Here is a 101,863-nt window from a genome sequence, read left to right as displayed (position 1 = left end):
AAGCCGCCTAGTGATGACTATTTAACAGATGGCCTTGAGATAGAATCTGTTTTTCAGTCTCTCGGTCCCAGCTTTGATGCACCTGTACTGACCTCGCCTTCTGGATGATAGTGGGGTGAACAGGCAGGGACTCGAGTGATTGTTGTCCTTGATGATCTTATTGGCCTTCCTGTGACATCGGGTGCTGTAGGTGTCCTGGAGGGCAGATAGTTTGTCCCCGGTGATGCGTTGGGCAGACCTCACCAATCTCTGGAGAGCCCTGCGGTTGCGGGTAGTGAAGTTGCCGTACCAGGCGGTGATACAGCCCAACAAGATGCTCTCAATTGTGCTTCTGTAAAGGTTTGTGAGGGTTTTAGGGACCAAACCATATTTATTCAGTCACATGATAGCCCGCTTGGAGTTTTCCAAAAGGCACCTAAAGGACTCACAGACCATGAGAAACAAGATTCTCTGGTCTGATGAAACCAAGATTGAACTCTTTGGCCTGAGTGCCAAGCGTCACATCTGGAGGAAACCTGGCATCATCCCTATGGTGAATGATGGTGGTAGAAGCATCATGCTGTGGGGATGTTTTTCAGAGGAAGGGACTGGGAGACTAGTCAGGATCGAGGGAAAGATAAACGGAGCAAAGCACAGAGAGATCCTTGATGAAAACTTGCTCCAGTGCTCAGGACCTCAGACTGGATCAAAGAACACAAAGAAGACAACGCAGGACTGGCATCAGGACAAGTCTCTGAATGTCCTTGAGTGACCCAGCCAGAGCTCGGACTTGAACCCGATCTAACATCTATGGAGAGACCTAAAAATGGCTGTGCAGTGATGCTCCCCATCCAACATGACAGAGCTTGAGATGATCTGCAGAGAGGAATGGGAGCAACTCCCCAAATACAGGTGTGCCAAGCTTGTAGCATCATACCCAAGAAGACTCAAGGCTTTAATCGCTGCCAAATGTGCTTCAACAAAGTACTGAGTAAAGGGTCTGAACACTTATTTAAATGTTATCAGTTTTTACTTTGACTGTTTTTGCTTTGAAATTATGGGGTATTGTGTGTAGATTGATGAGGGAAAAAAATCAATTTCATCAATTTTAGTATAAGGCTGTAACGTAACAAATTGTGGAAAAAGTAAAGTGGTCTGAATATTTTCTGAATGCACTGTATATATACCAGTCAAAAGATTGGACAAACCTACTCGTTCCAGGGATTTTCTTTATTTTGACTATTTTCTACATTGTAGAATAATAGTGAAGACATTAAAACTATGAAATAACACATATGGAATCATGTCGTAAGCAAAAAAAGTGTTAAATAAAAAAATATATATTTTATATATGAGATTCTTCAAAGTAGCCACCTATTGCCTGGATGACAGCTTTGCACACTCTTGGCATTCTCTCAACCAGCTTCATGAGGTAGGCACCTGGAATGCATTTCAATTAACAGTTCTGCCTTGTTAAGATTTAATTTGTGGAATTTCTTTCCTTTTAATGCGTTTGAGCCAATTAGTTGTGTTATGACAAGGTAGGGGTGGTATACAGAAGATAGCCCTATTTGGTAAAAGACCAAGTCCATATTATGGCAAAAACAGATCAAATAAACAAAGAGAAATGACAGTCGATCATTACTTTAAGATATGAAGGTCAGTTAATGCGGAAAATGTCAAGAACTTTGAAAGTTTCTTCAAGTGCAGTCGCAAAAACCATCAAGCGCTATGATGAAACTGGCTCTCACAAGGACTGCCACAGGAAAGGAAGACCCAGAGTTACCTCTGCTTCAGAGGATAAGTTCATTAGAGTTAACTGCACCTCAGATTGCAGCCCAAATAAATGCTTCACATAGTTCAAGTAACAGACACACCTTCAAGGGAGAATCAGGCCTTCATGGTCAAATTGCTGCAAAGAAAACACTACCAAAGGACCAATAAATAATAAGAAGAGACTTGCTTGGGCCAAGAAACACGAGCAATGGACATTAGAGCGGTGGAAATGTCCTTTGGTCTGATGAGTCCAAATTTTTGATTTTTGGTCCAACTGCCGTGTCTTTGTGAGACGCAGAGTAGGTGAACGGATGATCTCACATATCGCATGTGTGGTTTCCACTGTGAAGCATGGAGGATGAGGTGTGATGGTGCTTTTCTGGTGGCGCTTTATTTAGAATTCAAGGCACACTTAACCAGCATGACAACCACAGTATTCTGCAGCAATACGCCATCCCATCTGGTTTTCGCTTAGTGGGACTATCATTTGTTTTTCAACAGGACAATATGACCCAAAACATACCTCCAGGCTGTGTAATGGCTATTTGACCAAGAAGGAGAGTGATGGAGTGCTACATCAGATGACCTGGCCTCCACAATCACCCGACCTCATCCCAATTGAGATGGTTTGGGTTGAGTTGGACCGCAGAGTGAAGGAAAAGCAGCCAACAAGTGCACAGCATATCTGGGAACTCCTTCAAGACTGTTGGAAAAGCATTCCTCATGAAGCTGGTTGAGAGAATGTCAAAGTTGTAATCAAGGCAGAGGGTAGCTACATTTTTATTTGTTTAACACTTTTTTGGTTACTACATGATTCCTATGTTATTCTTGGTTTTGATGTCTTCACTATTATTCTACAATGTAGAAAATAGTAAAAATAAAGAAAAACCTTAGAATGAGTAGCTGTCCAAACTTTTGACTGGTACTGCACATACACACATCAATATTCCATCAAATAAACCTCATGATGCAAATAAGCCATTCAGGTTTTTGTTGACCAAATTCGACACTCATTGATCTCCATACAAAAACTCCTTACCTGGTGGGCGAAAAAAACAAGAGAAAAAACGCCACCTGTTGGAGGGAAACAGATTTTCCACCGAAAATCTGGTATGAGGATAGTAGCAAAGCACCTCTCCATTGATTACAGGCGGTTGACCTCAACAACCCTCAACGAGTATTCAAAAAAGGATTACAATAATGAGATGTATCCACCAATCCAAAGAAAGGATAGGCAGGGGCTAGACAGCCCGCCGTGACACTTTTTGGACAACGACTCCCATCGTTAGGGCGGAGAGACATGTATCTTGTCAGTACATCCATAATATTTGGCCTCTCTTCCTCTCTGCTGTAGCTGTGTTCAATGTCATATTCTGCTCCTAAAAGGGTCCGTGCGGAAACATGCGCGCTTAAAATGTTCTGTGCAGTGAAGAAATGGAGACGCGATTAATGGCATCCAAAAAAAATTGGTGGCAAAAAAACTCTGTGGCAAATGTCACTCTTAAACAGGTTATTAACGTCAACAGCCCTATATAACATTTTCACTTTTCTGTTCACTTCCACAGCTCTGTGAAGTCCAGACAACTGCTTGCGGATTGCCCATTGGGCCAGGTCAGGTTAACAGGAATAATAAACCTATCACGATATGCCTTGCTCATATCAATATCATATCTAATTATCAATATTGGTGTCCACCACCAGTATTTACTAAGATTTAAAAAATGGATAAACTGTAAGTGACAATCCCATTCCTCTGCATCTTCTCCCAAGCTTTGAACTGCAGATTGCCCAGATGTTTAGCCATGTCAATCAGTGCTCCTGAGACCAGCTGTGTATCTGGATCAGGCAGTGTGCACTGGGCTCTGGAAGAATATTCAGGAGTCAGTGGCGGTTCAGAACACAGAGAAGAGAGAGACCGGATGCAGCTCACTTACCTTTCCATTATAGTCTTGTAGTTCTGCAGAAGAACAGACTACCAAATTTAATTCCGTTATTTATCTATCACTATTTATCAGTATAAATGCACCAACAAATCATGTTAACTTAGAGCAGTCCTGACCTGAAGGAATGAGGTGTCTTAATCTCATAGCTCATCCTCTATAAGCTTAAATTGTGTTTACAAGTGATGACATCTCTTGTCTCAACTGGTCAATCCTATTAACCATTGCTGAAGTCTTCACAAACTGTTCCTGCCTCATTGTGTCAAACTTGGCCTTCTCTTCATCTCTAAGAAACTGCGGAAACTCCTTGAATTCATGCTTGATCTCGATCTCTGCGTCTTGGAAATGTCTCTGGAGACAGTGGGAGAACTGTTATTACATTACTGGAATTCTCACATTTCATCCAGAAAACCAATTACCTGGTCTGGTTGACAGACTCTGGTCTGATTTTAGCTAGCCATCGGTACAGTAGTGAATGAATCAGTCCTACTACAGAGTCTAGCTGTGAAAAATTATAATTTAGCCATCTCTATCAAACATTTGGCAATCAAATGCAAACATAATTAAATATTGATCTAATACATTATTGCTGCTTTCTCTTATATTAAACTCAACGTCGTCCTACTGAATGTGAGGCATTGTGGAAGTACAGATTTCTGTAGCTTCTTTGAAATACTTTAGCATCTCCTGCAAGGGTTTTAGTGCTCTCTGGTGTTCACCCTGAAACGAAAGAACACCTTATCTTACAGTAGAATAATCTGTATACAGTATTTAAACACCTCACATAGAAAATGTATTATGTTCAATAAAAACGTGACTCTGTAAAACGCATGTCTTTACGTCTTTGTACCTTCTCCTTGAGGCCCTGAACAGCTTCGTCTATGGGACAGCGGTCATGACTCTTGTGTTTTCTAGAAGATTGACACACTAAACAGATGGGCTGCTTATCCTCCAGACAATAGTACTTTAATTTCTCACCATGCAGAGCACTTTAGACTCTCCTCAAGGTAGGCCTCACACAGGTTCTATAGAGCCAGGTTACAGGGAGGATTACCCATTGAAAATCTCTTTCTGCAAACGGAGCATTCCCGAACCCCCTTCAACTCCCAGCATTGCTGCAGATAGACTTTACAAGTAGCTGTGGCTGCTCCATGGTAGGAGGACAGGATTCTTGAAGACGTCACAGCACACAGTACAGGTGAAATCTTCCTCTGGAAGAGATGATCTAGGACTTGAAGCCATTTTCTCAGCCCCTTCCAAGCTTCTAACAGCTACATGTGGAAGAAGATGTGGGTATTTAGACAGACAGCTAACCATCTAGCTCTGAAGTTTACTTCAACTCCAGTTTCTTGCGCCAACTACATTACAAAAATACTGGGCGCTTTCGTTTAGCCCGCACGCACGTCACTGAGTACACCCCTAAACTCATTTGATTGGCTTGCGGCCAAAGTTACCACGGCAACGGGGCTACCACAGCTGCAAAGTCAAAATAGGCTATCGTAAAAATGTATGAAAACTAAAATTAGCCTTTTGGTTTTCATTTACGGTTAGGCATAAGGATAGCAGTGGGGTTAAGTTTACAGTTATGGTTAGGGTTAAGTTTAAAATACAATTGTAAGAGGTTAATTTAACAAATGGGCGGGGTGTAAGACTTTGTGACTGTGGTAACTATGGAGGACTAATTTCTCTTCCCCCTGTCATGTGACTTTGACACGAACGTACCCAACTCATACTTCCGGTACTGCGTGGATAAGGGGAAAAAGTTGCACGTTCAGGACTAAGTTTTATTTTGCGCTTCTAATTGGCATCATCAAACTGTTAACGACTGGGATTTTGTTTCCGATAGTTTTACTTTATACAGTAAATAATTCTGTACATTTGTGAAACGTCAAATGTTGAGCATGTCGACGAACAACTTGTCGTACAACGACCAAGGAGGATCGGATTCAGCGGTGGAGGTTGGTCAGGAGACTACCCCGACCTCCTCCAATGCTGGAGCTGGATTTGGCCTGTTCAGCACCAACTTTAAAAAGTAGGTCAATTAGCTAGCAAGGAAACATTTTATTAACCTACTTGTGTGTAAACTGTGTTTGCAACTTAATTTGATATCTACGATGGATGCTAGTGGTAACTAGTTGGCTAGATAAACAGCTGCATCTCTATGGTAGCTTCACGGTTTAAAACGCGTTTGTTGACAGCAAGCAATGTTGCCCTGTGTTTGGACATGTTTACATGAACAAAAAAGCAACAAGTTGACAGACACCACCAGACATTTTCTCTAACATACATATATTTTACATTCAATGTTTTTCCACCGCGTCCTTTTATGTTTGTAGAGTTGTGCGAGGTCAATGTATTCTAAAATGAACATCGACACGGACATAAAGCTAGCTGTGCTATGCACATGGGCGAAGCTCTGTTGTAGTTAGTCTGGCTACCCAAGTCAATTGATGTGGTTCTCCAAGGTCCTCCGTACAACGCCGGTTTAAAAAAAAAATACCCCATCTTCTTTCCCCTCATTGTCATAAACTCAAGTGATTAGGATAAGTGCCAAACAGTAGCATATCATTGAAATATTGTTTAAAATTCTTGTAAACAACCCATTTTAAATCAATTGGATAAAGTGAGATGAAAAGGACCCGATTACGTGTAAAATGTGCTCTATGTCATCAATCAACATCACGTGACGATACCACCAGAGGGCGGTTCCATCACTAGGTCGGCCAGCCTCATCCTGCAGTCATGCTGTGTCTTTTACTATAAATCAGGGCCTGTATTCACGTAGGATCTCAGAGAAAGTGTGCTGACCTAGGATCAGGTCCATATAGCTTTAATCTTCTTCATTATGATCTTGAATACATGCCCAGTAGTTGACTTACTCAGCTGTAGGATTGGGTTTACTGTAAATCAATGTTTCCCAGACCGTGGCCTTGGAGTTGGGATCAGTTATAATTTCACTATCCGTAGGTTAGTCTTTCCCCAGCTGGCTCCAGACAAGGCCTCAAGTCACTGTCTTCTCTGAAAGCCATTTTCTCCCACAAAGTCTCCCCAACAGTCAGCCATTATCATATGAAAGTTTATTCAACCTGATTTACCATGGAAGCTTTGAATTATCCACTTACTGTTAGTCTGTCTTTCTCTACTTCCCTTGTAGTCCTATAAGTTCTAGCAGTTTTAACCCATAGAAAGGTCTCATTGAAAATGTTTGCGTTGTGCTCATGTCATCGTTATACGGTGGAATGTCTACTGGTGTGTCTGTTCCATGGAGCCTAGTGCTGCTCTTCATAGCAGCGGGCAAAATAACACTTTCAACCATCTCTGTCACCGTCGAGCAGTGACTTGCGTCAGCCTAATATTTGAACGTGGTTTGGCCCTAAGTCAATCTCTTAAGTCCTCTCACATGATCAGATGGTTGGTCTGTTCAGCAGCGAGGCAGGGCCAGTAGGCCAGGTCTGGTAATGGAGACTAGATGACTCTTGGTTGGGCTGCTGGAGCCTGCCGGGCTTGAGGGGTGTGAATGATTCCACTGTCCACACACAAACGGTGACACACAATGCCTCTGCTTTACTATGAAATCTAGTAGGGAGTCTGTCCTATCAGTAGCACATCTTAACATAATCTAGGCTTTTGTCAGGCATTCATAAATTCACTCGCTCTATATTCACCGTGAGCCTAATTCCCTTCATATTATAGTGTTCAAATGAAGAGTTTTTTTTTTGTTCTGTACTCCCCAAACTCAAGTCTGACTGATAGCATTGTTTATGAAATCAACCCAGTAGTCCCACATGGCTCGTGTAAGGGTAGGTGGAGTTTTTTTGTTTTTATACCTATTATTTCTTCAGGAATAGCTTGAGGAGGATCATGGGGTTGATTTCTGAGAATATGTTGCTCTGTGTAGTTCTCTATCTGTGCTGTGATTGCACCATAACACTAGATGGCAGACTTGAATGGTAAGTCAGAAAGCAGCGAACCCCTGACCGAGTTTTTATGTTTTCTTTTTAAATTAAGCTATCGTCAATGTTACGTGCCCTTTGACGTATGTGCATTTTAATGGCCGTAACCTTAACCCTCTCTTGCACTTTATTGCTCCTAAAGATATCAATAGGTGGCCTTTTTATGTTAGTCAGCTTTCTCCAATGAAATGAAACCACAGTCTGTTTGCTGTTTGGATAATGTCATGTGACACAGTCGGGGTCTAAGTCACGTTCCTGTAGATTATCCAGTATTGGCTGGGCTCTTGTTACCTCACGGTCCACTCTACTGCTCTGGCCTTGACAGAAGCACAGCAACATGTGACTGGCTGGTTGTCCCCAAGTGATCAGCTGCTTCCTAAAGCGCCATATTATTTCACTGCGGTTCAGTTTCCCATGTTTTTTATAGGGCCTCCATGTGATGTCAGATTATGTGTTGGGCTATATCAACTGAGCCATGTCCGACAACGTTGTCATCCTGGTTATAAACACTAGAGGACATGGCAGACGGTAGTAGGCTAAATAGAGTCAGCTGATTGGAGCTGTTTACAGTGCTTTATCCTACTGGTCGTTATGTGAATGAATGACCAGAGTATCTTGCTTGCCAGTCTTGAAAACCTGGAAAAAGAGACTACGCTGGTTTTAAACATGAAGAGAGACATGTAGAGTTGTCGGGGTGTCGTTCTAACTCTGTGTGGTTCTTCTGTTGGCCCTTGAAGGGCACTGGGCAGGCGTGAAGCATTGTGCTGTGGACAGAGGTGGTGAAAGCTGCTCACTGTTTACCCCGAGGCCGATAAGGCCCTCCCGTTTCCCCTGGAGGAAGTGGCCACAGGCAGAGAGAACCAAACTACCACCCAGCTACACACAGACGCAGAGAACAAACAGTACGGTCAGAGGAGAGAAGGAGAAAGTAGCCCCTGTCCAAGAGCTACAGATCCATCAGGCAGGAAACCTCAACCCGTCTCTGGATTGCATTTACAAGAAATGACGAGTCAAAGTCTACTAGTAGCCATTTAAAAGAGGGCCACTGCATCTTGCCACTCCTGTTATCGTCTTAGAGCTAGGGATGTGGTGGGCTCGTAATTGCTTTAAAGCCTGATACTTGAGATTTAAGGAGAAGGTGCTGTCAGTCACAGCTTCAATTTACAGAGAGGGAGAGAGCATACCATAGAGAGCATGCATAGTGTCTGTGTGTGTAGCAGAACCACTAATGCTAGATCATTAGCCGGCAGAATGGGTATCCTGTGACCACTACAGTTGGTCGCTGCCTGTGAAGGGCAAAAGCGGGTTGGAGGGAAGTAGCCACAGGGAACGTTACAACCAGCTGACAGTCAGGAAGTGTGTGTGTGTGTGGACTCGCGGGTATAACTGGATGGCCAGGGGGAGCTCTGTCTGTGCCAGGGCGAGGGCCGGAGTTTTAGCCAGCGGCGAGGGCATCCTGTGACTCCTCTTATCAGCTGAGAGAAGAGCGAGGAAGACGGACAGAGAGAGGAGAGCAACAGACGGGCCTGTAGATGCTGTAGCATTTATGAACGGTCTGTGAAGGGCAAAAGCGGGTTGGAGGGAAGTGGCCACAGCGAACGTTACAGCCAGCTGACAGTCGGGGAAACGTGTGTGTGTGTGTGTGTGGACTCGCGGGGACTGTGAGGACAGCTCTGCTGTCTGCTGAGTATGTCCAGCTCACCTTGAAGACCAAACTTCGCCAGGAGGAGCAGCACCCTCACGCACGCCAATGGAGGCCCCGACGAGACACCCACCAAACGGTACTCTACAGAAGTATCTGATCACATGCTTTGTGTGTGTATTTTCAAGTTTACGAACTTGCCTAGTTTCCTCATCTCTCTAGCTGATTATTGATTGTGACATTATCGTGAGTCACAGCGTGACTTTCTTTTCTCTGCGCCTGGCAACAACTCCCAATATGGTTAATTTGTGTTTTTCATTCGCTCTCTACCCGTTCTTCTCATGTTGTTCAATGTGAAACATCTGCCTGGTGTGTTGTTGAACCCAACACACTTTTTTTTTTTCTCTCTCAATTCAATTCAAGGGGCTTTTTTGGCATGGGAAACATGTGTTAACATTGCCAATGCAAGTGAGATAGATAATATACAAAAGTGAAATAAACAATACAATTTAACAGTAAACATTACACATACAGAAGTTTCAAAACACAAAAGACAATCCAAATGTCATACACACACACACACACACACACACAGTGTTTTAACAATGTACAAATGGTTAAAGGACACGATAAAATAAATATGGGTTGTATTTACAATGGTGTTTGTTCTTCACTGGTTGCCCTTTTCTCGTGGCAACAGGTCACAAATCTTGCTGCTGTGATGGCACACTGTGGAATTTCACCCAGTAGATATGGGAGTTTATCAAAATTGGATTTGTTTTCGAATTCTTTGTGGATCTGTGTAATCTGAGGGAAATATGTCTCTCTAAATATGGTCATACATTGGGCAGGAGGTTAGGAAGTGCAGCTCAGTTTCCACCTCATTTTGTGGGCAGTGAGCACACAGCCTGTTTTCTCTTAAGAGCCATGTCTGCCTACGGCGGCCTTTCTCAATAGCAAGGCTATGCTCACTGAGTCTGTACATAGTCAAAGCTTTCCTTAATTTTGGATCAGTCACAGTGAGTGGTCAGGTATTCTGCCGCTGTGTACTCTCTGTTTAGGGCCAAATAGCATTCTAGTTTGCTCTGTTTTTTTTGTTAATTCTTTCCAATGTGTCAAGTAATTATCTTTTTGTTTTCTCATGATTTGGTTGGGTCTAATTGTGCTGCTGTCCTGGGGCTCTGTAGGGTGTGTTTGTGTTTGTGAACAGAGCCCCAGGACCAGCTTGGTTAGGGGACTCTTCTCCAGGTTCATCTCTCTCTCTCTAACTGTACCTCTCTCATTGAGTGGCCAGAACCCTTTCTCTCTCTCTCTCTCTACAATCAATGACCTGCTGTGTGGCTTCACATTCTTCTGTGGAAGGGTAAGGGTCGTGTAGGCCTGGCTGGGTTAACATCATGTGAGATTCTGCTTGTTCTCCGGGTTGAAGGTGTTTCCATAGAAATGCTGTGATATTTTGAATGCGTCCGCTTGAGTGTGGCGGTACAGTAAAGGGATGAATTGTTGAAGCGGTTGTTGATAGTTTGAGCACCGTAGACCACGTGGAAGAGTATCCTAAGAAAATAGGTCATCTGAGACCCTGTATTTTTTTTCCCCTTGCAGTCGTTTGACGTTGATGAAACTAGAATGGTTCTCCTACCGGTATGTGTAAGCTACTCTCTCTTGAAAATGGCTGTTCTATTGCGGAGAGGTTCTCCACATGACTACCAATTTCTAGCAGGAGCCAAGTTTAATGCAGGACATAATGCTCTCCATAGATCAGTATTAGTCTGGGTCTTGGCAGACCTTTGGCCTGTCTCCCACTAAGGACACGGCTGGAGATCGATCAAGTCCGGCTGCATATCTTCTTTTTTTTGTGCGATAGGATTGTAATTTAATCAAATGACTCAAAACTCTGTTATAAGTGTGCCACAGTTTTCCAGTCCCAATTCGATGACGTTCTTCAACTCATTAGCCTAATGAATTTGACCCCGGCGGACGTGTAGAGTTCTTGGCTACGCCGGTGGAAGTTCTCAGGTGTAAAGAAGGCCGTCCGCTATACAAAATTAAAAAGCAGCGTGGTGATATTAAATAGCCTGCAGCACGTGTTCTGATCTCTTTCTCCTCTCCACCAGGAATGATGACCTTAAAGAGATGCTGGAGAGCAATAAGGACTCTCTCAAACTGGACGCCATGAAGAGGATCATTGCGGTGAGCATCACCTGCACACACACACACTTCCCACTAAGTGCAGTGCATTCTCAGTTCAGAGTGTACTTTGGTGTTCCCGTCTCAATAAAAAGGCCAATTTGTAAATTCCTCATTTTGAAGAATTGGCGAACAATTTCCAAAGTTCAATTTACAGTGCGGTTCGTTGCTGTGGTATATTGTATGTGCAGTGTTAATAACACATTGAATACTGTTAAACATGCGAGGGATGTTGTGTCCACAGCTGATCGCCAAGGGGAAGAATGCCTCCGAGCTGTTCCCAGCTGTGGTGAAGAACGTGGCCAGTAAGAACATAGAGGTATGAGTTCCATTCTGTTTGCATAACGTTTAGTAGATTCTATCAAAGACAAGACGGATGAGGTCCCTCCTTCTGCCAGGAGGAGACCACCGAACCACTGCCTGGTAATATTGATCAGCAGAATAAACAGGCTGTATGAGGGGCAGCCTGTGAGGTGTGTGTGTGTGTGTGTGGCAGGGCAGCCCATGGTAGGGAACTGGAGCATGTGGGTGGGGGTAATTGGCAGAGGAGAGCCTGTGGCCACGTCTCCTCTCTCTCTCCCTTCACACACACCAGATGCTAGGGTAGTGCTAGGTCCCTCGTTGTGGCTCTCTCACGCTCTCTCTGTCCTCACCTCTCTGCGGGCAGCTCAGTCACTCTGTCTCTCTTGTCGTCCCTCCCCCCTCTCTGCTGCTGTGCTGTGTGTTATTGATTGTCTCTAATCAGAAAGCAGCACTGGAGGACACAGAGTATTGACGGACTCGTGTGATTTAATATCAGGATGCTTTGTTTACTTCAACCAGCACTAGCAACAACAACCTGAGACTTGAAAGCCCTGAGGTGTGTGTGTGTGAGCGGGATGGTGGGCTATATGGAGTATGGTTATTGGTATTTGATAACTGATCAAATAATGGAAATGAAATCATTAGCATATTTGATTACTATTTCTAATTTTGAGCATCTATTTTCTGCAACGTTTTTGATAAGATGTGATTCCCCTCAGACAAGGCCAGATGGGTTATGTCCCCTCTTAGACTCAGTAATGATGTTAATTCACCCACTAATCACAGCAATGATGATTGAAAACCACAGCTGTACGCCGAATAACACTGAAGTGAACCAGGGCCAACCTTTAAAAGGGTTACTTAGAGATTTTGCCGGTGTGGCCCTTTATCTACATCCACCAGAGTCCGATGAACTTGTGGATGCCATTTGTATGTGTCTGTGACTGTCCAGTACGAAGGAAGTACGAGGTCGTTTCGTGAGCCTAACTAGCGTCAGCGCAAAGGGCCCGGAAGTGTATGGCGTATCTGGCAAGACACCCATAGACTTCCAGTCGTTGCGCTAATGCTAGTTAGCAGTTGCGCTAGTTAGCAACTTCCTTCATACTGGAGTCTAGACTTAGAGACATAAAAATGGTATCCACAAGTTCATCTGCCTCTGGAAGTAGATGAAGGAGCTGGCAGGAGGAGTGTGGCGGCTGCACTCATTCATACTCATTGCCAAAATCACAAAGTATCCTTTTTAACTCAGTCGGACACTGGACAAATATTAGCTCAGTCTCTGCTACGTGTGAGGAGCGAGGAGGGGGAGGAAGGCAAACAGAAACATTCTGAAGTCAAATAAAACATTTTAGCTCGTTCTCTGCTCTCCCCGAAACGACATGCCATCCAGACTAATAATATCCAACAGGAACACTTTCAACCTCCGCTTCCCCCCCCTCTAAAACAACCAGCCCAATAAATACATCCGAGGTCTAGCCAAAGCCTCATTCTCTCCACTGTGTCAAAGAATAGTGTTACCTAAACAATTTGGAATGTGTACTGAGCTCAACCCAAAAGTGAATCTATAGACTTGGGATTTCTTCATTGACTAAATTCAACATGTGTGTGTGTGTTCCAGCTGAAGAAGTTGGTCTATGTGTACCTGGTGAGGTATGCAGAGGAGCAGCAGGACCTGGCTCTACTGTCCATCAGCACCTTTCAGAGGGCCCTCAAGGTAACACATGTGGTGTGTGTGTGCACAGCAGGCTTTGATGCAGAGCTGTTTTTTTTAGTTGTGTTTTACCATTTTGAATTCCCACACACTCATACAGGTCTTGAAAGAAAGTGTCATGTTTTGTATGTACGTGTATAAAGGTGTGTGTGTGTGTGTGTGTGTGTAGGGCTATTGAGCCATTTAAAGAAAGGCTGTCTGTCTCTCTGTAAGTTCTGTGGACAACAGAGTTTAGACAGCCCACCCCGTCACCCTGATGTGTCTCAGGACCCAGAGCTGGAAAACCCATTTCAGCCCCTGCTAGCTCTACACCATGCTTCACTTCCTTCGTGTGTGTGTGTGTGTGTGTGGTACTGTATCATGTCTTCAGTATCTCTTAACCCAAACCACATGAGAGATTTCTGTCTCCAGTCCTTTTTTTTATCTTTTACTCTCCACTCTGTCTCATTGTGTACATCTTTGCAGAAGTGTGTGTGTATGTGTGTTAAGATAATCCTTATACCCCCCCCCCCTACCCCATCTGTCCTCTACCAGGACCCTAACCAGCTGATCAGAGCCAGTGCTCTGAGGGTTCTGTCCAGTATCAGAGTCCCCATCATCGTTCCCATCATGATGCTGGCCATCAAGGAGGCTGCCTCCGACATGTCCCCTTACGTCAGGAAAACATCCGCCCACGCCATCCAGAAACTCTACAGGTTGTGTGTGTGTGTGTGTGTGTGTGTGTAAAGCAATGGAACTGGGAGTTGACTCAAACCGTTCCTTCTCCTTAGCCTGGATCCGGATCAGAAGGAGCACCTGATAGAAGTCATTGATAAATTGCTGAAGGACAAAAGCACTGTGAGTAAAACCGGCTCCCATTACCAGCTAATCCAAGTAAGTTTTGAGACGGTCACATGTTTTGAAAACATAAATGACTACAACCAGATTCTTAAGTGTGTAGAAAGATAAGGGAGCTATGAAATGTATATATTTTTTTACAAGATTATCTTTGAGACTAAAGATCACCGTAATAAAAACTAGACGGTCAGGGAGAATCTAAAATTCCCCAAATTTCATTACATGGTGGGCCCTCATTATTTGAGTCACTCAGATGGTGTAAGAACATGGCATAAGCCATGACAAAATGTTTAGGGGTGCAGGAAACCAATTTTAAAATGGTAAAATGTTCTCTCCGCCCCATGGCAAAATGTTTAGGGGTGCAGGAAACCAATTTTAAAATGGTAAAATGTTCTCTCCGCCCCATGGCAAAATGTTTAGGGGTGCAGGAAACCAATTTTAAAATGGTAAAATGTTCTCTCCGCCCCATGGCAAAATGTTTAGGGGTGCAGGAAACCAATTTTAAAATGGTAAAATGTTCTGTCCGCCCCATGGCAAAATGTTTAGGGGTGCAGGAAACCAATTTTAAAATGGTAAAATGTTCTCTGCGCCCCATGGCAAAATGTTTAGGGGTGCAGGAAACCAATTTTTAAAATGTTCTCTCCGCCCCATGGCAAAATATGTAGAATTGCAGGAAATTAGGTTTAAAACAGCAACATTTTGTCTCTGGTGCCAAGAGGGCCCCCTCCCCGACGCTAACTTTACCACCAGTGTTTCCCCACAGATCATTTTTTTTCCCAGCAGCGGAGACCGCATGATATGAACAAAGCAGTAATAAGGATGGATTAAATTCTATTCACTCTGAATCAGTTTTCATCTATTTCATTCATTTGATATCAGACGGGTTCAGCAGTCAGTCCTTACTCAATACATTCATTCAAACCAAATCCATGATGTCACTGGTCTACTAGGTCCAGTACTCCCAACCAGCCACCAGAGGGTAGTCCAGTCCAACAGAAATGTTCCCCCCCCACCGCCCCTCTCACTCTCTCTCCTCTCTCTCTCTCAGCTCATTCACCAATGCCATGCTTTGTTAGCGCCCACTTAAATCCACACATCTTCAGATGCTCCTAGTTAACTGTCGATTTAGAAAGGCATTCTCTCACTGATGCTGGTGTCACCTTAATTTGCTTTCTAAGGCCAAGTTATTTTTTTTTCTCCTAGATTAGCCTGATGGCATTCTCCAACTCCAGTGTTTGAAGCACAAATACAGCGTCTCCTTCCACTATTAGGCTAATAGATGGTGCATATTCTCCAGAAGGTCACTATAAATGCGTATGGTCACTATAAATGCATACGCTCCCATAAAGGCTAGTTAAAATAATGTAAATTGTGCACGTGCTGAAGTTAGCATATAGAATGCCCTGTGCATGTTAGTAAATACAAGCCATACACGGCCTTTCTCTCTATCGCAATTAGTTATTCATTGCATGCATCTCTCATTATATAAAATAACCCGTAGCACTAAAGGGGGGGGCCCAGGACCAGATGCATAGCATATTTAGCTTCAGTCACTAACGAAGATAGATGATTTCTCCCCATTGAAACACTCTCTCAATGAGGCTGGCTGGCTGGGGGACACCGAGAAAGGGCACAGTCACACAAGTCCGTGCGCTGTGTTTTGGACTGGAAGAAAAAGATTAATAAGACCGGAATGCTAATGTTTTTTTTTTCTTTTTAAGTATTTTATATATATATTTTTTTTGTGTGTTATGATTTGTTATTAGAATTTCAGAGAGCTTCTATACCAATTTATTTACTGCCAGTTTTAGCTCTTTGCTTTCTGTCGGTGATCTATCGTGTTGTGTTTGTCCTGCTATTCAAAGGACATCTGCATTTATATGGATACAATTCACTTTATCTTGACCAGAGCATCATAAGAACCATCTTTGAATGTGTTTTACAAATGCCTTGAATTACCTGTTTTATCACCGTTCATCCCACAGTAGTATTTCAAATCAAACTTTATTTGAAGTGCATTTACAAAAGATGTCATACAATATACACTTGGCAGACTAGGCTTTTTATTTATTTTTGCCTGGAGGAAAAATAAAGCTTTAAGCTTATATTCCCCTTCACTTTGAGATAGGAAGTTGCTATCATTCTGGAGAGTGAGAATCACAGGCTGACCATGTAGATATGGACTGTGCCCACATGAGTGTCTAGGGCAGTATATAAAGCTGAGGTGTCCCAAACATGCGGCCCAGGAGCCAAGTGTGGCCCACCACCATCCGTGTCCCCTACCTGTGCCCCAAAACTAGCCTCCACGCTTATTAGAAATGATTGTACTTTGTAAGAAATAAGAATTATCACCAAGGTGGTGAAGTCAGTTATGTTCGTTATGTTACAATGTAAGTATATTTGGGGGGAGAGAAAATATATTTGACTGTCTCTGTTGTAGCCTTCATGACATTGGCCTGAACGGTGATGGCCCCTTTACGCCAAATGAGTGTGACACCCCTGGTTAAAGACAGGATGGTGGTAAGAGAAGGGCTGTAGAGGGAGGGGGGGGGGAGAAACACAACACAGGAGGTTGTGCAGCTGTTTTACTGTGATGGATCTATTATCCAGCCATTACAAGATAAATGATCGATCCCTCCCATCCCGCCGCCCTGCCTCTCCCTGCACCTCCTGCAAAATTGAAATGAGAACAGGGAGGAGTGTGTGTGTGGTAGTGTGTGGTATGATTAGAGGCTAGGTGGGATGCCCATTCATTTAAGAGAAAGAGGAGGGAGGAGATGGAAAAGGGGGAGAGGATAGAGCGAAGGCAGGGAGGGTAGGCCGACCGACCCTGCGCCGTGCCATCAATCAAGGCGGCGCGCCGTCTCTGGCGTGATGACCCAGCACTCGCCGCCTCCCTGGCGCCCTAATTAGAATTCATGACAAAATAGATGCAAGGAAATGGTTTGGGCCCTTCATAATTTTATACCAAATTTATTGTTATTAGAGGAACCATTTGCTTAGTGTGATTTTTCCATTACTGGCTTGTCACGTAGTGTAGATAATACGGTGGAAGTGGATGGGGGAGGTGAGGGAGGGAGGGATGGATGGTTGTGGACTCCATAGATTGGGGTGTCAGTTTTGTTGATGGCGCGTGTAGTTTACCTGCGTCTAATGGGGGAAGTTGAGAGGGAGATGGGGGAGGGAGGGATAATGCACAAAGAGGCGGAGGCAGGCCCAGAGACACTGTAATAGGCTGAGAGAGAGAGACAGACGTCGAAGGGAACATAACACAGGGCTGAGATACTAGGAACCTCTGTAATGTCCATTGATGCACACAGGCACAATTTTCGCAAAGTTCCTGTTCATTCCTGTCAGTACTTTACTCCAATATAAGGGCTATGCACTAGATGAGGTTTGCGGAGTTGGAACTTTACATCAAGCATCTGTTAGTTCTGAGACCAACCGCGCTGTGCATGACAATTAAAAGCCACACATACATTTCCCAACTAGGCCCCTTTCCAATTATAAACCACAAGCACATCCGTTAAACTCTGCTTATATGAGGTTTCTTAATTGCTTGCTAAACCAAGTGTTTAAACAATGCCTCGGTTTTGATTTGTTTCGCCCATGTTTTTTAATTTTTTTACGAACAGCTTGTTTTTTAATGTATTTTTTTTAATGTCATTCTGGTTGCAAAGTTAGGCTAATTCCAAACACGTATTTTACCTCACACCTTTTTCTATGGTTTTTACCAGTCATTTAGAAGCCTACTCCCTAAAGCTGTCCAGATTGTTGAATGATTAGCGCTTCGGGTTCCTAGCTCCCCAGTTGTCAGAGGGCCTCAAACGCATACGCGCACACACCTACGCAATCTATGCAGCTGCACGGCAGGGATGATGGGTAAATGTACAGGGTTTCCACAGGGGCCACCAGGGGCCAGTCTTTTCTAATGGGAGAGACCGGATTCCGCTACCCCTCTCCTCGCCGACTCCTTCCTTGTCCCCCCCTCGCCTCTCTGCGTTAATGCTGTTTGCATATTAATACACAGCCATGTCAATCAGTCAGTCTGCCAGCCAGCAGCGCTACAGAAATAGAACACGGACCAGACAAATGGATTTTTCTCCCAATAAAATGTACTTGATTGCCTCCCTTTCCTCCCTCTCTCCCCTCCATTCTCCCATTTGCCCCTTTCTCTTGTCTCATGAATAGAACATTCAATTAGTTATGAGCTGAAGGGAAAAATTAAAAGTCTGTGGTGAAATGTTTTGGCTGTGTGTGGGCGATTTTAGAAGGATGCCTTTTACCATGGTGATGCCAAATTAGATTTGTTCAGTAAAGACTTTAAAAGCGGTAATTTTTCACCCAGTTACTCCTCTCCTGTTTGGTGCCTGGCTCTTAGATTATAGCTAACTGTTCATAAACAAAATTCTTGCTCTTAGATCATGAAGTACACTGTCTTTCTAACCAAGACGAAACCAGGCCTTTCGGTAGGCCGTCATTGTAAAATAAGAATTTGTTCTTAACTGACTTGCCTAGTCACATAAATACACAGACAATGGTCTCAGGCTAAAGCAGGGCTGCCCAAGTTGTATCCTGAGAGTTACTGGGTGTGCAGGCTTTTACTCTAGCCCTGCAGTAACCCAACGTCTCCCCCTATAGCTGGTAGCGGGCAGCGTGGTGATGGCCTTTGAGGAAGTGTGTCCAGACCGTATTGACCTGATCCATAAGAACTACCGTAAACTCTGCAACCTGCTGGTGGACGTGGAGGAGTGGGGTCAGGTGGTCATCATCACCATGTTGACCCGCTACGCCAGGACGCAGTTCACCAGCCCCTGGAAAGAGGTGAGAGATGGGAGGAAGAAAGATGGTGGGGGGGGGGGGGGGTCAGATTGACACAGCGCACCAGCCTGTGGAAAGAGGTGTGAGATGTGGAGCGAGGGAGGCGAATAAGTGGTTTGTGTCAGAACGGCGTCGTGTGGCGTGAGCTCTAATGAACGTTTTTTTCATTTAGATTTGAGATGATTGAGATGTAGTGGCTTCTCTTGAACGTCTCATCAGCGAACAAGGAAAGGGCTCAGTTAGGGACTAAACGCCGGATATCTATCAGACATCAACACTGAAGTAATAATGTCATTATTGCTTCAGTGTGACGAGTGAAATATAGCCTATAGTAAATGAATCAAAAAAGACTAAGGAGACATTTGTCAGTCAGTGTGTTTTATTTTTTGTTTACTATTAAGTTATTTCAATAATGAACAAAGCAACCCTACGCAAGATGTGCTGTCAGTGTCCATCTGTTTTGTCATTACTTGACGAAGGTCAGAGGAGCAAAATGTTAGCGCGGTTAAAAAAGTGAGCGCACTTCTCCAACTCACCTGCAAGCAACTTCTAGATGTGCGTATGCATCTGGCAGGCGTTGGCTAGCAGGCGTTGGCTAGCAGGCGTTGGCTAGCAGGCGTTGGCATGTATGCGGTGAATAACAGAATGAAAGACACGTGTGTGTGTGTGTTTCAGGACGGTCTGTTTGATGAGAACAGTGAGACGGCGTTCTATGAGTCTGATGAGAAGAAGACGACAAATGGGGACGAAAAGAAGTCCTACATGATGGACCCCGACCACAGACTGCTTCTGAGGAACACCAAGCCTCTACTACAGAGTAGAAACACTGCCGTGAGTCTCACCACACACACTGCTCTGAAGCACACTGGTCCGAGACTCTCTCTCACAAACAGATGCATAACCACACACGCATCCAGTGTTGACTGCTGTTGAACTTGCTGGCTGTGAGGGATACAGGCAGCCTTGATGAAGGCGTCTGAGCATGGGGTTCTGTTGTCACTCCTTCCGCACAGCTGTCTCCGGAACCGAGGCTACGCCACGACTGATGCTGCACACACACACACTGAGCAGGTCTCCATCACCCAGGAGACTTAAGGTCTGTGCGGCAGTGTAGCAGCGGGAGGAAAAATGGTCCCAAATGAACATGTTGATTTTAAAATGTGACGTGTTGTGTCTTTTTAACAGAGAACGCGATGCGGCCCTCCGCCGTACCGTCACGTCTTCCAGATGTGACTCCTCAGTCCTTACTCTGGCTGTCTGTTACCTTCTAAATGACATTCCTCACATTACAAAAAAACGCATGACTTTGGTGTTGCTATTTGATATATGGAGCTTTTTAAAGAGCTTTGTGTCCTGAGGGAGGATGAAAGACCCTACACGAGGAGGAGATACACACAGACCTGGGATCAGGCAGTGCTGTATCGTCTTGCCGAATCCTAGGGTCTGTGACGCCAAACAATGGCGTGACAATGACCACAGGACTCGGCAAGACGGCACAAATTCAACTGGGACCAGGCTAGATAGGGGCATGACTGGAGTTGAGAAACAACCTCCTGTATCTGAGGCTAGAAGGGCCATGTTAGAGGGGGAAAAAACAAGTTGACGTCTGTCGTTTCAGGTGGTGGTGTCAGTAGCTCAGCTGTACTGGCACCTGGCTCCTAAACACGAGGTCGGCGTCATCACCAAGTCACTGGTCAGACTGCTCCGAAGCCACAGGTACACCCCAACCCCTCTCTTTACGTTTTTTTCTTTCTCTTCTCTCTCCCTCTCTGTGTGTCTCTATTGTGAGGACAAAAAAAAGGGCACTCCATAATGTTTCCCCTCTCTCTCCCTGTCAGAGAGGTGCAGTACGTTGTGTTACAGAACATAGCCACCATGTCTATCCAGAGGAAGGTAAGGCTCGAAACATGGCTCCTCTCTTCAGTGTCTGCTGCGGGACAGATAATGGGGTGTGTGTGTTACCTGTTACTGTTTTACTAACGGAGTGGCTGCGTGACCGGATTGTCTGGACGCCTCTTGCCCGAGAGCTTAACCACCGTACCTTCATCGCCAGACGTACTGTAGCACATGCTCAGAGGAGAGACCATTCTCACCCGTTGTCTGTGGTTATAAACGGCATGGTCGACCATGTTGCACGCACTTTGTCCGTTGTAAACGTCACGATTGTGACGATGTGGACTGCTGACTTCAGTTGTGACTATAATAAACGACACGTTGGGCGAACTTTTCCGTCGTTTTTGAACGAATAACATTGCAGTATTACAAAGCGGTGGGCGGAGCCGGGCAGTTTAATCCAGTCGCTCGGCCTCTGCCTTTTTTATATTATGAAGTATCATTATGGATTTATGTTCTCTCGCCAGGGCATGTTTGAACCTTACATGAAGAGTTTCTATGTGAGATCCACAGATGCCACTCACATCAAATCGCTCAAGGTAAGCTCCCTCGTGATGACCAAGCTAATGTAAAAGTAAACCATGAGATGAGGTCAGGTGTGTGTGTGTGTGATCAGACCCATCTTGTCTCCCCAGCTGGAGATCTTGACCAGCCTGGCCAACGAAGCCAACATCTCAACCATCCTTAGAGAGTTCCAGGTAAGTCTCTGTGTCTCTCTCTCTGGGTTACATTCTGTCTCAAATTCAAGCTGCTTTATTGGCATGAAAAACATTGTCAATATTGCCAAAGCAACAATGTATACAATATACACTGCTCAAAAAAATAAAGGGAACACTTAAACAACACAATGTAACTCCAAGTCAATCACACTTCTGTGAAATCCAACTGTCCACTTAGGAAGCAACACTGATTGACAATAAATTTCACATGCTTTTGTGCAAATGGAATAGACAACAAGTGGAAATTATAGGCATTTAGCAAGACACCCCCAATAAAGGAGTGGTTCTGCAGGTGGGGACCACAGACCACTTCTCAGTTCCTATGCTTCCTGGCTGATGTTTTGGTCACTTTTGAATGCCTCATCAGGAGCATACCCAGGCGTTGTAGGGAGGTCATACAGGCACGTGGAGGCCACACTCACTACTGAGCCTCATTTTGACTTGTTTTAAGGACATTACATCAAAGTTGCATCAGCCTGTAGTGTGGTTTTCCACTTTAATTTTGAGTGTGACTCCAAATCCAGACCTCCATGGGTTGATAAATTTGATTTCCATTGATAATTTGTGTGATTTTGTTGTCAGCACATTCAACTATGTAAAGAAAAGTATTTAATAATAATATTTTATTCATTCAGATCTAGGATGTGTTATTTTAGTGTTCCCTTTATTTTTTTGAGCAGTGTACATTGTAATAAAATTATAAACAATAACAAATGATACTTGAAAATGGTAGTAAAATTAAATCTGAAAATAATAACAATAAAATGGTAACAGTCAACAGTAGAAATGTAATACATATTTAAAAAAAATCTAAGTATTCAACTAACTTATAACTAAATAATGGTCATCCTCACCATTTACATCAGTACTACAACTACTATCATCATTACCACTACTACTACCACCACCATCACTAAACTGTTACCATTACCACCCATACCACTACTATTTGGAATGATAAACAATAATAATAATAATAATAATAATAGTAGTAACAATAATAGTAATAATAAGTAAGTTACTGCTTACTATGCAGATGTTATTATTCAGTGTCCCTATGGCAGGCAAGTGCATATTTGGCTGCAAGAGGAGCCATTGCTCCTTCGCCCATGAGTGTTAGTTTTTTAGTTTTTCCTCTGTGTAATAAGTTCAAATTTGGAATAAATGTAGTAATTTCTGTGAATAAGGATAAAGTGCATCTCTGTCTCTACCTCCCCTGTTGTGCAGTGACCACATACACGCTCCTCTTTTTATGTCTGCCGGTTTCTATTGCCAGTTGGTGGTCACTCAGCCTGTACTTGTTAAGGATCTCTCTGCTTCGTATCTCTGAGTAGAGTAGAGATAATCAGCTAATTCATATTCTCTGTTTAGGGTCAGATAGCAATTTAGTCGGCTTTGGGATTTTGTTTCGTTTTTCCAATGTTGTAAATATGAGTCCTTTGATTGGTTCATGATTTTGCTTATTGGAATTCTTTCCCTTGAAGCAGTGCTGGTGTCAGCCTTGTTGGTGAGGTCCAACACCAGCTGACTGAGAGGGCTCGTTTCTGGGCTCAGCTCTTGGGTTTGAAGTGCTTTAACTTGCAGACTTGAATTTGGACTTGAATTTAGATGTAACCAACATTTTAATGATCTTTTCTGTATTTTCATTACTACTGGAAAGCGGCCCAATTCTGCCCTACATGCATTATTTGGTGTATTTCTCTGGACTTGTAGAATTTTCCGACAGAATTCTGCATGTAGGGCTTCAACTGGATGTTTGTCCCACATTTTAAAGTCTAGTTTATTGAGTGGCCCCCAAACCTCATTTCCATAAAGAGCTATTGGTAGGATTACACTGTCAAATATTTTGGTCCACATTCTAATTGGGATGTTGATTTGGAATAATTTCATTTTTATTGCATACATTGCTCTGCAGGCTTTTTCTTTGAGTGCATTCACTGCCATATTAAAGTTTCCCGATGCAGATATGGTCAGACCAAGGTAGGTGTGATTTTTAGTGTGTTCAATTAAGGTGGTGTTCAGGGTGAATTTATATTTGTCCACCTGACATGTTTTTTGATTTACGTTTTTTGTAAATTTACTGCCAGGGCCCAGTTATGTTCAATATTGCTCTTGAATATTAAGGTTCTGTTGAAGACCTTCTTTGGTTGGTGATAGAAGTACCAACAGCATATAGCAGGTATTTCACCTCTGTGTCAAATAGTGTGAGTCCTGGGGCTGGAGATTGGTCCAACATGTCTGCTAATTCATTGATCTAAATGTTGAACAGATTTGGACTCAAACTGCAGCCTTGTCTCACACCTCGACGTTGTGAAAATAATTATGTTATTTTTTTTATTTTTTTTTATTGCACACACATTTTATTAAGTCATACACCTTACCACCATGCCCACTTTGGAGAATGTTGTAGAATAGCCCTTCCTGACAAATAGAATCAAATGATTTTTTAAAGTCAATAAAGCACGTGTTTATTAATTAGTGTGTGTAAGGTGTATACATAACATATGGTTAGGGAGAAAGCCAATTTGATATTTACTTAATACATTTTTTTCTTGAAGAAAGGTTTGAATTCTTGAATTCAAAATGCTACAGGAAACCTTTCCCAAGTTGCTGTTTACGCAAATTCTCCTGTAATTATTGGGGTCTGATTTGTCTCCACTTTTGTGGATCGGGGAGATGAGCCCCTTGTTACAGCCAGAAGTTAAAACCATGTTGAACAATTTAAGCACAGCATTTTGCAACTCAGGTGTGCTCTTTTTCAGCATCTAATTTCTGATGTTATCTAGACCACAAGCCTTCTTTGATATTATAGATGTGAGCTTTTCATTTAGTTCTTGTTGGCTTATTGGGTAATCTAATGGAATTCGGTTGTTTTTAATGACTGATTCAAGGAAGTTCCATTTTCTTTAATATCTAATTGGTTCTGTTGTAAGTCTTTTTGTGGGATTTTTTTGTATAGATTATCAAAGTAAGTTTTCCAAATTCCTACATCTTGTATGGCTAATTCTAGTGGCTTTGTCGTGCTTAAATGGTTCCACATGTCCCAGAACTGATTTTGGTCAATTTACGTGTTCAATAGGTGTTCACCTTTTTTAGATACAATGAATGGCTCCACCTTGTGCTTTGATTTGAACAGACTTATGTGAAGAGCCAAGACAAGCAGTTTGCAGCCGGTACCATCCAGGCCATCGGCAGGTGTGCCACCAACATCTCTGAGGTGACAGACACCTGCCTCCAAGGACTGGTGCTGCTGCTCTCCAACCGAGACGGTACGGAACCACTGACTGATTTGATTGATTGACTGATTGGTTCTCTTTGTCCAGAGAATCAGTCGATGGGTTGTCTTTGTCCAGCTCCGGTTCAAAGTTGGATATATGTGTCAAACCCTCTCTTTTGTATATATTGTTTTAACCTCTTAGATGCGAAGTCTCCAGTTTGAGGCACTTGCGTGGTTCTGGTAGTATTTGTTCTAAATGGATATGTGGACACAACACCTGGCTGAACCCTACTTCACAGCCACTAACACTGCCTGGAATCCTTACACCCTAACGCAGCAGGAGAGATTGGTTTTGTAGCTGTAGCACATTCAGAAAGATTTTTTGTTGTTGTCAGGGACAAGATTAATATGAGATGAAAGGCGAGTCCCTAACGAGTTTAGGAAGCTAAACTAGAGCTCTGGGAGACGCGATGGGGGCAGATGTTTTGCATATTATAAATAGTCATTTTATAAATTGATTATACTATATTTAGTAAACGTAATTTCAAGCCTTTTTCATACTTTTGTTGAATAGGCAATACATCATTTACAATATTTCATATTTTTATTATGTTTGTGCTGTGTACTTCAGCTTGTGTCCTCAAGTGACTACACCTCAGCAATTTATTAAAAAAATTACCAGAAAGGTGAGATTTTCACCTTGGAGTATGCAGCAACAATCCCCCAAAAAGTAATGATTTATCATGAGGGCCATAAACAATAACTAGTAACTGTTTATGGCCCTTCTCATGATAAATAATTACTTTTGGGGGATTTCGTATATATTAAATTTTTTGATTACATTTAGTTACATTTTGAAACCGAAATGTATCGTCTCCTCACAGAGACGGTGGTGGCTGAGAGCGTGGTGGTCATCAAGAAGCTTCTCCAGACCCAGCCCACCCAGCACAGTGACATCATCAAACACATGGCCAAGCTCTTCGACAACATCGCTGTACGTCTACCGCGACCTCAGTGCGTCTGTGTACTTGCCCTTGCGCCCGAGCGAGTCGGGACTCAAAATGCACCCCCCCCCCACCCCCCCCCAAAAAAAAACCAGACTAACCCCTCTTGTGTGTCAAGGTGCCGATGGCGCGGGCCAGCATCCTGTGGCTGATGGGGGAGTACTGTGAGAGGGTCCCTCAGATCGCCCCCGACGTCCTCCGCAAGATGGCCAAGAGCTTCACCTCCGAGGAGGACATCGTCAAGCTCCAGACTGTCAACCTGGCTGCCAAACTCTACCTCACCAACTCCAAACAGGTACATTAGCCTACGCTAAACAGTAGGTACACCGAACAGTCAAGTCGGCAGTACACGTTGCAGCGTTATTCTGCCCTAACATAATTCATCTTATTCAACTGTTATTGTCAAAGAAGTAAACAGCCTCCAGTTTCTTGTTATTTGGCTCCCGCAATCTAATTTTCCCCACTTCCTTAAGTGCAAGCTTTAACGTTACGCGTCGTGCCATTGCCTTGCCTCTGTTTGGTAACTACAGATCCGTTCTATCGGATGCAGAGCAATATGGCGGCCAGGCTGAGTTTATGACCACACTGCAGATGCTGCCGCCTCAAATGAGCACGTTATTAGACCTCTTTCCCCTTGCTAATGTTTCAGAGAGATGAGGGCTGGGAGGGAAGAGAGTGGGATGGTGAGAGGGCTGGGAGGGAAGAGAGTGGGATGGTGAGAGGGCTGGGAGGGAAGAGAGTGGGATGATGAGAGGGCTGGGAGGGAAGAGAGTGGGATGGAGGGAAGAGAGTGGGATGGAGGGAAGAGAGTGGGATGGAGGGAAGAGAGTGGGATGGAGGGAAGAGAGTGGGATGGAGGGAAGAGAGTGGGATGGAGGGAAGAGAGTGGGATGGAGGGAAGAGAGTGGGATGGAGGGAAGAGAGTGGGATGGAGGGAAGAGAGTGGGATGGAGGGAAGAGAGTGGGATGGAGGGAAGAGAGTGGGATGGAGGGAAGAGAGTGGGATGGAGGGAAGAGAGTGGGATGGAGGGAAGAGAGTGGGATGGAGGGAAGAGAGGGATGGAGGGAAGAGAGTGGGATGGAGGGAAGAGAGTGGGATGGAGGGCTGGGAGGGAAGAGAGTGGGATGGAGGGAAGAGAGTGGGATGGAGGGAAGAGTGGGATGGAGGGAAGAGAGTGGGATGGAGGGAAGAGAGTGGGATGGAGGGAAGAGAGTGGGATGGAGGGAAGAGAGTGGGATGGTGAGAGGGCTGGGAGGGAAGAGAGTGGGATGATGAGAGGGCTGGGAGGGAAGAGAGTGGGATGATGAGAGGGCTGGGAGGGAAGAGAGTGGGATGGAGGGAAGAGAGTGGGATGGAGGGAAGAGAGTGGGATGGAGGGAAGAGAGTGGGATGGAGGGAAGAGAGTGGGATGGAGGGAAGAGAGTGGGATGGAGGGAAGAGAGTGGGATGGAGGGAAGAGAGGGATGGAGGGAAGAGAGTGGGATGGAGGGAAGAGAGTGGGATGGAGGGCTGGGAGGGAAGAGAGTGGGATGGAGGGAAGAGAGTGGGATGGAGGGAAGAGTGGGATGGAGGGAAGAGTGGGATGGAGGGAAGAGTGGGATGGAGGGAAGAGTGGGATGGAGGGAAGAGAGGGATGGAGGGAAGAGAGTGGGATGGAGGGAAGAGAGTGGGATGGAGGGAAGAGAGTGGGATGGTGAGAGGGCTGGGAGGGAAGAGAGTGGGATGATGAGAGGGCTGGGAGGGAAGAGAGTGGGATGGAGGGAAGAGAGTGGGATGGAGGGAAGAGAGTGGGATGGAGGGAAGAGAGTGGGATGGAGGGAAGAGAGTGGGATGATGAGAGGGCTGGGAGGGAAGAGAGTGGGATGGAGGGCTGGGAGGGAAGAGAGTGGGATGGAGGGAAGAGAGTGGGATGGAGGGAAGAGAGTGGGATGGAGGGAAGAGAGTGGGATGGAGGGAAGAGAGTGGGATGGTGAGAAGGCTGGGAGGGAAGAGAGTGGGATGGAGGGCTGGGAGGGAAGAGATTGGGATGGAGGGCTGGGAGGGAAGAGAGTGGGATGGAGGGAAGAGAGTGGGATGGAGGGAAGAGAGTGGGATGGAGGGAAGAGAGTGGGATGGAGGGAAGAGAGTGGGATGGAGGGAAGAGAGTGGGATGGTGAGAGGCCTGGGAGGGAAGAGATTGGGATGGAGGGCTGGGAGGGAAGAGATTGGGATGGAGGGCTGGGAGGGAAGAGATTGGGATGGAGGGCTGGGAGGGAAGAGAGTGGGATGGAGGGAAGAGAGTGGGATGGAGGGAAGAGAGTGGGATGGAGGGAAGAGAGTGGGATGGAGGGAAGAGAGTGGGATGGAGGGAAGAGAGTGGGATGGAGGGAAGAGAGTGGGATGGAGGGAAGAGAGTGGGATGGAGGGAAGAGAGTGGGATGGAGGGAAGAGAGTGGGATGGAGGGAAGAGAGTGGGATGGAGGGAAGAGAGTGGGATGGAGGGAAGAGAGTGGGATGGTGAGAGGGCTGGGAGGGAAGAGAGTGGGATGGAGGGCTGGGAGGGAAGAGAGTGGGATGGAGGGAAGAGAGTGGGATGGAGGGAAGAGAGTGGGATGGAGGGAAGAGAGTGGGATGGAGGGAAGAGAGTGGGATGGAGGGAAGAGAGTGGGATGGAGGGAAGAGAGTGGGATGGTGAGAGGGCTGGGAGGGAAGAGAGTGGGATGGAGGGCTGGGAGGGAAGAGAGTGGGATGGAGGGAAGAGAGTGGGATGGAGGGAAGAGAGTGGGATGGAGGGAAGAGAGTGGGATGGTGAGAGGGCTGGGAGGGAAGAGAGTGGGATGGAGGGCTGGGAGGGAAGAGATTGGGATGGAGGGCTGGGAGGGAAGAGATTGGGATGGAGGGCTGGGAGGGAAGAGATTGGGATGGAGGGCTGGGAGGGAAGAGATTGGGATGGAGGGCTGGGAGGGAAGAGAGTGGGATGGAGGGCTGGGAGGGAAGAGAGTGGGATGGAGGGAAGAGAGTGGGATGGTGAGAGGGCTGGGAGGGAAGAGAGTGGGATGGAGGGAAGAGAGTGGGATGGTGAGAGGGCTGGGAGGGAAGAGAGTGGGATGGAGGGAAGAGAGTGGGATGGTGAGAGGGCTGGGAGGGAAGAGAGTGGGATGGAGGGAAGAGAGTGGGATGGTGAGAGGGCTGGGAGGGAAGAGAGTGGGATGGAGGGAAGATAGTGGGATGGAGGGAAGAGAGTGGGATGGTGAGAGGGCTGGGAGGGAAGAGAGTGGGATGGAGGGAAGAGAGTGGGATGGTGAGAGGGCTGGGAGGGAAGAGAGTGGGATGGAGGGCTGGGAGGGAAGAGAGTGGGATGGTGAGAGGGCTGGGAGGGAAGAGAGTGGGATGGTGAGAGGGCTGGGAGGGAAGAGAGTGGGATGGAGGGCTGGGAGGGAAGAGAGTGGGATGGAGGGAAGAGAGTGGGATGGAGGGAAGAGAGTGGGATGGTGAGAGGGCTGGGAGGGAAGAGAGTGGGATGGAGGGAAGAGAATGGGATGGTGAGAGGGCTGGGAGGGAAGAGAGTGGGATGGAGGGAAGAGAGTGGGATGGTGAGAGGGCTGGGAGGGAAGAGAGTGGGATGGAGGGCTGGGAGGGAAGAGAGTGGGATGGAGGGCTGGGAGGGAAGAGAGTGGGATGGAGGGAAGAGAGTGGGATGGTGAGAGGGCTGGGATGGAGGGAAGAGAGTGGGATGGTGAGAGGGCTGGGAGGGAAGAGTGGGATGGAGGGAAGAGAGTGGGATGGAGGGAAGAGAGTGGGATGGAGGGAAGAGAGTGGGATGGAGGGAAGAGAGTGGGATGGTGAGAGGGCTGGGAGGGAAGAGAGTGGGATGGAGAGCTGGGAGGGAAGAGAGTGGGATGGAGGGCTGGGAGGGAAGAGAGTGGGATGGAGGGAAGAGAGTGGGATGGAGGGAAGAGAGTGGGATGGAGGGAAGAGAGTGGGATGGAGGGAAGAGCGTGGGATGGTGAGAGGGCTGGGATGGAGGGAAGAGAGTGGGATGGAGGGAAGAGAGTGGGATGGAGGGAAGAGAGTGGGATGGAGGGAAGAGAGTGGGATGGAGGGAAGAGAGTGGGATGGAGGGAAGAGAGTGGGATGGAGGGAAGAGCGTGGGATGGTGAGAGGGCTGGGATGGAGGGAAGAGAGTGGGATGGAGGGAAGAGAGTGGGATGGAGGGAAGAGAGTGGGATGGAGGGCTGGGAGGGAAGAGATTGGGATGGAGGGAAGAGAGTGGGATGGAGGGAAGAGAGTGGGATGGAGGGCTGGGAGGGAAGAGAGTGGGATGGAGGGAAGAGAGTGGGATGGAGGGAAGAGAGTGGGATGGTGAGAGGGCTGGGAGGGAAGAGAGTGGGATGGAGGGCTGGGAGGGAAGAGATTGGGATGGAGGGAAGAGAGTGGGATGGAGGGCTGGGAGGGAAGAGATTGGGATGGAGGGAAGAGAGTGGGATGGTGAGAGGGCTGGGAGGGAAGAGAGTGGGATGGAGGGAAGAGAGTGGGATGGAGGGAAGAGAGTGGGATGGAGGGAAGAGAGTGGGATGGAGGGCTGGGAGGGAAGAGATTGGGATGGAGGGAAGAGAGTGGGATGGAGGGAAGAGAGTGGGATGGTGAGAAGGCTGGGAGGGAAGAGAGTGGGATGGAGGGCTGGGAGGGAAGAGATTGGGATGGAGGGAAGAGAGTGGGATGGTGAGATTCGAGGCAGACGGAGAGGGAAGAGGTTAAAAAAAGGGGGGGTGAAGAAATAGTGAGAGTGGTAATGTCGACCTTCTGGGGTCGTAACTCTTGGTTTTTATACCTCCCTGAATAATATATGTTAAAGGCAAGCGCTCCCCATCTCGGACCATAAACCCACCTGGCACAGAGAGAGGTTGTCACTCATACTGCTGGAGAGGGGGAGCAGACTGGAGGAGAACAGTGTGTTTGTATGAAGAAAATGTAGTGGGAAGCACCATACGGATTCATGAGCTTACCTTAATGGAGCTATGTGCTTCTTTTTTTTTATGTTGGATTGGCGGCGTCTTCTCTCCTGCTTCCTCCCCTCCCTCTCCTCCTTCCCTCCGTCCTTCTGTCTCTCCCAACACCCAGACCAAGTTGTTGACCCAGTACATTTTGAACCTGGGGAAATATGACCAGAACTATGACATCAGAGACCGCACGCGCTTCATCCGCCAGCTCATTGTGCCCAATGAGAAGAGCGGCGCACTCGGCAAGTACGCCCGCCGCATCCTGCTGGCGCCCAAGCCGGCGCCCGTCCTCGAGTCCACATACAAAGGTACCTTTGGAAGTAGTGCACTAAATAGGGAATAGGGTGCCCTTTAGGAGACACACGGGTGTTTTTAATATGCTGGTGTGAGTCTGTGAATGGCAGAGGGGTCCAGGGCCCTCTCTCTCTCGGCTCTGATGAGATGGGTGAATTATTACCTGGCTAATGATAACCTTTGAGATGCAGATAACACACACACACACACACACACACAGTTAACTTGAATCCAGATGAGAGAAAGACAGAAGCAGCCTCCAAAACATTATTATTCTGCAGTGGTCTCTGCGTCTACTAGATGTTTATGGAAAACGTTACCACTCCTGTCATTCTTAATATTCACCCTTTTAACTCTTGATTTCTTTTCTCCCTCTCTGTTTCGTTAGAGAAGGCCGACCTCCCCAGGCACTTTGACTGATTACACCTCCTATATTGACCATTAGGGAGGGAGAATCGTTTTACTCTTGTGCGTGTGGGCTCCTGGACCCTTTATTAAACAGCAGTGTGTGTGTGTGTATACAGTGACATTTCAGAGTGTTTAATGCCAATTACTCTCTGTCCTGCTGATTGAGAGAGCACTGCTGTGACATTGAGACCCCTGCCTCTCTTTCTCACCCCCTCTCCCTCCTCCAACCCCCCCCCCCCCCCCCCCCCCCCCCACCTCCACCATTTCCCCTTCGTCCTCTCACCCCCTCTCCCTCCTCCAACCCACCCCCACCATTTCCCCTTCGTCCTCTCACCCCCTCTCCCTCCTCCAACCCACCCCACCATTTCCCCTTCGTCCTCTCACCCCCTCTCCCTCCTCCAACCCACCCCACCATTTCCCCTTCGTCCTCTCACCCCCTCTCCCTCCTCCAACCCACCCCCACCATTTCCCCTTCGTCCTCTCCCTCCTCCAACCCACCCCCACCATTTCCCCTTCGTCCTCTCACCCCCTCTCCCTTCTCCAACCCACCCCCACCATTTCCCCTTTGTCCTCTCACCCCCTCTCCCTCCTCCAATGTTACTCATTATGTTTCTCCTCTGACATTTTCCCTTCTCTTTGTCTACCCTTTTTCCTTTACTTCCTCCCTCTCTCCGTCTTCTCCTCTCCCCTCCATCACTCTCTGTCAGACCGTGATCGTTACCAGTTGGGAACGCTGTCCCACACCATCAACACCAAAGCCAGCGGCTACCTGGAGCTCTCTGATTGGCCTGCTGTGGCTCCTGACCAATCAGTGAGGAACGTGGAGGTGATTGAGCCGGTAAGGATCCATCTTTACTTCTACTGCCCGTTCCCGCTCATCACCCAGGCCCTACACCAAGGGTGGCCATGGTCAATTCAGACATTTTAATACAGCTCCGTGTTGATACACTATGAATACAAGCGTATGTGGACACTCCTTCAAATGAGTGGATTCGGCAATTTCAGCCACACCCGTTGCTGACAGGTGTATAAAATTGAGCACAGAGCGAGCCATGGGAGCTCCATAGACCAACATTGGCAATAGAATGGCCTTACTGAAGAGCTCAGAGACTTTCAACGTGGCACCGGCAGAGGATGCAACCTTTCCAACAGTTAGTCAAATTTCTGCCCTGCTAGAGCTGCCCCGGTCAACTGTAAGTGCTGTTATTGTGAAGTGGAAACATCTAGGAACAACAGCTCAGCCGCAAATTGTTAGGCCACACAAACTCACAGAACGGGACCATCGAGTGCTGAAGTGAGTTCAAAACTGCCTCCGGAAGCCACATCATAAAATAACTGTTTGTTGGGAGCTTCATGAAATGGGCTTCCATGGCCGAGCAGCCGCACACAAGCCTAAGCTTACCGTGCACAATGCCAAGCGTTGACTGGAGTGGTATAAAGCTCACCGCCATTGGACTCTGGAGCAGTGGAATGGCATTCTCCATCTGGCAGTCCGACGGACTAATCTGGGTTTGGTGGAAGCCAGGAGAACGCTACCCGCCGCAATGCGTAGTGTCAACTGTAAAGTTTGGAGGAGGAATAATGGTTTGAGGCTGTTTTTCATGGTTCAGACTAGGCCCCTTAGTTCCAGTGAAGGGAAATCTTAATGCTGCAGCATACAATGCCATTCTAGACGATTCTGTGCTTCCAACTTTGTGGCAACAGTTTGAAGGCCCTTTCCTGTTTCAGCATGACAATGACCTCTCCCAACATCAGTGCCCGACCTCACTAATGCTCTTGTGGCTGAATGGAAGCAAGTCCCCGCAGCAACGTTCCAACATCTAGTGGAAAGCCTTCTCAGAAGAGTGGAGGCTGTTATAACAGCAAAGGGGGGGCCAACTCCATATTAATGCCCATGATTTTGGAATGAGATGATGAGCAGGTGTCCACATACAACACCAGTCAAAAGTTTGCCCACCTACTCATTCCAGAGGTCTAATTTATTTGTACTATTTTCTACATTGTAGAGTAATATTGAAGACAAACTATGGAATCATGTACGAACCAAAAAAGCATTAAACAAATCAAAAATATATTTTAGATTCTTCAAAGTAGCCACCCTTTGCCTTGACAGCTTTGCACACTCTTGGCATTCTATCAACCAGCTTCATGGGAAATGCTTTCTTGTAGGAGTTCCAACATATGCTGAGCACTTGTTGGCTGCTTTTCCTTCACTCTGCGGTCCAACTCATTCCAAACCATCTCAATTGAGTTGAGGTCAGGTGACTGTGGAGGCCAGGTCATCTGACGCAGCACTCCATCACTCTCCTTGGTCAAATAGCCCTTACCCAGCCTGGAGGTGTGTATTCGGTCATTGTCCTGTTGAAAAACAAATTATAGTCCCACAAAGCGCAAACCAGATGGGATGGCGTATCTCTGCAGAATGTTGTGGTAGCCATGCTGGTTAAGTGTGGCTTGAATTCTAAATAAATCACTGACTGTGTCACCGGCAAAGCACCTCCATGCTTCACGGTGGAAACCACACGTGCGGAAATCATCCATTCACCTATTGTGTTCATGAAATTTTACGAAGTGACTGATTTTCATGTCTTAAAGTAGTGATGGACTGTTTCTCTTTGCTTATTTGAGCTGTTCTTGCCATAATATGGACTTGGTCTTTTACCAAATAGAGCTATTGTCTGTCTGTATACCACCCCTACCTTGTGTTGTGACAACTGATTGGCTCAAAGGAAAGAAATTCCACAAATGTACTTTTAACAAGGTGCACCTGGTTGAGAGAATGCCAAGAGCGTGCAAAGCTGTCATCAAGGCAAAGGGTGGCTACTTTGAAGAATCTCAAATATAAAATATATTTTGATTTAACACGTTTTTGGCTACTACATTATTCCATATGTGTTATTTCATAGTTTTCATGTCTTCACTATTATTCTACAAAGCAGAAAATAGTAAAAAAATAAATAAAGAAAAACCCTTGAATTAGTAGATTTGTCCAAACCTTTTGACTGGTACTGTACTACTTGTTTCAATCTTTCCTTACTTCCTCTTACTGTACCTCCCTTTCTCTGACCTCACTTCCTAATCTGTTGCCAGGTAAAGGAGTGGGCTCCGTCGCTAGGGAAGACTGGAAAGTCCAAGCTGTCCAAGTCATCAGATGATAAGTTCTACTCTGACTCTGGAGAGGAGAAGGAGAAGGGCTCAGGGAGCAGTAGCAGTGATGACAGCAGCAGCAGTAGTGAAGGTCTGTTTGGCCATGTGTGTACCATAAAGTGTAATGTTATTTTCTGAGTGTTTGCAATGCCAGTCAAGGTTGTATTCATAATCGTACGAGATGAACGTGTGTGTGTGTGTGTTAGAGTCAAGCAGTGAGGCGGAGAGCGATGAGGAAAAGAGCAGTAGTCAGAGCAGTGAAGAGTCCGACAAGTCCTCCAGCCAATCAGAGAAGAGTTCCAGTGAGTCCGACTCTGAACAGAAGAAAACAACTAAGAAACCACCACAGAAGAAGACAGTCAAACCAACGGCCAAAGACAGGTACTATAATGAATTATTCAACACGTATAGTTGCGGTTAAGTGTGTTGGCACCTTTGTACGTTTCACTATTTTAGTGCTGAGGGGCTAGTGCCTTCTGAAGTCGGCTCAGTCTTTGAACAATCCTCGCGGTTTTTGATTTGGGTTTCGATTCATATATTTTTTGCAATAAATGCATTAAGTCAGTTGAATTCTGTAACGACACAGAATACAACTATTAATAAAAGCCCATTGCTCCTTATCGCTTATTTGTTTTTTTTCCACATTACTGTACTTTAATAAAATAGTTTTTAGTTGGCTATGTTAAATAGCTGTTTTAGTATGATGGTGACTTTAGTAGCAGTTTCATTAATAAAAGTAATGACTTCCCATCCTTTATCACATGACTTTAATAAAATATTTCAGTTGTGTAATATTACATTATTTTCTTATGATGACTTTGGTATTTCATGCCGAGTCATCACACCTCTGCTCAGGCAGTAGCAGCCACCATCTATTGCTCTGCTCCCCAATGAGTCATCCTAGTTAGGCTAGCTAGCTGGTGGACGAAATCACTATTTTAGTAGTTCTTCAAAGTACGTAATTCATACCTTCAAACCTGTTTGTAATGCCAGCTATCAGTCAATTCGATGTATTGTTGGCTAGAGATGGGGCTACCTCACGAAGCAACTTTTTCCATTTCTGTCCCACTCCCTCATCTCACGCTCTTCTCTCTTTCTCGTGTGCCTGTGAAGAAGGCTACGTAATGGCCATTGTAGTTAAGTACCACGTTTTCTGCGGTAAACTTGGTTGAAAACTACGACTTCCTACTAAGTCCAACAACAGTGCTTTGAGCTCACAGAAAATACCAGAACTAAATGGAATTAGAATCATTGAACAGACGTTGTTTTTTTTATTTGTTGTTTTTGACCGGAAATAAAACGACATTTCAGCACTATTTATTCAAAATGTTGAAATTCAAACTTTTGGTTTCCATGTATTTTTGTTTGATTTACAGCTGCACAGGACCAAGAAATTCAAATGAATTTGGTTGGAGGCAAGTGATTTTCGTTTACTGTGTAATTCGTCTCCCCTGTGGTAAATAGCCGTTCAACTAGTTTTGAAAAGAGGAACTTTCTACTTTATTGTGCTCCATTGTGAAGGGCTCTCATAACGGCAGTGCAGCTGTGGATTGGTCATTTAGCTTCCTGTTGGTAGCAATGAATGAGATCTGAGACATTACTGTTGAACACAGACACACACTGGCAAATTTAGTCCCTGACACGTTCTATTTCACTCTCTCACACAATGCTCTCTCACACGTACACACACCCTACCTGCTCACGCTGTGTGACAGGCCAGCAGCTGACCCTGTTCCCTCCATTAGAGGGTGTAATTAGACCAGCTCACCCCAGTGCTTCCACACACGCACGCACCCACACATGCTATACCCACTATCCCACACACACTATCTCGCTCTCAAACACACACACACAGTAATTATCCCAGCTCACCCCAGTGCTTCCACAACAAACACAGCATAATGCCCTCATTACGGCCCAGTCATTCCAGGCAGGGCTTAATCAGGCCCGCTCTGATTTATATCGCTTTTTCCTGTTCGCAACAAATGAAATCTGTAGGCCAAATTAATACTGGCTTCTCATCATCGGCCAAGTTAAAAAGCCAGTTACCGTCACAATTCTGCTCGTTAATTTAACAGCTGAAAATCCCAGGCAGCCCGAGTAAACACTCATTATCAGGACAAATTGGAGAGAGAGAGAGATGGAAAGAGGAGAGAGAGCGAGCGAGGGAGGAGGAGAAAAAAGTTTCAACGAAAGCGATATTAAATTAAGTGGGCAAACCAAAACAGATTGATCTTGGTTGTTCTGACAGAGTTTTAGCATGAGCTCCAGCAGACTGCAGTACGCGGTGGGGGTGGAGAGGGTTTTGCTTCCAGTGCCTTTAATGGATAGATTCATAACACGTTCCCCTTTTTATAATGAAACTTTTCATGTTTTAAAAACCCAAGTTGATGTTATATTTCAATCTGTGTTAGACGGAATCCGCGGTAGGGGAAACGGCGCCACCGTCTGCCCCAAGGCCGTTATGTTTTGTTTTTGTTGACGAAGTGGAGGTGAGGAGCATCGCACAACGTGAAATCCACATGTCTTTTCAGTACATATTCTGCTGTTTGATCACGCGTGCAATGATGTCGGAGGGGGAAAAAAAGCCTGTGTTCATTGTTTGTCGTAACTTGTTTGTTATATAGCAAACGGTAGTGGCAGTTTCACCGCTAAGGATTCCATATTACTTTTTTTTTCCTCCCACGGAATAACCCTTCAAGATGCACTCCTTAATCTCACATGTACAGTGCCTTGCGAAAGTATTCGGCCCTCTTGAACTTTGTGACCTTTTGCCACATTTCAGGCTTCAAACATAAAGATATAAAACTGTATTTTTTTGTGAAGAATCAACAACAAGTGGGACACAATCATGAAGTGGAACGACATTTATTGGATATTTCAAACTTTTTTAACAAATCAAAAACTGAAAAATTGGGCGTGCAAAATTAGGACCTTTTAAAGATAAGTCCCTCTGTAGCCATTGATTTAGATTCTTCTGGGATTTTTTAATAAGAGGGTTCAAATTTAGTAAGCCTCTAGACTTTTGATCCTTTAATGGTTATGCCTAAATATGTAAGTTCTTCCTGTACTGGAATACCATAATATGAAGGTGTCACACAATCTTTGACAGCTATGAGTTCACATTTCTTAATGTTAAGATATAGACCAGACACTTTGGAAAAGGATTGTATCACATGGATCCATATGGGAATTTGGTTAGCGTCTTTCAGAAAAAGTCTAGTATCGTCAGCCAGCTGGCTTATAATCATTTCTTTACCAAGTATGGAAATAACTTGTACAGGGCTATTATTTAAAGAATTTGCAAGAAGTTGGGTGATTTCATAAAAACAGGTACGGAGAGATAGGACAACCTTGCCTAATTCATCTCTTTAACTCAAATCTAGGTGAAGTGCCATATTTCAATTTGATAGAGGTGTTACCATTTGCATAGAGTCTTAATAGCCTTGCAGAAAAAATCCCCAAAGCCATGTCTCTCAAGGGAGTGGAAGAGAAACTGATGCTCTACTGTGTCAAATGCTTTATAAAAATCTAAAAATAATATGAAGCTATCCTCAGTTATTAGGTCTGAGTAGTCAAGTACGTCTAATACTAGTCTGACATTGTTAGAAATATGTCTGTTCTTCATAAAGCCAGACTGTTTCATCAATGATTGCATCCAGGACTTCTTTAATTATTTTTGCAAGTAGTAAGTAAGTAATATCTTAGTCATTATTAAGAAGACAAATTGGACGCCAGTTATATTGTATAAAAATACTTTTTTGTTTTTAGATGAGCAGCACTTATTTTTTAGGCATCAGTGTTATAGGTAGGAGGGAGAACATTGTTTGTAATACTGTCTAAAAACACTTCAAATAGGAAGGGAGCTACTTGTTCAGGAAATAATTAGTCAAATTCTGATGTAATTCCATCAACACCTGGTGATTTATTGTTCTTTAGATGTTTGATAGACTCTCTATAATCTCTTCAACTTTGATGGGTTCATCACACTGTTTAGATTCTATATCACTGATAGAGTGAACATTATTCAGTGAGTTAAAAAACACATCTGTGGATTCCTGACAGTACGTAGAGCTATACAATTTTCTGTAAAAATTGCTACAGTATTTTAGCGATTTAATTGTTGGTCATCTGTAATAACACCATCAATGTTTAACTTATGGATAGTGTTATTTTTACAGTGAAATTTCTCAAGTCTAAAGAAATAGGATGAATTCTGTTCTCCTTCCTCAATCCATTTATTCCTAGATCTAATAAAGGCTCCTTTTGCTTTTAATTTATATACATTATCCAGTTTATTTTGTAACTCAATTAGTTCCATCTTCTCCTCCCCCGAGAGGTCGGCTGGGGACCTCTGAGAAAGGGAAGTTATCTTTAATGATCACCTTTTCCTCCTCATCTCTTCTGGTCTTAGCAAGATTACCACCATATTTTCTAAGGTATTTGGACACCTCAAATTTAAAGAGCTCCCAGTTCTTGCAATAAGATTTTTCTTCACAAGCCCTTTCCCTAAAGTGTGAGAGCAGATCTTTAACCTCAAATTGAACTTCATCATTATTTAATAATGAGCTATTTAGCTTCCAGTAGGATGCTCTACCAAGGTTAGTATCGGGGGTAAATATTTTGATATCAATGTAAATGGCCCTTTGGTCTGTGAGGGGAGTAGTACAAATATTTGTAGTAACACACTCCCTGTCAATACATTTTGGATATAAGCCAAAAATTCCCATCAATCTGTGCTGAGATTTGTTGATTCAACTCCACTGACGAAACGAAACAGAGACAATCCACGAGCCACATCCGTTAACTGTAATTTGAATGAAAATGTTAATTGGAAATGATTGCCTCACACTACCAGGCAGCCATTGCGAGTTTACCAGTCAACTTGCCAGGGTTAAGGGGTACCAAGCCAGTTTTACTCATTCTATTTCTGTGTGCTGTTGCTGCGGTAAAGGGGGGTGTTGCCTAGGCAACCGAAGACTTGGAGCAAACAACACGTCGCTGGTTTCAGCTCGGAGCACCAAATTGTTACAACAGTCAACCACAAGAATGTCCCGACGTCCCACAACAACAACAAAAAAAGAAGAAATCACAACGGTTATTTTATTTCCATGACTGTCTTCAGCCATAACCGTCGGTTATACAGTAATTGTACCAGCCCCCAGTCGTATTGTGATTAGGCAGTTGGTAGCTCTCTGACACCCTTTCATGTTATTTCTCCTCTGTCAGTGATTCGGACGAGAACGGGAACGTTGCTAAAGAAACCAGCAGTTCGTCTGCAGAAGAGACCTCGTCTGGTTCCGAATCTGGGTCCGACGCAGACTCCCATTCAGGCACCGAACGCAAGAAGAAAACCAAGTCTAAAGCCAAACCCAAGGTGAGACATCCAACCGTCAGGGCAACCGCTTGCTGGGGGCTTCAGTTTTAGCATGGTTAACACCTCCAGAAGTAACCCCTGGTGGGGGTTTTCCTTTATCTGCAGCGGATTTGAATTGAGGCCATGGTCTGAGTCTGAACAGATGAACTTGTGTTGACTTGTGTCCAATCTGAGCTCTTCTCCACACTGTAAATAAGAGTGTTTGAACCAACCTTCTGTTTGTCATAGTACAACGCTATATAATGTGTTAGCGTGAACCGTGGGAGAATCTCAATTGCATCCTCTCTCCTCACCACCTTCTCTCATCCCATTGGAGGAGAAGGTCAGATGGGAGGGACTTCTGGCTTTCTCATCCAATGGGTTTTGAGAAGGTGGTGAGGAGAGAGGACGCGAGGGAGTATGCAATTGAGATTCTCCCACGTCTTTCTCCGAGCTAGTGGAGGCCGAGAAATCAGATTCTACACAGTGGAATAGGATTTGGTCTGCTTCTTTGCAGTGTCGTCTTCCCCATCTACCCCCCCCCCCCCCCCGTCTTTTCCTTCACTCATCCTTCCCTCTCTGTCCCTCCCTCTTTCGTTCTCTGCTATGAAATTCTAATTTTACATACTTTGCTTCTGTGACCTATGCATCTCTCCTTCTTTTCTTTTGCTCTTCCACTTTCTTTCACCTCGCTCACTCCGCCTGCAAACAAGGGTTCCTTCTCTATTATACCGCCACCAAGCATCAATCAGAGACAATCTGATAAGATACGCCCTCAAACTTCATTGTTTGTTTTCACTATTACACCTTCTGTCTCTCGCTCTCTGTCCGTTAGTGGATCCCGCAGTAAGCAGAGTGGAATTATACTGTTCTTTTATAAGATGTGAACAGGGCCGTGGTTGGTTAGGAGGGCATGGAGAGCGAGAGAGAGCCGTAAAAGCGCTCTTATGTTTAATAGCGTTTTAAATGTTGCCCGTTTTGTAGTGTAGATCTGGCGACGCACATCCTAATATTCCGAGTCGCCGTTTGACAAGCCTGGCCTAGTGGTTGGAGGTAGAGTCACTAGAGTGCATCAAGTTGTGACGGGACGCTCCTCATGGCTGGCCCATGCAGATCAGAAACACGCTTCAGATGTGTGGTGTGTGTGTGTGTGCACAGCAGCCTGAGAAATAGAATTGATCTCGAATTGAATTTTATGTACATAGCAGATATGTTTAGAAATGTCATGTTACATTGGATAGACGCTGTCAGTCAAATTTAGGTAGTGTAGACTACACCCCCCCCCCCCCCCCCAAACAATACATACAGCGTTTACTTCCAATATTCTGCTTGTCATCTTTTCTTTCCTCCACTTGTTCCTCTATCTCTTTCATCTATATCCTTCATTCGTCGTGCCGTTCATGTTGAAAGATTTATCTAAAAAGGGGAAACTGTGTATATGTTATGATATACCGTTCTGTACTCAGCCAAGTGTGTTTGACTATCAATGTATTTCCCAATCCGACAGAGACCTACGGGTCGCACATTTTGAATGAGTATTTATTTTCGTTACCCAGCACCTGTTCCAAGCCCGTGGAGATCTGTATGCTCTAGAGACAGTTTGTTTCTCACATAGGTTTCTGGTTCTCTCTCCCCCCCCCACCCCCCCTAGATGGAGGTGAAGTCAACAAAGGAGGTGTCCTTGTTGAAGGAGGTGTCCCTGTTGGATTTGGACGACTGTACGTTTTCTGTCTGCGCTACAGCAACGTAACTGTGAAAAATACATCCAACTGTAGTCATCACAATATTTCCTGTGTGTGTGTATATATATATATATGTGCATACATTTGACTTAAGGCTGGTCCCCGGGCCTTCTCTTTGTCCTGTAGTCACTCCTACACCAGTGACCCGGCCCAAGATGTCTGTCCTCTCTCCCAGCCTGCTCGGAGACCTGGAAGGCCTGTCTCTCTCCAACATCTCCTCCACCATACAGGTGTGTGTACTGTCTGTGTTGGTTTGTCTATCCCTCCCTCTGTGTGTAAGTCCACTGGGTCCTGTGTGTGTGTCTGGTTGACAGAGCTTAGAGAGAGAGACAGCATCCAGTAGTGTGTCTCCTGAATGAGTCGGGTCTCTCCGACGGCTGAGATATCTCCTCCTGAGGTTGGCTACTGACTTTTTTTTCTTCTCCTCCCTGAACACATTCAGTACTCCTCTCCTCCTCCCTATCCCTCCCTCTCATCCAGGTGCAGTGCCTGTGCACTGCTCCGATGCCAAACTCCGTCCATCCGTCTCTCTTTCCACCTCTCTCTGTCGCTCTTTCCCTGTCGTCCCTGCACAGCGTGTCTGTGCGTGACGCTTGACCTTTCTCCCCAGTGTAACAACTGTCTTTTGGTTTGAGATTTATGTGCACGCGTTGGCCTCGCGCTAGTTTAGCTGAGGACCGTGCGTGACCAACCAATCGGCTAATCCATTAGAGAGCCGATATGTCCCCATAACGTCGCCGTACGGACCCGTAAAATTCCCGTTTACTTTCCTCATCTTAACTACAAAGAAGTTCCCTCATGTAGCCAGTCTTTGTGTCTTTTTGAATTGTTCTGTCATCACTCGTCCAAGGCGTGTGTGTGTGTGTGTGTGTGTGTGTGATTGACAGCCCTTCCCAGGCCTGTCTGTATGCAGAGTGGTGTGTGTACTGAAAGGTGAAAGCCCGGGCAGTAATGGAGAATAGAATTGCAGATTAAACAGGGTGCTGTTTTCACATCAGCGTCTGATTTGAGAGTCAATCCTATGCATACATACATGATGGCCATCAGGATTCATAGACTGGGGGGTAAATAACCTCAAAACCCTCTATTGCTACTTACTTTCAAAAGCGTACGAACAGACACACACACACACACACACGAGCAGTGTCACCCACTCACTCACTATCTCGCTCTTTCTCACACACTTACCCTGTGTTTTTTCCTTATCTCACCAATCCGCCCGCAGAAGCGGTGTGTGTCTCAGCTGAGCGCTTCGGCCCTTTTTTAGAGAATTACTGCCTGGTTATCAAAGATATTTACATTAACCCTGGTCACTGTCTCTGACCCCCCCCCCCCCCCCCCCCCCCCCTTCTATCGTCCTCTCTCCTCTCCACCCTCTTTTTCCCTTTGTCTCTCTCTTTTCTCTCTGTCATGCTCCCTCTCTCTCTAATAACATTTTGACATTAGAGGATCTCTCAAATGCCTTTTAAACCAACCCACCCTGCCACACACACTCTGTCCGTGTGTGTGTGTGTGAGGGGGGGGGTTGACTAAGGCTGATAACTTTTCATTCATAATTAGCATTGGGCGAATGGGGCTGCGTTGGGGGGAAATTGAACTGTCAGCAGCAGGGCGCGGGCCGTTTGACCCCATCACACCTGGAGGGGGCCATCATAATTTGTTCATTTGGTGCCCATCAGACGGGCCTCTCCTCCCCCGTCTCCCCTCTCTGACCTCCTCCGGTGTGGGCGCGATGGGTTAAGGTCTAATTATGAATCAGCAGTGGGCCGGGAAAGGCTGGAATATAGCAGCCCTGCCCTCCACACACCCCTACCTGCCACTCTCTCTCTCTAACACACACACACACACACACACACACACACACACACACACACACACACACACACTGGCGGGGTATAAAGAGGTTTAAATGCCCTGTAGGAAATAGTGCAATATGCAACCGGTTGGTTTTGATGGGATGTGGCTGGGTGAGTGTGTCGGTTGTCTGTCTGTCTCTGAATCAAGTCCCTGATGCAAAGGCTTCAATTGAACTGGTGTACTGTGCCGTAACTATCCATGCTGGTTTGAAAGTAACCAAGTGAGTCACTTAAAACAAAATCCCATTCGGTGAGGATTTACCCCAGATGCGCTAACCTCTCTCGATGTGCTTTGGGCTAACTAACTCTTGTTGGTTTAATATGGTTGTAGGTGACTGTAGTGACATCTAGTTGACTCCTTCTAGTCAAGGTCTTCTGATAGGCTGACTCAATTAATTGTCCTGACTGGGGGGGGGGGGCATTACAATCAGACACACGTCCCTTACACCCCTTTCTCTTTCTCTCTGTCTCTCTCCGTCACACAATCTCACAACGTGATGAAATCCTCTTTCGCAAGTAACAAGCCGCCAGTGTCACAAAAGCAGAAATGGATTTTCAATACGTCCTCATACATCTCCTAACACGCACTCTTTCTCTTTAAATTGGACATCTTATGCGTCCACATGCTCGCCAGACGCCCGGTTACGGTTAGCCCCTTTTTGAATTTGTCAGCGGGATTTCCAGGTCATTTACCAGAGAGGATGCTGGGAGGGAGTGAGCGCGTCGTCCCTGTGTGTGAGTGCGTGTGTATCCGGGCTCTGAAGGTGACTGGCGTGTGTGTATCATCCATCACAGTAGCATCCTTTAAGTTGAGACCTAATAAAGCCTCTCAATCAACTTCCTCCCCCCATTGTCAGCTTCCCTCAAGTCCAGGAGAGCCAAAAAGAGCGACACTGTGTGTGTGGAGTCAAGGTTACATCCCTAGCCTGCTGTTATTTACACTTTGGGTCTGGGGGATGCCTCCGGTGGCGGGAGACAAGGGGGGGGGGTGTGCGTTAAGCCGTCACTGTCCGTTGTGTGAAATTGGTGATGATAAGCGCTTTAAAGCCCTGTCCTATCCTGCATCCCTCCCTCTTCTCGGGTTGTGTCAGACAGGACCTTGAGCGCGGGTTGGAGGCAAGGATGTGCTTGTCAGGAAGGTAAATCTGCTTTGTGACGGGGTGGCAGACGTTACGGCCAGCTTTATCGACAGCGACTGCTCTGACACGGACAAAAGTGGCCCGATAAATTCCCCTCGTTGGCGTGACGGGCAAGTGTGAGGAGGGCGCCACGCCGGCAAATGTTTGTTTGACCCCCCCCCCCCTCCCTGTCTGTGTCCAGGATGTCTGAGGGTACGCAACACAGAAACGTCATGTCAAGGCTGACTGTTACCGTAGGTTTGAGAACCTCTTCTGTCGTCGTATGAAGATTAACACCTCTTCTACTGTGTTTTTTAAAATGTTATTTATTTGTTGTTTTTGTTTTTTTAACAAGGCAAGTCGGTTAAGAACAAATTCTTATTTACAGTGACGGCCTACCCGGGGAACAGTGGGTTAACTGCCTTGTTCAGGGGCAGAACGACAGATTTCTGACCTTGTCAGCTCTGGGATTCGATCTAGCAACCTTTCAGTTACTGGCCCAACGCTCTAACCACTAGAGCCTGTATTAAGACCCTTTGACTGTGATTAGCCTGTTTCTGTTTACTAAAGTAAGCAGTGTCATTGAAGGCAGAGTCAGTTAGGGACCCGGGACGGTAACGCCCCAGAGACGACACTTTGACTTCCAGTTCTTCAGCACCCGGTTGCATTTCAAACCTGATTCTCCACACTCACACGCCATGACAGTCCTGAGAATGTTTCACACACATCTCTTCTCTCCTTTCGTCTGATCCGCCCACCTCCTATCTCCTGTCAAACAACGCGTTTCTGACACCTCTCAAAACCGGGTTTGTGTGTGTATTCCCATTTCAGAACTGAGTTATATTCGCCCCCTCGTTTCACACGTTTGTTTTTCTTGGGCCTGTTTTATCTTGCTTGTTGACACTTTTGATGGTTGCGTTGTGAGATTTCTCACACCTTTCTATTGTCGTCGTCCCCCCCCCCCCCCTCTCAAGCGCTCTCCCCCCTCCTCTCTTGAGCGCTCTCCATCCCTTCCCCTCACTTCCTTTCTATCCCCCTCACTTCCTTTCTATCCCCCTCACTTCCTTTCTATCCCCTCACTTCCTTTCTATCCCCTTCACTTCCTTTCTATCCCCCTCACTTCCTTTCTATCCGCCTTTCCCCCCCTCACTTCCTTTCTATCCGCCTTTCCCCCCCTCACTTCCTTTCTATCCGCCTTTCCCCCCCTCACTTCCATTCCCCCCCTCACTTCCATTCCCCCCCTCCTCACTTCCTCGCTCTGCCTTTCCCCCCCTCACTTCCTCGCTCTGCCTTCCCCCCCTCACTTCCTCGCTCTGCCTTCCCCCCCCTCACTTCCTCGCTCTGCCTTCCCCCCCTCACTTCCTCGCTCTGCCTTCCCCCCCTCACTTCCTCGCTCTGCCTTCCCCCCCTCACTTCCTCGCTCTGCCTTCCCCCCCTCACTTCCTCGCTCTGCCTTCCCCCCCTCACTTCCTCGCTCTGCCTTCCCCCCCTCACTTCCTCGCTCTGCCTTCCCCCCCTCACTTCCTCGCTCTGCCTTCCCCCCCTCACTTCCTCGCTCTGCCTTCCCCCCCTCACTTCCTCGCTCTGCCTTCCCCCCCTCACTTCCTCGCTCTGCCTTCCCCCCCTCACTTCCTCGCTCTGCCTTCCCCCCCTCACTTCCTCGCTCTGCCTTCCCCCCCTCACTTCCTCGCTCTGCCTTCCCCCCCCTCACTTCCTCGCTCTGCCTTCCCCCCCTCACTTCCTCGCTCTGCCTTCCCCCCCTCACTTCCTCGCTCTGCCTTTCCCCCCCCTCACTTCCTCGCTCTGCCTTTCCCCCCCCTCACTTCCTCGCTCTGCCTTTCCCCCCCCTCACTTCCTCGCTCTGCCTTTCCCCCCCCTCACTTCCTCGCTCTGCCTTCCCCCCCTCACTTCCTCGCTCTGCCTTCCCCCCCTCACTTCCTCGCTCTGCCTTCCCCCCCTCACTTCCTCGCTCTGCCTTTCTCCCCCCCCTCACTTCCTCGCTCTGCCTTCCCCCCCCTCACTTCCTCGCTCTGCCTTCCCCCCCTCACTTCCTCGCTCTGCCTTCCCCCCCTCACTTCCTCGCTCTGCCTTTCTCCCCCCCCTCACTTCCTCGCTCTGCCTTTCTCCCCCCCCTCACTTCCTCGCTCTCCCTTTCTCTCCCCCCTCACTTCCTCGCTCTCCCTTTCTCCCCCCCCTCACTTCCTCGCTCTCCCTTTCTCCCCCCCCTCACTTCCTCGCTCTCCCTTTCTCAACCCCCCCCCTTAATTCCTCGTTCTATAGCCTAGTAAGTGTATATATAGCCACAATAGTCCTAATATTTAGTTTCGACAGCCACGCCGTCTTTATACTCTGAAGGCAGCTTGGCTGTCGCAACGTTGGTTGTAAAATGATTGCATCTGAGTGTGCAACTCTCTCCTTTTTGTTTTTCAAGTGTTCTACTCCGCTAGCCAACACCTCGTCGAAACAGGTGTGCGTTTGTTTCGCGTCCTGATAGTTTGACAGTTGTGTTTCTACTGCATGGCTGGGCTGAGTGTCAACACGGCAGCCTTTTACTGCTCATGAGGATGGAGCCACAAAGCAGCAGCGTTTTACTCCCCTATTCGCACGTAGATGCGACATGAGTGGTTACACATCAATGTTACGAAATGCAACTTTTCAACCCTCCATTGGAAAGTAGCGTTTTGATTTTTGTAACCGTTGTTGATGGCGATATTGCAATGCAGGGTCGTTTTGTGCCGACGCAAAGTGTTACGAAACCACCGAGCCGACTTAGGTTGATTTGTTTTGGCATGGAGCTTAATTGTTGTTGCGCCCGTCTTCGTCTGTGACGTAGATGACCTGTACTGCAACACGTCGGCCTAGGTGCACGTCCATGTACAATGCTAATGTAGGGTTGGTCCTCTTGAGTCGAGAGGAGGCCGTCGCCACTGTCAAATGGGCGAGTCGAGCCGGTTTATGCACCGGGAAAAAGAATGAAAGGAACAGAGTAAGAGCGGGACCATGCTAATGCAGGGAACGGGAAAATAAAGAACAAGCAAAACACTCCAAAGATCAAGGAAAACCACTCCTCTTAAACCCAAGAATGTCTCTCTAAAGTGTCTTCTCCTCCTGGCATGGTGTTTTGTCCTGCCTTTCTGTGCTATGGTAATTCCATTTTCTGCCGGTGAAAAGGTAAAAGCTCTGTTTAATGGAGAGTTGAATGGCAGGCCTCTACTGTTCCCATTCATTAAGCCTGAGCAGTCCTTCAGCCTGCCATCAGGCCCACTCACTACTAGCCTGCCTGATTGGGGAATAATACCAATAATAATACAGTGGGTTTATATGGGGCTTTTCTAGAACAGTGGAATGGGCCCTTTTCAGGGGAGAAAGGTTGTTTTAATGAACAGAGCTAGGCTTAAGTTGTCAACAAACCCTCAGTTCTTTTGCGGTCGAAACAAAATCGAAGAGCATAACCACTGAATTGTAGATGGTGAATACATATTGAGTGCTGGGCCTACGCTATCGACCAGCAAATGAAAAGAGTAAATAAGTATTTGTATGTGTACCTTTTACAAAGACCATGTCGGTCAGTTATCAACCAACCTTTTTTTAAGATCATACCTTCTTCCTATTGTCTGTGGTCCCGGTGAGCGATTACACGGTTTTGTCTCAAAACAAGTGCCTGTCTCGCTCTCTCTGTTTTCTCTCTGTATCCTCACCCCCTGCCCTCTTTCCTGTGCCGCCCTCCTCCTCCAGGTGAGCGGCCCAGCGTTTGTCCCCGAGAAGAGCCATGACCTGCTGCACCGTATGACTGGTAAAGGTCTGTCAGCCCAGTACCAGTTCCCCAGACAGCCCTGTCTCTACCAGCCCACCATGGTCTCAGTCCAGATCAGCCTGACCAACACCACAGACCACCCTCTGGAACAGATCCACATCGGAGACAGGGACCCCACAGGACTCGACATGCACTGCTTCAATGCTATAGGTGGGTTAGATAACATAATACACTGCTTCAATACTGTAGGTGGGTTAGATAACATAATACACTGCTTCAATACTGTAGGTGGGCTAGATAACACAATACACTGCTTCAATACTGTAGGTGGGTTAGATAACATAATACACTGCTTCAATACTGTAGGTGGGTTAGATAACACAATACACTGCTTCAATACTGTAGGTGGGCTAGATAACATAATACACTGCTTCAATACTGTAGGTGGGCTAGATAACACAATACACTGCTTCAATACTGTAGGTGGGCTAGATAACATAATACACTGCTTCAATACTGTAGGTGGGTTAGATAACATAATACACTGCTTCAATACTGTAGGTGGGTTAGATAACATAATACACTGCTTCAATACTGTAGGTGGGTTAGATAACACAATACACTGCTTCAATACTGTAGGTGGGCTAGATAACATAATACACTGCTTCAATACTGTAGGCGGGCTAGATAACACAATACACTGCTTCAATACTGTAGGTGGGCTAGATAACACAATACACTGCTTCAATACTGTAGGTGGGCTAGATAACACAATACACTGCTTCAATACTGTAGGTGGGCTAGATAACATAATACACTGCTTCAATACTGTAGGCGGGCTAGATAACATAATACACTGCTTCAATACTGTAGGCGGGCTAGATAACATAATACACTGCTTCAATACTGTAGTCGGGCTAGATAACATAATATACTGTAGGCGGGCTAGATAACATAATAGAGTGCATTCAGAAAGTATTCAGACCCCTTGACTTGGCTGGCTGGGCCACTCAAGGATATTCAGAGACTTGTCCCGAAGCCACTCCTGCGTTGTCTTGGCTGTGTGCTTAGGTTCGTTGTCCCGTTAGAAGGTGAACCCTCGCCCAAGTCTGAGGTCCTGAACGCTCTGGAGCAGGTTTTCATCAAGGATCTCTCTGTACTTGTACTCTGCTCTGTTCATCTTTCCCTCAATCGTGACTGGTCTCCCAGTCCCTGCTGCTGAAAAACATCCCCACAGCATGATGCTGCTGCCACCATGCTTCACCGTACGGATGGTGCCAGGTTTCTTCCAGAAGTGAAGCTTGGCATTCAGGATAAAGAGTTCAATCTTGGTTTCATCAGAGCAGAGAATCTTGTTTCTCGTGGTGCCTTTTGGCAAACTCCAAGTGGGCTGTCATGTGCCTTTTACTGAGGAGTGGTTTCCGTCTGGCCCCTCTACGATAAAGGCCTGATTGGTGGAGTGCTGCAGAGATGGGAGAACTTTCCAGAAGGACCTCCATCTCCACAGAAGAACTCTAGAGCTCTGTCAGTGACCATCGGGTTCTTGGTCACCTCCCTGACCAAGGCCCTTCTCCACAGATTGCTCAGTTTGGCTGGGTGGCCAGCTCTAGGAAGAGTCTTGGTGGTTCCAAACTTCTTCCATTTAAGAATGACAGAGGCCACTGTTCTTGTGGACCTTCAATGTTGGATAAATGTTTTGGTAATTCACTGCTTCAATACTATAGGTGAGTTATATCCTTTTTGTCATGTAGTGTATGTGGGTACCTGCTCGTCGAACATAATGCCATTGATTTTGGACTAATATGGAGTTGGTCCCCCCTTTGCCGCTATAACAGCCTCCACTCTTCTGGGAAGACTTTCCACTAGATGTTGGAACATTGCTGTGGGGACTTGCTTCCATTCAGCCACAAGCATTAGTGAGGTCGGGCACTGATGTTGGGCGATTAGGCCTGGCTCACAGTCGGAGTACCGATTCATCCCAAATGTGTTTGATGGGGTTGAGGTCAGCGCTCAGTGTAGGTCTCTGTGTATGGACACAGCGCTCAGTGTATGGACCTCTTTGTGCACAGGGACATTGTCATGCTGAAACAGGAAAGGGCCTTCCCAAAACAGTTGCCACAAGGTTGGCAGCACAGAATTGTCTAGAATGTCATTGTATGCTGTAGCGTTAAGATTTCCCGTCAATGGAACTAAGGGGCTTAGCCCGAACCATGAAAAACAGCCTCAAACCATTTTTCATCGTCAACCAAACTGAAGTTGGAACCGTGCATTCTTGAAGGTGGTGTTCTCCTGGCATCCGCCAAACCCAGATTTGTTTGTCAGATTGCCAGATGGTGAAGCATGATTCATCACAGAGAACACGTTTCCACTGCTCCGTAGCGAAATTACTTTACACCGCTCCAGCCGATGCTTGGCATTGTGCCTGGTGATCTTATGCTTGTGTGCGGCTGCTCGGCCATGGAAACCCGTTTCATGAAGCTCCCGACGAACAGTTCTCTTGTGTTGACGTTGCTTCCGGGGGCAGTTTGGAACTCGGTAGTGAGTGTTGCATCCGAGGACAGACTATTTTTAACGCGCTTCAGCACTCAGCGGTCCCGTTCTGTGAACTTGTGTGGCCTACCACTGAGCCGTTGTTGTTCGTAGACGTTTCCACTTCACAATAACAGCACTTACAGTTGACCGGGGCAGCTCTATCAGGGCAGAAATTTGACAAACTGACTTGTTGGAATAGTTGCGTATTATGACGGTGCAACATTGAAAGTCACTGAGCTCTTCAGTGAGGTCATTCTACTGCCAATGTTTGTCTATGGAGATTGCATGTCTGTGCCCTTTAATTTTATACACCTGTCAGCAGCAACGGGTGTGGCTGAAATAGACAAATCCACTAATTTGAAGGGGTGTCTATACAGTTTTGTCTATATGGTGTGTCTTCATTCATAACACACACACATCCCTCTGAGCCCAGACATTAAAGAAAAACAAAAGAAAGGGGGGGGGCCAAGATGAAAAGGTGTGCGCTCAAGCGCGTTAAAAGCATCAATTGGCTGTGGATTGATTGGGCATTGAAGGAACTCCGGCAGCCAAACACTGGGTAATTGGGATCGATTGAGCTTAGAGTGTGGGTGTGCGTGAGAGTGGAGTTGCTTTTCATATTGAGCAGGAGAAAGTGAATGCAGACAGAATACCTTACTTTACCCCACAGTGTATTTAACCTCAAAGACATGTTACAGACGAGCGCTTGGCTATTCCTACAGCAGCATAGCCCACAATGTGTTACAATAGATCTGTCTCTTCTATATGTCAGCATCTACTGGAGTAAAGTCCACGTTTCTCTTAAAACTCAAATGGAGAGGGAGAGAGTGAGACAAATGGGAAGATGGTGATGGAGGGATAGAAAGCAGCTTTGAGAAGAGTGGAGAGAAAGAGAGTGTATGATGGCTCTGGTGTCCAGGGTCCTCTCCTCTGTGTGACAGAGTTCCGCTCCGCAGAGACAGAGAAACACTTGGTTGCTCAGGAGACCGTGGAGGATCCTTCTCTCTCCTCTTGGCCTATGACTCCCTCTTTCTCTCACCCCTCGGTCTCTCAGATCTCTCTCTCTGCTTCATGTCTTTCTCTCTACCCTCGGTCTCTCAGATCTCTCTCTGCTTCGTCTCCCCCCCCTCCCCTCGGTCTCTCAGATCTCTCACCCCCAATCTCTCTTCCTCCTTTATACATATCCATCTCCCCCTCTTTCACTTTCTCTCTCTCCTCTTTAGACCCTGACATTCTCTTTGACAACCCTGTTGTTTTGGAAATATGCTACTCCTTCATTTTTTGTGTTCTGTCTCGTTGTGGAGGATGAGATTGAAGGATGGATTTGTCACACGTGGTGGCCTTGCTTTGTGAAGTAGAAAACACAAGTGGCGTCTGCATGCCTGTCTGTTCCACTCTAATGACCTCTCCCTTTCCCTCTCTTCGTCCTCTGCCCTTGTCACTCACTCATCTCTTTTCATCCTCCTCTCCTTCCTTCTCTCCGTTCTCAGAATGTCTGCTGCCAGAGGCCTCGGTGACTGTGTCTTTGGGCGTCGACTTCAACGACTCAACACAAGCAGCCAACTTCCAGCTGTGGTAAGATACTCTGGCGTCGAGTCGTTTTTAGACAGTGAGGCTGAAACAGCTATAGCCTCTTCTTCCTCTTTCCTATCCTGTTTTTCTTCCAGCTGTAGAAGGAACCTCTCCTCCTTCTTCTCATCTCTTCTCTTATCCATGTCTCTGCTCGCTGATCAATAGGTTGATCAGAGAACCTGTTTGGGACCGAGCAAATCAATCTTTCCTAAAATGCCAATCGCCCAGTGTGTTTTGCATGACAATCACAACGGAGATGGAGAGAACGTCAAACACGCACGCAGCTGTACACACACACACACACACCACTAATTTCAACGAGGGGCTTGTTGGTCTGTCGTCCTGTTTGTCCATCAGTACGAAGGAGGACCAGTTCAGTGTGTCCATCCAGCCTGCCGTAGGAGAACTCTTCCTACCCGCCACCATGACCGAACAGGACTTCCGCAAGGAGCAAGGTAAGTTATCATACGCTGTTAAATCCCGAAAAATAAAAAAATATCTGAATCATTATCTTACACAATCAGACAGAACATTAGCTGCATTATCGTCACCGTGACCAATCACGGGTGTTTAGGATTAGTCACTGTGAAAGATGTGTGCCTTAGTCCAAGCAGCAACATATGTAGTGTGTAGGTAATGGCTTCGTAAGTGGGGCCAATAATGACTGGACTGCTTTCTATGGAGGCTTTCTACCAATTGAATCAATAAGAAACATTCAACTTTGATTCGCCTCCCAAGAGTGGTTGAATATCTTTTACACACACACACACACACACACACACACACACCTCACTCTCCTGTGAATATAAGAGACATTGAGAGAATGCAGCACTCTTAAGTGTCTGCTAAATGCCTTCCTCGTCTTATTAATTCATTAACGAATCTTCATTCACTATAGTCCTATTCATAGCAATCAGAGGGAAGAGGATAGGAGACCGAACGGCTAGAATTAACCCGCCCTTCGCCTTTTAAAGATGATTATTTCAACCAAACCACTTTACTTCTCTTCAGGTGGTCTTTAGAAACAGATTTGTTGTTATTTCGACCTGAATGGGGTATTTTCCCTTGGCTAACTTGTGCCCCCACCACCCCACTCACTCTAAACTCCATCCCTCCCTCCCCCAGTCCTCATTAAATGCTCTATCTGGAGTGTTGGGAGCTCTTGTGTTGTCCAAAAGTGCACTTTCTTTCTTCGTCTCCTTCACAGTCAAGCTCTTCAGAACTAGGTTCATTTCCTGTCGTTTGTCACAATCAGACTGGCTGTGTGTGTTGTGAACAGTTAGTGAGGATTCTTCTTCCGCGCACCTGCAGCACAACCTCCTCGATGTGATGCGAGTGCATCATTTCACTTGTTTCTGTTTCTCACCCAATCAGGGAAACTGCTGGGCATGAACGAGAGCTCGGCAACCATCACCATGGCAGCAGAGAACACGACCCGCCAACCAATCAGCAGACAGGTGGCAACCGTGGCCAACCTGGGAGTGGTTCCATCCGGTCAAGACAACATCCACAGGTGAGATGTGTGTGTGCGTGTGAAGGCTTGTTGTGTAATTGGGGTACACATGGTGTGCTAATGAGCTTCCTCCTCTGTCACGCACACCCACACACCTGACGGATAATTACCCCTCCCTCTGGCTCTTTCTCTCGCTCTCTGTTTCCTTATGTCTCTTTCACTTCCTCTCTGTCTCTCTTCCTGTCGCTCCTTTTATCTTTCCCTCTGTCTCCCACTCTGTCCCTCTTTCACTTTATCTTTACCTCCCTGTCTGTCTCTCTATCCTGGATGTCCGTCTCTCTCCCTCCTTTCCTTTGTCTCCCCCGTCTCTTTCTGTTTGAGCGCGAGGATGAGTAACAGGGAGGGGAATGCGGGAGAGGATGAATAAGAGCACGCGAGAGAGGAAGAAAAAGAAGAGAAGGGGATGGAAAAATAGAGGGGGGTAGAAAAGGTGAGGGAGAGTGGGAGGGAGATGATAGGAGACACCAGCACAAGGTTACAGGGAGCTGGGAGGAGAGGAGAATCAGTGGAAATCAATGTTAGCCGGTGGGAGAGGCCTGCCTCCAATAACCCCATACTTCATTTAGAATAACCAATAGGACAAATGACTCTGGACTATCAATCTCTGTCTCCTGGCTGGCTGACGACTGGTGAGGAAGCTGCACTCTCCTCACCGTCCCTTAATGATGACACGCTCTCTTCTGGTCTCACAATGATGACCTGGGCCTGTATCCACAAAGGGTCTCAAAAGTTCCTAGGAATTCCTGTTCACCTGTTGTTTTTTTGAAGACAAAAAAAATCCCAGCTCAGAGTTGGTTTTAGGATGTTCAGACAAACGTTTTTTGTCAGACAAACAGTTCAGACAAACGGTTCAGACAAACTGAGCCAGGAGTCAAATCACCTCCTAAAAGTATCTCAGCTGGTCATCACGACAGTTTGAGGTATTGCAATGGAAAGGTGACAACCAAAGATACAAGGAGCATCTATATGCTTCTTCTTCTGATCGAAATAGAGTATGGTGGGTGCTAATTGACATTGTTGCAAATGATGGGGAATAACCAATCCCGATGAGGCATCGCCAGCTTGATTGTGAATGTACATCCAAATGTTGCGATGGTAAACCGTTTTATATAATTTTCACCTGACATGACCACTTTGCCAACTCTTAATTCTTGGTTAATATGTTGGCATGCATAACCTTTAAAAATGTTGGTGTGGCTGTCTTTCGGGTTAAGCGAGCAGTGTCTCAAGAAGCAGTGCGAAACACAACCCTGCCAAGCCGGAGGACGCCCGGCTCTCGACCTTCGCCTCTCCCGAGTCCGTACTGGAGTTGCAGTGATGGGACAAGACTAACTACCAATTGGATATCATGAAAAAGGAGTTTAAAAAAAGTTTAAAAAACAGAAACGCCTTATTTACTTAAGTATTCAGACCCTTTCCTATGAGACTTGAAATTGAGCTCAGGTGTTTCCATTTATCATCAATGTTTCTACAACTTGGAGTCCATCTGTGTTAAATTCAATTTATTGGACTTGATTTGGAAAGGCACACACCTGTCTATAGAAAGGTCCCACAGTTGATGGTGCATGTCAGAGCAAAAACCAAGCCATGAGGTCGAAGAAATTGTCTGGAGAGCTCCGAGAGACAGTATTAGGGAAGGGTACCAAAACATTTCTGCAGCATTGAATTTGCCCAAGAACACAGTGGCCTCCATCATTCTTAAATGGAAGAAGTTTGGAACCACCATAACTCTTCCTAGAGCTGGCCGCCCGGCTAAACTGAGCAAGCTGGGAGACTAGTCGGGATTGAGGGAAAGCTGACCGGAGCAAAGTACAGAGAGAACCTTGATGAAAAGTCTCAATGTCCTTGAGTGGCCAATCCAGAGCCCAGACTTGAACCCGATAATGACCATCATTATGTTTGGAGGAAAAAGGGGGAGGCTTGCAAGCCGAAGAACTCCATCCCAACCGTGAAGCACGGGGGTGGCAGCATCATGTTGTGGGGGTGCTTTGCTGCAGGAGGAACTGGTGCACTTCACAAAATAGATGGCATCATGAGGGAGTAAAATGATGTGGATATATTGAAGCAACTTCTCAAGACATCAGTCAGGAAGTTAAAGCTTGGTCGCAAATGGGTCTTCCAAATGGACAATGACCCTAAGCATACTTCCAAAGTTGTGGAAAATGGCTTTAAGGACAACAAAGTCAATGTATTGGAGTGGCCATCACAAAGCCCTGACCTCAATCCTATAGAACATCTGTGGGCAGAACTGAAAAAGCGTGTACGAGCAAGGAGGCCTGCAAACCTGACTCATTTACACCAGCTCTGTCAGGAGGAATGAGAAGCTTTTGGAAGGCTACCCAAAACATTTGACCCAAGTTAAACAATTTAAAGGCAATGCTACCAAATACTAATTTGAGTGTATGTAAACTTCTGACCCACTGGGAATGTGATAGAAATAAAAGCTGAAGTAAATCATTCTCTCTACTATTATTCTACCATTTCATTTTCTTAAAATAAAGTGGTAATCCTAACTGACCTAAAACGGGGATTTTTTACTAGGATTAAATGTCAGGGATTGTGAAAAAATGAGTTTAAATGTATTTGGCTAAGGTGTATGTAAACTTCCGACTTCAACTGTATATAGGGCAGCTGCTTCTAATGTGCTAGTGATGGCTGTTTAACAGTCTGAGGGCCTTGAGATGGAAGCTGTTTTTCAGTCTCTCGGTCCCAGCTTTGATGCACCTGCACTGACATCGTCTTCTGGATGATAGTGGGGTGAACAGGCAGTGGCTCGGGTGGTTGTTGTTCTAGATTATCTTTTTGGCATTCCTGTGACATCGGGTGCTGTCGGTATCCTGGAGGGCAGATAGTTTGCCCCCGGTGATGCGTTGGGCAGTCCGCACCACCCTCTGGAGAGCCCTGCGGCTTCGGGCGGTGCAGTTGCCGTACCAGGCAGTGATACACCCCAATGGGATGCTCGCAATTGTGCATCTGTAAGATTGAGGGTTTTAGGTGCCAAAACAAATATATTCAGCCTTCTGAGATTGAAGAGGCGCTTTTGCGCTTTCTTCACCACACTGTCTGTGTGGGTGGACCATTTTAGTTTGTCAGTGATGTGTACTAGAGGTCGACCGATTAATCGGAATGGCCGATTTTCAAGTTTTCATAACAATCGGAAATCGGTATTTTTGGGCGCTGATTTAAAAAAAGATATATATTTTTTTTAAATAAATATACCTTTTATTTAACTAGGCAAGTCAGTTAATAACACATTCTTATTTTCAATGACGGCCTAGGAACGGTGGGTTAACTGCCTTGTTCAGGGGCAGAACGACAGATTTTCACCTTGTCAACTCGGGGGATCCAATCTTGCAATCTTACTCTTAACTGTTACGCGAATGCAGTAAGCCAAGGTAAGTTGCTAGCTAGCATTAAACTTATCTTATAAAAAACAATCAATCAATCATAATCACTAGTTTTAACTACACATGGTTGATGATATTACTTGTTTATCTAGCGTTGCATATAATCGATGCAACGCTGGGGGATGATTTAACAAAAGCGCATTTGCGAAAAAAGCACAATCGTTGGACGACTGTACCTAACCATAAACACCAATGCCTTTCTGAAAATCAATACACAGAAGTATACATTTTTAAACCTGCATATTTAGCTAAAAGAAATCCAGGTTAGCAGGCAATATTAACCAGGTGAAATTGTGTCACTTCTCTTGCGTTCATTGCACGCAGAGTCAGGGTATATGCAACAGTTTGGGCAGCCTGGCTCATTGCGAACTAATTTGCCAGAATTTTACGTAATTATGACTTAACATTGAAGGTTGTGTAATGTAACAAGAATATTTAGACTTAGGGATGCCACCCTTTAGATAAAATACCGAATGGTTCCGTATTTCACTGAAATAATAAACGTTTTGTTTTTGAGATGATAGTTTCCGGATTCGACCATATTAATGACCAAAGGCTCGTATTTCTGTGTGTTATTATGTTATAATTAAGTCTATGATTTGATAGAGCAGTCTGACTGAGCGATGGTAGGCTGCAGCAGGCTCGTAAGCATTCATTCAAACAGCACTTTCGTGCGTTTTGTCAGCAGCTCTTTGCAAGCACATCGCTGTTTATGACTTCAAGCCTATCAGCCTAATGGCTGGTGTAACCGATGTGAAATGGCTAGCTAGTTAGCTGGGTGCGCGCTAATAGCGTTTCAAATGTCACTCATTCTGAGACTTTGAGTAGTTATTCCCCTTGCTCTGCAAGGGCCGCGGCTTTTGTGGAGCGATGGGTAACGCTGCTTCGAGTGTGGCTGTTGTCGATGTGTTCCTGGTTCGAGCCCAGGTAGGGTCGAGGAGAGGGATGGAAGCTCTACTGTTACACTGGCAATACTATAGTGCCTATAAGAACATCCAATAGTCAAAGGTATATGAAATACAAATGGTATAGAGAGAAATAGTCCTATAAATACTATATTAACTACAACCTAAAACCTCATACCTTGGCATATTGAAGTCTCATGTTAAAAGGAACCACCAACTTTCATATGTTCTCATGTTCTGAGCAAGGAACTCAAACGTTTGCTTTTTTACATGGCACATATTGCACTTTCACTTCTCCAACACTTTGTTTTTGCATTATTTAAACCAAATTGAGCATGTTTCATTATTTATTTCAGACTAAATAGATTTTTATTGATGTATTATATTAAGTTAAAATAAGTGTTCATTCAGTATTGTTGTAATTGTCATTATTAAAAAATTGGCCGATTTTTAATCGGTATCTGCTTTCTTTGGTCCTCCAATAATCAGTATTGGCGTTGAAAAATCGTAATCGATCGACCTCTGTGTACGCCGAGGAACTTGAAGCTCTATCGGCAAGTCTCTGTTGTGCAGCACACATGAGATAATGAAGTTACACTTGTATGCAAGTCAATACTAAATATTTGCCATCAGATATCTTATGGTTTTCTGCCAGAAGTCAAAGAGCTCCGTTTAGGTTGTCATTTTTTCCCCTGTGCTTCCAACTAGAGGTTGTTTTTTTATCTCCTCTGTTCTCTGTGTACACATGTTGCCCTTCCTTCAGAAAAGCATGCATCACTACTTTGTTCATTTGCAGAATTTCTCTCGTTCACTTTTTCTTGTAAATGCCCACACTCACCGAACATTTTATTTGGTAGCTACCAGCTATGCTTGTATAACTTTATGAGCTTTTCAAATTCTTTAGCTAACAGCATCTGTGATTTTGCTATTCGTTTGTGCTGATTTGGATAGCATTCTGTTAGTCCTAATGGGATTTTCTAGCGCCCCCTTGTGTGCTATGCCGGTAATACCATACATTCCTGTATGAGAGGAAGATGGAATGACAATATGAAAATCTGGATGCCACCAAAGCCTACCGAAGAGCCTCCCCTTCTGTGTCTGCAGAGCTGAAGGGGTCAGGTATATACTGTAAGGTTAGATGGAGCCATCTACGGTTTCCTTCAGATCTGAAAATCCCAAATGGAAGGTTGTATCTCATAGGTGGGGTTATGTCGATGCTGCACAACTACTAGTGCTCACAGACAGACCCACAGACTAATGCTTACAAACACACACAGTAGGAATGAGAGGGATCGATATGAGTGGATACACACGCTGAGAGCTCATTGTGGAGGTCACTTTGCATTAATATTACTGTGATGGAGGTGACCTCCACTAGGACCCCCTCTCCCCAGGGACAGGCCTCTCTGGCCTGGGCACCAGCACATCCATGCCTGGGGGTCAAGGTTTAGAAATAATGATCTGAAAATGGTATCATGTGATACCATTTTATGTTCTTTTGTGGTGCTTTACTGCACACACACACACACACACACACACACACACAATCTACCTCTCAGACATGTAGTCCCGTTAATCACCAGCAGGGTGCAGCCCTGTTGTAACCGAGGAAACCCAGACCACCACTTCAACACAGCCCAATTGATTGCTGGAAAGGAGGCTGGCAATAAATCAAGCAGAAAAGCAAATGTAGAAAAAGCTGTTCTTGTTTGTGTCTAAACAGGAGGAATAGAATAAATCTGCTCTATTTTTCACTCAGTTTGAAAGCAAATTTGATTGTATTTGTATGCTTTGGTTGGTTAGAGACCTTCATTTTTAAAAGTGCACCTTTGGAATTGTAAGCTATGTTTTCGCTTTGCTTCAATATAATCGTTTCATATATCCAGTTTTTTTTTTTGTTTCCATTTGACGATGACTGATATACGAAGTTAAATACAAATAAACGTTTTGTCCTATTAAATGAAATGAATGAGGATGTTCAATATGTTATTCCATTATTTAAATAATCTTAACTGTCATCGTTATTTGATAATACCAACAATTTGCAGTCTAAAGAACTTTCCTGGCGTCATAATATTAGTTTTATTATTCTGCAGCTTCCAATTTGTATTGTGGTTTTTGAACTTTATTGCTGAATGTGCAACAAAATAAGTATAGCTGTGAGCTGCAATGAACGGGGTTCACAGGATGACAAAGGGGGAAACAAAGTGGGCACGATCATGTAGGAACTATCGTCCTTAAAGTGCAACCAGTGGAAGCATTACCGTGTTTATCTCTCAATACCACAAGGATGATGATGCCAGTTAAGTTTTGTCTGTAGGTCTGATGACGCAGGTAATCGTTCTTAGTGTTGCGATTATACACCAACTCTGGGGTAAATTTGACGAATGGTTTAGGTTAAGATTTGTGAAATATTTTCTGTATTGGTATACAGTGCATTCTGAAAATATTCAGACCCCTTACCCTTTTCCAAATTGTTACTTTACAGCCTTATTCCAAAATTGATTAAATCATTTTTGCGAATGTATAAAAAAATTAAATACTGAAATACTTATTTACATAAGTATTCAGACCCTTTGCTATGAGACTTGAAATTGAGCTCGGGTGCATCCTGTTTCCATTGATCATATTTGATGTTTCTACAACTTGATTGGAGTCCACCTGTGGTAAATTCAATTGATTGGGCATGATTTGGATAGGCACACACCTGTCTATATAAAGGTCCCACAGTTGTCAGAGCAAAAACCAAGCCACGAGGTCGAAGGAATTGTCTGTAGAGCTCCGGGACAGGATTGTGTCGGCACGGATCTGGGGAAGGGTACCAAAACATTTCTGCAGCATTGAAGGTCCCCAAGAACATAGTGGCCTCCATTCCTAATTGGAAGAGGTTTGGAACCACCAAGACTCTTCCTAGAGCTGGCTGCCCAGACAAACTGAGAAATCGGGGGAGAAGGGCCTTGGTCAGTGACCAAGAACCCGATGGTCATTCTGACAGAGCTCCATAGTTCCTCTGTGGAGATGGGAGAACCTTCCAGAAGGACAACCATCTCTGGAGCACTCCACCAATCTGGCCTTTATGGTAGAGTGGCCAATCCGAAGCCACTCCTAAGTAAAAGGCACATGACGGCCCGCTTGGAGTTTGTCAAAAGGCACCTACGGACTCAGACCATGCGAAACAAGATTTTCTGGTCTGAAGAAATCAAGATTGAACTCTTTGGCCTTAACGCCAAGCTTCACGTCTGGAGGAAACCTGGCACCAGGTTCCACACGGTGAAGCATGGTGGTGGCAGCATCATGCTGTGGGGATGTTTTTCAGTAGCAGGGACTGGGGCACGAGTCAGGATTGAGGGAAAGCTGAATGGAGCAAAGTTCAGAGATCCTTGATGAAAACCTGCTCAGGATCTCAGACTGGATCGAAGATCCACCTTCCAACAGAACATCGACCCTAAGCACACAGGCATGACAACGCAGGAGTGGCATCGGGACAAGCCTCAATGTCCTTTTAGTGGCCCAGCCAGAGCCCGGACTTGAACCCGATCGAACATCTCTGGAGAGACCTGAAAAAAGCTGTGCAGCGACGCTCCCCATCCAACCTGACAGAGCTCGAGAGGATCTGCAGAGAAGAATGGGAGAAACTCCCCAAATACAGGTGTGCCAAGCTTGTAGCGTCATACCCAAGAAGACTCGAGGCTGTAATCGCTGCCAAAGGTGCTTCAACAAACTACTGAGTAAAGGGTCTGAATACTTACGTAAGTGTTATCAGTTTTAAAAAAATATATATTTAACATTTGCAAAAATGTCTAAAAACCTGTTTTTGCATTGTCATTATGAGGAATTGTGTGTAGATTGATTGGGTGGGGACTATTTAATCCATTATAGAATAAGGCTGTAACAGTGGAAAAAGGGAAGGTTTCTGAATACTTCCCAAAGCCACTGTATTGCGGTGATCTTTGAATTATGGGACTTTAATCAAATAAACTCATTCGAGATTCATTTAAATCTACGTACCAAATATGTTTTGAATATGATTTTTATGGTTTTAGAATTCTTCTTTTAACACTTTTGTTCTTGACTCCTTGTGCATTTGAGCGTGTCCGTCATGTAGTCTCCTGTGTTACGGCGTGAATTTGGTAAGATTTGGGAATTGTATTGATTGTACACCCTTTAGTTAAGGCAATTGGGATTCTCCAGAATTTCTCAAGGCAATTTGTCCAGAGGTGAGAATAGCACACATTATGGTTCATTTCTTATAGGCTGTGAATATATTATGCCACTGGTGCCAATCTAAGGTTGCAGAGACTTCTTTTTTTATATTCGCACATCTTCTAAGGACGTTTACGTACCAAATTTCATGGCCCCATGTCCGTTGGTTCAGTTCTTATAGCCCTGGTCTGGTGTAGCGTGGCCGTTTTTTAAATGCGGCAACTAATGATTCTCAAGTTCTTTTTAGAGGCTAATTCATTGAGTCTATATGCGAAATCTATAGGTACAGGCCATATTTGAGTGCCGCATGAAGAAAAAAAATATCTAACCCATTAAGGGATACTATGGGATTTTGGCAATGAGGATGGATACCGTTTTTTGTCTATGCGTGCAGTTTGAAGGAAGTTGGTAACTAGCGCAATTGCTAACTAGTGTTAGCGCAATGACGAAGTCTATGGGTACACTATATAGACAAAAGTATGTGGACACCCCTTCAAATTAGTGGATTTGTTTATTTCAATCACACCCGTTGCTGACAGGTGTATACAATTTAGCATACAGCCATGCGATCTCCGTAGACAATTGGTAATAGAATGGCCAAACTGAAGAGCTCAGTGACTTTCAACATGGCACCATTATAGGATGCCACCTTTCCAACAAGTCAGTTTGTCAAATAACTGCCCTGCTAGAGCTTCCCAGTCAACTGTAAGTGCTGTTATTGTGAAATGGAAACGTCTAGGAGCAACAACGGCTCAGCTGCGAAGTGGTAGGCCAGACGAGCACCCAGAACGGGACCGCTGAAGCACGTAGCTCGCTAAAAATCGTCTGTCCTCAGTTGCAACACTCACTACCAAGTTCCAAACTGCCTCTGGAAGCAAAATCGGCAGAAGATCTGTTTGTCGGGAGCTTCATGAAATGGGTTTCCATGGCCAAGCAGCCGCACACAAGCCGAAGATCACAAGGCGTAATCCCAAGCGTCTGGGGCTGTTTTTCATGGTTCGGGTTAGGCCCTTTAGTTCCAGTGAAGGGGAAACTTAATGCTACAGCGTACAATGACATTCTAAACGATTTTGTGCTTCCAACTTTGTGGCAACAGTTTGGGGAAGGCCCTTTCCTGTTTCAGCATGACAATGCCCCCGTGCACAATGAGGTCCAAACAGTGTGAAAGAACTTGACAGGCCTGCAAAGAGCCCTGACCTCAACCCCATCAAACACCTTTGGGATGAATTGGAATGCTGACTGCGAGCCAGGCCTAATCTTCCTACATCAGTGCCCAACCTCACTAATGCTCTTGTGGCTGAATGGAAGCAAGTCCCCTCAGCAATTTTCCAATAGCTAGTGGAAAGTCTTCCCAGAAGAGTGGATGCTATTATAGTGACAAAGGGGTTACCAACTTCATATTTACTCTGGCTATGGAACCCTGACCTGTTCATCGGACGTGCTACCTTGTCCCTGACCTGCTGTTTTTGACTCCCTTTCTTTCGCACCTCCTGTCTTGACCGCTGAATGACCCTGCTGGTCTTCTATGAACGTTTAAACATCTTCAAGAACAATCTGGCCTTAATGGCCATGTGCTATCTCCACCCCTAGGAGTCTGGTTCCTCTCTAGGTTTCTACCTAGCTTCCTGCCTTTCTAAGTAGTTTTTCCGAGCCACTGTTCTTCTACATCTGCATTGTTTGGGGTTTATGGCAGGGTTTCTGTATAGAACTTTGGCATCTGCTGATAAAAGGGCTTTTATAAATACATTTGATTTGAATGCCCATGATTTTGGAATGAGATGTTCAACAAGCAGGTGTCCCCATACTTTTGGTGATGTAGTGTATCTGCTAGCATGTCTATGGACATCTGCAGGCTAGCATGTCTATGGACATCTGCAGGCTAGCATGTCTATGGACATCTGCAGGCTAGCATGTCTATGGACATCTGCAGGCTAGCATGTCTATGGACATCTGCCTGCTAGCATGTCTATGGACATCTGCCTGCTAGCATGTCTATGGACATCTGCCTGCTAGCATGTCTATGGACATCTGCCTGCTAGCATGTCTATGGACATCTGCCTGCTAGCATGTCTATGGACATCTGCCTGCTAGCATGTCTATGGACATCTGCCTGCTAGCATGTCTATGGACATCTGCCTGCTAGCATGTCTATGGACATCTGCCTGCTAGCATGTCTATGGACATCTGCCTGCTAGCATGTCTATGGACATCTGCCTGCTAGCATGTCTATGGACATCTGCCTGCTAGCATGTCTATGGACGTCTGCCTGCTAGCATGTCTATGGACGTCTGCCTGCTAGCATGTCTATGGACGTCTGCCTGCTAGCATGTCTATGGACGTCTGCCTGCTAGCATGTCTATGGACGTCTGCCTGCTAGCATGTCTATGGACGTCTGCCTGCTAGCATGTCTATGGACGTCTGCCTGCTAGCATGTCTATGGACGTCTGCCTGCTAGCATGTCTATGGACGTCTGCCTGCTAGCATGTCTATGGACGTCTGCCTGCTAGCATGTCTATGGACGTCTGCCTGCTAGCATGTCTATGGACGTCTGCCTGCTAGCATGTCTATGGACGTCTGCCTGCTAGCATGTCTATGGACGTCTGCCTGCTAGCATGTCTATGGACGTCTGCCTGCTAGCATGTCTATGGACGTCTGCCTGCTAGCATGTCTATGGACGTCTGCCGGCTAGCATGTCTATGGACGTCTGCCTGCTAGCATGTCTATGGACGTCTGCCGGCTAGCATGTCTATGGACGTCTGCCGGCTAGCATGTCTATGGACGTCTGCCGGCTAGCATGTCTATGGACGTCTGCCGGCTAGCATGTCTATGGACGTCTGCCGGCTAGCATGTCTATGGACGTCTGCCGGCTAGCATGTCTATGGACGTCTGCCGGCTAGCATGTCTATGGACGTCTGCCGGCTAGCATGTCTATGGACGTCTGCCTGCTAGCATGTCTATGGACGTCTGCCTGCTAGCATGTCTATGGACGTCTGCCTGCTAGCATGTCTATGGACGTCTGCCTGCTAGCATGTCTATGGACGTCTGCCTGCTAGCATGTCTATGGACGTCTGCCTGCTAGCATGTCTATGGACGTCTGCCTGCTAGCATGTCTATGGACGTCTGCCTGCTAGCATGTCTATGGACGTCTGCCTGCTAGCATGTCTATGGACGTCTGCCTGCTAGCATGTCTATGGACGTCTGCCTGCTAGCATGTCTATGGACGTCTGCCTGCTAGCATGTCTATGGACGTCTGCCTGCTAGCATGTCTATGGACGTCTGCCTGCTAGCATGTCTATGGACGTCTGCCTGCTAGCATGTCTATGGACGTCTGCCTGCTAGCATGTCTATGGACGTCTGCCTGCTAGCATGTCTATGGACGTCTGCCGGCTAGCATGTCTATGGACGTCTGCCGGCTAGCATGTCTATGGACGTCTGCCGGCTAGCATGTCTATGGACGTCTGCCGGCTAGCATGTCTATGGACGTCTGCCGGCTAGCATGTCTATGGACGTCTGCCGGCTAGCATGTCTATGGACGTCTGCCGGCTAGCATGTCTATGGACGTCTGCCGGCTAGCATGTCTATGGACGTCTGCCGGCTAGCATGTCTATGGACGTCTGCCGGCTAGCATGTCTATGGACGTCGTCATTTTTATACTAGACACAGAGAGCTAAAGATGGCATCCACAAGATCATCTGACTCTGGGGAAGTAGATAACGGGCCTCACTGCCAAAATCCCGAAGTCTCCCTTTTAAAGACTAATGAAATGAGTCTCTAAATCCAAAATCTGCAGTGAATCTGATGTGTGGTTTATGAGGAGATGATGATTTTGAGCATTACAGATGCAGAGAATGAGTCTTTTAATAGTTTCCTTGTCTTATGTCAATACCAAATTCGGTTTGGTTCATTATAGTGATAAGTTTCAAGTTGATAGAACGTTGTTTAGGGGATTTACAAAGGATTTCAATGGAAATGTGAAATCGGATTTCCTGGTTGATCAATAATCAATACCTTAGCTTATCTCGAAGTTAAGAGACATACCACGGGCCTACAAACCAAATTTGTGTTATTTGGACTTATGGTTCATGAGATGTTTTTCCAAATATTTTCAAAAATGTCCAAGGAGGAAAATCTATCCTGGAAGACCTTATGGGTCCTTGAGGCAAGTTCGTTCAGCATGAGGAAAGACGCCAACATACAAAGTTTTCAGTCGAGGTCAAACGATGTGACGGATAGGAGGGTTTAAGTGAGGCTTGTTATAACAGCTCCCCCTGTAGGCCAATCGGTGCCATTATTTTTGACCAAATTGCTTATGGCCTCTACTCTGTGTGCCAAATTAGTTACTTGACCGTGTAAAGAAAATAACAATGGGTATTCACAGCTTTGCTGTGAACCTCTAAATACAGTGGTAGCAATGGTTATTTATGAACAACCAATAACAATGTATGTGTGAGTACTCTCTCTCCCCAACCCCAGCTCTGCATTAGTTAACACATCTGTCCTTGTGAAGTTGAATATATCCACAAAATACAAAGCACTTTGAGCACCTGGAAAAGCTCTATATAAATCCAACCAGGCATGATTGTGAACTATCTCAGAGCCAGTTGGTTGTGGTGGGTGGCAGACTGAACGTTGTTCTTCCGGACCCAGCCTAAGGTTGAATGTAAAGGTGAAGCCCACTTAGTGTTTGCATGGTGGAGGAGAATGGAGGGAGGGATGGAGGTGCAGGGGAGGCAGATGGCAACAGGGTGAGGTTCTTTCCACTGAGGAGAAACACAGATAATTGGAGAGTGATGCTTAGCGGCAGCCTGGCGATCGATGCCAATCTCCCCTCTAAGTCCAGGGGTTATGATTTTCTTTTCATACACTGCAATTAATCGAGTGTTTAGCCCCACACACGCCTGCCTGAAGAGAGCACGGGCATACCAATGACCTGGTTTAGACCACCATCACCCCCGCTGAGCGCTCTCTCTGTGGTTGTGTGTGTGTAAGTAAAGAGTTGGGTCACGTCTGGTTTGTAAATGGATGCTCCTCGGGTCTCCACTGTGTGTGCCCCATTATGATTTTTCTCCTCTAGTCGTGTGTGTGTGTGTGTGTGTGTGTGTGTGTGTGTGAGAGAGAAATCAGAACCAGGCAGCATCCTGCCCTGAGGCCTTCAGCACAGAACTAATGGATCAAGTAATTGTCCGCCACTACCAAACTGACCTGTACAGAGAGAACACACACAAACCAAACTCTCTTAGAAGTACACACCATCCAGTGACAAATCCAACAGTCTTCCCTGGGCTGCAGTGTTCCAACCAGTGTCTCCAGAGAGAGAGAGAGAGAGAGAGAGCAGCCTCAAAGAGCAGCCTCGGGGCAGTGTTAGTGTTCATGATAGATTTATATCCTAAACCCATTAACAAAGCCACAGGGACCACACACACATACACCTCAGGCTGCTGGCATGGAAAGAGGCTAAAGCACAGAACACATTGGCTAGGTAGGACTTTTTAAAAACACTAGTTTGCAATTACATGTGATGTCCTGTGATAAATAACAAAGTTGGCTAAATTACATATTGAGGCCTATACAACTGCTGAACTTACATCACACTTTTTGGCTAATACTTCATATTTAACAATAAGAGAAAAGGGAAGAGTGGAGGGAGGGAGGGAGGGCAAGATGGGTGAGGGAGAGAGGGGCGAGGGATTAGTGGTGTTTTCAGTGGAGTGTGTATCCTGTTGAAGTGGCTAATATTTTAATTAAGTCTGAGAGGACTGTGAGAGCTGCCTGATAAACTCCCTCTCTTCTGTTGATGGTAATTTAGCCGCTCCCCAGAGGCACAGCCAGACACACTACTGTGTGTGCGTGCCACAGTGTGTGTTAATTGGTGGTCGTGCCGTTTATCTGTACCCGGTGACGGTGACAGCTGGTGACCCCTGGTCCTGCCTACAGGCTCCGCTCCAGCTCGATCTGCTGTGAGGGGCTCCTCTCTCCTCTGCTCTTTACTGGGGTATTATCAGGCCTGAAGGAGGGTCTTTGTGGGCTGGTTGTCAGTCCTAAGAACGGTTATTTGTGAGGCCTAACCAGGGGCAGGCAGGGGGTCTTTGTCCCAGGGATGTAGTGCTAAACGGAGGCAGATGGCTGGGTGGTGTCAGCCTGTCAGCCACGTGGGGCTCCAGAGGGAACAGGAGAGAGGGGGCTCAGCCCAGGCCTGTCACCCTAAATAGGGGCTGGGTCACCCCGGGTCAGGGCCCCTGCTTGGCTCTTGTTAGCACCCTCAATGGGCACCATGTGCACCCTATTTTGGTCCCCTGTCTGCGGGGCTGGTGTCCTAGGAAACTGGGCTGCTGAGAATTCTCCCAGGGGGAAGGAGGGGTGGGGGCTGTTCCTCAGGGGCCCACACTCTGGTCTCAGATTCCCCACACTGGGGAAGAAAGGGGTGAATGTGTTTGATTGACAGAATGGTGTGTCTCCTCCCTAATGGCTTTTTAGTTAGCTGGATAATAGACTCTCTCTCTCCTGTCTCTCTCTCTCTCTCTCTCTCTCTCTTCTCCCACTCACTCACACACCTTACTAATGCTGTGTAATTGCAGGATTTGTCATGTTTTGGAATGTTTCTTAGTTGAGGATTTATGACGGGCTCGGTGTGCATAGGCAGCTGGCACCCACATTGATTTTTAATTTCATGCAGTTTAGTTATAGGTCAGCTATTCAGCCTTTACTTTGGTCCCTGAACTTGGAGTACTAGCCCCAGATTAGACTAAATGTGTGTTCAGTAATTCTCTTGTATCCAGTCAGTCATGTTACCCTGTATCTACTCATTCCTGTAACCATTTCTCGTGTACTTAGTCTGTCCTGTTACCCTGTCTTCTACTGTATATCTGGTCCGTCATGTTACCTGTTCTGTAACCCTCTCTCATATACCTATTTGGTCGTGCTACCCTGTAACCCTTTATCCAGTCCGTGTTGTAACCCAGTCTCCGATCTCCTGTTCCCTGTAGGTTTGCTGGTAAGACGGCCAGTAGTGGAGCTCTGGTGCTGGTGACAGTGGAGCTGAGGGAGTTGTCTGCAGCTCTGATCACCATCAACACAGAGAAGAGTGTCATGGGCCCCATGCTGCTCCGAGACCTGAAACGTGCCCTGGCCCGGGCCTAGAGCGCCCCCTAGCCCCAGTCCTCCAACACACAGAGAAAAACACCGCTGCCATGATGACATCTCCATCTCATTCATCCAAAAACACACATGCACAATGTCTTTCTCTCTCCCGATGTCTCATTTTCTTCCTCTCTTGCATTCTGTCACACACATACCCACTTACATGCAGGCAAGGAGATCTCAGAACGGCTCCAGAAACGTTTTTTTTTTCTGTTATTGCTTAGAGAAAAGCACTCCTAGATTCCTTATAGCCTTATTTAAATACTGTTATTGGAATTTGAAACGTTTCAAGAGCCAAAAGCCAAGATGAATGAACTACCATGATGCTATATAGTGTATGACATTGATATAAACAAGATAGTGCTTTTCTTTTTAGCTGAAGGTAGCCTAGCGGTTAGAGCGTTTGGCTACTAACCAAAAGGCCGCTGGTTGTCATACCCCAAGCCAACAAGGTGAAAAATATTTGATGTGCCCTTAACCCTGATTTGCTCCTAGGGCGCCGTACTACTATGGCTGACCCTGTAAAACAACACATTTCACCCCACCTATCTGGTGTGACAAAATTTCAAAAATCCCACTGTTACTGTGCCTCATCCATTCCAAACCCTACTGTTGTTTTCAACGGAGCAACGCCTGTGAAGTGCCTTTATAAATGAAGAAAGCTATGTTTTTTTTTTTTAGGGAACCAAAAATGTGTTTATCAATCATTTGAGGTCTGTATCACTATTGGTGAAAAGAACTGAGTTTATTAAAATGGTTAAGTGAACGGACAGTGTTTTGTCTCTTGATTCTTGATGGCGGTGCGTGTGCTTTGGGTTGGTGTGTAGAGTTGTGGTGCAGTGTGTTTGTGTGTAGGGTTACTTTATAGAGTGTGTGTGTTGGGTTGCGGTGCTTTGGAGTGCAGTGTTACTGGCTGTGTGTTGGGATTGTGTAGTGGTTGGTCTGTGGGTTGGATTAGGGTGCAGTGTTACTGGCTGTGTCTTGGGATTGTGCAGTGGTTTGTCTGTGGGTTGGATTAGGGTGCAGTGTTACTGGCTGTGTCTTGATTGTGCAGTGGCTTGTCTGTGGGTTGGATTAGGGTGCAGTGTTACTGGCTGTGTCTTGATTGTGCAGTGGTTTGTCTGTGGGTTGGATTAGGGTGCAGTGTTACTGGCTGTGTCTTGATTGTGCAGTGGTTTGTCTGTGGGTTGGATTAGGGTGCAGTGTTACTGGCTGTGTTTTGGGATTGTGCAGTGGTTTGTCTGTGGGTTGGATTAGGGTGCAGTGTTACTGGCTGTGTCTTGATTGTGCAGTGGTTTGTCTGTGGGTTGGATTAGGGTGCAGTGTTACTGGCTGTGTTTTGGGATTGTGCAGTGGTTTGTCTGTGGGTTGGATTAGGGTGCAGTGTTACTGTGTAGTGGCTTTGTGTGCAGTGTCAAATAAAATTGTATTTGTCACATGCACCGACTACAACTTTACAGTGAAATGCTTACTTACTAGCCCTTTCCCAACAATGCAGAGTTAAAAAGTACCGGTACTGAGCCAATGTGCAGTAGTAACGAGACTATATACAAGAAGTACCGGTACCGAGCCAATGTGCAGGGGTACCAGGTAGTAACGAGACTGTTTAGAAGTACCGGTACCGAGCCAATGTGCAAGAGTACCAGGTAGTCACGAGGCTATATACAGTGGGGCAAAAAAGTATTTAGTCAGCCACCAATTGTGCAAGTTCTCCCACTTAAAAACATGAGAGGCCTGTAATTTTCATCATAGGTACACTTCAACTATGACAGACAAAATTAGAAAATAATCCAGGAAATCACATTGTAGGATTTTTAATGAATTTATTTGCAAATTATGGTGGAAAATAAGTATTTGGTCAATAAAAGTTTCTCAATACTTTGTCATAGCCAACAAAGGGTATATAACAGAGGTCAAACGTTTTCTGTAAGTCTTCACAAGGTTTTCACACACTGTTGCTGGTATTTTGGCCCATTCCTCCATGCAGATCTCCTCTAGAGCAGTCATGTTCTGGGGCTGTTGCTGGGCAACACAGACTTTCAACTCCCTCCAAAGATTTTCTATGGGTTTGAGATCTGGAGACTGGCTAGGCCAGTCCAGGACCTTGAAATGCTTCTTACGAAGCCACTCCTTCGTTGCCCGAGCGGTGTGTTTGGGATCATTGTCATGCTGAAAGACCCAGCCACGTTTCATCTTCAATGCCCTTGCTGATGGAAGGAGGTTTTCACTCAAAATCTCACGATACATGGCCCCATTCATTCTTTCCTTTACACGGATCAGTCGTCCTGGTCCCTTTGCAGAAAAACAACCCCAAAGCATGATGTTTCCACCCCCATGCTTCACAGTAGGTATGGTGTTCTTTGGATGCAACTCAGCATTCTTTGTCCTCCAAACACGACGAGTTGAGTTTTTACCAAAAAATGATATTTTGGTTTCATCTGACCATATGACATTCTCCCAATCTTCTTCTGGATCATCCAAATGCTCTCTAGCAAACTTCAGACGGGCCTGGACATGTACTGGCTTAAGCAGGGGGACACGTCTGGCACTGCAGGATTTGAGTCCCTGGTGGCGTAGTGTGTTACTGATGGTAGGCTTTGTTACTTTGGTCCCAGCTCTCTGCAGGTCATTCACTAGGTCCCCCCGTGTGGTTCTGGGATTTTTGCTCACTGTTCTTGTGATCATTTTGACCCCACGGGGTGAGATCTTGCGTGGAGCCCCAGATCGAGGGAGATTATCAGTGGTCTTGTATGTCTTCCATTTCCTAATAATTGCTCCCACAGTTGATTTCTTCAAACCAAGCTGCTTACCTATTGCAGATTCAGTCTTCCCAGCCTGGTGCAGGTCTACAATTTTGTTTTTGGTGTCCTTTGACAGCTCTTTGGTCTTGGCCATAGTGGAGTTTGGAGTGTGACTGAGGTTGTGGACAGGTGTCTTTTATACTGATAACAAGTTCAAACAGGTGCCATTAATACAGGTAACGAGTGGAGGACAGAGGAGCCTCTTAAAGAAGAAGTTACAGGTCTGTGAAAGCCAGAAATCTTGTTTGTAGGTGACCAAATACTTATTTTCCACCATAATTTGCAAATAAATTCATTAAAAATCCTACAATGTGATTTTCTGGATTTTTTTTCTCATTTTGTCTGTCATAGTTGAATTGTACCTATGATGGAAATTACAGGCCTCTCTCATATTTTTAAGTGGGAGAACTTGCACAATTGGTGGCTGACTAAATACTTTTTTGCCCCACTGTAGAAGGAGTACCGGTACCGAGCCAATGTGCAGTAGTACCAGGTAGTCAGGAGACTGTATAGAAGTACCGGTACCGAGCAAATGTGCAAGAGTACGAGGTAGTTGAGGTAATATGTACATGTAAAAGTGACTAGGCAATCAGGATAGATAATGAACAGAGTTGCGTGTGTGTTGGAGTGTCAATGTAGTGTGTGTGCATAGTCCGTGCAAAAATAAAGATGTCAATGCAAATAGTGCAGGTAGCCATTTGATTAACTGTTCAGCAGTCTTATGGCTTTGGGTTACTGGTAGAAGGTGTTCAGGAGCCATGCAGTTGCCATACCAGGCGGTGATGCAGCCAGTCAAGATGCTCTCAATGGTGCAGCTGTAGAACTTTGATAATCTGAGGGCCCATGCCAGTCATTCAGCCTCCTGCGGGGGAAGAGCCGTTGTCGTGCCCTCTTCACGACTGTTTTATTGTGTTTGGACCATGATCTGTCCTTCGTGATGTGGACACCAAGGAACATGAAGCTCTCAACCCTCTCCACTACAGTCCTGTTGATGTGAATGGGGGAGTGCTCGGCCCTCCATTTCCTGTTGTCCACAATCAGCTCCTTTGTCTTGCTGAGGGAGAGGTTGGTGTCCTGGCAGCACACTGCCAGGTCTCTGACCTCTTCCCTATAGGCTCTCAATGTTGTCGTGATCTGGCCTACCACCGTCGTGTAGTCGGCAAACTTAATTTATGGTGTTGGAGTCGTGTACGGCCACGCAGTCGTGGGTGAACACGGAGTACAGGAGGGGACTAAGCACGCACCCCTGAGGGGCCCCCGCTTTGAGGGTTAGTGTGGCTGATGTTTTGTTGCCTACCCTCACCACCTGGTCAGGAGTGATTTGTTTAGTTCTTGGGTCCTGAGCTTGGTGGGCATTATGGTGTTGAACGCTGTAGTCAGTGAACAGCATTCTCACATACAGCAGGTATATTCCTTTTGTCCAGATGGGAAAGGGCAGTGTGGAGTGCAATAGAGACTGTGTTATCTGTTGGGACGGTATGCGAATTCGATTGGGTGTCTTGGATAATGGTGTTGATGTGAGTCATGATCAGCCTTTCATGGCTACAGATGTGAGTGGTACAGGGCGATAGTCATTTAGACAGGTTGCCTTGGCGTTCTTGGGCACAGGGACAGGTTGAAAGTCTCAGTGAAGACACTTGCCAGCTGACCAGCGCATGCTCTGAGTATGCATCCTGGTAATCTGTCTGAATGTTAACCTGTTTAAAGATCTTACTCACATCCGCTATGGAGAGCATGATCATGCATAGAAGGCATTTAGCTCCTCTGGTAGGCTTGCGTCACTGAGCAGCTTGCGGCTGGGTTTCCCTTAGTAATTCCTAGTAGTTTGCAAGCCCTGCCACATCCGACGGCGCGGATCTTAGTCCTGTATTGACGCTTTGTCTGTTTTGATGGTTCGTTGCAGAGTGTCACAGGGTTTCTTAGAAGCGTCCGGATTAGCGTCCCGCTCCTTGAAAGCGGCACCTCTGGCCTGTTCGGTCGGATTACGGTGCTGTGTGCATTTGTGGTTTGTGTCTGGCTGCGTTTTGGGTCTGAATGTAGTGTGTGTTGGGTTTGGAAGAGGTGTTGCTGAGTGTGTTGAGTATGGGCGAAGTGTGTGGTTTGCATCTGGCCGTGTTTTCCGGCTCATAAGCGAGGTGTCTCCGAGGGCTGTAGAGAACACCTGTCAGATCATCTGTCAGCGCTGCACCGCTAGCATCCATCACCTCTCCCAACGTACCCATTCCACCTGCCAGCTGTTCCCAGCACAAACACACACCATGGCACATCATACACACACACACCTCGACAGTAGATACACACACACGACAGGCTGCATTCCCACCTCTACATACGTATACCCCATTGCACGTTCACACATATGCACTAAAATATAAACGGTACTAACACACACTAATGCCGTCTTCCCCTTTCACAGACAGCCACACTGTGTGCTGCTACTGTAGCTGGCAACTGTGGGAAAACGGCTTGATCTTCCATTATGGTGCAAGCCGTTAAGGCCTACTGCAGCCGTAACTTACAGCTCACTCTGAGCTACAAACACACGCGTTGGCATATAAATCTGGAGCTTTTACACTCCCGGCATGGTGACGTTTTTATGTCACATTTAGAGAGGGAACGGTCTGATGCTGATACACGCCGACTCGGGCAGCGAGGGACGAATGTGTTTCACTCTGCCGTCGTCTTCACAAACACACCTCCATCACCACTCTGTTGGTCCTAATGGAACTAGACCATTAGGCTGGAACACATAACAACCCATTCTATCTATTCTGTCGAACATTAGGCATGCTATCAGGGCTATAAGTACCACGGTCGGTTTCTAGTTGGTTTTAGAGTTGCTCTATAAATCAGCTGTATTCTTCCCACACTGACTGCTGGTTCGTACATGGACCTAGTGAGGCTGAGCCGAAGTCATGTATGTTTGCCTTCCACATTTCTCCCACTATGAAGAGAGTCACAGTGTTGTTATGATGAATGTGTTTTTAAGATGCGCTCATGTTCAAATTCACTTTATTAGCAACTTATAGGAATCTGCTTTGTGTGAGCGGCTGCGTTTGAACTGGGATTGACTGCGGGTCACAAGACTGTGTAAGGCCGCTTCAGTACTGTGAAAACAATTTCCCTTCGCGTTCGGTCATTAGGGGTGGCGTAGAAAAGAGCATCTTCGTGGTAGAGTTGTTTGACTAATGGAGTGTGTGTGTTTGAGAGGACCTTACATCTGTACATTGACTAGATTGGTATTTCCCATTAAAACACAAATCATGAAATATGGGAGAAAGAGAGTAGCCATTTATCATGTGATAACAACCAAATAAAGCTAACTCAACTAGCAAGGTGGCTGACTACCACACCCATGTTCATTTAATTCATCAGAATGGCTGCATGGCCGGGTTCTCTGGACGCTTCTTCCCGATTTGAAATAAACATACCTTCTGTGCATGTGCTACTTTACGTTGAAAGGCATGTTCTTCTTTGTCTGCTGTTACTCTAATGGCCTATTACAAACAGTATTACAAACAAGCAGGACACAGTCTAAGTAGCGATTTAGTGTTCTACATTTTTTCATATTCATTTTATCTATTTATTTTCACCTCAACAAAACAAACAGTTATTTCTGGTGAGTTTGCTCAATTTAAGCAGGATAGCGACATAACGCCGGTAGTTGTGTTGATAATGGTTTTCATCTGACCAGCTACATGGTCTGACTCTGATTACTGGAACGTAAACAGAGTCCTAATTATACCAGGCGTCGGTGGCTGTTTGTCTCCTTGTTGTGGTCGCCACGGCAACAGCGCCACATCTACTATCTCAAAGTTAAGTTCTCTTCCCTAATTTGATGTAGGCAGCGACTGAGTTGTGTGATTGTAGCTAGAGAAATGGAAACGACATGGAGAATAGCTAAACTGAGCCTTCATGGTTCTGTATTCAATGTCTTTGACTGAGTGTTAGCCCTCATAAGAAATTGTATATAGGCTGAGGTGGACAAACTAAGCGAACACACACACAACCGCTAGTCTAGCTTGTAGGCGTTGCTACAGTGGCAGTGTGGATGCGTGTGTAGCCTCTCCCTGTGTGTCTGATCCTTCTCCCAGGTTGGCACCAGCTATAATGGGCTGGGGGGGGGGCTGCGCCTCTCCCTCCTCACCCCTCTGGTCGGTGGTGACAGCTTGATTTTGTGCTCTCTCAGGGCAGCAGAGCGGTGACATGAGGGGCCTGTTAATATGGACTGTTCGTGGTGACTTGGGGTGGGGGGTGGAAAGAGAGGCTTCCATTTAAGGAAACCACCTTTCTTACTGCCAATTTGAGGGAGGGGTGGATGGAGGGATGGGGTAGTGGGGGGGTAGAAGGATGGATAGAAAGGGTCCCGGACAGACAGTAAAGGAAACGGCTGCCTGACCTGAGCAGAGAAGGCACTTCTAATTAACCACAGTGTCTCCCTCTGCCTTCCTCATCAGATGACAGGGAGACAGATGTGCCGACACACACACGCTACAACTCAAAGACACCTTCACTAGCAGCTTGCACTAGCGCACCTTTGCATGTCAGTGATATACGGTATAATACGGGGCCATTTCAAAGCCTAAAACTGGACTGAAAGGTGATGTTTGAACCTTTTTAGGTCTTTATACGTACACTAGCAGAAACGGGGCCTCCTCTCCAGACGCCTTCCTCACAGTCAGACCTCCTGCTCTTCTTTCCTCGCCAACGTCAAAGCTTTTCCTTTTCGTTCCATCCTCTTATTCTAGCTGTACATCAACCCATCTATTACAGCAGCTGTATTTGAAGTTATACATTGAATGTCCCTCTCTTTCAATTGCATTTGTTTTAGCCAGACTCCCCGCATTGACTTCTCCTAAATATGATAACAAAATCAAGGGAAATAGTTGCAAACAGGAACTCACACTTTTAGGCAATGCGTAGACCATTTGCAAACCACAATACTTAAATGTTGATTTTATTCATTTGTGAGGTAAAGTGGAACAGTAACAGAAGCGCGATTTCAGAATAGGGTGTAATGAATACTGTGTGTTGGAGGTAAGTGGAAAATGACATATCTACACCAAATACAATCTTCTGCCCCAAACCCATCTCTGTCTGTAACCAGGGGACCCCTGGGGATGGTGATTGTGGTGATTAGTCTTAAATGGATGCTTCACTGCTATTGTGTCTCTCCTTTATTGTAATTAGATTTTTTTTCCCCCGCACTGAAGTTTATTTTAAATGCTGCTCTGAAGCGTGGAGCCTAATGAACTACATGTCCCCCCACAGAAATGTTCAATCAGCTCCTTGTTAGGACCACAAGACACATTCAGGCTTTCAGTACTTTAGATTTTCCCGCTGTTACTTTTCGTTGCGTTCGCAACATATCTATCTGCTGTGTGGCGACGAGTAGGGGAGGAACATGTTCTGTAAGAATAAGGGGGGGGGGGGGTTTGATGGAGTGCCCATGCACACACACACTCGCACACTGATGGAAATGTCCATGAAGTGATAGAGCAACCCAGTCTCATGAGCTATACGTTCAATGTAGAAGAAAAACTACATCGAAGCAGTTGCATTTTAACAACAAACAAAAAAATGTTCAATGTTAATGTAGCGTGTCCACTTTCCTTTTATAACGGACGTGTAAACCATTCAGAAAGTACACTTTCATGTGAAGTGTTACCGAACCCAGGTATTTGAGGAGCAGCATGCAAGTCAGGTGCGGTTCTCCCTCCCCCTCTCTCCTGCCCGTGTCTCTTCTCTCTGCTCTCTAAGTGACTGCACCATGGAAACACAGAACGCCTTTATGATCGCCCTATGTAAGAACCCCCCCCCCCCACCCAGTTCTTAATTAGCGTTTGATTGTGCTGTAAAAATCAGCGGAGTGCATTAAAGAGGGATCAACGCAGTCCAAACGGAGACTGGCTTCATTAACGAGGATGGGGAAATAAAAAGCTTGAGTGTGTTGATTCAAGCCGAGGTAAACACATTTTGTGCCTCACCTACACACTCACTTTATTTACTGCGACCATCACTTATTTGCAAGCAGCGAGGATCTCAGGCACGAGGTCCCTGACAGGTTAAAATGAGTTAATGTAAGTTAATAAGTTAAAAGGGGTGAGAGGAAGGTGAGTGCCTTTTAAAGTGCTTGCCTGTCCTATTCAGGAGCAATTTGGGCCCATAAAGGCTTGCACTAAAACAGACTCCGTCTGACGTAGTGGAGTGTTAGCGACACAAAAGACACATAAACCTCTGTGATTCACGCTCACAAAAGCCCCTTGGCGGTTCTCCTGTCCAGGCAGGCCCCTAATGAAGACCTGTATTTCACAGCACCTACACAATAAAGCGGAGTGGAGTGCTCAGGGCTGGTACTCTGCCCGGCCTATACAAGCACTTTGCATCTGCCTCTTCCTCCCTCTTCACTCTTGACTCTAAAAGCCATAGCAGGGGGCGAGATAAGACACAACCAGGCAATATCTATTTGGGTTGATCCGCCATGTTGCTTTTTAAATTAGGGGACTCATTGATAGACAATTAGGGTTGTTAAGGTTCTGACCTGAGATACCGAAGTGTGCTCACATGCTCAAGAGCCAAGGTGAAATTCAATGTTCTCCCAGGTTTCTCTCCTTATCGGGAGATGACTTTAAAAAAAGGCCCCTAGGTGCAACGGTAAGCGCTGTCAGGCAGACCAGCAGTTTGCTAGGGCGTTGTGGACAGGGATGGTGGATGGGCATAAGATGCGAGCTCCGGCTCCGAGGGTCGGTTTCCAAGTCCTAGGCACTCGTTTTTATTTTGGGGTCTTAATCCTGCCCCCAACCTTAACCCTTAACTTAACCATTCGGAACGAATGCCTAAACTTAACCTTCGAAATTGTACATTTATGGGCAAACGTTGGATTCTGAAGTGAGACTGTGAGAGCTTGTTTGTGTGTGTGGTGCCTTTGTATTTTTTAAGGATCCCCATTAGCTGCTGCCAAGGCATCTGCTACTCTTCCTGAGGTCCACCCAAAAACGATATTTTGGTATTTGTTTCAGTAGTCCATTGTTGACATGGTCCCAATATGTTTTGCTTGTTAGCGGTCAAGTTTTCAAGATATGTAACTTTCAAAATACAAAAATCATCTCCATGTGATGCCTTTTGCATCATATGGTGCTACGTTTTGCATTATAGGATGCAAAATACATTATACAGGGACGATTTCGCATCTTGGAAACGTGATTGCTGACAAGCAAAACATTTTGGGACTATGTCAACAATGGACTACTGAAACAAACACCAAAAAAAAAATGTTTTTGGGTGAAGTTCTCCTTTAAGGCAGTTACAGTGCCTTGCGAAAGTATTCGGCCCCCTTGAACTTTGCGACCTTTTGACACATTTCAGGCTTCAAACATAAAGATATAAAGCTGTATTTTTTTGTGAAGAATCAACAACAAGTGGGACACAATCATGAAGTGGAACGACATTTATTGGATATTTCAAACTGTTTTAACAAATCAAAAACTGAAAAATTGGGCGTTCAAAATGATTCAGCCCCCTTAAGTTAATACTTTGTAGCGCCACCTTTTGCTGCGATTACAGCTGTAAGTCGCTTGGGGTATGTCTCTATCAGTTTTGCACATCGAGAGAGTGAAATTTTTTCCCATTCCTCCTTGCAAAACAGCTCAAGCTCAGTGAGGTTGGATGGAGAGCATTTGTGAACAGCAGTTTTCAGTTCTTTCCACAGATTCTCGATTGGATTCAGGTCTGGACTTTGACTTGGCCATTCTAACACCTGGATATGTTTATTTTTGAACCATTCCATTGTAGATTTTGCTTTATGTTTTGGATCATTGTCTTGTTGGAAGACAAATCTCCGTCCCAGTCTCAGGTCTTTTGCAGACTCCATCAGGTTTTCTTCCAGAATGGTCCTGTATTTGGCTCCATCCATCTTCCCATCAATTTTAACCATCTTCCCTGTCCCTGCTGAAGAAAAGCAGGCCCAAACCATGATGCTGCCACCACCATGTTTGACAGTGGGGATGGTGTGTTCAGCTGTGTTGCTTTTACGCCAAACATAACGTTTTGCATTGTTGCCAAAAAGTTCAATTTTGGTTTCATCTGACCAGAGCACCTTCTTCCACATGTTTGGTGTGTCTCCCAGGTGGCTTGTGGCAAACTTTAAACGACACTTTTTATGGATATCTTTAAGAAATGGCTTTCTTCTTGCCACTCTTCCATAAAGGCCAGATTTGTGCAATATACGACTGATTGTTGTCCTATGGACAGAGTCTCCCACCTCAGCTGTAGATCTCTGCAGTTCATCCAGAGTGATCATGGGCCTCTTGGCTGCATCTCTGATCAGTCTTGTCCTTGTATGAGCTGAAAGTTTAGAGGGACGGCCAGGTCTTGGTAGATTTGCAGTGGTCTGATACTCCTTCCATTTCAATATTATCGCTTGCACAGTGCTCCTTGGGATGTTTAAAGCTTGGGAAATCCTTTTGTATCCAAATCCGGCTTTAAACTTCTTCACAACAGTATCTCGGACCTGCCTGGTGTGTTCCTTGTTCTTCATGATGCTCTCTGCGCTTTTAACGGACCTCTGAGACTATCACAGTGCAGGTGCATTTATACGGAGACTTGATTACACACAGATGGATTGTATTTATCATCATTAGTCATTTAGGTCAACATTGGATCATTCAGAGATCCTCACTGAACTTCTGGAGAGAGTTTGCTGCACTGAAAGTAAAGGGGCTGAATCATTTTGCACGCCCAATTTTTCAGTTTTTGATTTGTTAAAAAAGTTTGAAATATCCAATAAATGTCGTTCCACTTCATGATTGTGTCCCACTTGTTGTTGATTCTTCACAAAAAAAATACAGTTTTATATCTTTGTTTGAAGCCTGAAATGTGGCAAAAGGTCGCAAAGTTCAAGGGGGCCGAATACTTTCACAAGGCACTGTATGTACAATTGGAACATTAACATTACATTTCACAACAGATTTCACAACACATTAAATGTGTGCCCTCCGGCCACTATCCCAATACCACATATCTACAACACAAATTCATATGTACGTGTGTATAGTGCGTGTGTGTAAAAGCATGAACAAATGCAAAGTGGCTACAAAAGGTACAGAATACTTTAATTTGCACCAAAGGAAAAAGGAAATGGGGCAGCTGATTTTATTAAAGAAGCACATGTCTATGTTAATGTAAGGCACATGTTAATTCTGTGGGTATTTTCTTTCTTGTGAACTGAGAACACTGTGTACTGTACATAGTGTGACTGGAAGCAGCAATGCAGTCAGAACCATGGGCCCTTCCAATGGGGGTTCTGTTGTTTTATAGTCTATCATTTATACAACACAACAAGAAATGAGGGACAACATGATTTTTCGTTCCATATTAATCGTGTGTAAAGATGATAAATGTTGGTCAATATGACAGAGCATTTGACATTTTGTTAGTCACTCTATGAATGGTGAGAAGATTACTATAAATTCTATTGGGAACCAACCATTAGCCTACTATAATTTATAACACAACACGCTCTCACAGTCTCACTGCTGTATTAGACGTTTATCCAAATGTCTAATTGAGAAGGTTAAGGTTTTGGTTAACCTTTCGGTTACTGGCCCAACGCTCTAACTGCTAGGCTGTCCACCTTCTGATCCAGAATGGTTAAGGTTTGTGATAAGGTTAACACAAAAAAAATGTTAAACCAACATACAACCTTCTGATCCAGAGTCATGAGATTACGCCCATCATCCACCCCATCCACCACACCCTAGCAAAATCCAAGCCTACTTGATGGTAATAGCGCTCACTGTTGCCACTAGTGGCCGGTTTTGAAGGCATTTACCGACGTCCTCAAGACATGGATAGACGTCCAATTTCGAAGTCACTCGAGTGAACTGCCTGTGGGAACAACCAGCTCAAACAGTGCCAAACCCATTCCAAGCACAACCACCCACCAACCTCGCCAGATCAGAATATGTTTTACAAATTGCCTATTTGTGTGAAAACTTTAGAACCGATCCAGCAGGGGACTAGGCTGTATAGCGTGTCCATGGCGGAGAACTCCATTTTTAGCATGGAGCGGCTGGAGATTATGTCACGGAAGTGCGCGCAGAGTCATTAATATACCTCCTCCCTGCTCCCTCTCTTTTCAGAGGCGTGAGGCCTCCCGTCCCAGTGCCTCCCTCCATCCATGCAGCTCTCATCTGAATGCTAATTTCCTATTTAAAATCCACCCTCGCGCGCGGGGATGGGGTGTGTAGGGGGGACTGAATGATTCTTCTAGAAACCACAGATGTAGAGTATCAAACCCTGGCTGCTGCTGGCCGCTCCTCGTGCTCTGTCGCATTCAGGACCAATTAATTAACCCGCGGGGCGAGCAGGTACCCTACTCCTGCGGTGGCCACAGGCGGTGGACTTGCTAGCGCTCTCAGATTTAAATGCACATCTCATTTTCACGCGATGAGCACGCATGCACCGCACAGCCAGGCACTTTTGTGTAGAGGGAGAGAAAAAAGCACAGTTTTGATACCCCTCCATCCCTCCTTATCCACCCCTTAATCCCTGAGGTCCATGGCCTGCGGTTTGGAGGATCTCAGGGGCGGCTCGTGGGACGGTCCAGTCGATCAGCAGTTTTGGAAACGCTTTTTAAAGGGTTCTATTGTTCTCTCCACGCACCCGCCTGGCTCTCCATAGAACGGCTCAAATAGAAAGTGACTGGCCTTTAATTGAAGTGGTCGGTAAGCAGTTGTCATATGGAAATATTTGAATAGAGATTATGTACGGCACTTCACTCAAATCCACTCCGTTTAGAGAATTAGAAGTAACCTATTTGGAAGGGCAGCGGCGAAGCCAAGGGGATTATATAAATGGACTATATTCAGACAATTAACACTTTAACGAGATCAGGAACAGGCTGGTTAACATTTGAAAGGAGTTCGGGGCACTTCGGTAGAGACCGTCTCGCATGGTGAATGACAGATGTGTCATAATAGCCTACCAGGGATTACTCGCTTTAATAGTTGTAATTTTGTCACTCATCACGCCTATAAATCCTGCTTCCAAATCACATATAAATGGACTACCAGAAAATAAGTCCACTGTAGCCTAAATAAAACAGTAGCCATATTGAAAAATGTTACTAATCGTCAATGTCATCTAGTTTTTATTGCAAATGATTTCTTATCTACTTTTCCAAACAACAAGGAAAAGCGGAAACAGCAGGCAGTGTAGTTTATATCGGGTTTAGTTTATATGGCATCCCTAATCATGGCGTTTCCAATTGTATGATTTATGTTGGGTCTCTAAATGTAGGCTATGATTAGGGGGCTTGGTGGTGGCGAGGCTTGGAGCCGAGTGCAGTTTGGATGTCTCCATGAGGCGATGCAGTAAATGGGCGTTTTATTTATTGCCGTGCCAGGGCCCCCCTTAGCGGAAGAGCGCTCTCCCAAATTGAAATATAGCGGAGTTTACTCTCCTGATTAGGGCCTCACGCAGCCCAAGGCTATCATCAAACAGAGAAGCCCCGCGCGCTCTGACACCTAATTGCGTGTGGATTAATGTGGTCGAGAGTGACAGCGGTAAAGCCTCAGTCTCATTCCCTCCCTCCTCTCCACCCCTCGCTCCGACACAATAACCACCAGCCAGACAGCAGGACCCTAAATCGAGGACTGGCCTTTTTGATAAGGACTTGTGCTAAAAAAAACATCCTTGGGACGTCAATACTCAAAACCCTAACCTTAACTCCTAACCCTTACCCTAACCTTAACCATAACCATAACAATAACCATTACCTAACCCTAACCTTAACCCTTTACATTTGAACTGCAATGGGGTAGGGATGTAATAAAACGATTAATCCATCTCCGATGGGTAATTTATTTGATTAGGCTACATTACGTTTTGAGAAGCGATTATGAACATTTTTAAATATAGGCCACAGACAGACCCATGTATTGCCAAATTCTATGAATGGCCTCTCCGAAAAGGCACACGTTTCCCAAGAGCCAATGTCAGGTGTAGTGTCAGGAGACACTTGAATGCTCAGATGGTTAGAGTACATTTTTCTATATACATTTATTTTAAAAGACGGTGATATAAACAGCACTTGGGGGGAAAACTCGGTTCAGATCAAACTCTGACCCGTCACTGTTATGACAGGTTCCTTAATTAATTCAGCAATCTATAACAAGATGATTAAAAGCAGGCCTACGACCGTAATTACATAATCAACTTAGAATATTGTTCGCTTCAGATCTCGAGCCAACCGAAACGACTGCAGGCTTACACGTGCAATATTGTTATTTTGCTACTTTTGATTCAGAGTTGTTTATTGTGCGCACATGCTGGAGATCCCAAGTGGTACATTTTTGTGTGTTGAATCATCAAAAAAGGCAAGCGGGGGTTGCGTTCAATTCGTTGTTTTCCATTGAAACGTTTCAGTAGGCTACCATTTTAGAACCACGGCCAGCGACAGAATTGGGGGCTTGTCTGATGTTCAGCACCACACGGCAGTGGACAGCGACGGTCTCAGGTGAAGCTGCAAATTACTAGCCTCTCTGGAAAACCCTATTTAATGGGAGAAGAGGCCTACACAGCCAGAAGGAGTTGGCTCCCGGTGCTACTCTTTTCATCCATACTGGCTTAAACCTCCGAATTGTAAAAAAGGAATAGGCCTATATCTGCGAATAATTGCACCAGACGTCTCCAGTGAAACTGCATCTACAAATAGCTCAAGTTCATTGAAAAGCCATTCAGGGCTACCCTGCCTCCCTCTGCCCCTCCGGGTGAGAAACACCGTTAACCTGAACGGAAATGTGTCTGCGGCGCACGGCCCTGGAGGAGCTCACCTGAGCGTTGCTGTGCAAACCGGAGAGGGCTCCCATAAAGTCGCGGCATGCTGTGACCTTTACCGTAATTCATCAGGCGCCGCGGTGACAGGGAGGCCCTTCACGCGCCGATAATTTGATTACTATAACATCTGTAACATCAATAATGTCTGATGAGATTGTTTTGCGCAACCAAACATGCAGAGGCCGTAAAGGATGGAGAGAGAGAGAGGGAGGGAGAGGGGGAGACCGCGAGAAAAGTACGAGTAAGAGAGAGAGAGAGAGAGAGAGAGAGATAGAGGGGTGAGAGGGGAGAGATGAGTGTCATATCGTCATTGGCGTTGAAGCCACAGCATAAGGGCACCTAGCCATTAACGTTGAAGAGGGTAGGATTTTAAAGGTGACGTCTTCCTCAGACGATGACGATGGCGACGACGATGGTTATGATGATGATAGTAATGATGATGTAATGACACACGTCATGAAAATGTGTGTGTGTGTGTGTGTGTCTGTGTGTGTGTGTATGTCCCCATTATGCATGAATCTAAACTGTTTGGCTCGGCAGCAATTAAACATTTATCCAAACCAACATTAATCAATGAAGCATTATGCCTGATTACCATCAACATGCTCTAACTGCCATGGACAGACAAGGAAGCATCGGACAAGAGCAAACTAACTAGCCTATCCCTGCAAAACAAAGTGCATAGAGAGTGTGCCGCACTCAGGTCTTATTTTGGGCCTCATTGTGCGCACGTGCATCTCCCAAAGCCCAGTTCCCCGGTTTCCCCTCACACTCAGAGAGAGAGAGAGAGAGAGAGAAATGTGGCGGATATAAATGTTTTGCCTAACTAGAGGAAACATCGCTGCCGCTAACCGATCGCCGGATCCATTAAGCTAATTTATTAAACGCAATTTGCCTTGTGTCATTGGGCTGTGTAGCGCTGCAGAGAGAGAAGGTTGAAAACGGGGAGACAAGGGGCCGCTGGCGGGATAGCAGGGGAACACGGTTCTGACACACAGAATTAGAGGCGAATTAAGAGCCTCAATGAAGAGGTGGTTCCAGGATAAACATAGAGGAAGAATAAGCATTTCACTGTAAGGTCTACCTACACCTGTTGTATTCGGCGCATGTGACAAATGGCATCTGATTTGAGAAGCGATAGACAGAGAGGAGGGGATTGAATGGCTGTTCAGGTTTTACCAGAGGTTGGGTGTCAAACACAGAATAGCCTCCACCTGTAATATATTCAAATAGCCTACATAGGCCTATGCCATTAGCACTCGGTGACATTGGTCCGTCTTCTGCAGCCTGTAAACCTGCATGGCTTATTCAGTGACTTTAGGCCTGCAGGTATAGTCTATTTTTCATAGCCTACTTCAGAATCCTGGATACATATCCACTGTGACTTGAGCTCGTGCTTGGCAGCGTTCCCACTTGCAGGTAATCAGGATTAGCACGTTTCTCTGCTGGCTAATGTGGTCCTAGTTGTTTTACCCACGCATACAGCATTAAATCATCCCGCAGTTTGTTTTGCAACCCCCTTTGTTCTGCTCGGAGGGTTCCACTCATGAGGGTTCCCATCGTTCTGGTTCCACTATTAGGCATATTTAAGGCGCTCTGTAACAAGGCTCCTGCCTCATTTTCCCAAGGTTGCCTTATTTGTTGTGCAAACCCACACCAGCTTTTTGTCTCAGCAGTCATAAGTGTTAATGTTACATTGGGTGTTTGATATTTCATCAGTTTAACCAATATTGTTCCGAGATAACGAATGTAAAATGAAACCGCATGGAACCCGTTCGAATTCCCTCAGAAGGTTTCAAGGAGAAGAGTAAAAAAAAAAAAAATCCCATTCACCGTGGCTATTAGCTTGGGTGATTTCTTTTGTGTATGTCAGAAAACAAGAAGGCAAGAAACAGAATATGGGCTTTATTTTTCTATTACCAAACATTACAATCGTATTTCCATCACTGCACCGTTAAGTAATTTGCGAGGAGAAGAAAAAAGCCGATGGACTCTGGCGGCATGCTCGTGGCATGTGTTTAAACCCATTACTTTGCCTTTTAATCAAGCCGCGCGCTCGTGTCAAAACGCGCTATTTTCGCAATGCATCTCCTCGCGCTCGTTCCAATTCACCAAGTGACCTTGAAAATGTTTGCTCTCCTAAACGTCTTCTCCCGCTCCTTCCCTCTCTCTCTCCCTCCTTCCACCCTCTCTCCCCCTTTCTTCTCCCTCAGCCTCTCCAAACCTCTCATCCATGTCTGCCTACCGGGGAAATACACATCCGTGTGAAACGGGAGAGCGCGTATTGGCAAAGTAATCCATTTTTATAAGGTGATAATGATAACGATGATGGTGCATGGGGAAGAAAGCTTGGATGTGTATGAGAAACTTCGAGCACACTGACACTGCAACAGACTGTAACAGACTCCATCCCGCCTGAACTAAAGTGCCATATCGAAACCAGAATTCATTCACACCTTGAGCCTGAGTGCCTCAAGTCTACATTTCACGAGTTTAATCGAGTTATCTAGATGTATTTATGTTACATAAATCATGATTAACAGAAAGAATTAGATTAATATTCGCCATAATTGTTCCATCGATGTTATCACCCCAGTCTCCAGGCCTTGATAATGGATGGGCCTACTATATTAGTAACAATTACACTGGTGATATCAATTGATTTAACCCGAGCGGACATGGGTTAGTGAATTCAAGCAACGCAATGTGAATTAGGCTTATAGAAAATACTTTTTTTGGCTGTACGTGGTTCTCAGTGAAGATAGCTAGGGCCTATTGGTATGTTTCACACCGACAAAAAACGTGCCTCTAAAATAGGCTATTGTTGTTCCAAGAGCTTGCCATGCACGGTTTGTGTGTGTGTGTGTTGATAGGGGGGAGGGGGGGAAACAGCAACATTCGGCCATATGATTTATCGCAATCCGGGGAAGGCAGCTCCAGTTTTGGGCCTGCGCTGTCCTAACGCATTTCGCCTCAGCCATCAACCGTGATTAAACGCCTGCTGTTGCCGGGAAACAAAACGCGCTAATCCAATATGTATTTCTGACATATTAAATATCACCCAATCCCCTGACATCACGCGCCGCTTTTCCGCGGGATGGAATTCTAAAACATATTTTTCTAATTTATGGACGGACGATAAATCAAAATTAAGCATGCGGACAACGAAATATACATCAGTGCAAACTGACGCTGAAGCAAGCTCATAGGTATATAGGCAACGTGCCCGGAGACAGCGGGAACATATGCTCTGTTTTGTGGTAGCAAGCTGTGTGTGAGCTGAGCCGAACTATGTTCTGTTCTGTGGATACACTTGTATGCCGAGGCCACTCTTGTTACCTAGGAGCAGATGGCTTCTCTTGAAACTCTTGTGTTAAACTAGGAGGTTATTGCAGTCCTAGTCCTACCTACATCTGTAAGAGACCGTGACAATATATCTTGAAGGTTAATGTCATTGCATATTGACATTAATTAGGCTTACTGAAATATCAAATGGGAATCCCTCTTAAAATAAGCGAAAGGTCAAATTAAAAAAACATCCAATGTTTTTAGAAAACTGCACCGCAGAAAAAGTTCAGATGCTTTGAATTGCCTCCGCCTCAGGGAAAAAAAGGCTATTAATCCAGCTGTTTTGTATTTAGCCTAATTCATGAATTTGCATTGTAATGTATTAAGGCATAAGCATCAGCACGTATTTTTGTGAGACCGGTCCCTACACACAGGCCCGAGTTAGAGGGAAAATCAAATGGTGTAAACGTTATCATTGGAGAATGTCTATAGAGCCCTGAAATAATGCATCCAGATATAGGCTCATACCCACAAACAAATAACATGTTAGTCCAATATCATGGATCCGTATTAAGCACAGTGCTTTCCCTTTTGCAGTAAAACGATACAATCCGCAGAGAAGTGCAGTTTCCTTCTGTGTAATATAACACACTCAGCACAAACACACAAACACACTGCTAAACCTCTACTACAGATTTGTCATTGATGTTGAGATAGATCCCCTGGCCTACACTCACTTTCTCTCTCCCTCTCCCTCCCTCTCTCTGTCCCCTCACCTCAGAATGTTGTTACCATGATGACAGACACCAAAGAGCACGCGGCGGGGTCCACTCTCCCCCTCCGCCACTGTCCTCCGTGCGGTGTGACACTCATTGTATGTGACTCCTCAATTCCGCTGCTTCCCCGAATCTCCTGCCCATTCCTAACGCGCTGTGAGCTATCTGGTCAACTAGCGTTTTTGTCGCTTCTCTGCCCACTGTGCCCAGGTAATGGATCTGCCGGACCCGTCTGCTGTGCGGAAAATATCAGAGAAAGACGCATACACACATGCCGGAAATGATACAGGCCCTATCAAAAGGCAGAATTGTATTCCATTTGTTGCATCTCTGCCCCTTAAGGTAACCTAACTATGCTAAAAATGGCCTCCATATTAGTGGGCATGTTTAAAAATGATAGGCCTGCTGTGAAGTTTCTTCTGTCACCACAATGACCCATTACAGGATAACGGAAAGGCGAACCTGGGTAATTGTTTATAGTGGCCTTTAATGAATGCATAATGATCGCATTTCATGCTTCCTAATGAAAATAAAGTATATTTTCAGGCGTACAAAGTTTGTGGCCAGTATGGCGGGTAATTCGCGTAATGTTTTGTTATTGATATTTATGTAAATAATCAACTATTCTTAATTCAATCATTTAAGAGAGATGAAAACGTTTGAATAGCACACGGGAATTGATTTAGCTTGTGGAAAATGAGGGCGACAGTAATTTTCAGCACCATGGACAACGTGCGTGAAAAAAGAGACGTAATTCCGGCTAAATTTGCTCACTCAAATCTCGCATTGTGTAGTCATAAATCATTCGGTGTTATTTGAATGCTTTTGAAAATAAATCCACGTTTTTCCACAGTAACGGGACTTTCATACGCTCTGTCATTCGGCTGAACTATTGGACTTGTATTCTTTGTAATGATGAATTTAACCGAGATGTAAACAGGACTGACTCTTGGCCTCCAACCTGAAACTATTTTCTCGTATCTCTAGATCTTTTCTTTTCTCAATATTCGATAAGGGTTCTTTCTATATCTACATGCCAAGCCTATTATGTTGCGTAATGAAAATGGAGGAACTTTTAATGTGAGATGAGCAGTTAACGGATAACCAATTCATCGGGCAGTTAAACATGGAACGATGATATTTGTCCCCCAACGGGTGTTCAAAAAACACATCACCATGTCAAAATGTAATTTCAGAAAACAAAAACAGTAGGCCAACAAAAAGATAAATAGAGAGAAGGAGAGTGAAACATGTAGACATTCCTATCTATTCAGCGACTTTCATGTCAGACAGCACAATTTAAAGGCGACGTCAATGTCCAGAAAATGAATGCTTGCTTCATATATCATATTCATTTCCCTGACAAATTGCCTTCCTTTTCCTAACATGCTTCCCCATGGCTCCACTTACCTTCTAGGAAGCAGGGTGCTATTTTCTATTTTGCAGTATTTGTGAAGCAAGCCATAACAACACAAGCTCATTATGTGATGGGCCCTTTGCATACACAATACAAGTCATTCCTTCCACTTCATATTTTCTTATTTGTTTATCAATCATTTGTGTGAATTACAAATGAAAAGTCCTCTGAATAACATAAATGGTGCCGTACATTCACTAAGGGCCTATATTTCCTGAATGTGGAGACTTAGTATAGACCGACAAAATGAGGCATCTTAATTAAACCAGTGTGTGTATATGTTTTACTGCCTGACCATTGTCCTTTTTTTCTGTAAAGTATCTTATCATGCCTCCTGCTTCTCTCAGAGAATGGATTCATGGAATATGTAGGAATAATGTGTTTCAGAAAAAGTGTGTGATCCGCGAGCATATATACAGTTGAAGTCGGAAGTTTACATGCACTTAGGTTGGAGTCATTAAAACTCGCTTTTCAACCACTCCACAAAATTCTTGTTAAGAAACTGTAGTTTTGGCAAGTCTGTTAGGACATCTACTTGGTGCATGACACAAGTCATTTTTCCAACAATTGTTTACAGACAGATTATTTCACTTCTAATTCACTGTATCACAATTCCAGTGGGTCAGAAGTTTACATATGCTAAGTTGACTGTGCCTTTAAACAGCTTGGAAAATTCCAGAAAATGATGTCATGGCTTTAGAATTTTCTGATAGGCTAATTGACATAATTTGAGTCAATTGGAGGTGTACCTGTGGATGTATTTCAAGGCCTACCTTCAAACTCAGTGCCTCTTTGCTTGACATCATGGCAAAATCAAAAGAAATCAGCCAAGACCTCAGAAAACAATTGTAGACCTCCACAAGTCTGGTTCGTCCTTGGGAGCAATTTCCAAATGCCTGAAGGTACCACGTTCATCTGTACAAACAATAGTACGCAAGTATAAACACCATGGGACCAGGCAGCCGTCATACCGCTCAGGAATGAGACACATTCTGTCTCCTAGAGATGAACGTACTTTGGTGCGAAAAGTGCAAATCAATCCCAGAACAACAGCAAAGGACCCTGTGAAGATGCTGGAGGAAACAGGTACAAAAGTATCTATATCCACAGTAAAACAAGTCCTATATCGACATAACCTAAAAGGCCGCTCAGCAAGGAAGAAGCCACTGCTCCAAAACTGCCATAAAAAGCCAGACAACGGTTTGCAACTGCACATGGGGACAAAGATCATACTTTTTGGAGAAATGTCTTCTGGTCTGATGAAACAAAAATATAACTGTTTGGCAATAATGACCCTCGTTGTGTTTGGAGGAAAAAGGTGGACGCTTGCAAGCCGAAGGACACCATCCTAACAGTGAAGCACGGGGGTGGCAGCATCATGTTGTGGGGGTGCTTTGCTGCAGGAGGGACTGGTGCACTTCACAAAATAGATGGCATCATGAGGCAGGAAAATTATGTGGATGTATTGAAGCAACATCTCAAGACATCAGTCAGTTAAAGCTTGGTTGCAAATGGGTCTTCCAAATGAACAATGAACCCAAGCATACTTCCAAAGTTGTGGCAAAATGGTTTAAGGACAACAAAGTCAAGGTATTGGAGTGGCCATCACAAAGCCCTGACCTCAATCCTATAGAACATTTGTGGGCAGAAATTAAAAAGCGTGTGCCAACAAGGAGACCTACAAATCTGACTCAGTTACACCAGCTCTGTCAGGAGGAATGGGCCAAAATTCACCCAACTTATTGTGGGAAGCTTGTGGAAGGCTACCCGAAACATTTGGTCCAAGTTAAATCATTTAAAGACAATGCTACCAAATACTAATTGAGTGCATGTAAACTTCTGACCCATTGGGAGTGTGATGAAAGAAATAAAAGCTGAAATAAATAATTCTCTCTACTATTAGTCTGACATTTCACATTCTTAAAATTAATCGGTGATCCTAACTGACGTAAGACAGGAACTTTTTACTAGGATTAAATGTCAGGAATTGTGAAATACTGAGTTTAAATGTATTTTGCTAAGGTGAATGTAAACTTCAGACTCCAACTGTAAGTATGTACACTGAGTGTACAAAACATTAGGAACGCCTGCTCTTTCCATGACATAGACTGACCAGGTGAATCCAGGTGACAGCTATGATCCCTTATTGATGTCACTTGTTAAATCCTCTTCAATCAGTGTAGATGAAGGGGAGCAGACAGGTTAAATAAAGATTTGTAAGCCTTCTGACAGTTGAAACATGGATTATGTGTATGTGCCATTCAGAGGGTGAAGGGGCAAGACAAAATATTGAATTGCCTTTGAACGGGATACAGCATTAGGTGCCAGGCACACCGGTTTGTGTCAAGAACTGCAGCACTGCTGGGTTTTTCACACTCAGTAGTTTACCGTGTGTATTAAGAATGGTCCACCACCAAAGGACATCCAGCCAACTTGACACAACTGTGGGAAGCATTGGAGTCAACGTGGGCCAGCCTCCCTGTGGAGGCTTTCGACACCTGGTAGAGTTCATGTAGACTGTCGTTTTAAAAGAAGAATTTGTTCTTAACCGACTTGCCTAGCTAAATAGAAGTTAAATGTCCCAACAAATTGAGGCTGTTCTGAAGGAAAAAAGGGACAGAAAAGGGACAGAAAAGACCTCAATATTAGGAAGGTGTTCCTAATGTTTTGTACACTCAATGTGTAATTGTCTGTTTGCATGTGTATGCGTGCTTGTGTGTATACTTACATACATGTGTGTATTTGTTTCCATTTTTGTTTCCATTTTTCTATTAGCGCACGTGCGTATATATATATATATATATATATATATATAAAATTGGGAGGGGGGGCGACAGGTAGCCTAGTGGCTAGAGTGTTGGGCCAATAACCAAAAGGTTGCTAGATTGAATCCCCGAGCTGACAAGGTAAAGATCTGTCGTTCTGCCCCTGAACAAGGACGTTAACCCACTGTTCCTATGCCGTCATTGTAAATAAGAATTTGTTCTGAACTGACTTGCCGAGTTAAATACAAAAAAATATACAGTGCCTTCAGAAATTATTCAGACCCCTTGACTTTTTCCACATTTTGTTATTGTAAAATGGATTTTAAAAAATCCTCAGCAATGACAAGGTTTTCAGACATTTCAGAAAATGTATTAAAAATGAAAAACAGATACCTTATTTACATAAGTCTTCAGACCCTTTGCTATGAGACTTGAAATTGGGTTCAGGTGCAGCCTGTGTCCATGAATCATCCTTGAGATGTTTTTAACACTTGATTGGAGTCCAGCTGTGGTAAATTCAATTGATTGGACATGATTTGGAAAGGTAAGTCTATATAAGGTCCCACAGTTGACAGAGCACAGATCTGGGGAAGGGTACCAAAAAATGTCTGCAGCATTGAAGGTCCCCAAGAACACAGTGGCCTCCATCATTCTTAAATGGAAGAAGTTTGGAACAACCAATACTCTTCCTAGAGCTGGCTGCCCGGCCGAACTGAGCAATCAGGGAAAATAGCCTTGGTTAGGGAGGTGACCAAGAACCCGATTGCCACTCTGACAGAGCTCTTTGGCCTGAATGTCAAGCGTCACTTCTGGAGGAAACCTGGCACCATCCCTACGGTGGAACATGGTGGTGGCAGCATCATACTGTGGGGAGGTTTTCAGCAGCAGGGACAGGGAGACTAGTCAGGACCGAGCAAAGATGAACTGCGCAAAGTACAGAGAGATCCTTGATAATAACCTGCTCCAGAGAGCTCAGGACCTCAGACTGGGGTGAAGGTTCACCTTCTAACAGGACATCGACCCTAAGCACACAGCCAAGACAACGCAGGAGTGGCTTCGGGACAAGTCTCTGAATGTCTGTGAGTGGCCCAGCCAGAGCCCGGACTTGAACCTGATCGAACATCTCTGGAGATACTTAAAAAACCTGTGCTGTGACACTCCCCATCCAACCTGACAGAGCTTGAGAGGATCTGCAGAGAAGGATGGAAAAAACTCCTCAAATACAGGTTTGCCAAGCTTGTAGCGTCATACCCAAGACTCGAGGCTGTAATCGCTGCCAAAGGTGCTTTAACAAAGTTCTGAGTAATGGTCTGAATACTTATGTAAATGTCATATTTCATTATTTTATTTTTTCAATCAATTAGACAACATTTCTAAAAACCCTGTTTTAGCTTTGTTATTATGGGGTATTGTGTGCAGATTGATTGAGGGATGCAAATGCAAAGAATACTCTGAATACTTTCCAAAGGCACTGTATACGCTCACAATTTGCTTAAGCATGAGTGCAAGCTTGCCTTTCTGTGTTTCTCTGTGTGTCTAAGTGAAAGAGAGAAATAGTGTGCAAGACCAGAGATGATTTTTCACACGTGTTTCGCTCCAGCCTCTTCCCCCTCCACTACAGAGGATCTAATCAATCTGCCAGCTATTAAGTTTCTTAATTGATAATGCATACTAATTAGGCCGGCCGCAGTTACTTTGGAGACTCTGAGGAGGTAATTGTAGGCTCAGGTCCAAATGGAGTTTACGGCAGGCTGTGCCAGGTAAAAACCCATTAGGGGGAGGGGGAGATGGGGGGAGGTTGAGAGGAGGTTGAGAGAGGAGTGGAGGAAGGGGGAGGAGGTGGGGGGGAAGAGGTTGAGAGGAGGGGGAAGGATGAGATGAGGTTGAGAGAGGAGTGGAGGAAGGGGGAGGAGGGAGGAGGTGGGGGGGAGAGGTTGAGAGGAGGGGGAAGGATGAGATGGAGAGGAAGAGGAGAGAGAAAAAGGGTGGAGGAAAGGAGGAGAGGGAGGATGGGTCAACTCCTATGTCGGTCTACAGGTACAGAGATCTCCTCTGAACTAGATGCTCTAATTACGGTTTTCCATTGTGTCACTAGATGAGAGAGTGTAGCTACAGTTGAAGGCGGAAGTTTACATACACCTAAGCCAAATACATTTAAACTCAGTTTTTCACGATTCCTGACATTTAATCCTAGTATGTTGCTTCAATACATCCACATAATTTCCCCTCCTCATGATGCCATCTATTTTGTGAAGTGCATCAGTCCCTCCTGCAGCAAAGCACCCCCACAACATGATGCTGCCACCCCCGTGCTTCACGGTTGGGATGGTGTTCTTCGGCTTGCAAGCGTCCCCCTTTTTCCTCCAAACATAATAATGGTCATTATGTCCAAACAGTTCTATTTTTGTTTCATCAGACCAAAGGACATTTCTCCAAAAAGTATGATCTTTGTCCCCATATGCAGTTGCAAACCGAAGTCTGGATTTTTTATGGCGGTTTTGGAGCAGTGGCTTCTTCCTTGCTGAGCGGCCTTTCAGGTTGTGTCGATATAGGACTTGTTTTACTGTGGATATAGATACTTTTGTACCTGTTTCCTCCAGCATCTTCACAAGGTCCTTTGCTGTTGTTCTGGGATTGATTTGCACTTTTCGCTCCAAAGTGCGTTCATCTCTAGGAGACAGAATGCGTCTCCTTCCTGAGCGGTATGACGGCTGCCTTGTCCCATGGTGTTTATAGTTGCGTACTATTGTTTGTACCGATGAACGTGGTACCTTCAGGCATTTGGAAATTGCTCCCAAGGATGAACCAGACTTGTGGAGGTCTACAATTGTTTTCTGAGGTCTTGGCTGATTTCTTTTGATTTTGCCATGATGTCAAGCAAAGAGGCACTGAGTTTGAAGGTAGGCCTTGAAATACATCCACAGGTACACCTCCAATTGTGTTACGGTTTTCTATATGAGAAGGAGAGTCGGACCAAAATGCGGCGTGTCTATTGCAATCCATGTTTAATGAAGTAACACACTAAACACAAACACTATCAAAACAATAAACTTAACGAAAACCAAAACAGCCTATACTTGTGTAACCTAACACAGAACAATGACATCAGGACACTAAGGACAATCACCCACGACAAACTCAAAGAATATGGCTGCCTAAATATGGTTCCCAATCAGAGACAACGATAAACACCTGCCTCTGATTGAGAACCACTTCAGACAGCCATAGACTTAGCTAGAACACCCCACTAGCTACAATCCCCATACAAACACACCACATACAAAAACCCATGCCACACCCTGGCCTGACCAAATAAATAAAGATAAACACAAAATACTTTGACCAGGGTGTGACAAATTGACTCAAATGATGTCAATTAACCTATCAGAAGCTTCTAGGCATGACGTAATTTTCAAAAGTTTTCCAAGCTGTTTAAAGGCACAATCAACTTAGCATATGTAAACTTCTGACCCACTGGAATTGTGATACAGTGAATTAGAAGTGAAATAATCTGTAAACAATTGTTGGAAAAATGACTTGTGTCATGCACCAAGTAGATGTCCTAACCGACTTGCCAGAACTACAGTTTGTTAACAAGAAATGTGTGGAGTGGTTGAAAAAACTAGTTTTAATGACTCTAACCTAAATGTATGTAAACTTCTGACTTCAACTGTATTTAAGTCATAGAGACTGGGCTGTCATCAGTTTACAAATAAATAAAAAAACTGGTGACGTGTGTGTCCTGCTAGAATAGTCAATAGGCAACTCCAGTCCTCGGGGTCTGATTGGTGTCACCCCCCCCCCCCCCCCCCCCCTATCCCTAGCAAACACACCTGATTTTAACTAATTACATTCTAAACTGAAGATCATGATTGTTGATTATTGGAGTCAGGTGTGATAGCTGGGGCTGGGGCAAAAGTGTGATGTGTGTGTATTTGAAATGTGGATCAGAGGGCTGCTTGTTAATTGAGACGGCTGTGGCGTGTGTTTACGTCTCGCTCAGTGTCAGCCTGACGACCCTGTAACCCCTCCGTCAGTCCTGGGAACAAACAGACAGGCACTGAGGGAGGAACTTGTTAAGAACATATTCCACACTACAGCACCGCTCACTGTCTTTGTCACAAAGAGAAGATGGGAGAGGAGGGAGGAGAGGAAAGAAGAGAAAATGAGCAAGGCAGTTCTCTCTGTGATCGGTGTCATGGTTCGCGTCGCAAAGAAACATCCGAAAAGCAGTACATTTATTTTGACAAAAGCTGTATGTGGTGGGACTGAAGGACCTATTCGTTCAAACAGGATATCTAGAGGTTTTGGAATAGGAGGAAGTGACATATACAAATCAAATATTTGTTATTTCCTGAGAGGGAACTTTGTGACGTAACGGTTGTTATGTCTAGCCAGCAATCCAGATGTCATTTTTTGTAACCTGCGGCTGTAACGTGCAAATCGTGTCACTTTTCCTGTCTCAACAAACTGTAGTTGGACTGTTAATTAAATTAGATGAGAATGGATGTGATGGAAAAAACACCATCATCAGCTATGTGATAGAGCTTTACAGAGAATTATGTGTACAACACTTTCTGTTTCCTTTTCAGTCAGACAGGTTCTTTTTAGTTATTCGATTTCACAACATTGTTTTTGCGGGTGACAAAATGTATTAGTTATCCACTTGAAGTAGTGTGAAAAAGCGGGACCATTTTTGTCACATCAAACTCGATGAAGAGAGAGAGAGAGCGTGTTGAACTTACGCCAGTTAGTTTGATGTTGTCAAGCCCTCTCCTCCATTTGAAATGACACAAACCCTTTGTGGATTTAATCATCCATTTTGAGAGAGTTCACTTGCAATGTAAACTTATCATTCACTCTCTCTGGCCACTTGTTAAATCTCTCTATCTCGACTCTCTCCTACCTCTCTCTTTCAGTCATGTTTGTTTCTCTCTGGCCTCGCGGGACACCCTTGAAACAGACAGCGTTTGCCAGATTCATTTTCTGATCAAAGCTGTTTGATTTGGTCAAATTTGCCACGTTGGAGCTGATCTCGATTACTGAGATAAATAGCCCCGCGCTAACTGTCAACGAAAACTTGTAAGCTAATCAATTATTCCAATTTCTTCCAGCTGGATTTCTCCTGGGAGTCGGCCTCTAGGAAATACACTTTTTGATTAGTACATTTCTGTGTGTGTGTGTCTGGACATTCGGATGTGTCGTATTTGATTAGTGTGCAGGCTGTTGGAGTGAGCAGGGAGGCAGAGGGAGGCAGAGGGCCTGTCAGACAGCAGAGGAGAGGAGGCCTCTAATGCATTATGCATTGACAGAGCCCTGGAACCTGGATGCTGCTGCCACCTTGGCTGGCACGCCTGGGAGAAGAGTGGAGATAGGAGAGGGGCTGGATTGGCCTTCTTACCTGTGGGGGCCTTAACTGGGATCTGGACTCTTCTCAGCTCCTTGCCCAATCTCTCCTGGGAGGGGAGAGTTTGACAGAACCAATAAGACAAGGCAGGCAGTCCCGTTGGATGGCACATGCATATAGGCACGCGCACATGCACAGACAAAAACGCACTCGCTAACAAATGCATGAAAGCACACACACGCACACACACCTTCCCCTCCCCTAGCTCCTGGCCTGGAAATGGGTGCCTGGCCATAGAAAGTGTGTCATCAGCAGAAACAGACAGAGTGAGAGGACGTGACTGATAGACTGGGAGAGAGAATTGATCGGCTCCCACGTCCCCTGGCCAACCCCTGGTCCTCCATCCCTCCATCCATCCCTCCAACTCCTCTCTCCTCTCCCCCTGTTGTCTCCTCCATGGCCAACCAGTTTGTCCTCCTTTCCATCGCTCCATCCCCTCCATCTCTTTCTCACACCCTCCCTCTCTCCTTTCTCTCTCTCTCCTCTCCTTCTCCTCTCCTTCTCCTCTTCCCCCCTCTCCTCTCCTCCCTGGTCTGTCTCTCCGCTCTGCTGGTCCTGGTGACTCAATAAGTCCCAGCATGCTCCATACCTCCCGGCGCTGCTCGGCTGCGTTCGGACCAGCAGCAGATAAATAGCTGTGTGTGTGTGTACGAACGCCAAAACCACACACACCATTCATCAAGCCACCAAAACTGTCCCTAGATGATTACCTCTTCCAAACCAGCCCAGAACCAGGGGGAGGGCCGGGGGAGGCAGGGGGGAGGGCCGGGGGAGGCAGGGGGGAGGCAGGGGGGAACCAGGGGGAGGGCCGGGGGGAGGCAGGGGGGAGCCAGAGGGAGATAGAGGGGAGACGGTAAATGAAACTTTTGAGGGGTCAGTGGTTTTGTACTTTGGCTATTCATCTTCTCTCCCTCACCTCGTTGGGGCTGGCGGGCGGGCGCAGGGAGAGGGTGCTTCTGGGTAATTACCTCTCGGAGCGCGGCGCTGCTTCATTATGTCCCGCTATTCCAATCCACTGAAACATCTTTAATTTAGACTGCTGAAGCAGCTAGCGCGCGTGCACACACACACACACAGGCCAGGATATGGAGGAGGAGATGTGTGTGTGTGTGTGTGTCTGTGTGTGTGTGTGTGTGTGTGTGTGTGTGTGTGTGTGTGTGTGTGTGTGTGTGTGTGTGCATGCGTGCGTGCGTGCGTGTGTGTGTGTGTGTGCATCAGCAGGGGCCTTACCTCTCAGGGTAATGTGTGTACGCATATTAAGGGGTTGGATCACTTCTATTTCAACTCAGCCCATTTAGGAAATGAATCGAAATGCAATTCATCAGCTGCAGAGATTGCCCATTATTTTCAATGAGTATTGTTTTTCAGCTCAGGAATTGGATTTTCGTTGTTTGACCCCAAGCCGGGTAGGAAGAGAGCGAGTATGTAAAAGAGCTCGAAATGTAGTCATTATTGAATAGGACTAATTCACGATAGGTCAGGGATATTGAATAGCAATCATATGATTTGTTTATTATTAATTCATTGTGACATTTAGTTATTTCGTGCAAACTTAAGTATATTGGTGTAGGTCTAGGTGTTTATGTCTATAATGACATGGCCTCTGTTTAATCCTTCTTGAGCTAATTTGCATACTTTGACTTATTCTTTACAGTCATTGGTCACACTCAGAGTCAGACAGTCAGACCAGTGACAACTTCTGTATGTATGAAAAGACCACCGGGCCAGATATGACAACATGTCACTCTGTCCTGGCCAAGTATGTGTGTGTCTCGGATCTGGAACGAGACAAGAGGACGGACAAGGACAGAAAGAGTCGCCTTTGTTATGACAGAGCCTTGGGGACCAGGGTTACAATCTCTGGGAAGATGTTATTCTCTGTTCCCCATAGCAGATCAGTCAGCCGCTGCACACAGTACTGTCACTCACACACACTCTGTAGAAGAGCCTTATGACAGAGACAACTGTGTTGGGTGTGGGATGAAAACTAGACTCATTGGGAAGTTGTTTGATTTTACTTTGTGTACTTTACTTGCCTCTTGTGGGGATTTGTATTTTTAAGAAGTAGGCAACTGTTTTAGGCATGTTTTAGTTCCATCAAACTTATTTTTTGTAGGCTTGAAAAATACGTCTTAACCTGGTTGTAATCTTGTCATCTGATGTCGATCCAAAACAAATTTTAACCAAGAAATGCACCATGCCAAATTTTGCCCGCTGGGGTGTCTCTCCTATGGCTTCTCTAGCCTCACCATATCCTGTTCCCAGCACCTTCACTTCCTGTTTCTGTCCTGGTGTTCTGAGAGGCTCCTCTAACTAACTAACTAACTAACTAACTAACTAACCAGGCTTCTAATAGACACAACCCTGTTAGAGACTACTGGCTGGCTGGCTCTGAGTATGAGTGCTAATCAGAAAACACATTTCCACACATACACACAATCAGGCGTGGGCATACACACACACACACACACACACACCTCTTCCTGTATGAGGGACCTGCGACAGAAGTGGAAGTGTAGGGAGAGAGGGAGAGATAGAGCGAAGGAGAGATGGAGGGAGTGTAGGGAGCGAGGGAGTGTAGGGAGAGAGGGAGAGAGGAGGGAGAGATGGAGCGAAGGAGAGATAGAAGGAGGGATAGAGGGAGTATAGGGAGCGAGGGAGAGATG

At 45.5% G+C, this 101,863-nt stretch overlaps 1 protein-coding gene across 1 annotated transcript; it reads left to right on the top strand.

The window, feature by feature from the left end:
* Nucleotides 1–5,150: 5,150 nt before the first annotated feature.
* LOC110509669 (AP-3 complex subunit beta-1) lies at nt 5,151–70,672 on the top strand. Its single transcript, XM_036967340.2, has 27 exons — nt 5,151–5,727; nt 11,405–11,480; nt 11,722–11,796; nt 13,399–13,494; nt 14,026–14,186; nt 14,262–14,328; nt 18,970–19,152; nt 19,825–19,980; nt 20,768–20,865; nt 20,988–21,042; nt 21,510–21,581; nt 21,678–21,740; nt 24,898–25,030; nt 25,863–25,972; nt 26,101–26,277; nt 31,084–31,270; nt 32,372–32,502; nt 34,755–34,902; nt 35,018–35,192; nt 40,041–40,188; nt 41,819–41,885; nt 42,036–42,139; nt 48,619–48,847; nt 52,660–52,744; nt 53,099–53,196; nt 54,116–54,254; nt 69,753–70,672. The coding sequence occupies exons 1-27, from the start codon at nt 5,588–5,590 to the stop codon at nt 69,904–69,906; spliced, it is 3,327 nt and encodes a 1,108-aa protein (XP_036823235.2). The 5' UTR covers nt 5,151–5,587; the 3' UTR covers nt 69,907–70,672.
* Nucleotides 70,673–101,863: the final 31,191 nt, after the last annotated feature.

Source organism: Oncorhynchus mykiss, chromosome 29 (genome assembly GCF_057628025.1).
Source record: "Oncorhynchus mykiss isolate SJ-2025 chromosome 29, ASM5762802v1, whole genome shotgun sequence".
Lineage (NCBI taxonomy): Eukaryota > Metazoa > Chordata > Actinopteri > Salmoniformes > Salmonidae > Oncorhynchus > Oncorhynchus mykiss.
Note: the sequence above shows the minus strand (reverse complement) of the source record. Positions and strands in the feature narration are given on the sequence as shown.

Excerpts from the sequence above, each read along its gene's own strand:
- LOC110509669 (XM_036967340.2), top strand. The coding sequence starts at position 5,588 with ATGTTGAGCATGTCGACGAACAACTTGTCGTACAACGACCAAGGAGGA. Across the intron at positions 11,481-11,721 it reads CCATGAAGAGGATCATTGCG|CTGATCGCCAAGGGGAAGAA; the intron begins GTGAGCATCACC and ends TTGTGTCCACAG. Across the intron at positions 31,271-32,371 it reads CCTCGAGTCCACATACAAAG|ACCGTGATCGTTACCAGTTG; the intron begins GTACCTTTGGAA and ends ACTCTCTGTCAG.